This window comes from Sylvia atricapilla, chromosome 17 (assembly GCF_009819655.1).
Source record: "Sylvia atricapilla isolate bSylAtr1 chromosome 17, bSylAtr1.pri, whole genome shotgun sequence".
Lineage (NCBI taxonomy): Eukaryota > Metazoa > Chordata > Aves > Passeriformes > Sylviidae > Sylvia > Sylvia atricapilla.
The window spans coordinates 9,493,736-9,626,865 of record NC_089156.1 but is presented as its reverse complement, the minus strand read 5'-3'; the positions used below and the strand labels follow the sequence as shown (position 1 = coordinate 9,626,865).

The 133,130-nt window shown below is 51.2% G+C and overlaps 2 protein-coding genes across 2 annotated transcripts; both read left to right on the top strand.

The window, feature by feature from the left end:
• The first annotated feature begins 12,142 nt into the window (after positions 1–12,142).
• GRK3 (G protein-coupled receptor kinase 3) lies at positions 12,143–71,886 on the top strand. Its single transcript, XM_066331524.1, has 21 exons — positions 12,143–12,346; positions 25,823–25,899; positions 40,017–40,090; positions 42,195–42,296; positions 43,107–43,181; positions 44,101–44,162; positions 45,229–45,280; positions 45,897–45,988; positions 48,462–48,561; positions 53,950–54,028; positions 54,434–54,564; positions 55,295–55,389; positions 56,223–56,330; positions 58,339–58,405; positions 58,593–58,693; positions 59,909–59,975; positions 60,431–60,526; positions 63,034–63,196; positions 63,950–64,086; positions 65,021–65,134; positions 65,653–71,886. Exons 1-21 carry the CDS (start codon positions 12,234–12,236, stop codon positions 65,812–65,814), a joined length of 2,067 nt encoding a protein of 688 aa, XP_066187621.1. The 5' UTR covers positions 12,143–12,233; the 3' UTR covers positions 65,815–71,886.
• A 1,365-nt stretch (positions 71,887–73,251) lies between these two features.
• Positions 73,252–128,651, top strand: MYO18B (myosin XVIIIB). Its single transcript, XM_066331789.1, has 43 exons — positions 73,252–73,677; positions 74,828–74,983; positions 75,073–76,188; positions 76,414–76,480; positions 76,644–76,756; positions 76,884–77,060; positions 77,572–77,770; positions 78,672–78,814; positions 79,854–79,954; positions 80,400–80,463; positions 81,710–81,854; positions 85,372–85,536; positions 86,310–86,400; positions 86,624–86,816; positions 87,451–87,531; positions 87,906–88,056; positions 88,192–88,351; positions 89,009–89,192; positions 89,903–90,095; positions 90,569–90,678; positions 92,296–92,361; positions 93,639–93,767; positions 93,974–94,117; positions 95,246–95,335; positions 96,479–96,598; positions 96,712–96,820; positions 97,328–97,452; positions 98,699–98,853; positions 99,160–99,283; positions 99,870–100,064; positions 100,167–100,277; positions 100,917–101,021; positions 103,056–103,202; positions 107,327–107,440; positions 107,766–107,882; positions 108,585–108,668; positions 109,487–109,624; positions 110,298–110,483; positions 117,601–117,734; positions 119,374–119,415; positions 120,168–120,329; positions 125,699–126,974; positions 127,939–128,651. The coding sequence occupies exons 1-42, from the start codon at positions 73,252–73,254 to the stop codon at positions 126,969–126,971; spliced, it is 7,905 nt and encodes a 2,634-aa protein (XP_066187886.1). The 3' UTR covers positions 126,972–126,974; positions 127,939–128,651.
• Positions 128,652–133,130: the final 4,479 nt, after the last annotated feature.

Here is a 133,130-nt window from a genome sequence, read left to right as displayed (position 1 = left end):
GCAGCAGGACGTGGCCGGGGCAGCCGCTGTGTGGGCACGGGCAGGGGGTGATGGGCACAGGTCAGGGGCACCCCGGGCACCCCGTGGCTCCTGCGGCTCTCCTGTCCCGTGCAGGGACCCTCCTGGCTGCGGTGTTCTGGTGTGAATCCCGCCAAACCCGGGAATCTCAGGGAGCCTGGGATGAACAAATCCCCCCTTGTCAGCTCCCTGGCCCAGCCGCAGCGGCAGAATGGGGTTTGCCCCGAATCCTCCGTGTGCCAGAGGCTTTTCCCTGAGCCCGGCAGAGCCCAGCCCACGGGCGACCAGCCCGAGTCATCACTCGCCACAGGCTGCTGCGCAATGCCGGCTCCTCGGCGGGGCGTGCTTTGGCTTCCCTGCGGAAAGCTGCGCCTTTCCTTCCCCAGGGAGGATCCAAGATCATCCCAGATCTGAATGTTTCCGTGAAGAGTGGGATTTTAGCGGTAGCAGCGGCAGTGCCCGCGGTGCTCTGTGCGTGCCGGGAGAACTGCTGGGAACCGGCGGCTCCTGGGGAGCAGAGACCCCCAAATCACGGAATCAGAGATTCCCAGCCATGGAACCCTGGAACGGTTTGGGTTGGAAGGGACTTTAAAGCCCATCTCGTTCGGCTCCCCTGACCCGGGCAGGACCACCTTCCACCAGCCCTGTCCAATCTGACAGTCGGGGCCGGAGCCCGGCTCCGGGTGGCCTGGGAGGGTTCTGGGGGAAAAAAGCACCGAAAGCAGAAGTGGAAAATGTGAACGAGCCCAGAGCAGCTCCTGTGGGACCCATTGGGGGAAATTCCTCATCTGGTGGCTGGGTGCACCCAGGTGGGCGCCCTCGGGTCACCTAGAAGCAGCTTCAGCTCTGTTGAGGAGGGTTTTTCCCTCGCTGGCTCTGGGGAAATGTGCCTAGAGAATAATTTGGTTTTTTTTAAAAAAAATCTTATTCAAAAGCAGAAAATCGCCTCCGTCCCACGCCCGCTGCGGAGCTGCCATCTGGCTCGCCGCTACCGCGCTCGTCGCCTCAGCAGCTCGGAGCCCGCGGCCACCGCAGCCGTGTCCCTGTCCCCTCCCTCTCGCTGGCCATCGTCCCCCGCTGCCGGCGGGGCTGCCGGTGCTGGGGAGATGTCAGCGGTCCCATTGGATGGGTGGGTGGTTTTACCGTCGTGCCAACAGCCGGCAGAGCTAAAGCTGTTCTCCAGGCTGGGAAAAGGATTTTTTGATATTTTTTTTCACCTAACAAAAAGGATGGGCGGGGGATGTGACCCCACCGCCGCCGGCCGTGCTGGTTCCAGCCCCCCGATTCCTGCGGTGCCCACCGGGCTGGGGTGGGCGAGGGGATCCCCGCGACCCCCGGCGGTGAACCCCACAGGAGAGGGGCTGCCTGCAGCGGAACAGCAGCAATTTGCCAGGGAGTAATTAATGCAAGAGTAAGACTAATGCAAACCCCGGCTAAATCACATCCGACACTGAAGTGTCTTTCCCTTCCTTGTTTTCTTTTCCAACTGGAGCAGCAGCCGCTGTGTGTTCTTGGGAGGTGCCCCCGTGAGGGATGCGGGATGGGCTGGTGAGGAGGAGTAGGCAAAAGCGGTGAAGAGATGAAGATGTGCCCGTCGGCTCCCGTTGGCTTTGCTTTGCCTTTGCCAGCGGCAGCCGGGTGAATTCCCCCTCGGGACAGCCCAGGATGGAGAATCACAGGCTGAAAAAACAACAGTCTTGAAAAATATGAATTGTTTATTCTTAAGTGCAGTGGGCTGAGCTCAATCGCGCAGCCTGGGAGCTTTGGGTACCGAATGTGCCTTGCCAGCTGTGAGGGGCTTACTGTGGGTTTCACAGATTTTTATCCCATGACAATTATTGTTATGTTGAATTCTCCAGCTTCAGGAGCCACGTGGTTAAATGAGATTCCTAGCTTCGATTTTTTTCTTCTTCTTCTTCTTTGCATTAAATTGAGCCTCCAGCCTCATGTTTGTGCCTCCACGCACAGACCCAGCCACAAACACTGAAGGTTTAAGGAAGGAAGGAAAACCAGGCAGGAACCCAGCATGTATTATTAAAGCCTTGTGGTTTTCAGGGCAGATTTGTGATTTATCAATGTTCAGCTTTGGCATGTGGAAAAGTAATCTCTGCTCTGATTAATGCGAGGGCTGAGGAAGGAGTGAAATATCCCGGAGAGAGAGAGAAGCTTTGGCGGGGAACGCCGGGCTCTGGCTGTCCCCGAGAAAGGGCATTCTTGTCCTCTTGTCCTCAATGCCAGGTTCACATTTGCTCTCTGCTCCTTGATTTTGTTCCTGACATCAGTGTGATGAGGCAGAGAAAGGAAGCAATGAAACCTCCACAGCTCCTTCCAGCCGGTAAAACCCCTGTCCGGTTGAAAAGCTAATTAAGAAACATCACAGAGGCCAGAATTGGAAGCAGCCTCGTGGAGACATAATGGGATTACCGGGTATCAGGGGATTGCAGCCGGCCAGGACAGCGACGCTGCGGCCCCACGCTCTCTCCCTCGGTGATGAAACACTCAGGGACAAACCCAAAACTCCTCGCTCACACGGAGAGCCAAGGGGATGTGCTGGGAGCGTGGTGGGAGTGAGGAAATGGGCAGCCGCCCGGGTGTCCTGGGACGGGGCTCCCTCCGCATCCTCCTGCCTTTCCGCCAACAAATGGGAAAAAAAGCAATCACTGCATTTCCCTCCGGGCGAGCGGCCAGGACAGCCCCGACTGTCCCCCGTTCACCAGCAGTGACACTGTGACCCCTCCACGGGCCGGAGAACAGCAGCTCCAGGTGGGGCACTGGCACAGGAGTAGCCAGAGCTGTTCCACCCTTTGAGGCTGCAAATCCAGCGGCAGGGACTCCTGTCCGTGCCAGCGGAGGCAGAGGAACGCTGTCCGAGCTGGGAACCCCTGGGTAGCACAAGTGCCCATTAGGAAACATCTGTTCCTCCCAGGCCGGGCGGGCTGCGAGCGAGCGCATGGCAACGTAATGGGATTAAAATATATCACCGGATTACGGCAGTGCTGCACAGATCAGCTGCCGTGGATGTTCTTAGGAAATCGAGGGGGGAGAAAAATAAAAGGAAAAGCAAATTTTTCTCTTCAGCATGGACATAACCTTTATGTTTCTTCTTTATTTATGCCTTATGCACGGTGCAGAGCTGGAGCCAGACCTTCTCTCTGCGTGGTTCAGTTCATCTCAAACCAGGGCTGAGTTTAAGCAATTTTAGATGGAATGGCCACATGAGCGGCCAGTCCCTGGCGCTGCCACCGTGGCCGTGACCGCAGGGCAGGAGAAGTGGCCTCAGCTGGGTGCCTGCAGTATGTCATTGTGCCCTGTCCCCTCTGTCATCTCTGTAGGTGTTGAGAGGTGTGTCATGGGCTAGATTTGGTCCCTTTAGCAGAGCGTTGGGTGGTGGGAGGCTCGTGCAGCAGCGGGGCTGTGTCTGGAGCATCCCTGGAGCTCTTCCCGTCAGGAGAAACACCCAGCCCGCAGAAAAACCCTGAGCGAAGCATCAGGAAAGAAATCTGAGGCTGGGAGAGGAAGACGATATGAACCGAGAGAGGGGCCCGCGTTCATTGTTCCCCACGGTCCCCCTTAGAACAGCGCAGCCCACTCGCCCCATCCTGGCCACCGGGCCACCGCGGGTCCCTCATCGCTGCCACCGCGGGCACAGCCGGGCTGGTTTGGGGGTCCCCATCCCTTTGTACCCAACTCCTCAGCGCCGGAGCGCCGTGCCAGGCATGGGGCACAGCAGCCCCGCAGACAATGGGGACATTGTTCGGCAAACCAAAGCAATAACGCGGAGAGCCGCCCGCTATTTTGGGAGCTCATATGCTGCAAGGCAAATGTCATTTGTGTGTAACATCCATTTAGGGAGCCGCGTAATGAAGTCGTGCATCATTGAGGAGGGACCAGCTCACTTAGCAACCTTCCCGCGTGTGACGTCTGGTGCTCCTCTGCAGGACGGGATTGCTCCTTCGGCAGCCGCAGAACGAAACGCTGCTCGCAGCTGCCGGGAGAGGCGCTTTGGACTGCCAGCAGCTCTCACCAAGCTCCTGAGAGGGGCTTGTGCCCCTTGTGCTGCGCGGGGTTTGGGTGCTGCGAGCCCCTAAGGTGCCCCTCGCTCTTTTAGGGGTGGAAGAAGCTGAGGCAGGATGGGGAGACAGAGCCTTTTAGTTTTGGAGGGCTGAAAGGGAGAGTTGTCCGGCTTATTTCCCATCGGGAGCTTTTCCCCTGGCTGGACGTGCGGGGGGACTGGGTGCCCTGATGTTGTACTGGGAATACTGGGCGCTCTGGTGTGCCGGCTGTACCGGGAGCTTTGGGTTGGCTGGGGGCTCTGGGCATAGGTGGGCAGTAGGATGAGGGCAGGGAGGGAGAGGATGGCTGTCTCACAGGGCGGGAATGTCCGTCCGCGTTCCCTCCAGGTTTCCGGATGATGAGCAATTAAGGGAGAGATTTACAGCAGATTAAGTCAGAAGGCAAAGTCCATTATCTGCCCAGATGAGCTCCCAAGGCAGAGGCCGTGCGGAACGGGAAATGGGACGCTTTAACCCTCATCCCTCTGGACACCGCCGGCTCTCCGAAGGACACGGCTCTGCTCCCGTGGGGACAGCGGCCGCTGCAGGGATGGCGGCATCAGCAAAGCACGTCCCCTCCTACAGTAATGGGATTTTGGTGCCGGAATTTGCCCTAATTCCCTTATGGAATGCATGGCACTGGCTGTTGCCTGTAGGGAGCTATACCCTCCCTTTGGAGGTGCCTCTTCCCAGCCACAGGGTCGAGCTGAGCTGCAGATGCTGAGGCCACGGGGATGCATTTTAGCAGAAAGATGCTTTTGAGGTCACTGAGGGTTTATTCACTGTGCTCTCTGACGTGTAAATCTCTCTGAGAATAGTCCCTGTTCCTCCTGGGGGGGCTGCAGCCACCCGTGTGGATGTGCCCACTGACCCACTCCAGAGAGCCCCACTCCCCTGGGCAGTGGCCTCACTGCAACCACGTTCCCTCAGCTGTGAAATGAAGGCAATTTACTGGTCTGCTTTACAAGGGCACCGAGAGGGAAGATTAATTGTTTGGCATATGGGGCTGCAGACAGGATGGGTTATGATCCTACAAATCCTTCTGTTCTGCTGTTTGAAGGCACTGCGGGAGCGCGGCTCCACTGGGATCATGGGCTCCTTTCCCCCAGCCTTGCTCCAGACCAGGTGGCCATGGATTTGGGTGCTGTCACAAGGGCAGATTCAGCAGCCTGGGGACAGCACGGCCCTGGTGACCTCAGGCCTGACCTGCAAAGAGCAGCTCAGGCCCCAGCACCTACGTGCGGGGCAATGATGCAGCTGGAGGCACCGGCTGCCACACGGACCTTCGGTGTCTGGATTAAACTTGACACTTAGAGCCCGAAAATCTGCTTAAGGGAAAGCTGACACAAACCTCAGCACTGCCAGGATGTGTGCTGTGGAGCAGCAGGGTCAGAACCCTCCCTGCACTCTATCTTGATCTGAGGCTGGAGCCCCAGTGGGTGTTACCCACAGCTGGGACATCCCAGAGCCCACGAGTGAAAAATCCTGGTGTGGGATGATGTCAGGGGCCTGCAGCAGATGTCCCTGCCATGTTAGCCCATCTACAGCTCCCAGCCCTTCCCCACAGCAGGGGTGTCCCCTGCTTTGCCTCCTCAGACCCTGGGGATGCAGGACTGGAGCCCCGACCCACAGCCCTGCTCCCTGCTGGCTCCTTCCCAGTGCAGATAATTTCCCAAACACCCCTTTTGTCCTGCCATCAGCACCAGTCTCTTGCACCCATGTTGAAAGCTCTGCTCCTCCTTTGCTGGCCCTTCAGCTTGCTGGGGTGCTCCTTCCACTCGTTCTGTGCCAGTCCCAGAGATTTTTACTGAAGGAACAGGAATTCTGTGGGAGAAGGAGCACCCAGCACCCCTGCCCATGCTTTTGGGCACAGCACAGCTCCTCTGGGACCTGGGTGGTACTGGTACCGAAGTGAGTTGTCACTGTCATCTCCCACCGAGCTGCAGAAGGCAGTAATGAAGGCTGCTGAGCACACACTTCTTCCTAAATTACCTCATTTATTCAGGGAATCAGATGCCGCAGTCTTTCATGGCTTCTTGCGCGGCTCGGATCTTGTGGGATGCAAGGCTATTAATAGGACCCAATCTTTCCCCTTCTTCTTCTCCAGGCTAAAGGCAGAAGAATTCAAACAAGGGCCCCTTTGATGTGACAGAAGTACAAATAAACCCCGTGCCATTTCGTTCCCAAGCAGGCAGCGCATTCCCATGTTTCTGCTGGGTCTGCCTGTGTGAGGGCTGGACCAGCAGCTCCTGGGTGCTCTGGGGCCAGGCAGCCAAGGTGGAGGAGCAGCCTGTGGTGCCCCTTTCAGCTGTCACTGCCCCTGTCTGCGGTGACATCAGGCACCATGGGCCAGTGCTGAGACCAGACGGGTGAGATCGGATCCGGGTGAATGATCAGCCAGGGCAGTAAACGTCGATTTGTGTGTAAACAGGCACAAAGAGCCAGGGAAGACAAATAACTAGAAAGCATTTCCCACACAACCAGACTTGTTTCCAAGGAGCAGGGGCAGCCTCTCTGGTGCTCTGGGGGGGATTTCAGCCCCACACTCTCCAGCTGCTGACCCCCTCCCCCTGTGCCTGGTCTGGCCTTGCTGTGGCTGGAGTGAGCTCTGAGCCCTCCCAGCACCTCCAGCACTGACCCTGTCCTGATCCTCCCTGTGATGGGCAGCAGAACCTCTCAGGAGAGGAAGGCTCTCATTCCCAGCACTGCACAATTTACCTTCCATAGATGCTATGACAGAATCTGAATTACCCTCTGCCATTTCAATATCTGCACAGTTGTTGGTTTTTCTCCTTCTGTCCCTCAGAATTTATGGCCAAATTAGGCAATTATTGATTTTTTTTCCCCTTTATCAAGTTACATTCAAGCCATCCTGTGGAACAGCAAATGCTCAATGGGTCCCCCTTGACATCTGTTTGTCTGATCAATCTGTGCAGGGAAAGTGCTCCTGCAGTGTCTGATCCCACCACAGTGCTGAACAGGGACACTTTGAATCTTTGTGGGGCTTTGAGACGTTTGCTGTTCCAGTTCTCATTTGGTTTATTTGCTTTAGCTTGTAACAACACACTCAACTGTTTTTAAATCAGGGAGTTCTTGAAGACAGGTCAGTTCTGAGCTGGGTATGGGATGTCACAGGCTGGGGGACATGGGGAAGGTGCCCTGTGACCCAGGATGGGAGGGTCTGTGAGGGTCACTGCCCCTGGTTCTTACACCCCTCTAACCACCATGGGCAGGGCTGGAATGAGCTCCTCCAGCAAGGACTGAGCGAGATCCATGTCCATGTCATGACTGAGCTGTAAGAACAACCACAGGTGGAGATTTACAAGTGAAAATGGCTCAAATTTCCCCACCCCTCCTGCCCCGTGTGAGCTCCTGCAGAGGAGCCCAGGTGGGTGCAGTGAGGATACACCAGGTGATGCTGCTTAAGGGAGCAGAACCAGGGCTGGGTGTTAATGCAAATCCCTGGCTCTCCCTTCTGCAGTGGGTGTTTTGTCTCTCCAGTGTCACCCCCGTGTCCACGAGTCACCTGGGGTGGTTTTGGTGTGGCAATGCTGGCTTTGTGACCCAGCTTTGTCCCGATGCTGCTCCTGTGCTTTTAAAACTTGCCCTGGACAGGTGAGGGGGTGATGCTTCTTTATTTATCTGTGTGCATGGAGGGAGGAAAGGAGGCTAGCTGTGCCATCAGCGATGTCCCCATGTCCCTGTGTGTGCTACCAAGGGGTCACAGCGAGGGCTCCGGGCTGCAGCTGGCAAGGCACAGCCCGGGGTGGGAGGACATTGCTGTGTGCCATGTCAGGGGAAGAAAATGTGCAGAGGAAAATGTCAGTAAGGTATTTTTATTACATGGTGAGAGGGAATGGTGTGATGCAATTGCGAAAGGGAGGCCCCGGTCTTCTCGTGCCTGTGTTTTCTCATGCAAGGCTTTATAGATGTTGCATGACTTTCAACTCTGCTCTTATCTCTGCCCCCAGAGGACATAATTATTGCTAGTCTGACTATGCCAGTACGAATGTTTGATGGTGAATAATATTTTTGAGAATTGAATTGCCACTTGTTTCCTAATTAAAACTCAACCTCCTCGTCATGTCAGCTATTTGCGAAAGGGAACATGATGATGATAAGCTACTTTGAGGTTTTACCTGGCTGAGGTGGCTCAAGTGTCTTTGTTAAGAGTATTCAGGAGCAGGCTGGAGGGATCCACAGAGATGCAGAGGAGCCACCCTGCCTCTCCAGGAGGCCAGAGCTGTGGAACTCCCCCAACCCCGGGATTTGGGATGCCAAATGCAAGGGTGCTGTGAGGGCAGAGGCTGCCTTCTGTAAAACTGCTCCTTCTGCAACAGACAGTGAATAAAAGCAGCAGCAGAAGCCGTGGCCATTAATTACTCCATTTGTTTTCCACATTGCCTCTCACCACTGATTAGTGCAGCACTGAGGAGATGGGATGCAACCCCAGCCTGGGTGCAGATGCTGCAGAGGAATGAATTCCTGTGGGATTGGCATGGATGTGGCCCTGGGGGGAGAGGGGCCACCCCAGGGCCTGGCAGAGTGCAGAATGTGACAGGCAGAGGGGATGGAGTGAGGCTGGTTTTTCGGGATGCTGGGCTAAAGCTGCAGGAACAGTGAAGCTGTGGGATGGGGAGCGTTGGCATTGTCCTGCTTTTCCCAGGAATGGTTTGCATTTCTTCCTGTCCTGTGACCTCCAGGCACTGCAGCATTGCTGCCTGACGAATCCTCACACAACCTCATGAAGCAGGAGCTGCCTCCTCTCCAGGTAACCCTGTGCTCGGAGCTCCTTGGGAACATTGGGGTGAGTGTGGGGAAAGCGGTTCTGCCCCCATCCCCTTCAGTCAGGCACCCTAAAAGTACAGCCAGAACTGCAGCAAAACATAACCTCCCTATAAACAAGCCACAGAGAGTCAGATTCCCATGGGGATCCATCACCAATAAACTATCCTCCACCAGGGCTGCCAAGGAAGAGCAAATGATTTGCCCTCTCTCTAGAGAGCAGCAGCCCATGGAGGGAACTGAGCTAAACACTCCTTAATGCCCTTAATCTCCACCTGTGTGCATTTCTGGCAGTGTATCAGAAATATTAGTAAAAATCGTATTAAAAATAATATTTAACGATCTTTTATGTGAACATTCCCCTCAAGGGATGTTGTTGGCATCAGCATAGAGTGGAGATCTTATTTGATAAGGGATTTGGCACAGCTTGGGAGGGCAACAGGACGGAAGTGGTTCTGTCCTGGGTAATGTGTTGCAGCATTATCTTGATGGGATGGTGTCAGTGTGGGACGCACTAATAAATCTACGACAGCCTCACAGCTCTCTGTAATATCATCTGTCACGCTGCGAAGCAGAGCAGGGCAAAATTAAACATTTCAATCTCACACAGATGGTAGGAGGAACTCGCTCCTCGGAAGGAAGGAGCAGCAGAGGCGAGGTTGGTTTCCTGGCTCCGCAGTGGATGCCGAGCCTGCAGCCCAGCCAGGCCTCGAGACAAGTTTAAATTGATTGAGCAGCATCCATCATCATCCACAGAAATGTCAGGAGATACTTTGAAGCATTCAGAGTGTATCCTGTTCTGACCTCTGCTCACCCTGGCATCGATTACCTCTGGGTTTCCTTTACCTGGGGGAATCCCCAGAGCACAGTTTATAAACATTCACAAACACCAAACCCAACACAGGAGACATAAAACAACACAAGAACAATGCAAACACTCGGCCTGGGACACAACACAGGCTGAGGAAAGCTGCAGGCTTGCACTGGGGGAATTGAACTTCCCTGAAAAGGAGGAGGCTCCACTGCCTCTTCGACTCACTTCAGGAAAAAAAATCAGGTTTGATTCCACCCTGTTATTAAAAAACACCCGTCCCAGTGACCTTTAAATATAACACTGAAGGATGCACGTGTTTTACACACTGCTAGAGGTGAGCATGAATAGCCTGGTGTGGGCTGTCTCCCAGGGCCTGGGGTGGCTATGGGGACGTGCCACCACCTCTGCACTGCAGTGACACTTGGGAAATCAGCAGTGCAGAAAAAACCTTTGCTTATCACCCACCACCACCGTGGTGGCTGCTATGGCTGCCTGACCAGCAGCAAAAGCAGAAAGAAGAGAAGGAGTTCCTTAACTTGGCCCTCACCAGACCTCACTTCCTAGAAACTGTCACCAGGAATGCCTCTGACGTCTACACAACAATATCCAGCTAATAACGGTGAAAACGTGGCACAGAAATAAATAGGAGAGTCTTAGGAACCCCAAGGGGTGTCTTGGTGGCCACTTTTGCTGTCACCGCTGCTGTAAAGCCATCCAAATGTCTGAGCAAACACAGGGCTCTCCTCACCCAGGCAATGGTTTCTGTTTGCTTGGGGTGTTTAGCAACACCCTCAGGTCAGCGCCGAGATCCTCCCTGTGCGCTGTTGCTTCTGCACAGTTGCGTTCTAGGAAATGAAACCTGTGGAAATACCAGCAAGAGTTGGGCAGAGGGGCTGCAGGAGCCAAAATTGGGGAGCCCCCTGGGAAGAGTCAGCACAAAGCATGTGTCCAGTCACATCAGCAGGCTGAGGATGTGGTGAGAGGAATTTTCTCTCCCATCACATCGCTGGGAAAGGAGAGCCCATGTGGAGGCTCTGGATGAAGCTTTGGAGCAGGAGACCCCAGGAGCCAGGGAACCCCCAGAGCCAGCTCAGAGGATTTCAGGAGATAAAAACCTTTAAACAGGGCTGGTGAGAGATTTACCCTGAACCTCCAGGAGCGACGTGCCCCACGTCTTCTTCCTCCGCTCCCTTCCACACTTGCTTGGACACTCTGAGCCTCAGCTTTGCTCTGGGGCCACTGGTGGAGGAGAAACCTTCCCCAGTGGATCTGTTCCGGTGGAAAGTGGTGGCTTAAATTAACATTTTCAACAAAAAGCAGGTTCTCAGACGGTTCATAATGAGACACACGGAGAAATCCTCCCAGCTGTATACTCTACCTCGCTTTAATCAGATCATTAACTTTCATAAAGATGTAGGCAGGAGGAGTGGCGGCACTTGAAAAGAGCTCAAAACACGCTGAGTTTCAAACTTCAGACTTGTCATTGACTTAGCCTTTCATTGAGCCAATTATTTATGACATATTTGACGAAATTCAGAAAAGAAAGCACTTGAAATCTGCATATCTGCTCGGCTGCAGAGAAGCTACTACTACTTGAAGGAGGAACACGAGCTGTGCTCAGAGCCCGAGGACACCTGGGTGCCTTGTTCTGCATCATTATTTGCCAGCAAGCGGTTCAACGAGCAACGATGGGGTGTCACACAGACGCATTTATTTGTATCCTGTTTTCGCTATGCACGCGCTTTAATAAATTATGAGGAAATTAATTCTGAATTTATGCCTCCAACTGGGTGCTGAGGCTCGCAGGCAGCTCAGCGCTCCGCGGGGCTGGAGTTAGCTCTGGCGTTCCCCTTTTGCGGAACCACGGAATCCTACACTAGTTCCCCTTGAAAAGAACCTCAAATCCCCGTCCCACGCCCTGCCGTGGGCAGGGACACCTTTCCACGATCCCAGGTCGCTCCGAGCCCCGCGCAGCTTAGCCTTGGACGCTTCCAGGCACGGGGCAGCCACGGCTTCCCTGTGCCAGAGCCTCCTGTCAGAAGCGTCCCCCCCGACCCTTCCCGGGCCGCCGAACCCCGCGGGCGCCGTCCCCGCTCCGGCCGCCGCCGATCCACGTCCGGATTTTCGGCGGCGCCGCGGGGCAGCCCGGTCCGCCCGCCCATGGCCGCCGCGCGCGCTGCGAGCGCCGGGCCCGGGGCCGCGGGGGCCGCGCAGGCTGCGAGCGGCGGGGGCGGACCGGCCGCCGCCATGGGCCCGGCGGGGGCGGGCGGGCGCTGAGGGGGGCGCGGCGGGGGCTCCCTCTTTTCCTTTTCCCTGCCCGTCTGCCTGCCTGCCTCCCTCCGCGCCGGCCGGCCGTCCGTCCGTCCGTCCGTCCCTCCTGCCGCCCGCTCGGGGCGCGGGGCGCGGGGCGGGAGGCGGGAGCGGCCCCCCCGCGCTCCGCACACGCGCAACCGGGAGCCGCTCGGCCGCACCGGCGGAGCCGCCGCCGCCCGCCGCCAACCCCCGCCCCGGGGGCGGCTGCCCCGGCGGAGCCTCCATCTGCAGCCCGGCGGCGGAGCGGGAACATGGCGGACCTGGAGGCGGTGCTGGCCGATGTCAGCTACCTGATGGCGATGGAGAAGAGCAAGAGCACCCCGGCGGCCAGGGCCAGCAAGAAGATCACCCTGCCCGAGCCCAGGTACCGCCCGCCCCGCCGCGGCCGCGGCCCGGCCCCCGGCGCCCTCAGCGGGCCGGACATAACGGTCCCGCGGCCTCCGCCGGCACCGGCTGCCCGGCCTCGGCAGCTCGGGGCCGGGCTGGCTGTGCTGCGTGTGTCGGATGTGTTGAATGCGTGTGTTTATTTGGCACAACTTGTGCGGGGTCCCTCGGCGGCTGAAGGGGGCACGCCGGTCCCCGCGGGGACGAACCCCCCCCGGTAGCTCGGGGGTTTGTGGATCCCCAGCCCGGTGCTCCGTCCGGACGGTGAGGAATTCCGTCCAGAGCGGTCGGTGGCACCGAACCGAGCCGCTCTGGCCGTGCCGCTCTGCGGAGCGATTTTTTGGTGATGCTTCATGGGGTTTGACAGGGGATGCGGGAGGAGGACGGGGCCGGAGCTCGCCTTTAGCAGGCAGCTCACGGAGCAGAGGTGCTGGTGCGGGTCTGGGCTCCATCGCCCCGACCGTCCCCGGTCCCACCGCGGGAGCAGACGCGTGCCCTGGCACAGCCGAGCTTGTTTGCTCGGGGCTTGGTGCTAAAAGCAGCTTTTCTTCTGCAAAAACAGCTTTTTCCCGTGGTTATGTGTTTGTTATAAAATCACCTGAGTGTAGCTAATTTATTGCTGGAATTAAAATTAAGCTTTTCCTTTTTTTTTTTTTTTTCTTCATGGCTCTGTGTGTGTCTATATATTAAAAAATGAAGATGCAGCCAGCAAACAAAATACTGCAACAGGAAAAATCTAAACCAAATTTTACTGCAGAATGTGTAGGCAGTTTGGAAGCCTGCTGGTGGCCTAGCCTAGCTGTCTGCTGAGCCAGGGATCGCTGGAGCTCTCTTCCCACTTCTTCACTCGTTTTCCTGCCTTTCTGCTGGAATGCCGGGAGGCTGCAGAGCTGGGGAAGGTGGAGAGTGCCCAGCCCGTGTTTATCCCCGTTGCAGTGGCAGTGAGACCTCAGGTGATGAAGTTTGGCTGTTGTGTTTAAGGTCTGTTTGAGGATGGTGTTACTGGATAGATGAAGGTGCTTGTTTTTCTCCTGATACGTGTTTACACTTTAAAAACAGTACAATACCCGTGAAATTTCGCCCTGTTATCCCCAGGTGCTGCTTTGCTGGGGATGCTGGTGGCTTCATGTGTCTCGGTGCTCTGGTGATGTCAGTGCTGTCCTCGGTGCCGCTCCCTGTTCCCAGCAGGGACGTGACCCCTGTGGGCAGGTGAAAGGTGGAAGGTGGAGGGTTGCAGGGCAGGAGGAGTCCTGCTAACACCATGAGAAATATCAGCTCAGTTGGTGCTCGTGGAGAGGCTCAAAGCTGCTGCCTGCACCGACATCCCTCGTGCCCAGCGCGGTGGAAGCCTCGCAGCGAGCACAGCACGAGGCCTGAGGAACCTGCCGTGCTTTGCTCTCCTGCCCCAGGATTTACGTGGTGCCAGTGTTTGGTGGTTTCCCTGAGCTGGGAGAGGCGGTTTACCTGCGTTTGGGAACGGCAGCCAGGTGCCAGAGGAAGTTCTGCAGAGGAGGAGGGAAGGTGCAGGGATTGGTGGCCTCGCTCCTTGGGCTGCCTATGGGAGAACCTGTTGGCGTGAGATAGTAAAGCAGAAGCGTGGCTTGCCACCTTCCCTGCTCTGTGGTGCTCTGCAGGAGGTGAGAAGCCTTCAGGGAGGACAGGTTTGGGGCTGGATGTGGTGCTGTGGCACGGGGACGTGCCAGGCCCTTGGCACAAGAGCGGAAGGAAGCACGGACATGACTGAGAACAGGGACTTACCTCAGCCCGGGACCACAAACGGCTCTGGGGTGCCTGAAATGACTGAACCTCTCAGCTTCTAACTGAAACCAGGGATTTCCTCATACAGTAGGAAATTGTGACCGTTATTCTGGTGTCAGATATCTTTGTGCTGGCTTCTGGCTGGTTTTTCTGATCCCTCTCATTAGAGCAGACGTGGTGCGCCGGGTATACTGAAATATTCTGTATCGCTGGCAAAGTGATTCATTTAAAATGACATAAATCGGCTGGTTAAAGGCAGGTTGATATAGTAACAGTAAAAAAAATACAACACACAGAGTCCTCTCTTGTTTGAAATCAAACAATTTTTCCAGATATTCATTATTTCTGTGCTTGTGAGCAGCTCCTTGGAGGAGCACAGGCTCGGCTCTGTAACATTGGGTGTGCAGCCATCCCTGCCATCAGTCCTGGCTGTCACTGGGACAGAGGGCAGGAAGGTCACTGGAATATCACATCCATGCTTGACAATAAATGTCTGTGCATTATTGCAGCACTCTGCTCACAGGTACGTGTTGGTTTACCTCTGGTGGGCAACCACAGCCCAGGGACTGGTCCTGTTCGCTGGCGTTCTCTCCTCTTGAAATATTACAAAGCTTTTACCCCTGGTTTCTTTGCTGGAGCCCAGTACACCTGTCGGCACCCTTTTATCTTTCCCAGATAAGGCTGAGGCTAAATGAAGCAAATGAGTTTACTGTAATGCAAATTTGAGGGGGCTTCCTGTTTACAAGGAAATAGCTGTAGTGCCGGCAGAATGAATTCCAAGGCTGCAGGCCAAGGCTTAGCAGCAAATAAACTATGAGGGTGAAGAGTTTATTGGCCGTAGGGCTGATTATTGCTGAGTTTTTGTGAATTATCCTCAGACTGGTTTTGTCCTGAAATCGTTAAATATCACAGTTTGGGGAGGAAGGACAGAAAACACTAATGAGCCGGGAGTGCCTAAGGAAGAGGATTAGTGTGTTTTTGGCTTTTTTAAGCACCAAAACAAAACAACCCTTCTTCCATCCTCTGTCATCTGCTTTTCCTTCCCTTCTGCATTTCCTCCTTTGGTTCCTAAGAGCCTTGCCAAGAGCTGTGAGAGCTGTGGTATCTTTCTGTTGTACATTGTTTCCTAAAAGCCTGTTTTTCAGGGAGATTCACATGGGTGGGCAGAAAGGCTGTCAGAGGCAGAATATCCTGCTGAAATCAGGCCTGGAATGGGAACGAAGTCAGCCCTGTGGAAGTATGAGCAAATATGAAACCTAAATCTTATTCTGCAGCATTGCTCTCAAATACCTTAAATTTTGGTGGGAAAGGAGTTAATTAACTGCACTCTGATTTTATTTTTTTTTTTTAGCTATTCAGCAGGCTGCTGAGGTTTTTTACTTTTCCATGTACATTTTAAATTGCCCTTATTTTGGTCAAAGGGAGTGGAAGAGCACTATAGAACAGCTGTTTTTATTTGCCAGCAGCTTGTTCTGGTTTGAGTAAAGGGCTTTGCGTAATGTGAAGCTGAGAAAAACGGTCCAAGAAATCAGGTAACAAATGAGAGAAGGCTTAGGGCTTGCAGAAGCCTCTTGTGTGCACCACTGGAAAGTTGACATTAAACCTTTCTTACTATAAACATCACGTAAGCTTTGGGTGCTTTTGATATACAAATACCACGGGCATGGTAACAAAACACAGCATCCATCTGTCCAGGCTTCTCTCCCTGAGGCTGTAGATATTTCTCATCTCTGCTTTTCTAACCTGCTTTCACTAATTACCTCCGTTTCAAGTTAATTCTGATTTTTCTCCCAGTCTTTTTCTTTGGTCTGCTGTGTTCCTCTGAATCTTGTTCTGCTGAGGGAAAAGAGAGCATGTTGCAGTCACTTTTTTCTTAAAGATCATGTTTTTAACATGACATTTTTCCTCAGTTATCATCCCATCTTTGCTTCACTTGTAGAAGTGAGTTCTGGCCCCTGGTACCCAGCTGCTTCTTGTAGGGTGGTTGTGCCCTTTGCTTTCTTACCCAGTATTCAAACTGGCTTGTCAAAACTCTCATTGAGAGTTGTTGAAAACACAGAGGTTAATTTGCCTTCCCCACTCTATCCTGAGCTGTTTGTGATTTCTTTTCCTCCTCTGTTGGTGCTGAATATTGTTGAAATCCAAGCAACATCTCCTGCTTAGGGTTAAGCACCATTGCTCTGTTCTCTCTTGCTCCTGATTTCGTAATTCGGTGCTCTTGGCCTTACTTTACTCTTTCTGTGGATTTCAGTTCTTTCTTTGAGGTGGCCTTCAGGGAGCTCTTGCACCTTGTGAAACTTTTGTAAATCTCTTAAGTTGCAGGCTCACACTCCCCTCTCTGCTGTCAGTCTGGGTGACTTCGGTGTTGTTTTTTTTCCTGTTGTTGTTTAACGCCTCCGTGTTGTGTTTATTCATTTACCGTGCTGTCTCTGGGAAAATTTTCCTGACAATTGCTTGTGTAATTTTCATTTTTGTTGCTATTCCGCCCGTGTCAGCCCTCTGTGTCTCTCTAGGTGCTTCTTTGTTGCTGCAAGAAAACTGTTCCGTTTTGGGCACCTTCCTGGGCAGCTCCTTCCAATCAATGCCTGCCAACCCTTTCCGTGAAGAAATTCTTCCTGATGTCTAAAATCTGAAGCTTAAATGAGTAAACCAAAGCTTATCTTGCCATCTAGCACTGCTGGTATGAAAAGGCACGTGTGAAGGTTCATTGGGAACTGCTCGAGGAAGGGGAAAGACTTGCTTTTTTCTGAGCTAACAGTACAAGAAAGGCTGAACACTCGTGTTTTTTGGTGGATTAGCTCAGGGTGAGACAGGCTAGTGAAATTTTGATTGGAAGTTCAGCCTCCCTGCTTTGCTGTCAGTAGAAGTGTGTGGTTGTGAAGGCAGTAAGAAATGGCTCTCTCAAAATAATTGGGTGTGCATACAGAATGCTGGGGCTGCTAACAACGTGTACTTGCTTTTTATCTCAAGTCAGCTTTGTACTACGGCACTTTCTTGGGAAGAATGCATGCCTGGGGATGGATTATGGCCTGTCAGTGTGGGAGGCTGTATGGGAGGGCTCCTGCTTGCTGTGGGTGCTGCTCTTGGCTCTGTTTGGGTGCTCTCTCTCTCTCTGGTGGGAATTCACTTTTTACTCTACCTGCAGTATCCCATGCCCTGATAACAAACAGGCCTCTGCAGGAGAGCACAGGAGGACGAAAGTCCTTTGCAGAGCTTTAAAAGACAAGGAATGAGGGTCTGGATGAAGGACAGCTTGTTAATATCTGTATTGTACAGATCAGGAGCCAGTTAGAAAACACCTGATGTACCTTTGTTCACATGAAGCACCTTGGGCAGGTGCAGGAGTTGAAGCTGAATTTTCTGAGCTTCAGTGGAGGCCTTTGACTGTCTCAGCTCCTGAGCATCTGGTGCTTGGAGCATCTCTGGGCACAGGAAGGAGAGATCTGGCCTTCAGAGAGATGCTCCAGTTACTTCTCCCTGGGGATGCTGTAGGATTGCAGCGTATGTTTTGCAGCATAGACCTTCCCTCGGGCGTCATTACCTTAAATAAGAAAAAAGCTAAATCACAGAGATCTGGGGGGGAGATCAGTGTGCAGCCTTCTGTTCCTGTGCTAGAAACAGAGGGATGATTCTGGATGTGTTTTTGGAGAAAGCTTCGGAAATGTGATGTGGTGTTACAGGTGTGAAACACTCCTTTGATCCGGTGCCTGGCGCAGGTGGGCTGCAGGTGCTGTGGGACCTGCCAGGTGTTTTTTCAGTAAAATTAATAAACTTTATAGCTCTTACTCCTTTTATAGCTGATGGCTTTTCAGTGGCTGATGGCTTTTTCAGACCTTCCTGTGTGAAATGGTTTCAGCCAGCACTGGAACTATAACATCAGGACACAAGTGTGTGCAGCCCTTGGTTTCTGTTCTGGTGAAATCATGTGGAATGGCCTGGTTTAATCTTCTTATCAGTAATAGCTTTATTTTGTCGGTAATTAATAAAATTAGTAAAAAGCCTATCAGGAGCCATCAGGGCCAGGTGCATAAAACCAAATAACGGAATTTAATTGAACTTAATTGGTGCAAAAGCAGCAGTTTCTAGCTTAGAAAATACAGCTGTTTTTCCACAGGAGCTTCACCCCATACTTACCCCAAAAAATTCATTCCAATACTGACTAAACACCTATACAAATACACCTTGCAGAAATAAATTAACAATTTTTGAAAGCATTTGAAGGATCATAAAGCCCCTCAGCCCCCTTCCAGCGTGCCAGGAGTTTGTCCTGTCAGCACGTGTCGTGTCCTATTGAGGAGGGAGCCGGGAAAGGGCGGATTTCTGGGGATCTGGTGGAGCTGTGCAGATCAAAGCCATCATTAGGGATCGAGCCTGGGATGTGTGACAGCAGACGGGCACCAGCTGCACTCCCAGCTCCTGCAGCTCTCCAGGATGTCAGCATGGGAGCTGGGAATTGCTGGGTGCTCGGGGGAGTTCTCCCTCTGCTCAAGGTGCACATGAGGAAAGGCAGCTTCTGCATCCTCCTGGGAAATTAAAAAGCTCCGGGGAGCCCAAATGAAACACTCAGTGCTTCACACCTTGGAGAAAGACACCCCTGTCCCGAGGGGCAGAATGAGCCTCCATGTGACAGCTCCGGGGATGTGGCTTGGCTGCTGCTGTTTGTTGTGTTTCTGCCTCAAGTTCAGCAGGGAAAACCAGCTCTGTGAAACTGAGATTTAGGTGGAGAAGAGGAGTGGTGGGTCCAGAGGACAGTGGTGAATGGGGTTAGATCCGGTTGACACCTGGAGGAAATGGGGAGGCATAAGGAGAGGTTTAGATGGATATTAAGGAAGATTCCGTCATGGAAAGCGCTGTCCAGCTCTGGCAGGACAGTGGTGGAGTCTCCATCCCTGCAGGGATTTAAAAGCCATGTGGATGTGGCACTGGGGGACATGAGTCAGTGGTGGCCTTGGCATTGCCACAGGAATCGTTGGTCTTTATGATCTCTTAGGGCTTTTCCAACCTAAGCAATCCCATAACTCAGTTAAAAGAAGACAAATCAGAGGGTTTTTTGTCGATGTGTTACTTTCGATGTCTCAGGTAGGGATGGCTGGGACAGCCATGGGAATGGGACACAGATTTGAGAGTGACATTCCTTCTTGTGCCTTCTCATCGTTTGCTGTTGTTTTCCAGTCTCCAGTCTGGCTTCTCCATTTCTTCTCTATCCTGTTCTGTTCATTTTGATATTTGAAGCAATTCTGTGTTGTGCATCAGCCCTCTGATTTTTTTATTGGGGGTTTTGATGTTTGTTTTTCTTGCCCGAGATTTTCCTAATTGCTCAAAAATACAGGACCATTCCTGTAGTTTTAACTTGTTGTTTAAAAGAGCTTTGAAAGATCTGATTCTTAGGCCAAATATTTCATCCCAGTTCTCACTTTTGATCAATCTTGCATTGCTAAACCTTTTAAATGCACTTGTACAAAGAGAAAAAAACAACCCACTTTCGGCTGTGATGGCTCTGGGCCATTCTGCCAGTGCTTTGAATTGTGCTTGTTGACCCTGTCATGCTTTCAATTCAGAGGCCTTTGGGGCAGGATCTTTGGTCCAATTTTAGCAACTTTATGATGGATTTGGATAGTGGAAATAAACATTTGAAATCTCTGTAAAATTGCATCCCGAGCCTATAAATGAATAAATAAATCAAATGCGTTTGTCAGTGTTGGCTGTAGTTCTCGGTCTCTCAGTCAAGGTTTATACTTGCTACTTGCAAAGAAAGTTCTAAACATTTGAGATTGAGAAAGATTAGAAAAAATTGGCACGTCTTCAGTAATTTTGTGTTTGTTTAAAAAAAAAAAGTAATTTACGATTGGCGAATGCCTTAATTGCAGTCAGAGCGAGGAGATGTGATTTTGCTCTGATTTCCCTTTCTTGTAATTTCTCAGCAGCAGCAATCTGGTGGAAGGGCAAGTCCTTGACACTGCAATTTGGCGTAATTATTCCTGAAAAATTCATGTACTTAGAAGCTTTTATATTAGTTTCAGATTTCAGCGCTGATAATGCCTCAAGGATCTTGGGGCTGGTGTTTTGTGAAGTTGGAGCTACACAGCTCCTGCTTCTGGCTCCCTCCTCGTAAACTTTCTCCATTAAAATAATTTGCATAAGTGAAGCTGCTGATGCAGGGAGGGGAGGGGGGTGTGGGCAGGTGTTGCTGAGCTCTAATCCCTTCCATCCCACAGGGCTCTGGGGTGAAATATGTTGCTAATCACTCACGACAGTTCTAAGAGCATTATTTCGCAACAGTGAAACGACTTGGCTTGGTGTGAACTTCAGGGGGTGTGAAGGCACGAAATGGGGTGAAGTTGGGCCAGAAAAGGGCAGAGCCCCGTGGAGGTGTGGTTGTGCCTGTGGTGTGATGCGTTTGTGGAGAGAAATCAAAGTTTGGGGTCACTCGTTGCTTTGTCAGCTGATGAGGCCAAGCACGTGCACTAATTAATAACTGACTCACAGAAGGATTAGCGTTGGGAAAGACCTTCAGGATTGAGTGTGACTCTGTGTGTTTACAAGGAAGAGAGAGAAATACATCAGTTTAGATGGTGTGATGATCTTTTCTGTCTTTCTGTGCTGAGAATTTGCCCCACGGACTGCTGGAGCCACAGGCACCACGTGTGAAGCAGCTTTTACAGCATTGAGAGGCGAGTCATTTGGAGAAGTCTTGACTTCTGCTGAACTTTGAGCTGAGTGCAATCTGAGAGGAAGCAAGATGAAATGGGTTCAGTGGTTTGTGAGTGTTCAGTGTTTATTACCCCTGACACAAGAATAAATGAAGGTGGCTGTGATGTAGAGATGGGATGTCAGGAGTGCAGAGGGTGGACAGGCACTGCTAAACCTTGGCAGTCAAAGCACTGGCCATGGACCTGATGAATATCTGGCATTTTCTTGAAATAATTATTAATTTGGACGTGCCAGGAGCCATCAGGAGCTTAGTGTGCTGTTGGATACAGGAGCCACATGTGACAGAGGGACGGTACCAGCTCTAATGACAAAGAGGAGGGAAAAAATAAATCCACCTTTATTTTACCGAGTGGGGGTCTGAACAGATAAAGTTTATGACCTGCTCTTGACAATACAGGAAATGTTGATAGAGTTAAATCCTGAACTAAGCTCTTAAAAGTCTTCTTGAAGCTGCTGTGTTTCATTCTTATTTTGCTTTCCTGTTCTCCTGTTTCTGTTCCAGCCTATTGGAGAATATATTAATGACTGGAACTGCTCATTTTTGATGCAGGTGTGGTTCTTTAATGCTGGCCATTGTTTTTCCAAGCTGTGGTGTGCATGTATGCACCTGTATACCGGATAACATCCCACAAATCTGAATGCTTATTGATTTACAAGAAATATTATCTGGTCTTGATGATAAATAATTCAAAGCTCCTTTAAGATCCAGTAGTAGGAAGGCCAGTAGTAAGGAGCTTCTTGACCTAGTTCCAATAGTAGGAGTATTGTATATATGGCTACACCCCATTGCCTCATTCTGTGCCCTTTCCTTTTCTGTGGTGTGAGTTGCTTCAGAAGAAGAACTTCAGGGACAAAAATCTGTGTGAAATGAATAGTGGAACTTTTATAGAATCGTGGAATAGTTCGGGTGGAAAGGATTTTAAAGCCCATCCAGTTCCACCCCTTGCGGTGGGTAGGGACACCTTCTACTTCCCAGGTTGCTCCAAGCCCTGTCCAGCTTGGCCTTGGACACTTCCAGGGATGGGACAGCCACAACTTCTCTGGGCAACCTGTGCTGGGGCCTCTCCACTCTCACAGGGAAGAAATATTTCCTAATATCTAATTTAAACCTCCTCTTTGCCAGTTTGAAATCATTCCCCCTTGTCCTGTTGCTACATGCTCTTGGAAAAAGTTCCTCTCCATCTTTCTTGGAAGTATCAGAACGAGTGCTGTTTGTTTTCCTGTCCTCTGTAAATCCTAGTTTGGGCATATTCCCACATCCTTTGGGGTTGTGCTCCAGCTGCCCTATGGATGGTTCCTCAGTTCCAGTGGCCATCTTTGGGCACACACACTCAGACACCCAGCAGAAGTTTCATTTCTCCTGCTTGGCATGCTTCTTGGAGTCCTGTCCCTGCTCTGTTCCGGGGGAACAGCAGGACGAGTGGCTGTTGTTGTCCAGTGCTGCAGCCAAGGACAAGTCCTGGCTTTGGCTGAGCTCCTCTCCAAGGCTCCTTCTGGTTTGCTGCTCCTGCTGGAACTCGTCTGAGAGGGAGGATCGTGGATGCTCTTGCCTTACGTGCCTTTTCTGTGTTAGAAAGGACATAATGTGTTTTGTTCTTAGCTTTTCAGACGTGTTTGCAAGTAGATATTTTCTGCCTGTGCCGACCTTGGCACTGCGGCTGCTGCCTGTGCCCTGCCAGGCTGCTCACAGACAGCGAGAGCTCTTTAATTCCAGAATGGAGTTTAACCTTGAAGGCTGCCTTTCAGCAGGTTTCTTTGATCAAAGCTGGAGTAGCTAGAGCTCCAAGATGCAGCTTGAAGCTCCTTTCAACAGACTGTTCAGCTCATGCTTGAAATAAATCTCTTTTCTGGGCAGAAGGAGGAGCTGACCAGGTTAGAGCGACCTGTGCTGCTCGCAGAGTTGATGAGGATGCAGATATGCCATCTTCTACCTGTTTGGGGCAGGCAAGGTGCTCCAACCTGCTCTGCAGGCCTGGGGTTTGTTCAGCTCCTTCTTTGAGGGCAGCTTCACCCAGGGAATCTCAGAAGTGCAAGAGCACCCAGCTGCCCATGCTGGGCATCTCCCTAGGGCCGGTGGCAAAGGGCTTCCCTGTGCTCCCAGTTAAACCAGCAGTTACAGAATCCCAGAGTCACTGGGGTTGGAAAAGCCCTCCAGGACCACAGAGTTCAACCCATGCCTGATCCCACCTTGTCACTCAGCCCAGAGCTCTGAGTGCCATGTCCAGATGTTCCTTGGACACCTCCAGGGATGCAGACTCCACCATCTCCCTGGGCAGCCCCTTCCAATGCTTGACCACGCTTTAAGTGAAGATAAAGATGCCCAGAGAGAGGTACCCAGGATCCAAACTGCATTTCTCACCAAATTTTAGGCCTGACTTTGGTTTCCCCTAAACATACTTCAGTTGACTCGTGGTATGTGGAGAGTAAATGGAGTATTTCTGATTTTTATTTTTTTTGGTTTACTGTTTTCTTCCTCTTTGAAATGAAAAGAATACATGAACAAAAGGTTTTGCTGCAGTCCAGTTGGACGTGCTTTTGTTTCTGAAGTCTCCCTGGATTTTGTTTTTAGCCAACTTTTGTTTCTGCTCCTTGTGAGTGCTGCTATTAAGGTGGATCATGCTGTGAACTGAGATGAACTTGTGCAAAAACGGCCACTTCTTGCATTAGCTCGTGGTTTGTGCTGATGGCATCTCTGGCCAGGGAAAGCTTTTCAGAAATGGCTGTGTTTCTGTGAAATGCAGCTTTTAATCCCAGATTGTTTACGTGTAGGGCAACTAATGAGTCAAAAGACTAAAGCAGAGAGGGAACCTTTCTTCCTGTTTGGGGAACGTGCTAAGCCCCATTTTAAAATTTTCCGTCCTTCTGAAGGACACGTGGACTCTGCTTCAATTCTTAGAACTCCAGAGGGTTTCTACCTGTAACTTCCATGTGAGAATTACGAGGTGATTATTCTGGATAGTCATAATCCACTCCATGTAATTTATTCCTATTTATTCGTGCGGCTAAGTAGCCATGATTTTAAAGGAGCGCGAGCGTTGAGGAGCTGGAATGTAGCACGGGCTCCCGTAGCCTGTGATCATTTTACAGATTTGTTCAGTTTCTGTGGCTGCAAAAGACATTTTGTTCCTTTGACGTTATCCATCAGACCAGAAGTACGGGATGTCGGCAGAGGAGGAGGCGCTGGAGAGGTTTGCTCCTTACACAATCGCTGTTTTCCTGGGCGCTTCAGTCACACGTTAAATTTTCATTATCTTCTCCCATTGTCTAGACGGAAGATCTGTCGATGTAATTTCTTGCGGCGCACTCTTTGGAGCAGAGGAAAGCTTTCTCGATGTCATTACTATGAAAAAGGGCTTACTCTGTTACTGCTGGTCTGGTGGTCAGTGGGAATGGGATGGCGCCAGGGGGAGATGGCAGCGCCGAGGGGCTCGGGGAGGAGGGGGAGCTGTGGGCTCTGGGAACTCGTGCCAGGATTGTTCATCTCCAGTGGAGCCTCTGTAAACACAGAGGGAAGAGGAGAAGGTCTGGTTGGCAAAAGATTTGGATTGGATTTTAGGGAGAAATTGTTCCCTGTGAGGGTGAGGAGGTGCTGGCACGGAGAGGCCGCCCCATCCCTGAGAGTGTCCAAGGCCAGGTTGGATGGGGCTTGGAGCAACCTGAGTTAGTAGAAGATGTCACAACTTCTGACAAGGGATGGAGCAAGGTATTCTTTAAGATCCCTTCCAATCTAAAACATCCTGTGATTCCACAATCTCTTATTTACTGCTCCCTCTTCATTTAAAATCAGTATTTTGTTTAGATTGTTAAAATACGCAGAGGGCAGACCCAGTTCTTAATGAACAAATAAACAGCAAGTTCGTCACTGAATAATTTATAATCTCAAACCTGATTAACAGTGTTCAGCCCTCCCAGTTCTTGTCTGACTTGATGTGGTGGTTGGCCTCCAGAGCTCTCGCTTTGGATCACAGTGTTCAGAGATCCGTGTTCCATGTGGGACTTGGAGATACACAGAAAACTATTAATAGGATATTTTCCTACATGGGAGTTTAAGGCCTTCCAGCAAAGTCCTTGGCTTTATTGCAGGCTTTTTTCTGGTCAAGTCATTCAGGCTTCATGCCTTAGGTCCTCCTCTGAGGAGGAGTGTGGATACTTTCCTCCCTCCATGGAGGAGATGTTTGTCAGTATTTGGGAGGCTTTTCAGGATTTTAATGATGGGGTGATGTTGGAATTCTGGAAACTTGGATTTTAAAATCCTGTGAGCACATGAGAGGGGATGTCCCTGAGGTCAGCAGGCTTAGCTGCTCGGTCTTGCTACTGCAGAAATATGAGTGATATTTAATGGCCTTGTTTAGGGCATGAGTACTTTGTTCAAGGTTATTTTTATGATAATAAATAGAATAATTATCATAATAAGTAGTATAATTATAGTAATAAATAGCATGTATGGAAATTATCGATTTTAAAATTGGAAACAGAGAAAGTCTGGTGGAATTTTGACTTGATACTGTGACAATAGAGTTGCTTTACCAAGGCCCAGCGCTGCTGCATTGATTTTAAGATTTATGTACTTGTATTGTTGCCCATATGAAATTTTTATGGGCATTATATTACAATGAATATTGAGGTTACTTGACAAATAAAGGAAATCTTTGTTAATGTGGTTTAAGTGAGTGATTGTGCCATTATAAATTAGGCAAAGTAGATGTTAAGTGCACTGCAGCCAAGCAGGGCCTAATGGAGCTTCTGTTGGCTCCTTGTGTGGCTGATCCCAGGCAGCTCGGGGTGACTTGTGCAGTTGTTTTATTCTGCAAGCTAAACCTGAGACAGGAATAAAGTGACCAGGGTGTCCCCTGGGAAGTGACCCCAGGGATCAGCTCCCCTGAGGCCAGGCAGGGCTCCACCTGACTTTTCTTCAAAGGTTTAAAAAAAGCAATTTCAAATAACTCTTCTTTTTTTTTTTTCTTTTTTCCCTGTTTTTTTCTTTCAGTATCCGCAGTGTTATGCAGAAATACCTCGAGGAAAGGGGTGAATTAACCTTCGACAAGATCTTTCATCAGAGAATTGGTAAGTCACGTCTCAATAAAATGTTACTCGTGTAGGTATTTTCAAGATCAGTTTGGTTTTTACATTTCCCTGTGGTGCCTGCTGAGAGGTCAGTGCTGTAGATTGAAGAACACTGGAGGGTGGACAGGACTTAGTGAAACAAAGGTCTTCAAGAAGATGAAATGTTGTGGAAGGGAAGAAGATGAGGCAAGGCAATCTGTCAACTTCAGGGTCTGGAAAACTACAGGGAAAATAATTAAATTATTTGGAAACATCGAGGACAAAATTATATTACTTGGTATGGGCTTGTCAACAATGTAATGTGTCACATCAGTTAAACATTTTTTTTTTTCTTTGCAGAGGTAATGAGCCTGTTGATAAGGGAGCAGGAGAAAAGATGCCAGATGTGTTGTCTTGACCCTCTGACATGGTGTTCTTGCTCACAACGTGGGGGGATGTAGCCTGGGTGAAACTGCTGTGTGCAGGGGCTGAAAGTGCTGGGAAAATGGACTTGTGGAGCAGTTAATCAGCATTCCATGGGAAGGTGGACCCAGGGAATGGGAACATTCCCTGGATCAGTGTTCAGCTGACTGAGTGCTGCAGTGAGGAGCCTCTGTGTTGTGCTGTGACACACCGAGGACAAGGACAAAAACTCCATCAGCCAGGGGAGGGGGAAAATGCAGAGCTCCCAGGGAAATCCAGCAGTGTCCTTCCTCTCCACCTGTGCCAGAGCAATCACACAGGCACAGCTTGGGGACCCTCGGGGCAGGGACTTGGCTGTGACAGCCAGCCCTGGGCTGTGTTGGCTCAGCTGGATCACACGACTAAATATAAAATCAGTGTTGTAGCTAGTGAGGCATGTGAAATAATCCTTTTCTGGCAGAATGTTGTGTCCATCCTGGCAGTGGATTAAAAAAATATACATGGACCTGCTGGGAAGAGTCCAGGAATGAGTGCAGACCTTGCTGAGCTGTCTGTTAAAGCTGACCTACAGGGAAGTATTGAAATAGGGTGTGATGTGGGCAGTGGAAGAGAGAAGTGAGCTTGAACATGATTCAAAACCAGAAAAGCTGTTGCAGAGATGATGAGGTTAGTCCATTTGCCAGAGCTTTAATGTGTCAGTGAAAAAAAAATAATAAAAAACTTGATGTGAATAAAATTTAAGATTTTAGTGGTGCTGTGGGTAATAAAGCAGGGAGTGGATTTCATGAGGGGTTCTTGGGATCTTTGTCCAGCACATTTGAGGAGGGAGTTTGCTGGGATAGCACAGCTGCTCGTGTCTTGGAAAATGGGGAATGGGCTGGAAAGTCTTGAGAGGTCAGTGGTTTTATTCCTGTCTGAAATGGAACGGTAGTGAATTAAGTACCTGGTTTCCCAGGAGAAGTGGCACAACGGGGCATCTTTGGGCTGGTTGAGTTTGCACTGGCCTCCCTTCTGGCTGGAGCACAAATACCCCAAGACCTTCCTGGTTGCCTGGCAGTGTGCAGCTCACTGGAGCGGGAATTTTATGTATTGCCAGATTAAAATACTCAGTGTTCCTGTGTCTCAGAGTGTCATTAGTGAGTCTCAGGGCCATTGGAAATCTTGGAGAGCTGTTTCAGTGTAAAACTATGACTTATTAATGTGGCCAAAACTTTTGCCATTCAAATGTACAGATACCTTGTTTTCTTGTACTGACACCTCAGTGTGTGCTGCAGCTCCAGTGCCTGTGCTGAATCATTAATATTTTGCTCTAGCCTGGCAGTTGCAAAATAAGTGGAATTTTAAGCAACCAAACACAGCCTGACTTCAACTGAGTCTCTTTGGGGGCAGTGAAATGAAGAAGTCCTTTTTTTTTTTTTTTTTTTTTTTTTTTTTTTTTTTTTTTTTTTTTTTTTTTTTTTCTCTATGAAAAGAGAAGTCGAACAGACCATCTTCTATGTAATGGATATTTCTATTTATGTAATTGAATACTTTTCATTACCTGTTACAGCGAGGACTTGTTGCAGTTATTTTGATAAGTTACAGCAATTACAGTTAGGTAACTGGAACCTTGGAAGGATTAGATCTCTTTTTTTTTTTTTTCCCCATGTTGGTAGTAGCCATTAAACCTGGAATTTCAGAGCCCAGTTTCATTAACATTTTGGTTTCTGTGCACAGAGGAGAGGTTTCCTCCTCCTCTCCCCGGGCACAGTCAGAGCAGGATTTGCCCTGGATTACCTGGAAATGAGGAGCAATTCTGTGACTGCTGTGCAGGAGTTTCAGTTAATTCTGAAGCTGAAATAGGATTTAGAATGGAATTAAAAAAAGATTAAAGCTAAACACGACTGTTTTTAACAGCAGACTTTGCATCACGCTGGAAAATACAGTATTTCCTTACTGTGGTTGTTCATTTAAATTTGATTGCATTTTCTAGCGTGTTCTTTGCCATTCAATTAGCTCTGTTTCCAGACATTAATTAGCATAATTGCTTGTGGTAAAGTACCTGCAGTTTTAGGCAAGCGTTGTGCAAAGGGCTGTGAGAAGAAGTATGGGGAGGTAATTAAAACTCTTAATCACTTTTTTGTTCTCCTCGTTGTCTCTTTGTCTGGGGGAGAGGTGAGACCACAGGTGGGGCAGGTCTGGGTGTGCTGGGGTGGGGACACCCACGGGAGACTCCTCCTGCTCCTGTGGAGTCTCCAGGAGCCTGCATCTGCAGTCATTCTGCTGGATCATCCCTGTTTTTTCCCTCAGCTGAGGAGCCATCCAGCACTCCCTGTTTTATCCTTGCACACAGACTATAAAACTGCTCCAAGCTCCCCAGTTTTTCCTTGGCAACTGCTCTGGATGAGAACTGTTCTTGTTTTATTTTTTTTTTCTCAGACCTAAATTTTTCCTCACAGCTCCAGGTCACCGTTTTTGTGGTGTTTTGGATTTTTTTTTTCTTTTTTTCTATTTTTCAGTATCCTTTCAAATGTAAACCCAGGCTTTGATCAGCTGTCTGATACAAGGGCTCTGATGTCAGCGTGGAGTCGTTCCTGTGGATGTTTCCCTATGAACGTGTCTAATTATGGTGCTGATCTCATCATCTGCAAGTGTTTATTCTTAGTGAGCCCTAAAATCGTTTTAGGGTCAGTGCTTTCCTGGTCCCACTGCCAAAGGTTGGCCCAAATTCCCTTCCTGCCAGGTGTGCAACTGCAGGGAGTCACAGGGACAGCTCTGGCTTGGAAACCAAAACCTTTAGGATCGGGCTGAGAGCAGGAAGCTCATCAGGGATGAAAATGGCCCGGAGGCTCCATCACATTTGCATAAACAAGTCTGTCCCCTATTTTGCATCTCTTCCCTGGGGAAGGCAAACAGGCTGCTCTCATCCCTTGGTGCTGGCACTGCTCTTGGCCCCCTGAGTGATGCTCCAGAGCTCTCTAAGAATGTCCGGGTGAGTCAGAGGACATGGAGCTCACAGAAGCACCCAGAAGAGTGCTCTGGCAGTGCTGGCAGCCCAGCCCAGCTGGCTGTTCCTTCAGAAGCTGCTTCCTCCACAGCAGAAGCCTCTTGGGGAAGTACAGCCTGTCTCGAAGCCGAGTGCGTAACCACCTTAGCTGGTTTTCTTTTTACCACATCCTGTTTGCTACAAGACCAGATTATGAGTTTCTTCAGAAACAAAAAGAGGTTTTGGAAGTGTTCGAGGTCAGGTTGGGCAGGGCTAGGAGCTGCCTGGGCTAGTGGAAGGTGTCCCTGCCCATGGCAGGGGTTGGAATGAGATGGTCTATAAGGTCTCTTCAAACCAAACCATTCTAGGACTCGGATATCCCAATATTCATAATTTACATGTGGAATCCACTCTGCTTCACAACTGCATTAAAATTGCCTGTGAGTCCTTGTCAGGTTCCCTTGCCCTGTGGGGTGGGGACACTTGGAGAGACCCTGCCCTCAAAGGGCAGGTGGGAAATGAGCAGCTCAGGGGCTGCTGCAGCCAAGGCCTTCAGGGGAATCTATGAGATCATAATATGGCTTTAGAACAGGATTATCCTGGTTATTAAATACTTTGGAGCAAACTTACTGCCAGTTACAGTTCAGGGACTCTTGTGTCTGACTCTGGGCTTTCAGACAAACCACACTGCAAGGCAGGGGATGGAGCTGGGTTAGAAATCCTGGGATGTGCTGTTAAAGCATCCTAATGTTAAACCATCCTACAGCTCCATGCCTGGCTTAGGTTCAGCCTTGGGTTCTCTGTGACTGCTTGAGACCCTCGTGAAGGCAAAGAGGCTGCTCTCATCTCCTGAGGCTGGTGGGATGTGGCAGTTCCTTCACACCCTTCTCAGTTTCTCATCTCTTGTGGAGCCGTTGGGTCTGGGTCTGGGGGAAGGATGAGAACAGGACGTATTTTAGCTGTTTCAGCAGCTGGTCTTGCTGCAGTGTAAATTTTTCACTTTGCCTAGGAAGGAACCTTATTTTATTTCCTCCCTCCGAAGGTAGCTCAGTTATATTTTCGTGGAATAGAACTAATTAAAACAACTTGGAGCTGACGTAAGAAGTTACAAATCTTTTTCTTTTTTTTTTTTTTTCTTTTTTTCCTTATTTACCATCCACTTTCGCAGAGTGAGGGATGATCTTTCTGAGGTGATTCATTCCACTGTCTTCCATATCCTCCTCAAGCAGCTCCAAGCTGGAGGTTTTCCCAGCAGGGGGGGAAGGATTTTGCCATCTGCATCAGTGCTGGTTCCAACCCACGGGGGCTTGTGGGGGCTCTCAGCTCCTTCCCTGCTCCCGTTGTCCTGACCCAGCTCAGCATGGATCCTGTTTGTTCTGTAGCTCCTCAGCTGAGCTTCCAGAGCTTTTGGTCTGTTCTGTAGCTCCTTCTGCACAGGGATTTTTGTGCCTGCCCTGCTCAGTTCGAGGGAAATGCGCTCAAGCTGACCCTGCTGGTTGCTGTTTCCTCCAGCTTGGTCAGGGACAACTTTCTGTTAAAAAAAAACCAAAAACCCCCAACCAAAAGTAGGGTGTGAACAGCTGCAACGGGTTGGTTTTTTTTTTCTGGGGCAGTGAATTGTGCTTTCTGTTGCTTCTTTCTCTAGTTATGGACTCGCATTTCATCATTTCAGAGCTTTGATGCTAATCATTAGATAGGAGTTAAAATGTGTCGAGAAAAACATTTTTGCTCTTCCTCTTTCTGCTGGCACCGAGCTCCCTGAGCTGCCTAAAAATAACAGGCTGGGAAAAGTGACTCCCTAGAGCATTATTTAAGCTATTGTTTAATTTAAGCAGAAGATCTATGTGCTGTTGGCATTCTGGACTAATTAAATAGTCCTCTGAGGAAATAACAATGAAGGTTATAAAACTTGGTTGGGAGTAAAGAAAAGCACCTGAGTTTTTGGCTGTGAAGTGAGCAGGGATGGCTTTTCTGAGCTGTGTCATGAGCACTGTGATAATTTTGCTCTGTTCTGGTGCCTTGATGTTAAATAATGTGCAGCCAAGTAGCAGGGACACGGTTATTTGGCGAGTTTTCTGTTAAAGCAGGGGCACAGGTTGTTTGTTCAAAGCGGTTTTATTCTGAGGTTCTGGTTCTGACCTGGCAAGCCACCACACAGAAGTAGTCACCATCAAAATTAGGAAGTTGCCTTCTGAACGACATTCAAAAAAAACGACATTTGAAATGCTGTTTGAAGACTGATCTTCTTTCTCATGGTATTTCTCATTTTCAGTACGAGGTCAGCCTGGGGTGTGGGCTGTGGACAGGCTGCAGGAGGTTCTCAGGGGCTGTGGAAGTCCTTCTGTCCTTGCCCAGTTCTGAGATTAGCTAAAAGCATCACAGAATCCAAACCACGAGGAAACTGTGTGGCTGTAAACTGAAACAGAAACCGTTAATGTGAGATATTTCACAGGGGATCTGCTCCTCACAGTTCTCTGCTCGTACCAAATGGGGGTGGGGAGGACAGTGAAAGAGAAAATCCGTGCTCTGAGCCTTCTAAAAGTTGGTCTGTTTTTCTGTTTGCAATGTGTTTCACTAAATGAGTGTTAGATTTAAGATCTCTTTATTGTGTCATAATTTCAGTGTTACTGGAAGCTACATTTCTTTCAACACCCTCTTATTTTGTGGTAAAATAAAGTGACACTTGGCGTGAATTACATTGAAGATCATTTCGAGGGGTGTTGCTGAAGCTCCTGCTGTAGATTTTATGTGCATTGGAGTTGCCTGTCTTGCTGTCAGGGATAAAGAGTATCCAAAGGCACTATCAAAATGCATGTATTCGTTTTGGATTTTCTTTTGATGATAAATAATTGAGCGTTTCTTTGTTGGGCTGCAGCCTGATCCTCCTGCCTGCCTTTGTGGGGGGTTGAAGATGGTGAGTTGTATGATTTCCCAGGGGAGCTGCAGATTAAATCTGAGCTTTAAAATAGGAAAATACATACCCTGTCATCTGGAACGTCCCATGATGGATAATGTACACATCCTGGTAGATTAGCATTTATATGCAGTGCAGTTCTTGGAAGATATAAGCATGGGGAGAAAGTCTTTATCTCAGCAGAGCAGTGCAATTATATGGTTTTAGAGTTAAGTTATCAAGAATTCCAGGCAAACTGGCAATTTTGAACTGAAGTAGTATCACAGGAGAGAAGAAGACGGTGTTAAGGAGTATCACTCTATAATAGAACAAATTAGAAATTATTTGCATGACATTTCCCTTGGATGTTTCCAGGGAAGCTTCCAGAGAACACACACAAACACAAATACCTGCCCTGCTGTGCACCTGCCAGAGGTGTGTTTGTAGGCAAATTCATTCTTTTGGGATCAGAGGGGCCCTGGGTGGTTGGTTCAGCCCTCTCCAGCCTCTTGAGTTCTTTTGCCATGGCTTAAAACTGTGTCAGGGGGATTTAGGTTGGATATCAGGGAAAGGTTCTTCCCCCAGAGGGTGCTGGGCACTGCCCAGGCTCCCCAGGGAATGGTCCTGGTCCTGAGGCTGCCAGAGCTCCAGGAGCATTTGGACAACACTCCCAGGGGTCCACAGGGTGGGATTGTTGGGGTGTCTGTGCAGGGCCAGTGGTTGGGTGATGATCCTCTGGGTCCTTGCCAATTCTGGATATTCTGTGATTAATACTGTGCAAAGAGACTTCCATCCCAAAGGTGATGTTTCCTCTCTGCTTGTCCACACTTGGGATTTCTTCTCCCATTCCTGGTGGAATCTTCTCCTTGTGCATTGCCACTGTTCACACAGGATCCTGATTTCCACTTCTTCCCACCCAGCAATTCCTCAGTCAATCCAAAACAGTTGCACTCCCATGGAGTTTTTATCAATGTGTCTTGAAACAGTTCACGGCTAATTAAGCCTCTGAACACCACTGTGAAATAGGGAAATGTTGGTTTGCCATGTCTGTAAGGTGGCATAGTAACAGCTTTAATGAGTTTTACCTGCATAGCTGTGTATTGCTAATAAAGCAGATTCTCTGGGGCTGCCAGTGCTGCTCATTCCCCTCAGTGGGATCACTCAGCAGTAACAGAACAGCTCAGAACCAGCACCAGTCAGTAGAATGTGAATCACTGGAGCTATTAAGTGTTCTCACTTTCAGCAGTGGGATAGAGCAGAGGAGCTCGAGAGCTCTGGCTGTCAATGACCCCATTTCCAGATGCTTTTATTGGTCCATACCAACATCTATCCTATAAAAGAACGTGGGCAGTGCACCTGGCAAACCCCCTGTCCGGCCTCTGTGACATCCTGCTGTCGCCTGTGTCCATGGAGGTTGGATAAGTGGGGTCAAATCCATGCAAACCAGTTTCTTAATGTGCCCAGGTACGTCTGCCCATGGTTTCTGTGATTAAAAGAGGAAGAGCAGCAGAACCATCTTTTTCTGAGGCTCCAGCTCACAGCAGCTTTCTCAGAGCGCCAGAAAGAACCAGAGGAAGACTCAGAAATTCCTGTAGGAGAATCAGCTGGGCTCTGTCACTGTTGTTTTAGTGGTTTTGCTGCTCTTTACCTAAGTGCTGTGTGTATTTACTAGCTGAATACTGCTGGCTTTGTGTTTTGATTTTGACCAAAGCACAACAGTTCCTCGATGCTCTGGCTGAGCAGTTTGGCTCTTCACAGTGGTTCAGGTACTGAGCAGAACTTGCTGAGGCAAATTCTGGCACCAGGGGCTTGAGAACATCCTTCTGTTGTGGAGTTAAACCTTGTCTTCATCTAATGATCGTGTCACCTTGCTCTCCCACTAAAAACCACACCTGGATCTGGGCCCTTCCTGAGGAGCAGAGCTGCAGCTCCCAGTGGAATTTGTGTGTTCAGTAATTGGTAACAGTGGAGTTCATAGCTTGGAGCAGGGCAGCAAGAAAAGTGTGTTTCTCGATAATAAAAGGATATTGGCTTGTATTATGCAATTAATTTGAAAATGTTGTATAATGGAAAATTACTGGTCAGGAAAATAACAACTTTCACGTCTTTGGTAAGGCCTGAATTGTGATGTGGGGGAAGAACAGAGACAACAAAACCCAATCCACCACCATGAGGTTTTTAAGCTGCTCCTGGTTGTTAGTTTGCTCATAGCTTGCTGGTGCCTTCTATTACCAGTTGCAAAGGGGTGGGAGTTTCTTTTGTTTACAAGTGAAGGAGAAAGAAACCCTCAAGTGCTCTGTATTCCTTGATGGGATTTAGTGAAGGAATTTAATCACGTTCTTTGTAACAACTGATTGAAATTAAATGCTTCGGTTCTGTGTTTAGTGGTCCTTTTAAAAATTAGAATCTTTTTCTGTATTTCTGTTTAGTGTTTTTACTCCCCCATCTTTTAGAGGAGCTTTTTCTTGTGTAAAACCCTCTTTTTTCTTTCACCTTTGATATGTTGAATGCCTTTGATACTCGACTTCAGTCAGCTGGAATCTGCATTTTAAGGCAGACCAGAATATGAAAGATATGTAGTAAATATGGTTCAGAGCTAAGTTTTCCCCATTATTTTCTCTCCATGGCTTTAAAAATGATTTATCACACATTCAGTATTCAGAGTTACTATTTCATGAGTATATTCAGAGGACTCCTGAATGCTTTGGGCTGGAAGGGAGCTTATAGCTCATCCAGTTCCACCTTCCACTATCCCAGGTTGCTCCAAGCCCTGTCCAGCCTGGCCTTGGACACTTTCAGGGATCCAGGGACAGCCACAGCTTCTCTGGGCAACCTGAAGAAGGATAATTGAGTGCTTTCAGTAAGTCTCTATATTCCCTCCTTGAGATGCTCTACCAGTGTCAGGCTCAAGCTTTTATGGTTTGACACAGAATTTGTGAATACCCCTCCTCTGTGTCTCCAGTGTCAGTGCTGGAGGAGCAGCTCAGCTCTCCTGCTCCTCTCCCTGCAGGAATTCCAGGCATGCACAAGTCTGGTGTTTAGAAATAAGGCTGACCAAGCTTGAACAGTGATTTCCCTGGGTGAAAGCTATTAGAAAATACGCCTGGAAATAAGAAGTTTTTCTTTAACAACACTTAAAACCTTTTAGCCAAAGCTTATTTTCATATAATGATTGACGTCATTAAACAAGCTACCTGGCAACTTGCAGCCTAATTTTGAGCTCAGTTTGGTTCTGTTCTAGGGAAATTGTTCTGTGCTCCTCACCATTGGATGCACGTCCTCAAGAAATACAGTTTGTTCTTTTCTCCTGCTTTCTATGCACAGGAATATGTTTCAGTCAGTTATAATGTATTATTTTTAATGCAAAGTGAGTGAACATTAGGCTCAATTAGGAAAGAAAAGTAGTGGAATGTGTGGTGCTTTCTGGGCTGGGAGGATTTTTGTGGCTTTGGACCTTGCCAGAGCACGATTCCTACACAGTTTTCCCTGGTAATCTTTGTTCCTGGAGAAGGAAATTGGTGGTTCTCTCAGTTCTGGAGCTCTTAGGTGGCCTAAATTACTCTGTGCTGTGGCAGCTCTGTGTGGGCACTGCAGAGAACAGGAGTCTGAGCCTGGCCTGGTGTTCTGTGACAATTGCAGGCTGCTGGGAGTCACAGTTTTTAATGTGGTTTTAGTTTCATAGTAGACTTTGTCCCAATGTTTGTGTCTGTGACCCAGATCTGTTCCCGGTGCCGATGGATCTGAAGGTCATCACTGAGGGCTATTTCAGGAGGTTGAACACACCCACAGCTGGATTTAGACACAGCTGTGCTGTAATGTCACCATGGTGTGGTGGCTGAGCTTTGCTGTCCTGTGGCAGTTCTACATAAGGCACATTTCTGGGGAGGAGATGCCCCAGAATGCCAAAATCATTTGGGTCAGGAAATCCCTCCAAGAGCTTCGAGTCCAGCCTGTGACCAGTCCTCACCTTGTCACCAGCCCAGAGCACAGAGTGCCACATCCAGGAATTTCTTGGACACCTCCAGGGATGGGGACTCCAGACCTCCCTGGGCAGCCCCTCCCAAGGCCTGACCACCCTTTCTGGCAAGAAATTCCTCCTGATGTCCTCCTGACCCTCCCCTGGCACAGCTTGGGGCCGTTTCCTCTCCTCCTGTCCCTGCTCCCTGGCAGCAGAACCTGATCCCCACCTTGGTGCAGTGTCCTGCCAGGGAGATGCAGAGAGCAGGATGTGAAATTCCCCTCTGGCTGTGGCTTCTTGCTGTTGTCCCAGTTCACCAAGCAAGAAAGATCACGAGAGACATCTTGGAGTGACTGGGACTGGAGACCTTGAAGTGCCCTAAAGCAGGGACAGACCCTGTGTTGCAGACTTTGCAGAGCACCATCCCACATTCCCAAAGCTTTTCCTGCCCGGGAGCTGTTGGCCGGAGCGCCGGGAAAGGAGCCCGTGTCTGGTGCAGATGTCACTGCTGCTTTGTTTGTCAGGATTCTGTATTTATACACAGCACGTTTCGGGAGGATTTGGAAACAGCTTGATATTTTTGTTCTCTAATTTGCTATTTTGCCTACTAGAAAGAGGCTACATCAGCGTTTTGGACCACGTTCAGGCCTGCTGTAAATAGATGCAGCTTCCTTTCAATCAGTGACATTGTGAACGTTTGTATCGGGGCTAAACGTGGCTATTTTTAGCTCTGCTCCCTCACCTAGTCGCTCCTGTTTGCTTTAATAAGGTTTTTATTTACTCCTGTTAAAAGGTTACTTGAGTCGGATGGTCATAAAATTCCAGTTAGATAAGTCATTTTCTCCAAGTGTTTTATGATGGAGTTCCTGCTCGTTGTTCCATTTTATTTTATTTATGAGTCCGTGCTCTCAGCTAATTGACAGGGATGAAGAGGTGGTGTTGTGGCTGCAGGTGACCTTTAGACTGCTGGAGGAGGCAGAGGCCACTGCTGGCCCCTGTGGCTGCTGTCCTGGGGGAATGTTGGCAGAGGCACAGACTGGGAGCAGGGCAGGAAAATGCCACGGAAATGGAAAATGAGAAGGTGATTTTAATCCTGATGAGTGAGCCTAGTGAGGCCACGTCTGGGCTGTGGTGCTCAGTTCTGGGCTCCACTGTTCAAGGAAGACAAGGAGCTCCTGGAGAGGGTCCAGTGGAGACCACAAACGTGATGAGGGGGTCTGGAGTGTGTGGCTGGTTACCAGCAGCATTTGTGTTTGATTGTGGGAAGGGCTGAACTCTGGAGACAAAATCCAAGGGTGGAGGGATGCCGTTGATTAGAGTCAGGATTTCTTGCAAAATTCCTGTGGTCATGCCAGAAAAACATAATTATTGGAAATAATAACTACTGAAGGAAACATTCATATTCTCTTTTGAAGAGGTGGGTTAACTTAGTTCTCCTCCTTGTACCCTCCAAGCTTGTGACAGGGACATTATCCAGTTGGGATGAGCTCTGGGAATACCTGGTTATGGGTGAGCTGCCTCAGCTGAATCTGCTCTCCCCACCACCCCATCCGTGCCTGCTCTGAGTGAGCCTCTGGTGAACACTGCAAACCCCAAAGGTGGCCTTCATCCCTCCTTGGAAGACATTTTGCCTTGGTAATTAGAGTCAGTGCAATTCATGGCACTTGGCAAATTCATCTGAGGATTGTCCAGAGACTGGGAAGGAGGAGCCCAGAGGAGCTGGGTGCTGCCTCCAGTCTGTGTGTGTATTATTGATATCTTCCATCACTTTGGTGTTATCAGAAGAAGCTCTTAAAAAATATTTTTCCTTTCCCTTAACAACCAGTGATCTGGTTGTTGCAGAAATTATATAGTTATAGCAGAAGGAATCTTTAAAGCCAAAGCTGTCAGCATCTTTATTTCATAAATAATTGCCGGTTCTTTTTAGCTGTTACTTAACGCTATCATTTTATTAATTCCTGCTTTCTGTTCCTGGGCTTATTTTTCTGTGTGCTGTTAACTGTGCTTATTGTGCTCCTCGTCAGCTCTCCCTGAACTTCTTAAAACTCCTGTCACTTACTCAATGCTGCATCTGTCACTTGGTTGTGCCATTATGTGAGAGCTGCAGTTTCTGGCTGATCATTTTTCACTCAATCCAAGAGCAGCAGTAAAGGAGGAGATTTCCTTTGTGCTGCAGGGGAAGTGCAGGGTCTGTTGATTGAATGGGAGGTCAAAACAGAAACAATTCCAGTCTGGGGAAGGTTAGGCTCTAATTAGATTTGTCTGAACCATAGTATCACAGAATGGTTTGGATTGGAGGGGACCTTAAAGATCATCCAGTCCTATGGATAGAAACAACTTCTACTATCCCAGGTTGCTCCAAGCCCTGTCCAACCTGGCCTGGGACACTTCCAGGGTTGGGACAGCCACAGCTTCTCTGGGCAACCTGTGCCGGAGCCTCAGCACTCTCACAGGGAAGGATTTCTTCCATGTATGTCACCTAAATTTCCCTTTCAGTCTGCAGCCATTCCCCCTTGTCCTGTCACTCCAGTTCCTGATGCAAAATCTCTCTCTGGTTTCCTTGTAGCCCTTTCAGATCCTGGAAGGCGCTGTGAGGTCTCCACACAACCTTCTCTTCCCCAGGCTGAGCAGCCTCAGCTCTCAGTCTGTATATTTTGGGTATATCTGGGTTTTTGCAGTGCAGTGCCAAGGGGCCTCGGGGAGGAGCAGCCCGTGTCCTGTGGCTGCATAAGCCTCTGATTGTTCCCTGTGCCATGGGCTTGGGAACCTCTTCTTTCTCTGCCATAATTAAATTTAAAAAGTTTGGAAAATACTAAGCAGGGCTGGAATGTTTGGCGTGGCCGTGCTGGAAATGTGTGTTGGTATATTTTCACACTCCTCCCACAGTTGTCTTTGTGGTTTATTGTTGTGTTTTTTTGTTGTTTGTGGGTTTTTTTGGGCCCCAGCCAGGAGCTGGGACCAGGCCAGGGATTTTTCTTTCACTGCATTCAGTGCTGTTTGTGCCACTCTTCAGTCTCTTAATTACCCAATCTTCTTTGGTTCATTGTCCTAGAAAAGTTCAGTCCATTCAGCAGGATTCTGCTCCCTGCTGCCGCTGGTTCCGTCATGTGGGAAATTAGGAATTTGAGTCAGCTCCCGAAATTTCACTTTTTGTCCTCAAAAAGCCAGACTGGCAAGGAGAGGTGGAGGTGCACGGTCTGGCTGGGGAGATGGGGGACTTTGGGTGGGTTTGGCAGTGATGGGGACATTGGTGGCACAGATCCCTGTGTGAAATTCCAGGGTAGCAGGTGCCAGCTCAGGCAGGGAAAGACATGGGATGAGGCTTTGTGACAGTGCATTAAAATGCTCCTAATGGAAGATTCTCATCTGCAGCCTGCTGGGGTCATGCTCTAAATTACTTGCAAAGGAACTCTAAAGACCCTGATGTAATTTATTGAGCAATAAAACCCATTAGAGGTAACATGAACCGGTAATTCTGAAATGGGAGTGCAGAAGAGGTTGTGCTTCATCAGTGAAATGTAGGTGAATCTCTTGCAAAAAACCCCAAAACGTGAATAGTGTCTAGTTTTCAGTGGGGCGAAAAAGAGGGAAGAAAATGTGGTTTGTGAAGAGGAACAGAATATTTAGGTGCATTATGGAAATGCCTCATAAAATCCTTAGCAGGTGGAAGTGGTGATGGGCTTAATACACCTGTGAGAGGTGAAGCCGCCTTGGGATCCTTTTGTGCTGGAAATGAAGAGCTGGATGGGAATCAGAATCCTAAACTTTGGCAACTGGGGATTCTCACACAGGTTTATGCAGCCTGTGGTGGAGCTTGGGTGGTTTCATGAGCATTTTGACAAGTCATCAGCGCAATGAGACAAGTTTTTCTGATTTTTTTTTTCTGTATTTCTTTCCAGGATTTTTGCTCTTTAAAGACTATTGCATGAATGAGATCGATGAGGCTGTCCCTCAGCTGAAGTTCTATGAAGAGGTAAGTGCTGGTGATGGAGGTTTGGGGCTGTGCAGGGGGTGAGGCTGAGGCAGGGCACATCCCAAAGGATGAATAATTCCAAGGAATACCCTGGTCCTCCGCAGCTTCTGCTGCTGCATGGTCTGAGCTCCATGGCTCCATTCATTTGTTCCCTGTTACGTTTGTGACACTGAATAAACCCCGAGTGAATCCTCTCCTAGGTGCTGATTTCAGGGCAGACTTGCCCATGGCTGATGCTCGGGGTTAATTAGAGTTGGGAGAGCCTTAGCTGCCTCACTCTTAAGCTGAGAATTTAACGTTTTTCTTGCTATCAGCACAAGCAGCTGGTATCAGTTTGGTGATCAGTCCTCAGCAAGACTCCATTCCTCCACTCAGATCAGATACCCACTGTCAATAAAGAATCTTTTTCTATCATTTCCATCTCTTTATACACTGAAGATGTCACTGTCATAAGTAATCCGAAAAGGCCTGTTGTACCAGATTATTTAGCAAGATATTTTTGGCTGCCTCTTTATCTCTGAAACAATTCAAAATTGTATTTTTAGGCTATTAGCAAAGTGTTGCCTCAAAAGAATTTCAGTGCTTTGTCATGTACTTCTGGAAAAATCCCATTAAAGATATTTAAAGAGAGGTTCATTGTGTTTTCCTCTGTGACATACCGGATCCAGGAGCTTTTCCTTTTTTTATATATTTGATTTACTTGCTGCATTTATTACACATAGAATAATCTGAGTACATTGCTACATTAAAAATCGCTTGATGTAGAAGAGCTCCGTACTCCAGGGATTTCATATCACTGCAGCTGGAGTCACGATCAGGCATTTAACGGGATGAGTGATTCATCCTGATCACTTTCAGAAGGAAAAGAAAAGGAATTAAAAAAGAAAAAGGGGGGAAAAAAGGAAAAAAAAAAAAAAGAGCTTCTAAATACTTGAAAACAAATGTGTTCTGATCCCAGTTTTTGAGGAGATTCTTTTAGATCCCTCAGCGCTGGCTGGGGAGTTGAGTCCTTTAACAACCGAACATTGAGGAATAGGAGGTTGTGCTCAAATAAGACAATCAGATATCCATCAGGCCTCCTCCTGTACTGCTAATTATTTTGTGTCATTGCATTAATTAAAAGTGTTTCTTGGGCAAAGACGTTTTGAGTAATTTTAATTATAAATTGGTATCAAGGGAGAAGCAGCACAGATGGTAAATTGGGGTGGGACTGGTGCCTTATCATGTCAGCAAACAAGAGGAGTACAGATAGAAAGATACTGAGTTTAATTAATGTTCCACCTCCAGAGGTAGGTTGGTTCCAGTTTGTCTCTTGATAATTGGACTCAATGATCTTGGAGTTTTTTTCCCAGCCTAAGCAATCCTGGGATTCTGTGGCACAGAACAGATCTGCTCACTGCCAGGTATCTGGATCTCAGCACTTCACAGGCTGATGCTGGGAAGGTCCAGGAAATCAGAGCTGAGTCTTTCCCCTACTCTTTCCCTAAATATGCTCCAGAGGACCCTTGGACTCAGTGAACTTTTTGTTCTGGAACTAATTGTCGGGTCTTGTTCTGTAAATGAACCGTCTGGGATTGCTGTTGTTTCCCCTGGAACACGCTGATCTCCTGCAGCACACCTGAGGAAACTGGATGTATATTGTAAAACTGTCTTGTAGCCACCTTTAGGGTTCAAATTCACAGTATAGCTGAACTATGTGAACATTTTGAAATGTGCTTTATATTGTTTTTTTGGACATCTGTATCTGATGTGTTGTGATCAAATAATCAGGGGATTTTGGGGTTGGAAGAGCCCTCTCAGCCCATCAAGTCCCACTGTTCACTCAGCACTGCCAAGGCCACACTGAGCACGTCCCCAAGTGCCACAGCCTGTTAAATCCCTGCAGGAATGGGGACTCCACCAGTGCCTTGGGCAGCTCTGCTGGGGCTGGAAAATCCCAATATTAAAGGGAAATCTCAGCTATAACTGCGCTGTCGCAGGTGATTTTTCATCAATAAAAAAAACCCCAATAGAATAAAACTTCAGCCAAAGTCCTGTTTTGACCCAGTGAGTGGGAAATCACTGGGAAACGTGTGGTGTGTGTGTGCTTGCCCTTGTGCTGCAGATCAAGGAGTACGAGAAGCTGGACTCTGAGGAGGAGCGGCTGTCGCGGAGCCGGCAGATCTACGACACCTACATCATGAAGGAGCTGCTCTCCTGTTCCCACGTGGGTATCCTGCCCTTTTCCCTCTGCCTGGCTGCAGGAACATCTGCTCTTCCATCCAGAATTTCCCTTTGAAATCCAGGGTCTGGGTCTGGCCAAATTGAGAGTGTTGCTTTTTTTATTTTTGGGTTTTTTTTTTTTTTTTTGAGGTGTAAAGGTTAGCGTGCTGGAGTTTTTATTAAACTTAGTGATACACAAAGGAAGCATCAGGAGGTTTGTCTGGTTTATGTTTCTTTAGACTAAATGCCTGTTTCCAAAAGGATGAAATAAATGCAGGGGGTGTGTGTAGTGATGTGGCTGAAGTCACTGAAAAGACACATTTCCTCCAGCTCAAGTTTGAGCCCATTGATCTGTTCTTACACAGTTTTTATATGATCTCCTTTAAAAGAAGGATTTGCCGGGTGTTCTACCCTCGTGGTATCATGCTTTGGGTGGAGGGTTTAAGCTGTTATTTTTTTTCCCCCAGAATGCATTATTTTATTAGTAAAAAGTCCATGTCTGCTTCTGGCTCTGGAGCTGTGCCTGTAAATGGGATTTTTCATGGATTTATTCAAGGAGAATCATCACCCCCTTTGATTTTACCTTCCTCCTCTTCATCTTCCCCTCTCCTGCCTTTCTGCTGCGGAATAATCCTGTTCTGGATCATTTTGCACATTTCACACAATATTCACTCTAATATACCTGTGGGAGGCCCTATTGATTCCCCTTGGGGTTGGTGTTTCCATGTGGGGAAAAGAACAACAGTGCTGTGACCTGAAATGAAACTCCTGACAGTTCCAACTGTTTGAAATCTTCTTTTTTCTTTTCCAAAAGCCTTTCTCAAAACAAGCTGTAGATCATGTACAAACACATTTAGCCAAGAAACAAGTGCCAGCCAGCCTTTTCCAGGTGAGCTTTCACAGTCTGAACATTCAGCTTCTCTGACTGAAAGTGACTTTTTAGATATTATTTAAAGAGACAGAATAAATGGGACTGGTACATATTCTGTGCTGTAAGTGGGATTGAAATGCTTTTCCAAGTCAAAATTACAATTTACTCTTCTTATCTCTAATATTTTCGAGTACATTTAGAAAAGCAAACTATACCTTGGTGTGTGAACAGAAGAGTTTTTATAGTTGTGTAATTTTAAGCCATTAAATGATTTAGAGTAAATCACTTTCCATCAGGTAGATGCTCATCCTGTCAGGGTGAACTGAGCTGCAACAGTGGAGAAATTGCCTTATCCATCATGGGGGGTGTTTGTAAGCTTAAATGTCTTTTATCTAAATCTGTTGAATAAACGTGGAGGTTGCCCCTGCCTGGTGTCTCTTGTGCTCCTGAGCTGTTCTGGCTGTTGCCATGAGCTGGAAAGTGGTGATTGCAGTGGTGGGTGATGTCTCAGCACTAATTAGGGGCTGGTTGGGCCATCACACACCCAGGGGAGGGATTTCCCTGGAAAAGCACTGTGATTTCAAGGTGCTGATCTCTCAGCAAGGACAGAGAGGAGAGAAGCACCACAAAGAGCAGCTCTGGGAAATTTGGATTCCACAGAGGTGACAATTTATTGTTTAAATACATTTAAAACAAGAATTTTTTTGCCCTGACATCCCCTCTAAGGTTTTCTAGCTCATGAAAATATTTTGTGTTTGACTTCAGGGCACCTGCTTAGATTCCAAAAGCCAAATAAAGCTAAAATGCCTCCTTGAGGCTTTTTAAGGACAACCCAGGAGCTGTGTGGGCTCAACAAGAGTTCTGTGTAATGGATGGGAGTGAAAAAAGCCATTTATTGTCTGCTTAAATACTAATTGTGTTTCCTCACCCTTTTTAGCCATATATAGAAGAAATTTGTGATAGTCTCCGAGGAAAAATATTTCAAAAATTTATGGAAAGGTATGATCATGGAATATTACTTGAATTATCTGCCTAATGTAGTAGTAGGAAGCCAGGTTCATTCAGAACTGCTGTAAATAAGGCTAAAAATGTGTATTAATGCATGATTAATCAAATGGAGTTTATCAGCAAGCTTTGTAAATACCCAGCTTGGTGGAATATCCTGAGCAGTGTCAGGATGTGTGAGTGGAACAGTTGGAAAGCTGAGGGATTTCTCAGTCACAGCAGAGAGAGTTTGGAGTTTGGGCTGTGAAAAGGCAGAACTGGGGTTTGGGGATATTCTGTGGGGGTATCTCTGGTGTGGGACTGGGAGACCCAGTCCTGGTGGTTTGGGGCTGGTCTCCTCAAAATGAAGGCGAAATAAAGAATTGAAGGCACAAGTCTGGCTCCGCAGAGCAGCCCCTTCCTGCTCCTGTGTCTGCCACCCAGAAACACCCAAATCGATTTTCTAAACTGGTTTGGTGCCATTCTGTGATAATTATAAAAATGCCTCCATAAAGCTGTTATTTCTTACTTGGAAAATAAACACTTAATTATTCATGTAGGAATAAGCAACTGTTTTATTATATTTTTTTCCCAAAGCCTGTGGTATTGCTGATGTCTTCCCTATTTTAAGATAAAATGAGTTTAAAATGTTCCTTGGAGTATGTGGAGGTTCATTAACATAAATCGAGCTGCCTGTGTTTTCTTATAATTATCTTTCTCTTGATGTAATTTAAATGTTTGTTAGTTCCAAACGTAGCTGTTTAAAAATTGAAAACCATCTTTGAGTGGTTGAAAACCATGCAAGAGAAATGTGGGGACACACTGAGCACTTCCAGGGATAAGGTTATCTACTCTCTTTTCTCTCCCAAGGATGTAGAACATGGAATGTGCTCTGCCTAGGAATTGTTTTTCTTGATGGGGGTAAGATTACAGTTGGTGAAAGGAAGGCTGTCATTTATTAAATACCACCCCACGCCCTAGCTCAGACTAGATTTTAAATATCAGAGTCTTGACATTTCCTGTAATACTCTACACAATAGTCTCAGACAACTTTTAAACTTTTTTTTTTTTTTTTTTGCAGTGACAAGTTTACTAGATTTTGTCAATGGAAAAATGTAGAGCTAAATATTCATGTAAGTACTTACAAGTATATTTATCTTGTCAGAGGCTGATACAGGAAAGAGAATGTTCAGTTTTGAATCCTGCTCTGCAAAGGCCTCATTAAGGAGGGTGGTGGATGTCACTGCTCTGCTATTCTTAGGCACAGCCCTGATGATTCCTGTCTGGACCTCCCCTCTGCCTTCCTCAGTTAATAGAATTTTGATTTTTTTAATGGCTGAAAGAGCTGAACTGGCAGGATTGCTGCTCTTTATCAGCCCCAATCCCTGCCCATCTCCCTTTCCCACTCCAGTCCTGCCGTGATCCCAGCACCCCCTGAGCCCCTTCCCTTGCCTCTGCTTTTGTCCCTCTGCACTTCTCTGTGACAACTTGAGCTGCAAAAATAGCCCTGAATGAGACTGGCAGTTTTTTGGGAACAACATTTCCCTTTGTTGCTACTTCACACTGTAGTGCTTCCAAGTACATGGAAATATCAACAATAAGGGGCTCCTTTTCCAACACCACAAATGCTGTTGAATTACAGTTGAGGATCTCAACACATTCATGGATCATTTAGATGTTTTCACAGTAAGTTTTTTAATGCTGGGAAAAATGAAGGTTTTGTTTTGTTGTTTCTGTTTCCATTTGCAGCTGACCATGAATGATTTTAGTGTACATAGAATAATAGGAAGAGGGGGATTTGGTGAAGTGTACGGCTGCAGAAAAGCAGACACTGGAAAAATGTGAGTATCACACACTTTATGGCAGAGGTGATTGTAAACTCTGGACCAGTGAGGAAATCCTTCCAATCACTTCTTAGGGAATCACTGGAAAGCAGTGTCACAGTGCTGTAAAGTTCTTTGACATGAAGTTTTATCCGCAGAGGTACTGATTCCTGGCTCACTGCAGGCTCAGTTTGCTCCTGGATCCTCTTCCTTGCTGTGCAGGGGCTCAGTCTCACACAACTCCTGAGCACATGGAAATGTCCTGTCAAAACCAGTGGAAAATGCCAATGATCCCTGTGATCACTGCTGCCATGTGGAAGGGGATGTTCCACTCTTGAACTTCTGCTTCCCAAAGCTCTTCGTGGGGGCCCCAGGGTCAGCCCTGGGTGGTTTTGAATTCTTCTTGAGATCTTACCATTCACACACCTCCTGCCCTGATCATCAGATTTCCATTTCTAGGCATCATTGTCCCATTGTGTTCTGATCTGAACATCTGGGCATGGATTGAACCAATTGTTCTCAATATCAATCCATTTCTTTATTTTCACCTCACCCTTTCATCTTGCTTTTCTCCTCACACTTTAAGTCCACAGTCCATCCTTAAATATTTCCCTTCCAAGTGAGCAGGGCATGTGTGAGGTGCCTGTGTCTGCTTCCAGCTGGCTCCTCTGGCACTTTTGTGTGCCTGACATCCTTGTTAATAATAAACTTCTGACTCTCAACAAGTGGAAGATGTCTTAATGCTGCTATTATTATATTCACTATTTCTGCAGTGACTTCAAGTGTTTATATTAATACTCTTACTTACAATGCTGGCTTTATTCTTGCTTTGGTACTTTTTGTCCATCTACATTTCATTCATTTGTCCATGTACAAAAATAAACATTTTATTTAGCTTGAGGCACACTCAGCAGGCAGTTCTCAGAGTCCCAGCCATCTCTTTGTCTGAGCAGGGCTCTGGCAGGAGGTGGATAAACCCTTGGGAAGTGAGAAGGATAGGAAAAGTGAACCAAGGGACAGGTTTTATCAGATATAAATAGGGCAAAGGGAAGCAAAATGTGGGAAAAGCAACCTTCTTTTTCGAATTTGAAGCAAAACTCAAGCTGAGGTTCATCTTCTGGGTAGAGGTTTGGTTTAGTTCTTTCTTGATCCAGACCTGTGTGCCCATCCCTAACCCAGATCCCATCCCCTCTAGATGGCTGCCTCTGCTGCACTTAGAGCCTGCAAGGAGCGTGGGAAGCCTCCCCTCCCTCCCAGGTAACACCAGCAGTGTTCACTGAGCACCCACACAGCCCTGCAAGCATCTCTAGAGAGGGGCCAGAGACAAGATGCAGCATTCCAGGGAGAGGGACAGCAGGGCAGTGACAGATTTGATTTGGGGCAGGTGCCCAGAGAAGCTGTGGCTGCCCCTGAGTCCTTGGAAGTGTCCAAGGCCAGGTTGGACAGGGCTTGGAGCAAACTGGGATAGTGGAAGGTGTCCCTGCCCACTTTTAGGTCCTTTAAAACCATTTTAGGTTTTAGGTCCTTTAAAACCATTCTGTGATTTCCATCAGCCTTGAACATCCCCAGTCCCACTCTGCAGTCAGGGCTGGGTCAGGGCTCATTTTTACTCACCCTTCACAGATTCCTCAGCAAGAACACATGAATATATTCCCAGTCTGGAAAGTTAAAATTCACCCTCACTCCCCCGCTCCCAACACTTTGCTGTCAGGAATGACGTGGCTGTTTTTTGGGGAGCTGGAGCCAAGGTGAGGCCTCAGGGCTGGATGGGGATGGGCATTGAAGCCCTGCTGTAATGTGATGTTTTCCTAAAAATCCATGGGTGCCCATGTCTGGGAGTGTTCTGTGGAGGAACACACGTGTCCTTCTCACTGATGGCTGTTAATGAACTCACCCAATGTCTTGGAAAAATCCCCAGCCTCTATCATATCCTCCTGTGGTTGTTAGGGTAACATCCTTTGTGAGCAAAATTTTATTAATTTGTGTAGCACAGATGGTAGAAGACTAAAAAAGCTTTCTTGTGTGTATCTGACCTTTTTCTGAGTAGAAAGAAAATTAAGGGGGAAAAAAATACTTATATATAAAACTCAGCGTGTGTTCAAGATATTGCTTTCCTGGTAGAGCTGAAGCTGTTGGAATTAAATGGATCCATAACAGAGTTTCTGTTATTTAATTCCTATGGCAGATCCTTGCTTGTAGGTATGAGAAAATGAAAATATGTTGTGTAATTCTTATCTCGCTGTGATAGTTTGGACATGGAATTATTTGTTAAAGCACATTTCTCTGTCAAGAGGCTTCTGCTGGAAATGTGTTAATTCTGGGAGATTTTGGAAGTTTTCTATTTAGCCTGAAATGATGTTTTTAGTCCTGGGTTTAAGTCTTTCAAGAGCTTCTTACAGGATCTTGTAAATGTGCATGACCTGACTGCCAGTGAATAGTCCTGAAAGAGGAGATTTTTGGTGCTTTTTCTGAATGGTTATTTTTTTTTCAGGTATGCAATGAAATGTTTAGATAAGAAGAGAATCAAGATGAAGCAAGGAGAAACATTAGCCTTAAATGAAAGAATTATGTTGTCTCTTGTCAGTACAGGAGTAAGTATCACTATGTTATTCTTTCTTTCTTCCGTATAATGTAAAAGCTGTTACATATAATGCATATTCTACCCATTCCATTGTGTGACATGCAAAAATTAACCCCCACTGGAGCCTCCCCCTGATTCTTGCAATGTGTCTGAAATGAGAAGGGAAAGCCAAACTTGCTTGATCAGTTTGGGTCCTACAGAATGAGCATCTTTGCTGCAGAGGCTTGAGGGGGTGCCCATTTCTGAGGTAATTCATCCTCCCACCCTCCTGACTTTTTAAATATCCTTTGTAAAGTATTTTGTTTGAAACTTTTCCAAACATAATTCTGTCTTGTAAAAAAGATTCTTTTTTTTTTTTTTTTCTAACTATAGTTAGATAGTACTTCTGTGGAATCTAAAGTGCTACTGCAGACAAAACTCCAGTTCATCCTCCCTTTCCTGTTACTCCAATATCCAATTTTTCCTTTTTTGTTTTCTATGTACTGTAGCTGAGTCAAGGTGTACCAAGCCAGTCTGCCCATCTAGTCTATTTAAAAATTTAAATATTAAAAAAATACATAAACAAATTAAAATATAAAATATAATCTTAAAAAGATAAGATAAAACCAGAATGTATTTTAAAAATAAAATTTAAAAATAAAATTTAGTTCATCAGATTTATTTAAAATCAGATTAACTGAAATCCAAAGTTGAAACCATCAGTGGTGTGTGCAGAAAGGCCAGCAGCTGCCTGGTGTTGGCTCCCCAGCCCTGGGTGGTGGCTGAGGTGTGTTGGGCTCAGAGAAATCTCCGGCAGGATTGGAGGTGGCTCTGCCCTCATTGCAGTGACACCACAGTTACCATGGCTACAAGTGATGCTGGCAGCAAGGTTCACTTCCCTCACCTTGTGGTGCAGGAATTAAACAGTGTGGGAACACAGCCCCCGTTCCCAGCACACACCCCAGGGATGAGGAGGAATTGTGTGTGGTTTTGTTCCAGGTTTGTGCCGGAGCTGTGCAAAGAGCAGAATTCCCTGCAGTGGGCTTTGTTCTGAGGCACCAGGGCTCAGAGCATCTTTTCTGTGGGACAGAGCTTGAAGATCCTCAAGTCCTGACATTATCCCTGCACTGCCAGCACTAAGCCAAGGCTCCAGGGAGAGCTTAAGAGCCCCTTCCAGTGCCTAAAGGGGCTCCAGGAGAGCTGGAGAGGGTCTTGGGACAAGGGGGAATGGTTTCTCACTGCCAGAGGGCAGGGTTAGATGGGATATTGGGAAGGAATCCTTCTCAGTGAAGGTGGTGAGGTCCTGGCACAGGGTCCCCAGAGAAGCTGTGGCTGCCCCTGGATCCCTGGAAGTGTCCAAGGCCAGGTTGGATGGAGCCTGGAGCACCCTGGAGCAGTGGAAGGTGTCCCTGCCTTGTGAGGGTGGAACTGGATGAACTTTAAGGTCCTTTCCAACCCAAACCATTCTGGGATCACAGACTTTTTTATCAAGTTACCTGTTTTCACCAGAGATAAGTTGTGGTTTGTCCACGTGTGTCAGGATTCCTGAAAACCAGTGGGAAGTAGGTCTGTAGTGGAGGCTAGACAAGAAATCGAGGCAAATGAGTAATAATTGTCCCATTAACTTTAATTTGTGATTCTGTGGCTCCAGCACTCAATGTGAGTTTGCATGCCTAGAGATTCGAAGAGAAAATAGTTCAGGAGCTGCTGGTGGAGGCAGTTTTCTCACAGGCCAGCACACAGTGAGGCTTTGAGCAGGGGGAGCAGCAGGAGGGAACCATTTGTTTTCTTTTGTTAAGGATTATCAGCTCATTAGAGTGACATTTCTTTCAGAGTCTCCGAAATTGGAAAGACTTTAAAGAGAGGTTTTGTACCTGCTCATTTAGGTCAGGTACACCTGGGCAGGAGAGGCTGGAGCACTTGGAATATGCAGAATGAGATAGCTTTGAAGGAGGTGGAATAAGAGAATTCTTTCAATCCCTGAATAGAAGCTGGGAGGCTGCAGTGGCACATGGAGTGCCCAGGGACAGTTCTGTGCTGCCCGGAGCAGAAATGGAACTGAGAAGTCCATCAGAGTACAATTAGTCATTTAACTGGGAATCCAGATGTCTCTGCAAAATGCATCATAATAATAATAATAACAGCTGTGCAGATGACACAGCTGGTTGTGTAATCAGTTCTGTTAATCCACCTCAAGCTCTGGCATTCCCCAGCACTCCTGGAGCAGGGAGCTCTCCATGCTGAGAGCAGCTTCCCATGGCCACGTTTCCACATTTCCCTGCTCTGCAGAGCATCTGGAGCCTCTTGGATGGGCCTGGTGGCACCAAACTGGGCTCTGCAGGGCTCAGTCTCCGTTGGTGTCTTCGCTGTGTCACTCTGGTGTAACAGGGACAAACTGTCACTGAGCTTTGAGTTTCCTCTTCTGCAAGGCACAGGCCCCATCCTCCCCTCCCCACAGAGACCTTCAGGCTGGGAGGGCATTGTGAAATCCTTGGAAGGTCACAGAGCAGGGAAAAGATTTTATTTTCTGTTAAAAGAAAAATAGATTTTATTTCTGTAGTAGCCAATATTTGCCTGATTTCTGTTCAAAAACTGGAACATGGAGATCATCAAGATGGTGATGGGCCCTATGAAACCAGCAAGTCCCAAGGTGCCAAGGTGCTTGTGGAAGTGGTTATTCCATGAATCTTTTCCTGAGGGCAGGAGGGGATCATTCCATGTGTCTGTTGCAAGACACCAGGGGCCATGCAGGGCTCTCTGTTGTGGCTCCCAGGTTTTTTTTTCTTTCCAAAAAACCTCAGCAGTTCAGCTGCCTTCCCCAGATCTCCTTGAGATAATTTTACCAGAGGCTGAATTCAAGATTTTCTCCAAGGGATGATAAACATAATCCCAGAAGATCCTCAGTTAGAGGCTCCTGCCCAAGACACCCCAGGAATCCCACCCACATGAGGGGGGAGCAATAACCCTCTCAGATCAATAATCTGGGGTTTTTTGGAGCAGAACAGGTACTTTTGGTTGGTTTTCACACGTTTCAGTCAGTGACTGCCACATTATTGAGTGACATGTCAGGACAGAGCTGCCCTCCAGTTAAAATGGGACACAGCTGCTCTGTGCTCTGGACACTTTTGTCCCCTGTTTGCTGTCACTTTGTGCCCCAAAGCCAAGTGCTTGGCTTTCAGTGAAGAGTCAAAACCAAAGGTTTCCTCCTAGAGCACTTTTTAACGTGCTAATGTCCTTAAAATACAGTATTTCTACTTTTTTTATGGTTGCTCTAATATATTTTTTTTCTTTCCACATGATTTATTGCTACAAATTTGACTTCAGCAGTTCTCTGGACTCAATCCAGAACTGTTTTGATGTAAGGAGCTCTTTCCAAACTGGTCTTAATTCACACATTAATGTCATAATGTTGCTTATTTTCATCAGAGCAGAAACTTGACTGCAGTGAAGAATTGCTCTCCTGGGAAATTGATTTTATTACTTTATGTGTCCTTTAAAAAATAACTGTAGGGTGGTTTTTTTTTTTAATTTAATGCTGTGGAGTACTCTTTTGCTGTGGTTTTTGTGTCAGGAAAATACTGCAGTACAGTTTTTCTCTCTGTTAAGCAGGCAGAGGATAGTGACAAAATTAGGAATGCTTGCACAGAAAGGAGTTATGCATCACATTTACACTTCCAGATAACTTTTATTTTTAAAATCCATAAAAAATCTAAGCAAGCTACGTTCCAGTGTAGAAAAAACCTTTTTATTTGTCTTTGTGTGGTGTTTAAATTCTACCACTAAATCCTTCTGGGTAATTAGATTGCTCTGAAATTTTAGGAGCCCTGCTTGGGAACACTTCTGAATTACCCAGTCGATGCAGGAAATTAAGTTAATAATTCTGCTAAAGCTGCTGTTGCGGAGTTAAGTGGCAGCTACAATAATCCCCAACACAGAGTTCATAACCAGAGGTGGTATCTTCTGTTAGACACCACATCAGGCTCCTTATTTTTAGGGCCATTTAGGAATTTTAGCTTTTTTTCCTGGATGTTGTGCAGGTGTTTCACACCCATCCCTCCCCTCTGCAGGGAGCGTTTGTGGGGAGCAAAACATCAAGTGCAGTTGGGTTGGAGCAGGGCAGGATGTACCCAGGCACCGTGGGGTTACAGGCAGGTCTAGAAACCTTTATTCCAACCTCATGGAAGGATGGAGGGGCTCTGGAGTGTCCCTGTCCCTCCCTTTCCTCTCTCCGGGGCCGGCCCCGCGCTGCCCAAGGCCACTGTGTTTTGCTGTTTCTAATTTGGGAAAGGGAGCCAGTTCCTGTCAGAGATTCCCAGAGCTTTCCCTTGGCCATCCTGAGCATTGTTGGAGTCACGTGAGGCCATGCTCTGCTTCCTGAGGGCTGGCCTGGGCTCCTCTGGGCTTGTCTCCCTGCCAGCCTCGGTGCTGTGGGATCGGATGTGCAGTGGGGCAGCCCAGGAGCATGGCCATGGCCAGAGGGATCACTGCACACTCACCAAACAGCCCTGATTCTGTACCACAATGTGTCCCTGCCCATGGAACAAGATGAGCTTTAAGGTCCCTCCCAACCCAAATTCCATCCCATATGGCTTTGGAGAGGAAGTTGATGGGGTGACAGCCATCCTCTGGTCATTAGCCAAGAGCCTCCTGGCTTGTATCAACAATAGTGTGGCCAGCAGGACCAGAGCAGGTCCATTCTTCATGGAAAGGATTCTCCAGCCCCGGCACAGCTGCCCAGGGCAGTGGTGGAGTCACATCCCAGGAAGGATTTAACAGATGTGTGGATGTGGCACTTGGGGACACTTGGTGGCCTTGGCAGTGCTTGGGGGATGGACTCAGTGATCTCAGAAGGATTCTCCAACCTCAGCAATTCCATAATTATGAATTAGCCCTTGCATCCAGCACAGGCCCAGTGCAGAGGGAAGGTCTGCCAGACCTTGTGTGCCAGTGGAGGTACCAGCACGTGGACAGGTCATTGGAACAAAGATGTGTTTTTCTAGTGGAATGTTTTTATGTTTGCTTGTCTTAAACATGGGGTAAACTGGCTGCTCTGCTCTAGCCTCTTAAACCTACTCCCACAGCCCTTGTCTTGTGGGTTTTGCAAGATCTGGATGTTGCTGTTGCTGCTTCCTGAACATTGTAACATTCCAGAATCCCAACTTCCTGCATGGTGTGTTTGCATTCCTTCAATCCTCTGTTGGAAATGCTGCTGGGGGAGGCCAAACACCTTCCCTGTCACCTGGGCAGGGTCCTCACAGGGAGGGATGGTGGTTCCAACTGTAGCTGCATTTCAGGAGTGAGGAGAGAACTTGGGAATACTGGCAAATAGCACAGGAAAAATATCCGATGTATTTTGAGCTTTCCTAAAGTCACACTTTGCTTTTTGCCCGAGGTGAACCTCTTTGCTCTTCCCTTGCAGGACTGTCCTTTTATAGTCTGTATGACCTATGCCTTCCACACCCCTGACAAGCTCTGCTTCATTCTGGACCTCATGAATGGTAAGCAAGACTTGTTCAGATGATGTTACAGAAATTTTGGCAGGAGGATTGCCGAGATGGTTGGTCCCTCAAGCCTGGACTGCTCTATGAGCTGATTTATTCAGCTCTCCACAAACCAATGTGTGGTACAGCATTTGCTTGTGTGGAAATCCTCTGCTGGATTAGTCACTGAATGCAAATGTTTATGAAATAAATGCATTTTAAAATGGAGTTTCAGGCTGATCAAATCTCTGTAGGAACTTTCTCAGCTGTTTTGTCACCACACGGATTTGCAGAGGGTGGGGCTGTGTGCTCCACAGGTGATAAAAACCTACAAAAGCTGTGCTTTCCCCCACAGTGTCACCCTGTCTGCCTGCAGGGTAAGATTTTCCCCTTCACCTAATTACATCTCAATTCTCATTTCAGGAGGAGATTTGCACTACCACCTCTCCCAGCACGGAGTGTTTTCTGAAAAAGAGATGAGGTTTTATGCTACTGAAATCATCCTGGGGTTAGAGCACATGCACAATCGCTTCGTGGTGTACAGAGACCTGAAGGTAATGGTTGGTGGGTGCCTGCATCCACACGGGCCCTCAGATAACTCCCATGGATTACCTTTCCTTGAACCTTTCCTTGGCAGGATTATTTCTTTATCTGCCTGATTTTTGTAATAAGTTTTCAAAGTCGTTCTAATCCGTGCCATTATCCAGTGTAACCAGCCTGGGAGAGGCTTCCTGGGGGTCAGTAAATCCTGTGAAGTGTTACTTATCTCCCTGATGGGAATTATTTAGAGGGTATACTGTGTTTCTGGGAGCCCTGAAAGAGGCCTCTGTGTGTGTGATGGGGGACAACAGCACCAGAGATTCTGGGGGTTTCACTGACAGATCCCAGAGAAGAGTGCCTGGACCAAGTGACAGCACAAGGGGATAAAAGTCTGCCCAGAGACTGAGAATAAAAGGTGTAAGAGCCACACACAGACCCTGCTGTGAAGAAACCAAAAGCAACTTGAGGCCAGAATGGACTATTCATTTATTACCTGCTTTGTGTTTCAAACCTTGCCTGGTTATTCCCTTCTGTTATTCAGTATTTCATAACCTGTGGAGCTGATGGTAGTGCACTCTGAGAACACAGATTTTTATCTAGGAAATGCCTGGTATATTGATGTTAAATAAAAGAAGGCAATTACCAATTACCAGGGAGTATTGATGTTTGAGTTGCTGTGCTGGGAGAGTTTGCAGTTGCCAGCTGGGGAATACCAAGCACTCACCTCCCTGTGTTGGTTTCCAGCCTGCAAATATCCTGCTGGATGAACATGGGCACGTGAGGATATCAGACCTTGGGCTGGCTTGTGACTTCTCCAAAAAGAAGCCACATGCCAGTGTGTAAGTATTATGTCTGGGAGCTTTGCTGCACATACAGGTAGTCCTAAATACATCCTGAATTTGTCTTTATAACTTAACTTTGCCTGAAGGGGAGGAATGACACTTGTGTGGCCCAGGCTTGCTGAGCTGGAGGCTCTAATGAGGTTTTTTGGGCTCCTCTCCCTGTTTTCCTGCACAGTTGTAGCAGCTGATGTGTAGGCATGGCTGGGAGATGACACATTATTTCGGGATGATTCACTGCTCAGAGAAGAACCTGACTGAGTTAAAGTACCAGATTGCTTTAATTGTCCCAACCTAGTAATTAAGTATTCCCAAACTGACTAAAATCCAGGATTTATTGTGTCTTTCTCTTTCTGGATTTCATGGAACTGGAGGCAAATTATGTTCCTTTCTGCCTCTTGCCATCAGGTTTTAACTAGGATCTGAATTCCTGGAGTTGTGTGTAGATTCACATCTTACCTGGCATGTTTTGTTCTTAGGTCATCAATTGCCCTGATTTAGTCTTGGAATTTATGCAAAAAGGGAAACTCCAGCCTGTCACACCTTAAGAGATTTTCAATTCAGTAGCTTCTTGAAAAAAGTCCATATGTTTTGAGTATGTCAAAGGTAAAAGCAATACCTGGTGGCTGCTTCTAGTGGTGCCCAGGCTGAGTTGAGGAGTGTCCTGTGCTCACACAGGTGACACACGAAACCCACTGGAAGCAAAACAAAATTGTTAAAATTAATTCTCTCCAAACTGGGCTGCCTTATTGAGAGAATACTGATTTTTAATAATTTTTTCCCCAGTGATAATGTTAGTTGTAATGAATGCTCTGTGCTGTTGTGCTCTGCAGAGGAACCCACGGGTACATGGCCCCCGAGGTGCTGCAGAAGGGCACAGCCTACGACAGCAGTGCTGACTGGTTCTCCCTGGGCTGCATGCTCTTCAAGCTGCTGAGGGGGTGAGTGGGGCTCCTGCCTTGCCCTTGGGAGCCTGGGGGCCTTTGTGGGAGTCCCTTGGAATACCAGGACATCCTGTGTCCCAGATTGTCTGAAGTGATCCCTCAGTGCTGACCCGTGTCAGAGAAAACCAGGCTTTTCTTCCAAAACAAACCCAAGCCCTAAGTCCTGTAGTACCTACAGGTGTGGGACTTGAGGAAGGCAGGTCCTCTATCTGCCCTTTGAACTGCTGCTGGCAGCAGTTTAATCCTCTCTTGGCAGCTGGTAGTGTTTTAAATGCTCTGATGTTGCTCCTTGGAGTGCTCTTAGCAGCCCTGTTAAATCGTGGGCTTCGTGTTAGCCTGAGACCTGGTGTTGTGGAGAAGCTCTTGGCTTCACTGGTGCCACTTTTTGTGCTACTCATCCTTCCCTCCTGCAGGGTTTGGGCCAGGTACAAAGTGTGGATCCTTCCATTTGCTGAATCTGGCCTGTTACCTTATCAGTGTCCAAAGGTACACGATAATGACAGCTTTGTCAGCAATTACCTTCTCATTAAACTTACGTGTCTGGAATTGATTAATGCCATGGGATTTATCTGAGCAGTCAACAAGCACTGATGGGCAAGTGCTTGTTGAAAATGGCATCCTCACTGTTAATGGCAAACCAGAAGAAATTTGAGGCTTTTCACAGTGCTTCTCTGTAAAGGTTGGTCATTAGGTCATCCTGTGTCCTCACACATAATTAATTATAAGCTTTTATTTCCATCCAGACACTGTACAAAGGAAGGTCAGTGTGTGACTTGTGAATTGAACTCTAGAACTGCATCAATTTAACATTAATTGTGCACAAATCAGACCATGTAAGGGTGCAGATAAAGAAAGAAGTGGTGTTTGAATTGCCAGTCTTTGGGCTGTGATTCTCCCTGGCAGAGATGTTCAGGGTGGTATCAGTGCTCAGCCAGAAGCCCAGAGCATTATTCACGGTGAACTCTCATTCCTCATCTGTTCTGAAGCAAATTAAACACATCCCAAAACAAGGGCTGGGCACATGGTGCCATTTCTTGGTATTTGGTAGATTTAGTCTGGCACAGAATCTGCCCATAAGTCGCCAGTGAATCATTTTCTTCCTTGATCTACTCAGAGCCTCCTTGTCAGAGTACATGAGGCTGTGTGGGAACCATTTACCTGTCATGCTAAAAAGAGAAAAATTGAAGTCCTGGTCCATCCATTGCATCCATCAATCAGCACATTTTTGAGAATAAAAGGAAAATAGCTTGAGAGTAGCAGGTCTCCAGTTGAAACATGCTGGTACACTCTGCCATGTGGTAAGCCAGAATGCTTTAGAATAGCTAATTAATGGAATTGATAAGTGAATAACATTTCGATTGTGAAAAACATCGTCCCTTCAAGGTTTTGAAGAAAAGAAGCAGGGAATATAGCCTAAATGTAATCAAAATATCTCTTATTACAATACTGCTTTCTTTCACCAAGGACTGTGATAAATCTCTAATGTGCCACAGTCTTCCATAGCTTAGAGGAAAATTCAAATTCAAACCAGAATTATAAAGCAGGAAAGTGATGAAGCTGATAATTTACAAGATACCATCATATATCTTCTCAGTGGCTGATGCTGTGGGATCTGTGATCCCTTATCTCCTTATTCTCCACGATGGGGAGTGGTGAGTTCAGTGGGTCATGCTCACCTTCCTGATAGAAATCCTTGGATTTAAATCCCTGTGGGTGATGGCTGCTCGGGGTTTCCTTGTTAGCTGAAAACTGCTCAGGTTTTTGGGAGATAGATGTAATCGATGAAGCATTTGAAGCACATCTTTAAGGCCAGATCACCGTTTAAGAATTACCCAACTTTGTACTCACCTTCCTGTGGGTCAGATTGTTCTGCGGGACAGGACTGATGAGGGGGAAGGATGGAACTAACAGGATGCTCCACTCTTTCCTGGCGTTGCCACAGCTGAAATACCCTGATAATGCTGTGGATTTACATTTATTAGAGTCTTTTTCCTTCTTTGCCCAGGCACAGTCCCTTCAGGCAGCACAAAACCAAAGATAAGCACGAGATCGACCGGATGACGCTCACCGTGGTAAGGCCTGGCTTCAGTGACATCCCCCTGTTCCCTGAGCTCCCATTCCCCCTAAAACTGGATGTGCACGCCCTGCTCCCTGTATTTGCACGTGGGAGAGCTGTTTGCAAACACCATCAAGAGACAAGAAGGCAGAACACATCGCTTCCATCGTGGAATAATCTCTTGGTGCTTCCTTTCTCCGCAGAACGTGGAGCTCCCGGATTCCTTTTCTCCCGAGCTGAAGTCCCTTCTGGAAGGGCTCCTGCAGCGGGATGTGAGCAAGAGGCTTGGATGCCAAGGAAGAAGGTAGGTGTTGTCTCCTCCTTGGACCTCTGCCTTGAAAAATTTCCACTTCTCTGTCAATGAGTGAATTCATTTCAAGTAAAAATCTGCTTCCTGTTGTGAGGGTTTTAATTTTGGAAAGAAAGCATTAAAAAGTGCCGCTGCACTGAATTACTTTTCGGCTTTCTTCAGTTTGGACGTGTTTTTTTGGACAGTCTCTGTCCTTAAAGCCTTCCCCTGAGTTCCCTGCTGTCATGCTTGCATTGGGTGGTATTCCTATTTCTCATCCCTTGGTTGTTTTTCTGGTTTTGCCTGAATCTGTTTTGGCTTGAAATCATATGACTTGACTCAGACATTCTGATAGGGAAAATTTATTGTTTATATTGTCCCTGTTATCATAGGAGCACATTACATACAAAAAAAAACCCCCACAATCCCAAAAACACTGAGCAAAAAGCTGTGAGTATTGCTGGTGCTGCCTATGTCACTTCATTATACAAAGGAAAAGAGCTTTTGGTTTGTTTCTTGGCTGCAAAACACTCCTTGCTCCTGCCAAGCTCACCTTGCTTGGTACCTGTTCATGAAATTGTTATCTCCTGCTTTAAAAACCAGTGTGAGACTGAGAGAGAAAAGGAGAGGAGTAAACAACTGTTGCAAAACCATTGGGATGTGTGATAACAGGCAGCTGATGGTCACACCTGAGCCTGGGGCTGGCTCCAATTCCAGTGGGAGAACCAGAGGGATTTTGTCTTGGAGCCCTCTTTGATAATGACCTGAGACTGCTTTTCCCTGGGTCATAACAAGAGTAGTTGATTATTTTCCCGTAAAATTTGTATAATGTGAAATAGTGAGGAGTAATCTGTTTATTTACAAGCAGTGATTGGGATCTGCCAGAGGATTGGTGTTTGGGATCTGACCCAGATCAGTGTTGGGATCTGACAGCAGAGGAACATTGTTTGCTGTTGGAAATGATGGAGTGCTATCAGGAGTTCTTGCCTGCCAGCCCTAGAGCTCTGTTCCAAGTGTTTCCACATGCCAATCCTCTCTCCTGATGTTTACTGAGGAATTCTTATTTTTTTCTTGCAAAGAAAAAAAAAAAAAAAAAAAAAAAAAAAAAAAAAAAAAGCATTTCCCCGATGTTCTCAAGTGATAGAAATGTGACCTTTGAAGGCTTTGTATTCCTTGAATTCACTTGAAAAGCCCCTTCATTTGTTGACTTCAGTCACTTCTGTTTTGCAGCGCACAAGAAGTAAAGGAACATCCTTTCTTCAAAGGCATTGATTGGCAGCAAGTCTATTTACAGAAGGTAAAGGATGAAGACTGTAATTTTAGCTGACTAAAAAGCTAAAAGCAGTAAAAGGAAAATAAACCCAAACAGGTGCTGAACAGAAAACTTGAGGGTCACAGTGCCCAGCACAAGTGCTCACTCACACAAATACAGGGAGGGTTGTTGATGAATATTCATTACTACAGATCTCTCTGATTGTTAGGAGTGAGTTATTACATTTCCAGGGTCAAATGACTGCATGGTTTCCTTTCCTTTGATGTTTCTAAAATGGGGAGTTTTATCCCCACATTTTTGAAGGAGCTTTAATTAAAAGAAGTGCCAACAATTTTGCACTGAAGTTTAATTCCAGAAGGGACACTCTGGCACGGTCAGGTGTAATCTATTCCAGAAATACAAAGGTTGTGCATGACTGCAGAATGGAGTTAAATAATGCCCATTAATTTGTCTTTAATGATGCTGATTTCACTTTCTAGTACCCTCCCCCCCTGATTCCTCCCCGGGGAGAAGTCAATGCAGCAGATGCTTTTGATATTGGCTCGTTTGATGAAGAGGACACTAAAGGCATTAAGGTACCCGACTCTCAGTGGTGGAGGGTGGCAGTGGGGCTGCTGTGCTTGGCTTTCCATGTGTGTGTGTGTGACATTCCTTTGCTTCAGGGCTCTGGATGTGCAAGGAATTCCTTCAGGCTGGGAAAATCAATCTGTGCTGGTTCCACCAGAACTAGAACTAGACCTAGAACCTGAACAAGAGCCAGAGGTAGACCTGGAACCAGAGGCAGACCTGGAACCAGAACTAGACCTGGAACTAGAACCAGAAACAGAATTAGAACCAGTTGCCCAGTTGGAGTGAAAACCTGGATGGGATTTAGGAATGGAGTCAGCTGGTTTGAGTGAAAACCCAGACTGGATTTCTCCCCAGTCCAGAATGGAGTTGCGCAGTTGGAGTGAAAGCCCGGACTGGATTCCAGCCAGAGTATTAGAAGCAGAACTAGAACTAGAGCAAGACCTGGAATTAGAGCTGGAACTAGAACCAGAGCTAGACCTAGAACTGGAACATCCACGTTGGGTTTACTCTGTTCTTTCTTGCTTGCCAAGTCCTTATGTTTTTAGATTAACTGAGCTCTACTTCCTTACCAAAAGTTTTATTTGACAAAGGAAGCGTTTCAAATGGTCAGTAAACAACTGGGAATGCCTCAGATTTTTCAAGAATACCTTGTGGTTTGTGTGTTTAAAAGTTGGGATTTATTTCTGGTAGCTTGGAGAAATGGAGCTAAACCTTATTTTAATCGTTGAGTGGTCATAGAGTGCCAGGGAGAACTCTTAAAAATGACAAGCTGTGTTAATAGTAGCAATGTCACAAGTTAGAAAAGTGGTAAAAGAAATTACCAGGTTCTGATAATATCTAAGATATAGTGAAAATAATATAAATTATATTAAAAAGGAGAGAACTTAGAGCTGCTAGCCTCTTTGGGACTTACATGAAGGGGATGACCCTCTCTGAAGCTTCCCTGAGACTTTAGGACAGCAGGGCTTGGGTCAGTGCCCTTCATTGTTTTCATCACCTATTTCTGCAGTAGAACAAACCTTGTTCTTGTTCTTACAGAAATGAGTCAGGAGGGAAATTAATTGTTCTAAACTTTATAAGCAAAAAGCCCCATTAAGTACTCACTGAGTCTAAAAGAGAGCTCGTCTGTCAGTGTCACCTGCTGTGGTGACAGAAGTTGGCACAGAAAAGTGCAGAGAGCCCAGGATGTTCTTTATCCCAGAAAATTCCACATCTTCAGCATCAGTGTTACCCTGGCAGGATTCCAGCCTCCTGTAATCCTGCAATGCCAAAATTCAGAGGAACATTTTGCAAGGAGGGACCAGGCAGCCTTTTTATTTCATGAGGGGGTCAGATACTCTCAATAACATGATTTAGTGAGGAAGTCCTATCACGGAATGTGAATCACCAGCGGGTCAGTGCTGTGTCATCTCCAGATTGATCTCAGAATCTCATAGCTCAGGGATGAATTTCCCCTTGGGGGTGAGTCAGGGGGGGGTAGCAGTGTCCTCCCTGGGTGTCACAGGTGTCCAGAGGCAGAGGGAGCATTCCTGCCTGGGTCAGCTGCCAGCAAAGTGCCAGGAGCTCTCTCTGCCCTGGGCACCACAGTTTGAACCCCTTGCTCTTTTCCCCGCTCCCTGGGATTGTGTTTAATCCTGCAGAGTGTCCTGTGGCCCTGAGAAGAGCATGTGAGCTTTGGGGATACAAGGGGGGAGCCTGTGACTGTTCCCCCTTCCCCAGGTGCCACAGAAAATCCCCATAATAGCAGAAAGATCTTCTGGCTGTGTGTTTCCTGCCAGGATGTGGCATGGATCTCTCAAAAGGAGGAGAATATCCATTTCAGGAGTGTGTGGCCTGACTGCAGTAGGAGAATTAAGCTGCTCCTGCAGCTGTTGGTGCTGCATCCACACAGCTTTAAAGCCCTCCAGGGATGGGCACTCCACCACTGCCCTGCTCAGTGCTGGACAAGCCCTTCTGGTGAAGGAATTTTTTCCTAATTTTCTTGAGTGCAATTCAATTTAAGTACTCAAAAGGATTAGCGGAGAAAATAATCTTTGTCCTAGGAAGATTGAGGTCTGCAGCACATGCTGCTGAATTCTGAGGGTTAATTATTAAGGATATAAAGCCAGGCTGTGGAAGCATGGAAGGCATTGCTGTGGAAAACGTCTCCTTTCACTTATTCATGGGGGTTTTGTGCTGAGGAAGTGTTTGGGCAACAAAGTTAGGAATGTTGCTGCTTACATTGGAGTAATTATTAGATGCCTAGAGGGCGTTACGGGGCAGTGTTGAGTGAGGATTTTGGAGCTATCAAACCAAACAAGTTTTGAGCAGGTGGCCTGTTCTCTGCATATAAATTAATAACTTCGCTTAAATTAGTGTCTGTTGCTTCTCTTGCTTGCATCTGTTTTGTGAAGGTTTGAGTTCAATCCATCTTGTAAAATAATACTGTTGCATGGGTAACTATTAACTGTTGGGGATAAGAATAGTGAAAGTTATTAAAATGTTGGGTTTTTTGTTGTTTTTCTCTTGCAAGTTGCTTGATAGTGACCAGGAGTTATATAAGAACTTCCCTCTGGTAATATCGGAGCGTTGGCAGCAAGAAGTAGCAGAAACTGTTTATGACGCAGTAAATGCAGACACAGATAAAATTGAGGCCAGAAAAAGGGCTAAAAATAAGCAGCTTGGCCACGAGGAAGGTAATCTGTCCTTACACTTCTCTCATCTTTTGCTGCTTAGGTAGTAATTCCTGGGTTTGGAGTTCCACAGACTCCCACTGCCGTCATTCCCAGGAATCGTTAGGATTCATTTAATCGCTGTTGTGTTGCTTAAGATGTTTCTTAATGTTTTGAAATGCTGGATGATGACATCAAGCTTTGGAAAGAGTTTCATGGAATCATAGACTCTTGGAATGGTTTGGGTTGGAAAGGACCTTAAAGCCCATCCAGTTCCACCCCACTGCCATGGGCAGGGGCACCTTCCACTGTCCCACTTGCTTCATCCCCTGTCCAGCCTGGCTTTTGACATTTCCAGGGACCCAGGGGCAGCCACAGCTTCTCTGGGCACCCTGTGCCAGGCCCTCCCCACCTTCCCAGTCTGTGGGGTTTGATTTCCTGCCCAGGAGCTGGGAAAGGCCCCAGGAAGTTTTGCGCAGCAAACTGCAGCTTGCACAGAGGGGGTTGCATCAAACCCCCAAACTTTGGAGAGCAACATTCAGGGCTTTTAATAACCTCCTCCAGTGGGATAACTTCTTTAAGAGCCAATTCCTGTCCTTGGTCCCTGCTGTGCAGCCACAGCAGCTGTGTAGTTAGGGCAGACCTGGGGCTGTGTGTGTGGTCTGAACCTGCTGAGGCCACGGCGGGTCCGGGGCTCCGTCCCCTCGGCACAGAGCTCACTCACAGTGCTTTCAGCTGCACCTCCTGTCCCTTTGCTAACATCTTCTCTTGGTTTAGATTATGCCCTGGGGAAGGACTGTATCATGCATGGATACATGCTCAAGCTGGGGAACCCTTTCCTGACTCAGTGGCAGCGGCGTTACTTTTACCTCTTCCCCAACCGGCTGGAGTGGCGAGGAGAAGGAGAGTCCCGGGTGAGTGAGGGGCCCCGGGGAGCTGTGGTGGAGGTGAGACACACCTGGAGTGCCCAGGAGTTCTCCTGGGGAAGGAGTTTCCTCTGAGTCAAAAAGCCAAGTGGATCTGAGTAACTTCTTTCGAGTCTCACTGTATTAATGGGTAGCTTACACTGCACGGAGGAGACATAAAGTTGACTTGAGAAACCTGTTTGCTCTGTTTTGTTGTGTTTTTAAAGGATTTTGGTAGTTGATGGTGTTGTTTTTCATTTAGGACCTCTGGACTATTTATACAAAAAAACACAAACTGGTAAGGTGACAAATACTATAGCATTTTATTTCCAAGAAAATGCTATAGTGGTTGTAGTGTAGCGCAGCTGTGCTCATGTGCAGGGCAGATAATTTGTATATTTAAGTTAAGGAAACGTTTGGCATTTAAGACATTGTGTCCTCTGCAATCCATAGGGAGAGTTTCCCTGCACACTGCTGTGTATGTTCTCTTTGTAAGTATTCAGTGCTGAAATATTCCCTTTCAGCTCTTTGAAGTAGTCAAATTGGCTTATTTTTTTTTTTTTTTGTAATAACAGTAATGCTTGAAAAATGTATCGAATGATATGCAACTCTTGAGGGAAAATAGTGAATATTCTGTTTGCAGACACACCTATTTGTAGATTCTTATTTCATGCTGTCATTACTGGCTTTTAGAGCTGATATTTCATTGTCACTGTTGAAGCAACCAAGCCCCTTGTAAATCTCTCTCTTACCTTACTATCTATCTTTAGTTCATGACCCAGCCTTCAGAAATAAATGTTTGTGTAATGACTCTTAATGTTCATCACTTAATTCATATGGATAGTCCAGGAAAACGAGATAGTGGGTTTATTTGATGGGCAACAAGGGTTTTTTTTGAGGCTTTTTTTGCAAATAATTCTCCGTTCCTTTGCAAATGCTGCAGCAAAACCTGCTGACAATGGAACAAATAGTATCTGTTGAAGAAACACAAATTAAAGATAAGAAATGCATCTTACTGAGAATTAAAGGAGGAAAACAGTTTGTCCTACAGTGTGAGGTAAGACTTGATTTTTGATAACTTGATCAGTTTGTTTTGCATATGATAAACAATGGACAAGTTTTTCAGGTCATCCTGTTGCATGTTAATTAAGGCACTTGGTGGAGCAGAGCTGGAGTGTTTATCACACTCCAGTTTTGAAAGCATGAAACTTGCAGCTGTGCCAGTTTCTGTCATGGATTTCAGTGGCATTTGGGATAGAACGAGTTTGGTTTATTAAATTGCTAAAATCTCCCAAATTTCTCAAGCTCTGTGTGCTCCAAGGGCCTTGTTGGCTCGTGTCTCACCGTGGGGAGCTGCTGGGGCTCATGTGTGGAAAGGGGAAGTGCTCAAATCCTCAAAACATTGTACCAGCCTTGGTTGGGGTGATGGAGAAGCTAAGGGCTGCACGTGGGCAATACCCAAAGTTGCTCATTCCTTCAGAAAATTAAAATAACTTCTCTAAAGTGCTGTGTGAGAGAGAAGACGCTGTTGGCCGCGTAGGATGAAGTGCCAAACTGCTTCTGTGTCTCTTGCAGAGTGACCCTGAGTTTGTTCAGTGGAAAAAAGAGCTGACAGAGGCTTTCACCGAGGCCCAGAGGTTGCTGCGCCGGGCTCCGAAATTCCTCAATAAATCCCGCTCCACAGTGGTAGAGCTCTCGAAGCCCCCGCTCAGCCACAGGAACAGCAACGGGCTGTAGGAGACACCGACCACGTTCCCACAGGGAGAGCTGCTTGGTGAACCTGCAGAGTGTCCCAGAATCCTTGTGAACGAATGACTTTGTGCAGTCCTGGAAGGCGGGATGCGCTCGGGAGAGGAGGAATTCGATGTTTACAGCGTGGGATCGCGTCAGGACTCTGTCTCCGGAGGCTGTGAGGACTGGAAGGGTGGCAGGGGGTGGATCCCTGCCCCTTCCCTGGCAGCGCTGGAAGTCACCAAGCGGAGAGGCTGCTCCTTGCTCCCACGTGTCCCCACCCCCGGCGGGGCCCGGCCCGGCTCCGTCCCTCTGGAACTACTGATGGAAGGAAGAGGCTTTTTTTTTTTTTTTTTTTTTTTTCCCTGCCATGCCCTCAGTGGTGCTGGGCTGGGGGTGGCACGGGTGCTGCTGGCTGGGTGACACTCCCGTGGTGACACTGACGGAGCCGGAGCTGCCGCCTTGGCCGTGGTGGGTGCCCCTCACTCTGTCGTGTTGCCGTGTCCTTCCCGACCATTACTGCTGAACTCTTCTGATAACCTTGCTCCATACTGCTGATGATCAACAGTGTGACTCTGATGCACTTCAAAGTACTGAATTCTAACTGTCCTGTGGTTTAAATGTTAATTGCTACTTCATGGGAGCGTTGAACTCGAATTATTCCCTGGGTTTGTTGTACTCACTAATAGTAGCTACCACCATTTTTGCTTCTTCTACGTATATGCAGTACTATAACTGACACAATAGAGTAATAATTGGTGAAGAGGAATTTATGGTAGCTTCATCTAGTGCTCTGTTGTATAAATTGACTATTTTAGCACAGTTTTTAAAGAGCAGATTCCTTTTGACAAGTTTACAGTGAACATAAAAGACAGTTCTTTTCCATTTCAGGTCAACTGCACTTTTTAAAAAATTAAAAAAAGAAATGATTCAAATCCAGTGCATTCTAGAGCATGTGCTGGGTTCCGGTGTGTGTGGGTACCTCGGTACGTATCCCGGATCACTCCTCAGTCCTGGGACTCGGGATCCTCCTCTGCTGTACACAGGTGTGTTCCCATAGCATAGAAATCCCCAGGAATCTCCCCAAAAAATCCCCAGTTCCCCCTGGAGCCCGGCCCAGGAGGTTCGTGCACATATCACAGCTCGGCTTGGGAAAGGATCTCTCATTTTCTGTTCTGAAGGGTTCAAGGTGCCCACAGTGAAAGCAGTGTGAGCAAACTGAGTGTGGAATTGACAGAATGAGCTGATCAAACACCAGGTTTATGTTAATTCTAGCTCGAGGCATCAGGTGTGTTGGGTGGAAAGTCATGCTGAAGGAAAGATCTAATCCTGAGCTGTCCCACAGCTTCAAGCTGGGCCTTGCCCTGGGTGTTGTGGTGTTTTTGTAAGAGAGAGGTCAGGGCTGAACTTAAGCTGTTTTTTCCAATTCAGTGAACAGCTTGGAGTAGGTTTTTCTTCCCAGCGACAGAGGTACAACTCTCATAGTCCCTGAAGACAGTGGAGTTGTGCCTGTGTAAGTGAGAGCAGAATTTGTGCGTGGTTTGTTGAGCGTGTCAGATCACCTCGGAGTTCCTTGGAGAAGAGTAGTCAAAGTGGCTCTATTTGCATCTGCACGGGGGCTGCTTTTGCTGCACAGCTTGTGCAAACCCTGCCTGACCACCTGGGGCTGCACCAAAGGGAAAATGCACTCTGGAAAATCCCCCCTGAGAAAGTGGTTTCTTTCGATGTTATTTTTTTTCTCCCCCGTTTATTTTCCAAATTATTCTGTGTAAACAGTGCCAGCCTCTCTGTCACTCCTGTTGAGCATCTCAGCTCCTCTGTAAGGAGCAGTATCAGAGGTGATTGGTCAGTGGTTGGACTTGATGATCTTGGAGGTGTTTTCCAACCTAAAATGATTCCATGATTCTGTGTGTGATATTTAAAAAGTGTTTGGGATAGAGAGTGTCTCATCCCGCTGGCTGTGGTTCAGCTTTCCCTACAATACCATGCAACGCTCGTATTTTTCCCCTTGATTTAGAAAAAAGCCCTCAAATGGTGTTAAAACCTTCTCACAGTTCTTGTGTAACTTGTTTTCACTTTCCTAGTCCCTGCTCAGTTCCATTCTTCTCCTTCAGTTATTTTCCATGGCTGGATTTCACTCTCGCTCCCTGTCAGCAGATTCCGGTGCCGATGGCAGTGAGGGAGGAACAGGTCATCAGCTGGGAAATTGTGCCTCAAACCCAGAGATTTTATATGAAATGAAGGCTGTATATTCACTTATGGAAATACATTTATTTTGGAATGCGATGGAGTTGGGATGGCCTTGGAATATCCTCATTATCATGTTCCTTGCTGCTCCATCCAACCTCCAGTGGGAGGGGCAGAAAAAGATTTGGATTTCTTTAGCCAGATGATTTATTGACAGTTGAAAATAGCTTTATTTTTATGACTTGTATCTAACTGTGCAGCCAGGAGAGGAGAGGTTATCACAGTGATAAACTCCTGAATGAAGTTGGGATCCCAGTAAGAAATGGGGCTCTGGAAATGCTGGCGTGCAGGGAGAGCTGGAATTGCACCCTCCAAACCAAAAACTCCCAGATACTGCCCCATGCTGCTCCTTCCTGGTGTAGGAACCAGAGTCTCTGAAGTTTTTGGACAAAGATTCTTGGTGATGTTAATTTGCAGGAGGGTCTTTGGCTGTGTGTTTAGGATCCCTCATTTATTTGCTAATTATTTTGCAAATTCATGAAACTGTTAAAGGAACATTTACTGTGGAGTGTTTTCTTGTGTTTTTTTTTTTTTTTTTTTTCTTTTAATCCTTCATCTAAGTGTTGGCCATCGACTTCTCCAAGTGTAAATCTTCTTCATCTTTGTTGTGTTTGAGCTTTTTGTGTTCTTGTTCCTGGTCCAGCGGAGCCTCGGCTGCAGTCTCACGGGTTCTTCCCAAAGTGCTGCTGTGAGAGAAGCTGGAGTAATGCTGGAGTGGATCCAGCTGGGATTGACATTCCTGGTATGTTTCCCCACCCCCCCAGCAGGCTTCAAAAAATCTTGGAGCAGGCTAATAATAGCTGGAAGTGTGTCTGGGAAGGGAAGCCTGGCAGGTAGGGAGAGAGCAACTCTGGGGATAGACCTTGGCTTAGTCACATTCGAGTTTTCCTTAATTTCTTGGGGCTGCCCTGAGCAGGGCCGAGAGTTGGACTCCTGATGACCCTTGTGGGTCCCTTCCAGCTCAGGATATTCTGTGATTCAGCACCTCCCCTTTAGAAACCCAGTGGAAGATTTTCCTCTACCACTTCTATCACAGGGTGGGGGGAAAACTCAGAAATTGAATTGTGAGGTGGGGTTTGGCTTTGAGATAAATCAGGTGTTTGCAGCCCAGCGTGGAGGTGCTGGAAACAGTGGTTTGTGCTAAAAAAAAAAAAAAAGCCTTGTTTTGGTTGTGATCCTGCCCATAGTGGCCACTGCTGGTGGCCAGAGGAGCTCTTGGGGTTGATATTCCCTGAGCAGGAGCGGCCCCAGCGCTGGGACATCGTCATTCCTTGGGTTTGCAGTGAATCAGCCCACGAGGAATGAAATCCCTGGAGCTCTGAGTGGCTCTTTCCCTGGCAGCTGGTCAGCTTTAGGACCAGGTCCCTTGATTCCATGTCCATATCCGTGTCCCACAGCCGTTGGCACGGCGGTGTCACCTCCCAGCACGTGGCAGTGACACGGCTCCTCCGCCTCTGAGGTGTTTGCACCCGAAATATCCCCAAAGGAAGGACTGTTTGAAGTGTACAGTAGACAATAAATAATTCTAGTTGTGTTGATTAATATAAGGAGTGAGTCAGTTCTGCGAATTAAAGGAAAAAAAAGAAATCTGAGAAGGGTATTTTGACAAAGCATAGTATTAATTTTAATATTGTAAAAATAAAAAGAAGGAAAATATCTAAAATATACAGAGAAAATATGTATATCCAAATGTCTGAGGAGTTTCAAGATAATCTACTTTTGTTTCCTGTTGGTTTCTATTCCATGGTGTACATATTGTGTGGATGGAACATTGGCTGTTTTAATACTATTGTTAAATTGTATTTTTATTTTGTGTTAAACTAATCATCACAGACTCAGCTTTATTTTGTTTATGTAAAGGTTGCTATGCTCTGTAGGTATAAACCCGAGAATTCTATTTTAACAGAAAAAGCATTTTATATTATTTATTAAATACATGTTTCTCCAACTTCTGACATTCCACAGAATTTCTGCTCCGTATATGTATGGAAGTGGCAGCTCCTTTCAAGCAGGATCAGCCGGCTTTATTCTGTTTTTCATGACAAAGTAGGGCTAGATTCCCTGAGGCTGTGCAGCCCTTCTCTCCCAGCACGGGGACTCCAGGCTCTGTAAGGACCATCTCAGGTGGCTCCTGAAGGCAGAAACACCAGGAAAACTCCTGCAAATCCACCCCTCCATGGGATATTTCCAAATTTCTCCTTTATCCTTCAGCTTTCCCAGAGCAAGTGTTTATTCCTAGGAGTCTGTGCTGAGTTAAAGAGAATGAATGACCTAAATTGAGGCAAGGAGTCAGCGTGGTGTTTGATCCAGCTCAGCCATCAGGGAATTGCAGAGCTCTGTCATTCCAAGGGGAAGCAGCAAGTGGAGGGAGAGCCTGGAGCACTGGACTGTAGGACCCAAAACATCCTTACTGAAGATGGGTTTGGTGTGTGAGGGAGATCTCTTGATCCTTAAAAACAGGATCGTGAGGCAGGAGCAGTGCCTGATCTGGCAGATCCCAGAGCCAGACCCTACTTGGTGTCCCATCCCAGGAGGGGAGTGGCCACCCCAGGACCCTGCGGGGACTGTCCCTGGGGGTGTGGGGGGGGTGACACCCAGGCAGGATTCCCCTGTGGTGCCATTGCTCCAGGAGCTGCCTCTGCTGGGCACATCTGGGCACATCTGCAGAGCCAACCCCAGCACCTCCTTCCCCAGCGAGGTACAGAAATAGCCCTAAATTTATCAGGTTGCTCAGTTCCTAAAAATAATTCCAGTTGTGCGGTTTGAGGAATACTCAAAGTATAACTTGTGTGCTCTCAGTTTCCACCGCGGTGGGGTTGGGGGTCTGTGCTGCTCAGAGCTGATCCCCGTGGCATTTCTGCGGTGAAATGTGGCATTTTCCTGCTGCTGAAGTTCTCTCCTTGCTGAGGGGCAGGGAGGGAGCCCTGCTGTGCTCCCCAGAGCAGTCTTTGCCGCCTTTACCATTTCCCTCTCTGATCCCTTTGGATTTTGGGGTGAGCTGTAGCCCAAGCTGTTCCTGGAAGGAGGGGGGAGCTGGTGGTGGATGAGACTGTGCCAGTGGCATTTGTGGCTCCTTGGTGTCACCCCTGGAAAGGTGCCCTGGTGGGGACAGTGATGAGACTGGTGCTGCTGGCCTGGGGTGTGTCCAGGCAGGGATTTGGCAGAGAACCTGAGGACAGCTGCAGGAAGGTGGCTTTGTCCAGGGCCAGGTTGGTCTGGGTTTGTGTGACACGCTGTGTTTCCAGGCTGGAAAAGGAGATGGGCTGGGAAGAGGCTTTCCTGTTGGGTAGCAGGCATCTTCTCCTCAGGGAAATGGAGAGAGCAGGCAGTGGGTGAGATGGCACAAATAAATACGTGTGAAAAACAGAATAAAGCAGGAGCATCCTCGGAGAGGGGGTTTGTGAGCATTTCCAATGCCTCACTAGGTCCTTTAAAACAAAAAGGAGCAGATTCACACGAACAGCTACTCGCGATGAAGGAAAACGATCGAAAGAGAACCTGTCCTAAATTGTGTAATTAATGGTAAGCAAAGCCAGGATCTGTAAATAACTTTAGATATTGTATCAATGAGATCATTCCTTGTTTTATGTACTTGGCTCTTTCCATATTTATTGTGGGGAGGAGGGTCCCGGTGCCTGTGAGCTGTGGCCTCGCTCCTCACGGACTGTCCCGGAGTTTACAGCCCCGTCGTGGCGGGTGTGCCACACTCGGTTCTTGCCGCCAGTATTTTTTTAAGGGATTATTTTGGCACAGCTAAGCTGCTTCTGTGTGTTGGTCAGTACAACTGCTCTCCTACGACCAGACCCCAATAAAAACCGTCCTTTGCGTGTGTGCTGGTGTCTCGTTCTTTGCGTGTCACCTGTCCCTTCCCGTGCTGACGGTGTGGCTGTGCTGGCATGAGCAGGTGCCTGCAGGGCACAGCTGGATGGACCCCACACCCCACTGCCCCGTGCACAGGTAAGTCCCTTCCCTCCCCTCAGCCCTGTGCGTGGTGTTTGTCCTGGTTTTTCTAAGGGACACGCCAGCTGTGTCCTGTGTGATATTGTGACCAAGGGTGATTCTCCACCTGCAGTGGCCAGGCTGCCCCGTGGCTGCAGTGACACCTGGGAAGGATCATGGAAACCGTGTGCTGTTCCCAGGTGAGATTGGGGGTGGTGAGATGCTCAGCCTCCTGCCAGGAGACTCCAGACAATCCTGTTTCCTTTCTTATTACCCAGAGCCATTCTGGCTGTGGGTGGCAATTCCCTGGGTGTGTCCGTGGAGCTTTTGGATCAGATGTAGGGGGACATTACCCCTCTGCAGCAGGACTTGGCCTGAGTGGGTGACCTGCACCCTGACTGGCTCTTGGGTGCTGGGCCATGTGGGACACAGGTCCTGCTGGGCCCCGAGGGGTCACCCTTTTCCCCATGTGCTCACCACGTGTCCACTCTGCTGCTCCCCTCCCACCTGCCCCTGCCAGGTGCTGACCATGCTGCTGTTGGTGCCAGGGGCTATTTTGAGCTCTGCTCCCAGGTCCTCCTCCAGCTCGGCCCCATCTCGGGGCTGGGGTGAGGAACTGGGGTGTTCTGGGGAGCCCCGTGCTGGGCTCCCAGCCCAGGCTGTCCCCTCGGGCAGCGCCAGAGTGCTCTGGGTGGGCTCACACTCAACCAGAGCCATTCCCCCAATTCTTTGGGGTGCAGAGGTGTGCACCAAGGGGGGCACAAACACAAACAGTGTTGGGGAGGACACTGGTGACACACGTGTGCCACACGCTGCAGAGGCCAAAGGACGAGGAGGGCCCCGCGGTGCCACAGCCTCTCCCCAGCCGAGGCCCCGGTGCCACGGCCGCGGGTATTTTTAGCAGTGACATGTGTCACCTCAGCTGCCACCGCGGCGGGGGCGGGGGGAGGCGGGTGCTGACCCTCTCGGCGCTCCCCGCGCTGCCGCCGCCGCCGCTCTCGGCTCGCCGGGGTCCCGCGGAGCCCGGTGCTGGTGCGGGACATCAGCCCCCGGCACCCACCGCCCCCAGCAGGTACAGGCTCTGGGGGGCCCCGGGGTGGGGATCGGGGTCCGGCCGGCCTCTGTGGGTTCGCGGGGCCCCTCGGCAGGGAAGGGTTATTTTTAGTTGGGAATGGACGGCGATAGCGGCAGCCCCGGCTCCGGAGGCGGCTTCCCGACGCGGGGCTGTGCTGCGGAAAGGAACGCGGCAGGGCGGCGATGGAGCGGGGATGGGGACGCTGCTCCCTGCCCGCTGCAGGGACGTGCCTGGGGGACCCCTCGATGGCAAGCATCAGGGGTGGCAGCAGGAGCGGGTGCCAAGTAAGGACCAGATCCAAACGCCCGCTCCCGCTCGGGGCTGCATCCCAGCGGAGGGAGCGCGGTGCTGGTGTCGGTGTCCCGGGCACCGCTGGTGCCACCCTGGGGGCTCGGTCACGGCACGTCCCCTCCGTGCCTCGGTTTCCCCGTGTGCGGAGGGTCTCTCTCCGGCCGGGGGGTGACAATGCCGTGTCGCCGGCCACCTCCGGGCTCTGCGGTGCCATCGGGGCCGGTTCTCCCGGGACAGCAGAGCCCGGCTGCGGGGACAGCGCGGGGGCAGCGCCGGTCCCTGAGGGCACGTGGCGCTCGGAGCAGCCGCCCGGGAAGGCAAGTGACATTCCCAGCCCTCTCCTGGCCGCTCCTGCCCTTTACTGTACAAGGATATTGCGGCCGGAGAGGCACAGCAGGGCCGGGCGAGCCCCGGCGCGCTCCGTGCCTGAATGATCCCGACAGGTGAAGCCGGGGTCAGCCCCAAGTGGGGCACGGACGGGCTCCTGCTGCCACCCAGCCTGGGCCCGTGGGGTCCCGCCATCCCCCCCGTGCCACCAACCCTCTGTGCCACCACCTCCCCACGCTGGTGTCCTCGCCCTCCCCAGCACTGCCCCCGCCCTGCTCCAGTTGTTGCCGCCAGCTCAGGTGGGCAATGCCCGGCACCAATACCAGGCCACGGTGCTGCCGGCCTGGCACGGCTCCGGGGCCAGCAGCAGCCCCTGGTTAACTCTCTCCTCTCTCTCTGCCCGGCGTGTCCCCACGTGTCTCCGCACAGCACCGTCCTGCCTCGCCGCCACCATGGCCATCTCCTCGCGCCTCGCGCTCTGGGAGCAGAAGGAAAGTCTCTGTCCGGGCTGGCACTGGTGCTGTTTTGGGGCTGGGTGCTCAGGCTGCCTGGGAGCTCAGTGCTGGGGGGTGTCACTGTAGCAGTCCCCGGGGTCACGTCCCCACAGGTCCCTGTGGTCTCCTTGTGCTGTGCTCGCCCCCCTGGCTCTGGGCTCCTTCCCAGCCTGAGTGTTTGGTTTGAGTGGGTTTTGCCTGCCTGAGCCTGGCAGGAGGATGCAGTGTTTGATGCTGGTGCTGCTGCTGGAAAAGCTGCGGGAAGTGGGGCTGGTTTTGCCCTGAGGCCTGGCATGGAGGGTCCTGCAGGGCTGCATGTGGCTGTGGTGATGCTGGAGCTGCTTCTTGCCTGGTTGCAGCCAGGAGGGTTCCTCCTGTGGCCGCACCAGGGCTGCTGGCACAGAGCAGAGCTGGCAGTGCCCCTGGGCTCCTGCTGGGCCAGCCCTTGGGGGGCTGCACCAATCTGGGCTTTTTTCTTCGGTGCTTCTGCTCCTGACCCAGCCTGGTGCCCTGTGGTCTCAGCAGGAGCCTGGGCAGTGCCTCAGCCCGAGCAGGGTGCTGGTGCTCAGCCCTGCTGCCACTACCAGGCTGAGCTGGCTGCTGTCCCTGTGCCTGCCCTGTGACCCACCTCTGCTCCCAAACGCAGATCCGTGACGAGGACCGGGGGCCGCCGCCGTCTGCTCCCCCCCTGCTGCTGTCGGTCATCCCCGGAGGGTTCATCAAGCAGCTCGTGAGGGAGACGGAGCAGGAGGCCAAGGCGGCCCGGAGGAGGAAGGAGAGCAGGGTGGGCACCAAGGAGGAGGTGAGAGCTGAGGGACCTCACCCAGCACCGGGTGTCCTCAGGTGTCCCCTCGGGTGTCACACCAGGCTCTCCTCTCCTTTGCCTGGCAGCCCGCAGGGAAGGACGGCGAGGCCCGAGGAGGAGGAACCAGCGAGGGGCCACTGAGGAACGGGCTGAAGGCAGAGGGGCAGGGGGGCAAGCGGGTCACAGCCCCCCCGCACAAGGAGCTGTCCCCTGAGGTGCTGGGGACTGTCCCCAGCAAAACCCCGGCCCCTGCACCCGGCCCCACAGCACCTGCCCCCAAACCGGCTGAGACACCCCCCAAAAAAGCAGAAACGTCCCCCAAAACAGCAGCACCTGCCCCCAAACCAGCAGAGACATCCCCCAAAAAAGCAGAAACATCCCCCAAAACAGCAGCACCTGCCCCCAAATCGGTGGAGGTGCCCTCAAAAAGAGCAGAGACCCCCTGCAAACCAGCAGAGGCATCCTCAAAACCAGCAGAAACATCCCCCAAAACAGCAGAGGCTTCTTCCAAACCCTCAGAGACCACCCCCAAACCAGCAGAGACCCCTCGCCCAGGGGCTCCCAAGGTGGGAAAACCCTTGTGGCCTGGGAAGAGCCCCAAGGACTCCTTTCTGGGGGGCAGCCCCCCAGCTCCAGCCCCCGCACCCAGCCAGGGCCCCCAGCGTGGCAGCAAAGTCCCAGTGAAGGAGGGGGACGTGCCCAAGGAGACAGTCCTTGAGAGCTCCAAAAAGGAGAAGGGGACATTCCCTGAGACCACCAAGAAGGAGAAGGGGACAGTCCCTGAGACCACCAAGGAGAAGGGGGCACCCCTGAGGCACGAGGAGCCCCCAGCCAAGGTGAAAGCCCAGAGGGAGCTGTTGTCAGCCAGGAAAGAGCCAGAGAAGATGAAGAAAGATGTTGGACGTGGCAAGAAGGAGCCGAGAGAGATCAAAAAGCCTGAAAAAACCACAAACAAGTCAGAGCGTGTCAAGGGGGAGCCAGGAGGAACCCAAGAGAAGTCCACAGATGTTGGAAAAGAAGTGGGCAAGGTGAAGGAAGAGCTGGGAAAGGGTAAAGAGATGCTGAAAGAGAGCGAAGGGATTGGCAAGAGCACAGAGCAGGACCGGGCTAAAGAAACATCAGGAAGGAGCAAAGAGATGAGCAAGAGCATGGAAAAGGACCAGGATAAAGAGGCATCGGGAGAGAGCACGGACAAGGACCAGGTAAAGTGCCAGGGTGTTATCTGGGTTTTGGGGCACTGATGCACTTTTCTGGTTTCATGCAGCTCCTCTCCGTGGGCTGGGCTGGCAGGAGGGTGACCCTGGGCCTGGATGGGCAGGCAGCACAGGGACAGGAGTGTGGAAATGTCCCTGTCCATGGGGCAAAGGTAGTTTGTCCAGCTCAGTTTTCCTCCTGCTCTGCCCAATTCCCCTCTGTCCTCCCCACAGGCTCCGAGGGACGTTTGGTATGAGGCAGGGAAGGTCTGGCTGATCCAGCAGGACGGGTTCACACTGGGTAACTCTCCCTCCTCTGCTCTGGATGAGCCTGGATGGGGCTCCGGGTGCTGTGCCCGGCTCTGCCCCGGGGTTGGCTTTGTTCCCTTGGCCTGTCCCCAGCCCACAGCCGGCTGCGCCCAGGGCTGCCCCACGCTGGGGACACTCACCAGCCTCTCGTTCAGCCACACAGCTGAAGCCAGACGTGGGGACCCCGGAGCTGCCGGCGGGGAGGGTGAGGGTGCGCCGGGACGAGGATGGCACCGTCACCGAGGTGGACGAGGACAGCGTGCAGAGGGTGAGGCTGGGCTGGGGCAGGGATGGGCGCAGGGTGCCTGTACCCCTCTGTTGGGGTGCCAGCGGGTCTGGCACAGCCCTGCCGTGAGAGCAGAGCTCGAGGGGTGTGTGTGCCTCTCTTCCCGCAGACCAACCCCCCCAGCCTGGACCAAGCCGAGGATTTGGCCGCGCTCATCAGCCTCAACGAGTGCAGCGTCATGAACACGCTGCGGCAGCGCTTCCGCGCCCGCCTGCCCTGCACCTACGCGGGGCCCAACCTGGTGGCCATCGCCACCGGCCCCGAGCCCGCCGGAGGAGCCGGGAAGGTGAGAGAAGGGACCCTGGGACAGCGGGATCTCCCGTGGGAAGCGGCCACCAACCCTCCTGGGGACAGTGGCGGAGAGCGCCGGGCGCGGCGGGGCCGGCAGGTGGCACCGTGGGACCGTCACAGCGCGGGGACAGTCGGGGCCGGGGATGCTCAGGGGACATTTGGGACCAGGGCTGCTCTGGGGACATTCAGGACTGGGAGGGACACTCAGGACCGGGGATGCTCTGGGGATATTTGGGACTGGGAATACTCTGGGGACGTTCGGGACTTGGGATGCTGTGGGGACATTCGGGACCGGGGATGTTTTGGGAGAGGGATGCTCTGAAGATACTGATGGCCAGGAATGCTCTGGGGGTGCTGGTCTTGGGGCTGGGGGTGCTCTGAGGACTCACTCTTGGGAGGTTCTGCACCTTGGGGAGAAATCATCACCCTGAGTGTGAATATCTTCGGGGTTTTCTCCACGAGAAGCCCGTTTGGGACGTGCTCTATCACTCTCCCCCTGCCCGCAGGTCCCCAGGGGGAAGCGGGACAACCTTCCCCCGCACATCTGCTCGCTGGCACACAGAGCCTACAGGAATCTGCTGATGCAGAGGCAGGACCAGGCCATCATCCCCCTGGGGCACAGCGGCGCCGGCAGGACCCGCTGCTGCCAGAGCGCTCTGGAGTACCTGGTGGGCACGGCGGGCAGCCTGGACGGCAGGGTCACAGGTACGGGTGGGGGCACAGGTATGGACGGGGTCACAGGTACGGCAGGGTCACAGGTATGGGCGGGGTCACAGGTATGGACAGGGTCACAGGTATTGACAGGGTCACAGGTATGGACGGGGTCACAGGTATGGACAGGGTCACAGGTACGGGCGGGGTCACAGGTATGGACAGGGTCACAGGTATTGACAGGGTCACAGGTATGGACGGGGTCACAGGTACGGGCAGGGTCACAGATATAGGCGGGGTCACAGGTACGGGCAGGGTCACAGATATAGGCGGGGTCACAGGTACGGGCAGGGTCACAGATATAGGCGGGGTCACAGGTATGGACGGGGTCACAGGTACGGGCGGGGTCACAGGTATAGGCGGGGTCACAGGTATAGGCAAGGCTGGAACTGGATGCACAGAGCCCGTGCGGGCTGGGGGCACACAGACACACAAATCCCGACCTGCTCTGTGTCCCCTGGGGTGGCTCCTAAGCCGCCGGTGTGGCCTCGAGTGCCCGGCCCAGACTGAACAGATTTGCTGCTTTGATAAACACCCAGCGTGAGCAGCGCAGAGGGAATTACTCGAATGACTGCGGTGCTTGGGGCAGCGCTTTCCCACCCGCTCGGGTTACTGGTGACGCGGGAGGAAGCGCTGCTCGGCAGGCAGTGGTTAGATTTCGGAGCTCTCTTGGGTACACCGTGCTCTTGCAAAGGGCTGAGGGATGACTTGGGACAGGCTGGACAGACTGGCACGTCCCCTTCTTGCCAGCACACACCCGGTGTGGCACGCTGACCCCAGGCAGTCCCCCAGGGCTGGGACAGACCACGGGAGGAGCAGTCAGAGGTGAGGCAGGAGGAGACACCTCCTCCAGAGCTGCGGGGTGGCTCAGAGGGCTCTGCTGGTCGTTTTGCAGTGGAGAAGATCCAGGCAATGTTCACAGTCCTGGGAGCCTTTGGGTCGGTGACCACGGGCCACAGCAGCAGCTCCACACGCTTCTCTATGGTCCTGTCCTTGGATTTCAGTGCCACTGGCCAGGTCACTGCTGCTCACCTCCAGGTACCTGTCACCCGCTGAGACAGGAGGCCTGTGGCTGAAAAGGGGGTTCTTTGGAGCGGGGATGAGCCATCCTTGTGCTGCCCTTCCCAGCCAGGCCGGGCACAAGGGGCGATGCTCCACTCCCTGCTCTGCTCCCTGCTCTGCTCCCTGCTCCCCCAAAACCAGAGGTGCCCAAATGGCCCCTGAGCAGAAGCTCTGTCAGCAGCATGGCAGGGTCCCCCAGCCTGTCCCTGTCCCTGGCAGGGAGCTGGGAGCAGTGCTGGGATGAAATGTTGATGAGGAAATGCATAATTCAGTGTTTCATTAGCAACACCTCACGGCCGCCTGGGGCTGAGCCTCGGAGGGCTTTTATCACCGACAGGGCTCTTATCAAAAGCTCTTTAATCAACGCTGCCCGTGCCCCTGGACCTTGTCTGAGGAATCAGAGGGCTGAAGCCTTGTCTGCTCCGGGGAGCACCAGGGCTTCCCGCTGCTGCCTCTGCTCTGCCCTGGGCACACACGGGGAGCTGGTGGCCTGGTGGAACTGTCCTTGATCAGGAAGGGGAATGTCCCCGTTAGGACCACCAGAACCACCCTGGCATGTCTGTGGGACAGTCTGGGACCCCCGGGGACACTCAGCACTGCTGGCTTCAGTGCTGGCACTCAACACCTTTAGCAAGGCTGGAGCTGAGCTGGGCTTGTCTTGAGGCAATGACTTACCCCAAACCTGCAGCATCTTTGCTGAGGCCACAAGACTGCCCAAACCTCTGGAAGCTCAGAGGGGAGGGACCGTGGCTGTTGATTTCTTCCACTGAAATGTTGCCCCTTGATGCCTGGATCGAGATTCAGCTCTTGCTTGCACAGCCCTGGGTGGGTGGAGCAGCCCCTAAACCCACTGAGTCCCTGCAAGGAGAAATCCAGTCCCTTCTTGGCAGCTCCCAGGAGCATCTCCCCATCTCCCTGTCCCCTTTTCCCTCCTCATCTCTCTGTCCCCTTTTCCCTCCTCATCTCTCTGTCCCCTTTTCCCTCCCCATCTCTCTGTCCCCTTTTCCCTCCCCAGACCCTGCTGCTGGAGAGGGCCCGTGTTGCCCAGCAGCCCGAAGGAGAGAGCAGCTTCAACATCTTCCCGCTGCTGCTGGCTGGGCTGGATGCGGCAGAGAGGTGGGTGTGAGGCTCCAACAGCCCCGGGCTGTCCTGGGATTCCCCCTCCTTTATACCCAAATTCCCTCCATCAATGGGGTTTTGAGACCCTCCCCCGATAAGAGATAGTGAAAGCAATTACATTAATGGGGCTGCAGGGATCTTTCTGCACATACAGAAATTTTCTATGAAATGAGGGCATTTCCTGGTGCTATTTTACCCCTCCACTAAAGCTGAAATTGGGGGGATAAATGAGACAGAGATCCCTTTCCCTCTCACTGCAGTTCCCCCCGGGGTGTGTCCCCAGGAGAAGGCTCCTGGTGCACCAGCTCATGTCCCTGCATGGGGCAGTGCTGTGGTGGCCTGTCCCATCCAGGTCCCTCAGGTGGCGCTGTAAAGGTGGCTGGGGGTGCTGAGGGCAGGCAAAGGAGGGAGCTTGACTCTCATTTTTTGTGACTACTCCCAGGACGATGCTGCACCTGCACCAGGTGGCTGAGAGCAATTCCTTTGGGATCAAACCGTTCACCAAGGTAGGGAGAGGGAAATGCTGGAGTCTTGTGCCCAGCTGAAGTGGGATGCTGCAGGGCATGCTGCAGTTAGAGGGTGGCTTGGAGTCCCTGGCTCCTGGCTGATGATGCCACTGTACTGGGAGCCTGGAGGGGAGGAGGGAATGTTGGGATGTGAGGGAGGGAATGTTGGGATGTGAGGAAGGGTCTGCCCAAACAGTTCCCCCAGCACCCCTCTGACAGCCACAGGGGGGCTGCTGGGACTGGGGCTGCCCTGCCTGGGATGTCTGCTTGGGTTTTGCACATGCCACAGCCACCTTGGGACCAGATCCTGCTGCTCCAGGGTCACCAACCCCTGGTGTTCCCCTGCAGCAGCAACTCCCAGGGACAAGAGCATCCTTTGGACAGCCCAGAATGTGAATTTTAGGAGTTAAAGCTCCACAGCTGATTCCCACCCGCAGCCCCCTCATTAGTCTGAGCTGTCTGCAGAGCCCCAGCAGATTGTCCAGGAGCCAAAGTGCTGGGATGAATCGCAGCAATTTGCAGTTACATCATCTATTGATGAATCCAATATTCCATCTTCATTAAGGAGCTCCTGCTCCACTTCAGGAGCCAAAGGAATCAGCTGCTGGAGCAGCAGCTCTGAGGAGGGCACAGCGAGGTCCTCACCCTGCTGATGCAGCAGACTCGGGTTCAGAGGTGGGGTTTTGCCCTCTTTTCACAGCTCTGGTTTCTGGGAATTTGCAATCCCAGCATGGAGAGGTTTCCCTGATCCCAAGGTGGGATGTTTCCCACTGGAGCTGGTGGCTCCTGGTCCCACAGAGCAGCCCCAGCTCAGGGACTGCAGGAGGGGGTGTCTGTGGTGGGAGGTGGCAGGTGAGGTCCTGCTGGTGGCCAGGAGCTGCTCAGCTCTGGGCCAGGTGTGTTTGGTGAGGAGTGAGGGGACAAGGCTGGATGAAGGTGTCCCTGCCACGAGCTTTAAGGTCCCTTCCAACCCAAAACACTCAATGATTCCATGATACAAAGCATCCATCCCCAGCTGCTGCTCTGTAGACACTCATGAAATGGGAATTACATGTCCCTGTTTGACAAGGTGATGAACCCAGCTTGCTCCTTACACCCGAGGAACCTGCCAGTGGCTTCTCCACTTGCTCCAAATTTCCCGAGGGTCCTTCGCTGTGTTTCCTTGCTGTCCCGATGGTTTCACTCTCCCTTCTATGGGTGCCTCCCAGCAGAGGCAGTGACATCCCCTGGCTCTGTCCCCCTGCAGCCTGAGGACAAGCAGAGAGCCTCGGTGGCCTTCTCCCAGCTCCGGGCTGCCATGGGCACGCTGGGCATCTCCCCAGAGGAGCAGGCAGCTGTGTGGCGCATCCTGGCTGGAATCTACCACCTGGGAGCTGCTGGAGCCTGCAAAGGTAAGGGGAATCCTGCCTCTGCTTCCCTCACACGTTGTCTCCGCGCTTGGAGCGTGTCCTGGCAGGGATCAGTGTCTGGGGGTGTGCAGGGATGATTCTCATCCCAAGGCTGCTCCGTTTGTGGTGGCTCCGAGTTCTTCCATGCTCTTCCTCCGTGGTGGGATGTGGGATGCTGGTGTTCTGCCCCGTGGGATGCATTCCCATTCTGGAGCAGATCTGTCCTTGCCACATGTGGGCAGGGCAGAAGCTGCTGGGTGTCACCTCCTTAAGAAGGACTGGGGTGGGTGACTCCTTTGTTGGCGTGTTGTCCCCAATGACACCATGAAGGGACAGCTTCAGGTAGCACTAATTTCATCATGTCTTGAGTGTCTACCACAGTAACTGAATTATAATAGGCTGAGTCTGGGTGAAGATCGTGTTTATAGAGACTTTGTTAATACGGGCGAGCAGGAATTGCCTTATCCCTTACAAATTATTTTAGGACGTGCACTAACCCATTTTAGAGGCAGCACATTGATTTACACACTTCAATTTGTGAGGGCTGCATAAAGGCTGCCACGAATTAAGCCACAGACATTTATAAATGTCTCTGCACCATGTCATAACACATCTTATGGTAATTTATGCCATTAATCATTTATTAATTATTTTAAAAGGATAGATGCTGTCGTGACTTACAGTGAGTTCTCTTTTCTTCTTCTTTCTGGTATTCTCTTTCCTCATCTCAATCTACCTTAATGCCCTTCCAGTTTTATAGATGACCCTGTGCTCTCAGGCTGATGAGTGTCAGAAGGCTCTTGGCCAAAAAATTTGAAAGTCCTCCTGCCCTGTGAGTTTTTTGGGAGAGCAGATTTTGGAGACGTGTCTCGTTTCAGGAGTGCCCAGCTCAAGGACAGGTGGAGGCATGGTCACAGGGAGTTTTTCTTTGCTCAGACTTCCTGCACATTCTGTCCTCAGCCCTCTATAAATCTGTCTGTGAGGGAATCAAATGCTGTATCCAACAAATCCTGCTCCATTCTTTGAGCAGGAACAGGAATGGGAGTAGCGGATTCAGGCAGGGCTGCAGCTCCGAGCACACTCTGGTGTGGGATTAACAAGCAGAGCATGTCTCAGTGTCGCTCACTCTGGTATTGATTCCCCCACCGCGTGTCAACAAAAGGGGAGAAATGAAAGGAAATATGGATAAAAAATGGATCAAAGGCGGATGGAGCAAAAGTCTCAGTGGGGGCGACGACTCTTTTAATGTGGTTAAACCTGTCTCCCGATAGCCATCTCTTCCCTTCCCCTTTCATGCCCTTTGATGTTGTGTATTCCAAATCCTCTCCTTGAAATCTCCCCGAAGGGAGCCTCGGCACTGGTTTTCCAGGGCATTCAGGAGCTCAGCCGGGTGTCTCCTCCATCCCCATCCACAGCCACGGCCCCGGCACGTGTTAAACGGGCCCCGGTGTGGGCTAAAGGCTCCTTTTCCCTTTCTCTTCTCACCCCTTCAGTCTGTGCAGGAATAAACCAGGAGGGAGCAGCACCACCTCTCCCTGGCTGGGGGTGGAAAATGTATTTGCAGCTAGAGAAACGCTGAGAAGAAAAGATTGAATTTCAAAAGCTCGTTCTGCTCCATCCCGGTGTCAGCCCTTCCCGCTGCCTTTGAAACGTATTAGAGCAGCTCTTTTATTAGGAAAGCAGCCTGGCAGCCAGAGGCCAGCGGGGCACCCTGGGTACCATTCACCTGAGTGCTCCAGTCCCTTTGTGGGCTGCAGAAAATCCCCTGGTTTAATTTATTTGCTGCCCCTGTAAGCGGAAGGGAGGTTTGGGGCGCAGCGGGGCTGGCGCTCAGCTCGCTCTCACGCTGGCCTTTTTGCTGCCTGATATCAGAACAAAGCATTGTGGCTCCCAGCTCCCTGTGGGCTTCCCACCACGCACCTGTAATGGAGGTGGCTGCCACTCCAGCCATCCTGGTGCTGTCACAGGTGTGTCAGGAGTCGCTCCAAACCCCCTGGCACAGCGAGGCTGCTGCAAATCTCACCTCCTGAAACCCTTTGGATGGAGGAAAAAGACAGGGCAGAAGGGCTGGGACCTGCTGCTCAGGTGGAGGACACTGAGCTGCCCCAAACCCTGCAGAGGTCAGGGGCACCAGGGCAGCAGGAGGGACAGGAGCACCCACAGAGTCAGGGGGGAATTTTGGGATCAGTGAGACCAGCAGCAATAGCCCAGAGTGAGCGACTGAGTTGTTGGTTCATGGGGATTGTTGTGGCCCAGGGGGTTCTGCACAGACCCATCTATGTGGCATCATGTCCTGGGAGCCCAGGAAACGGCATTGAGCAGTCTGGAAATGGGCTGGGGCTGTAGCAAGAGAGGCTGAGCTGTCCCCATGAGCGCTGACCCTGTGTTTTCCTTCTGCCACTCTTAAATATTTACCTGGGCCAAAGTAATTCCCTTCAGGTGTTAAAGTCAGGGAATTTTCCATGGTCACATCACACTCAGGAGAGCCACGTGGAGCTGCTGCTGGTTATAGCTTATGGAGGGTAAAATGGTGCCTGGGGGAGCCTGGGCTGAGTGGACCCTCTTGTTTATCCCAGGGATGCTGGAGCAGCCAGTGTGGGATGCCAGCCAGGTCTGTGCAGGCCTTCCAGCCCCTCCAACTCCCTGGCAGGCAGAGCTTTTGTGTCTGACAGGAATCAGCATCTGTCCAGCCAGCTCACACAAGAACAAGTGAAAACAGAATAAATCAAAGCTTGGAGTGTTGAGGCAATTCCTCTGCCTGCTCCAGCACAGCCCTTGATGTTGGAGTCCTTCAGTCAGCATAGAAAACACTGGGAAAGGATCAAAGGGGAAGGGAGAAGGGGATTGACTGTCATGAGTGTGCTGTGAAGCACCCCCAGCCCTCGAGCCCTGCTTTGTGCATCCCCTTGGCTGGGAGTGGGTTCCCCACGGAGCTTCCCAGGATGTGGCCACCTCTCACTCTCCACCCCACACCCTCTCCCCAGCTGTGTTTAAAGGGCCCGTTTTAGCTGCGAGCCCCCCCAGCTCCTCATCCACCACCCAAAAGTGCCACCCTGAGGTCTCTGGGTGACTTTGGCTGCTCCCATTTGTGCTCATTCCCCCTCGTGTTCCTGAGCTGTGCTGCTCGGCTGCCTCCACGGCCCCACCTTCCTGCCCTGGATTTGTAAAAGGATTAATCCTGCAGATTACTCCCTTATTGATTTTAATCATTGAGCTGGAATTGTTATCACCGGATGGGAGTGATGTCTGAACCGCAGCTCCCGGCTGCAGGGACAGCAAACACCGCCGGGACCCTGAAAGGTGATCCCGGATTTCCAGGGATTGGTTCCTAATCCCATCAGCTCCCACGGGCACATCTGCTGCTTTACTCCGCTGAAACTCTGATATCGCGCGGTTCACCTGGTCCCCGACTTGCCTCGGACCGTTTTGATTTTGGGGGTGCCCAAGGGGGGGCCGTGGGAAATCTGGTGATGCTAAGGCAGAGCTGGCCCTGGCTGAGCCCCCCCGTGCCCCTCCCCAGTTGGCAGGAAGCAGTTCCTGAAGTTCGAGAGTGCCAGCCGCGCTGCTGAGGTGCTGGGCTGCGACGTGGAGGAGCTCGGCACCGCCGTCTTCAAGCACCACCTGAGGCACATCCTGGCACAGGTGACAGCACGGGGCCGGCCCCAAGCAGAGGAGAGCCCACCAGGTACCGGGATGTCCCAGCCCTTTTCCCTTTATCTCTGGGGGAGAGGGAACGGTGAGGCTGTGAGAACCAGTTGGGTCTGTTAATATTAATAAAACCATCGACTCCGCTGTGTCACATCGCTGCCCTCAGCTCTGCAGCTGCCCCTGCCTGACCCTCCTCAGGGACACATGGAATCAGGTGAATTCAGATAAATGATGCGGCTGTGAGAGCTTTGCCTGGAAAAACGGGAATTCCCCAAACTCCACAAGTGGAGCTGGGCTGGTGCTGTGCTCTGAGCACCTGTTTCCTGCAAGGAGCTCTGGATCAGGGATTGTGCTGCTGAGCCACTACAAACCTTAAATTATAGTGTGGATCTAATTCATGGAGGCAGATCCAGCATGTGCGAGGTGGGAGGGTGAGATATTGCCTGGATTTCAGGTCAGCCTTCCCGCACTCCTGAAAGGTTGGACTTGATGATCTTGGAGGTCTTTTCCAACCTTGATGATTCCATGATGCTCAGCAGCAGAACTCCAGCTGGGCCCTGCAAGTTATCCTGATAAAAACAAGAACCTGAGGAATTGACTTTTGAGATGGCAATAGCTGTGTTCCTTAAATCCACCTGAGGCAGGAGAGGAGCTGAAGGCAGCTGAGGGAACGTGCAGGGGCGATGCTGTGGAGCCATGTGGGTTCTGCAATCCAGGAGAATTCAGGAGAATCCAGGGTCCCACCTCAGCTCTGAATGGGCTGAACTTGGCTGGAAATAACCTTGCCTGCTCTTCCCTTCACTGTGCCAGGGCCCAAGATGACGGGAGTGGAGTGTGTGGAGGGAATGGCCTCAGGGCTCTACGAGGAGCTCTTTGCCGCTGTGATCTCGCTCATCAACAGGTACCAAAGAGCTGCTGGGGCTGGGGGGTGGCAGCCCCTTCTCCAGGGGCATGGAGCAGGTGACTGATTCCTGCTGGAAAAACAGGCGGCAGAGTGCAAACCTTTATGTGGGGATGGCGCTGGCACTTGGGACTCCCGTGTCCCGCGGGCACTGCGAGGAGCCCAGCTGGCACCACTCTGCTGCCTGTGGGTAAATCCTGGTGGTTTGTGTGGCTCTTCCCAGGTCCTTCTCCTCCCAGCACCTCTCCATGGCCTCCATCGCCGTGGTGGACAGCCCTGGCTTCCAGAGCCCGCGGCAGCAGCGGAGCGAGCGCGCGGCCACCTTCGAGGAGCTGTGCCACAACTACATCCAGGAGAGGCTGCAGGGGCTCTTCTACGAGAAAACCTTCCTGAGGGAGATGGAGAGGTACAGAGAGGTGAGGAGCAGCTCCCAGCAGCCGGGAATGGGGCTGCCTTTGTCCCCATGTGTCCCCGTGTCCCCGCTGTGGTGTGAGTGAGTAACTGAGGAGCTTTACTGGGAGGGCTGCAGCAGAACTGTGGGGGGTCTGCATGGAGCAGGAAGCTTGAGCTGCCTCTCTCTTCAACCCCTGCCTCAGTTCTGGATCCTCTTGGCTATTTCTGGTGTGCCAGAGATGCTCTCTTGGCATCTTTGTGGAAGCTGCCATGGCTGGGGGGTGGAATGAGATGATTTAAAGGTCTCTCCCAACTCAAACCATCCTGGAATTCTGTTATATATTTTCTCCAGCTCAGGAGACTTTGTGCTCTTCTGTTGGCACGGCTGACTTTTTCTTCAGCGGATGAATAATAGAGAATAGAAAGGAAAATGATAAATTATTGCAGAAATAAGCTGCTGAGAAACCTACAGGCAGAGATGAACTTATTATAGGCTTGAAGGAGTTACCATAATGCCTCTAGCCCTGGGAAAACAGCTGAATTCCTATGGTTTAATACACACATCGTGGAGTAAGGATAGATGTGCCCTTTCCCAGTGATGAAGACTTCCAGATGCCATTCCACGTCTGAAACAAGCTTTTAAATGATGTTTTCCAGGAAAATGTTGAGGTGTCTTTTGATCTTCCAGAGCGCTCTCCACTGGCCACGCTGTCCATCATCGACCTGAGCTGCTCCCAGGTACCCTGTCCCCTCTGCATCCTGCTGCTCCAAGCAGTGAGGGCTCCAGAGGCAGAGTGGGACCCTCTGGGGTATCCCAAGGCAACCTGAGGTGTTGCAGGGGTGAGGGGCTCAGCATCCACCAGGACCATTTTTGGCTTTTTAAAATGTGAAGACCCTCCCTGACCAAGCTCTGCCCTCCATCACCTCTTCCAGCCCGGAGTGCTGGGCTCCTCTGGGACACTGCTGAGGGCTCAGGGTGATGTCCAGAGGTGGAGCAGGTGGGGAGGGTCTGCCCCTGGGGTAGACCTCTCACAGCTAGGCAGTGAGAGCAGGGAGGAGGGGACAGAGCAGGCTGGAGTGGCGGTGGCTGCAGCCCTGGTGTCCCTCGGCAGCCGCAGGTGCTCCCGGGCAGCCCCGGGGCCGCTCGCCGGGGGCTGCTGTGGATCCTGGACGAGGAGGTGCTGATCCCAGGCTCCGGGGACGGCACAGCCTTCGAGCGCCTCTGCTCCTACTTCGCCACCAGGGGACCCGACCAGGAGGAGGGTGAGTTGGGCTCGGCTTGGCCGCCCGCCCTCTGGCATCTCCATCTGGCTTTGGGAGTTTGGGAGATGCGGATGATTAAACGCCTCACTGGGCTTTTCTCCGGGCTGGTCCCGGGGTGATGTCCCGGCCTTACAGGTGAGGGGCACCTGCGCAGGTGTGAGCAGACCCTGCACTTCGAGATCTGCCACCAGCTGGGCACGGCCCCCGTGCGCTACGACCTCACGGGCTGGGTCAGCAAGGCCAAGTTCAACCTCTCGGCCCAGAACGCCATCCAGGTGCTGCAGAATTCCACGGTGTAAGTGCCAGGAGGTGCCACAGTGCCCATGAGAACAGGATTGGGGTTGCTCCTGCCCTGAGCTGCAAACCTGCCCCAGCACCGGAGACAGAGGGTGGTGTGGGGCATCCCTTGTGTGAACAAGCGGGAGTGGTTCCCACTGCCAGAGGACAGCGTTGGGTGGGAAACTGGGAAGAATTTCGTTTCTGTGGGTCTAGTGAGGCTCTGGAACACAGAATCTGTGGCTGTCCCATCCCTGGAAGTGTCCAAAGCCAGGCTGGATGGGGCTTGGAGCAACCTGGGCTGGTGGAAAGTGCCCCTGCCTTTGGGGGTCCAGCACAAGCCAGAGCTGTGAGGCTCCACCAGCAGCCCAGGTTTCCCCACCGCTTTGAGCAGCCTTGTAAACTAAATTGGAATTGAAAGGGAACTGCAGTGCTGCAGGTGTCTGTGCACACTGGGGGATTTTAACCTTCTCCCGGCACACTCCTGCCTCATTTGGTTTGGGCTTTAACAGCAGCCAACAACTCCATGCTCCAACCGGAGAGGATGGAATGGGTGGGGGTGTCCCAGCATCCTGGTGCACTCAGAGCAGCACCACCTTGGAATTTGGGGCCCTGGGTGTTGCCTCCCTGTGGAAGAAGCCGGGAAATGGAGCCGGCCGTGTGTCTGTCCGGGCAGGGGAGCGATCCGGGAGCTGGTGCAGCCGCGGGCGAGGGCTCCGCTGTCCTGCCGAGCGCTGGCCGGGCTGGAGGGGCGCTCCCAGGCCGCCCTGCACCGCAACGCCTGCCTGAGGAAAACCTTCGCCAGCAGCTTCGCCGCCGTCAGGAAGAGGTCGGTGTGCGCCCAGATCAAGCTGCAGGCGGTGAGTGCCGGTCCCTGCCGCTGAGGGTCGGGGGGGTTGTGGCACAGAGCTGGGACCTTGCATTGGACACGGCTCCTTTATCCCACGGTGACCTCCCAGCAGTGACCTCCTGCCTGTCCCCGCTGTGGCTGTGGTCACCTGGGGTGCTGGGCTGGCCTGTCCAGCGCTGCTGTCACTCAGGGAGAGTCCCCCAGGCAAAGAGATCAGGCTCAGATCGAGCACAGATCACACTCAGATCACACACAGATTACAGAGCACCTCGCTGCTTTAATCCTCTTAAGTGCTCAGACAGTAACCAGCCCTCGGCGCTGGGCGTGTGCCAGGCTCCTGCTGCTCTCACACCTAATTAAGTGTCCAAACTCTCTCGAGGAGATGAGGCTCAGGCTCTGCTGGTTCCCTGACCAGCCCGTTTTAGGGTCTTGCCTGCCCTGGCAAACCCCCTCCCCAGCATCCGTCAACCACCATGATCTTTAAACCTTCCAATCCAGAAAAACTCCACGATTCTACAAATCCTGGTAAATTTTCTGGAAACTTTAAAACTTTAGGAGGAAGGGTCCTGCTCACCACCTGTGCTCAGCCCTCTGACTGATGCTGTTCCCAACTCCTCCACCTGCCCAGACACCCTGCAGGTGCACAGGGAGCATCTCCCACCAGCAGCATGGGCAGACCCATTGTCCCCTCCATCCCCACTGACCTCTGCTGCCCTCCAGGACGCCCTCACCAACCTTCTCCGACGGTCCCAGCTGCACTTTGTCCACTGCCTCCTGCCAGGGATGGGCCAGGAAGGGCCAGTCCCTCGACCCCCAGCGCCACCAGATGCAGCCCCACAGCTGGATGTGGTGGCCCTGAGGACACAGCTAGAGGGGACCCAGCTGATGGACGCCCTGCGCCTCCACCGTGTTGGTACGTCCAGACTCACCCATGCCTGTCCCACCTGCCCCTGGCTCAGCCCCTCCAGCCTTTGCTCATCACCTGCTTCTCACCAGCAGGCAAGGAATCCCCTCCTTCAGAAATTCCCCGTTCAGTTTTCATTCCTGCTTCTTGCTCAGGGGGTTCTGAGCCCCTCTCGTGCCTGAGCTCTGTGGCTGCAGCTCCAGCAGGGCTCCCCTTGGAGCATCAGGCACAACCACAGCCCATGCCATGGGGAGAGGGAGCTGTGCAGGAGGTCCAGGGACATGTCCTGTGTGACACGAGGTGCTGGGGTGGCATCTGGCCACCTCCAGCTCATCTCGGTGCTCTCACCTCTCCCTGCCCTCACTGCAGGGGTTTCTCTCTCCACCCTGGGCGGCCTTTCCTGTGCACAGGATGTCCCAGCAGGTCCCTCCCCAGAGTGGCAGTGCCCTGGGGCAGCCCCCAACCCCCCCGTGTGTCCCCAGGGTATTCGGACCGGCTGCTCCTCACGCAGTTCCGCAGGCGCTTCCAGGTGCTGGCTCCGGAGGTGATGAAGAAGCACAACTCTGCCTACGAGGTGCCAGATGAGAGCAAGGTGTGTGCTGGGCTGGGGGGCACGAGCTGAGACCCCCGGTGGGGCTGTGATGGTGCCAGAGCTATTCCAGCAGGACAGGGCACGAACTGAGGCTGGGATGTGGGCATCCTCCCCCTGGCTCCCCCAAAATCTGGGACTGAGGACAAGCCAGGCAACATTCCCAGGCACCCAAGAGAGCAAGGACTGTGGAATCTTCTGGGCATCACCTGCAGCCCCGGGGTGACTCCTCACCTCACCTCACAATGCTCAAAGCCAAAAGAGCTCAGGAGGGAATCTCCACACGTGCCAGTTTTATTTGTTTCCTAGTAAATTTGTAGCAAAACCAGCTCAAAGCCATGCCTGGAATAAGGCTAAGGATGAGCCACCAAGAGCTGAGAGGAGCTGAATTAAAGCTGGGCACGTGCTGTGCTGTGCAAACTGCAGCCAGCATGTGCAAAGGCAGTTAAGACCTCGGGATTTAATAAGACAAGCCTGACAATTGGGAAAGGTCAATATTGCTATGAAATGCTGTCGGAGGCAGAGGGTGCCTTGTCAGCAGCGTGTAAGCAGGGGATTTGGAAAATCCCATCCTCCCTGGAGCTTGCTGCCACCAGGGTTTGTTAGCTGGGAAATGCTTCCCAGGACACGGCATTAACCCAGCTGCTGGAGCAGGAGAGAGGCTTGTCAGCTGTGGGGGGACAGTGCAGCGAGAGCTGGCCTTGTGCTGGGATGGGATGGGACTGTCCTGCACAGCCCCACGCCAGTCCTGGTCCCAGCAGTGCCACCAGAACAGGCACAGCCACAGCAGTGGTGCTTCCTCACCCTGGCACAGCATTTCAGGCTCTGTGCTCCATATCCTCATTCCTTGGTGGGCTCCATCCCCTCTTTGCACTGCTGCTGGTGAGGCCAGGGGTGCAATTCTGCTGCTCCTGGGTGCATGGTGGAATATTCCTTCCGTGGGTTTGTCCTTCGGGGAGGAGCTGCGTGAGATGGTGGTGTGTGGAGTGAGGTATTAGCAGAGGATTTTTGTTACAATTTCTGTAGCCCTGGGGCTTTCAAACCATCCATCCATCCACCCAGACAGCGTGGCTGCCCCAGGGGAATGGCTGGAGTTGCTGCCTGTTATGTTCATGTTCTGGTCCAAAGCCTGGAGTAATTGAGTTCAGGCTTCTCCTTGGGATAATCTCCTGCTGGAATCCTCCAGGAGTTCTGTGCTGCGCTGGTGGGCTCAGGGGAGAACTCAGCCCTTCTCCCCGATTCTGGCTCCTGGTGGGCAGGAGGGGAGCACTGGGGGCAGTTGGATGGTGCTGGGACAGGCACTGTCCCCTCTGTCACCTCCTGCCCGTGCCCCAAGGCTCTGCTGGACCAGGGGTGGCAGCAAAAGGAGGAAAATCTTGCCTGCAGCTGCAAATCTCTACTCCTCATCCTGCTCAAAGCCTCGGGAGAGCAAAGTCCTTGCCCTGGGACTCGGGACTGGGCAGATGGGCTTTGGCAAGGGGAGGAGGAAAGGTGGGCAGAGCTGGATGAACCCTCGCTGGGTGCCCATGAGGACTGGGGGTGTCTGCACCCCATTTCGGCAGCTCATAGCAGGGTGTGGGTGTCTCCAGAGCTGTCCCATCATGTGCCCCTTCCCCACAGGCTATCGAGGAGCTGTTCCAGGCGCTGGATCTGGAGAAGAAGAGCGTTGCCATAGGTCGCACCCAGGTACAATAACTGTGCCATTGCTCTGGTGTGTGTGGGCACAGCCCCGTGCCAGCCTCCCCAGCAGCCCAAAGCTCCCCAAACCGGGGAGAAAAGCTCTCCTCCACTGCTGCATGTAGCACTGGGTGGGCTGGGAAACTGAGACTTGCTAAATTATCAGAGCAAAATGCTCCTAATTCTCATCTGAAAGCAGTACCCAGGGTAAATCCTGTACCTAATTACCAAATCCAGCCAGCCCCTGGTGGTATTTAAGTTCCTAATTACAGCGGATGTCTCCTGGGAGTGAAGGGGGTCTGGGCAGCTCGTGGGCTTGCTGCAGAGCAAGAACTGTCACAGCAACATTTGAACTTCAATGTGATGGTCTCAAAGAAAAAATTAATTTCACGTGCGTGCTCGCCTTCAGCTCCGGAGTTTGTAAAGAAAGAATTCATGGAACGCTTCTGTGGAGCAAAATGACTTTCTTTTATCCTGCACTGTGCAGTTTGTAATTATCTCCTCTCTGGAACCCTTGTTCTTAATCAATAGCACGGTGGCAGCCCCGGTCACATTTCGTTAGGGGCGAGTTCTCTTTGCTGTGGCTTTGAGCATTGATTTTGTACCAGCTGCGAAACTTGCAGGGTTGGGGAGTTAATTCAGACGTTAATGAGGCAATCGAATGGGTGGTGGAGCAATCATGGCATCAGCTCGGGAGAGCCACTTTCCTTGGGATTGTGCTTCGATTCAATTTGGCACCTCGTTAAAATGCAGCTCTCTCAGCACAATCCCGGCCTCGCCCGTGTCACTCAGGGGTTGTTAAAGCTGGGCCGTGAAAATGGTTGGGAGCCCCTGACACTGGATTCCAAGAGCTTCTCCCAGAGCAGTGACCCAGAGACACTTCAGACGCTCAGAGATCCATAACGGCCTGGGTTTGGTGACTTCAGCAAATCTGTGTCACTTCTGAGGCGTTTCTGACCGGTTCAGAGAAAGAAAACAACCTGGTTTATTTGGGTTTTGCTATTGTAATGCATCATTGCTGTTTCCTGTGTGCATCTGTGTGTCACCTGTCAGAATCCACTGTCAGTGGAGGTATCCCTCCATCCCTCCATCCCTCCATCCATCCCTCCATCCATCCCTCCATCCCTCCATCCCTCCATCCATCCCCACAGAGGAGGGAAAGGACAGCATCCCACAGGAAAGGTTTTGAGGAATGGCCCCTTGTGATGGTTGATCCCTCTGTCAAGCAGGAGGAGGGAGAGGTCTCAGCCCCGACCTGGGGTGTGTAACCTGTTCCTTGCTGCCAGGTGTTCCTGAAGCCAGGGGTCATCTCCAGGCTGGAGAAGCAGCGGGACAAGCTGATAGCCCAGAAGATGACTCTGCTCCAGGCTGCCTGCAAAGGCTTCCTCAGCCGCCAGAAGTTCAAGAGATTGAAGGTACCCATCCTGTGTATTGGGGATTCCTGAGCCCACCCCGGTCAGTGCTGCTGGGATATGGCCCACAGCTCTTTTTTGAACTCCTTGGAAGGGTATCAGCTTTTCCCTGCAGCCATGAGATGCTGTGCTGCCATCCCTGAGCTCTCCTGCCACCTCTCCCTCTCCTTCCCAGCTGGGTGAGGGTCACTGCTGCTGTGTCCCCACAGATCCAGCGCCTCGCCATCCGCTGTGTCCAGAAGAACCTGGTGGTGTTCCAGGCAGTCAGGCACTGGCCCTGGTGGCAGCTGCTGAGCCACGTGCGGCCCCTGCTCAGTGTTAACCTCTCTGAGGAGCAGCTCCGTGCTAAGGAGGTGAGTGCCAAGGGCTGGGCTGGGATGAGTGGGACAAGACAGGTCAGGTTGGGGTGATTTAGGGGCACTGGCTGGTGGATTGGCCAAGCTGGAAGTCACTCCTGCCCAAAGAAAGAGGTTTTTGCCACCATCCAGAAGTTGCCATCTGTTCTTAGCGCAGTGTCACGCATTCTGCAGAGCTGTGGAGGGAGAACACTGACAGTGAGCAAACACTGACCGTGTCCCCACAGTCAAACCTCATCCCAAGGTTCCCCCACTGCCCTCCTCGTGCTCTCTGCAAGCTCCAGGGGCTGTGTCCCCTGAGCCAGACCCCTGGGGATGGGCTCATCAGCCTGTGGGGTGCTGGAAGATGAGCATTCAAACACACCTGTGACAGAGGGGACTCCACTCTGTACTGTCCCCAGTGCTGTGCTGGCATCCACCTGTGTTACCCTGGGTAACTGGAGATGCTGATGGACATTTTTTGTCCCAGGAGAGGCTCCTTTCACCCCTCTGCACCCTTTGAGACCTGTGCTAAATTCCTAGTCCATCTTCCCTGGAGTCCCGCTCCTCCTCTCGCCTTAGTGAGGTTTTAACAGGATGTTTTCAGGCTGGCTCAGATGAAATAAAAGCTGCCCAAGCCTCTGTTTTTGTCTCCAAACCCACCTGGGATCCATCAGCCCCCATCATCTGTTAACCTTTGTTTTTATCACGACTCTGCACGTTCTGCTCCTGCTCAGTGTTGGATATCAAAGCGGGACAAGGCTGCATGGAGCAGCTCCTGCTGCCTGGGAAGGAATCACAGCCAACACTGTGCCTTTGCACCGTGCTCTGATACCTGCCAGGGCCCTGGGACCCTCCCTGAGCATGAATCAGGCCCCTGGCTGTTCATCCCAGGCTTTTGAGGTTTGCTGCTCTCTCATAAAACATGCTCTACACACACCAAAGCTGACATTCCCTCCGATGGAATTCATGTCAGGAGCTGTAGTCCCAGCAATTTGCAGTGAGCAGCCTTCAAAGTTGCCTGGTAAATTTTATTAATAAGGCAGCTGTGTCTCTTCCACTTATTTTGAACAGAAAACAAGGTTTTCATAAATAAACCGAGGATGCTGGAACTCTCTGGGTGTGTTTTTTTCCAATCTTCCCTAGGAGGAGCTGGCGGCGCTGAGAAGGAAGCTGGAAAAATCCGAGCAGGCGTGCAGCGAGCTCAGACAGAATACAGAGAGTCTGGAGAGCAAGGTACAGCCCCAGAACCTCTGGTACAGACCCCAAAACATCTGATATAGAGCCCAAAACCTCTGCCACAGCTCTGTTCAGCCAGGTTGGGGAAGGAGCTGATGGGGATGAACAGGAGCACCAGTTCCATCAGAGCAGGGGCAGCTGCCAGGGATGGGCCTCTGGACAGGGCTCTGGACAGGCTGCAGTGTCCAGTTGCAGAATTCCAGGCTGGCATCACTCCAGGCTGCCCAGAGAAACTGTGGCTGCCCCATCCCTGAAAGTATCCAAGGGCAGGTTGGATGGGGCTGGGAGCTTTCCTGGGGTAGTGGAAGGTGTCCCTGCCCATGGCTGAGAGCTGGATGAGTCTTAAGGTCATTTCCAACCCAAACCATTGTGGGATTTCATGTTCCCAGCTGGCTGCTGGTCCTCTGTGGGTTCTGCTCTCGGATGCGCAGCTCCTTGTGATTGTGCCTGGGATTTTGCCAAGCATCATGAGGAGAAGGAGCTCCCAAGGTTTCTATAAATACCCTGGGTTTTCCCAGCTCCCTTGGCTGCAGCAGGGTTGGGCTGGGTCTAGGCTGCAGCTCTGCCTGATGGAGCCAACAGCCCCCAAGGCCAGGACCCTCCTCATCACTGGGGAGGGGGTAAAGATGATTTAGTTTAAGGTCTTTGGGAATGCTGAGCGAGGCAACCGCCTCAGGGCAGACCTAGGAAAACACCGTCTCTCCAGGGAGAGAAATCCTGTGGGATTTCCTTCCTGGGTTAAACTTGTGGGACTCCCTAAGGAGCTGGTGCCTGCACAATGTGAGGTGCCTTCAAATGCTGTCAGACACAGGGAAGGACTGTTGGAGTGCTGTGTTTTCCTGTGGCCCTGCTGCCTCTGCAGCCCCTTGCTGGGCTGGAGGAAGGACCATGTGCCCATCTGCTCTGAGGAGAATGGAATTGATTTTCTGGATTAATAATTCTCCCCTTCATTCATCTGCTCCTGCTTTCAAAGTTAAATTTAATGTAATAAAGTAGGACAATGGAGAGCTGTGACCAGCCCTGCCTGCAGCGCAGTGAGAGCCTGGTCAGTGCACTCCTGAGCCCTGTCAGGACTCTGGACGGATGTGGGATGGCAGAAGCACCCCCAGCCATGCCCAGGCTGACCCTCTGCTCCCCCAGATCATCGACCTGACCACGGAGCTGTCGGATGAGCGGTACAAGGGCGATGTCACCTGCCAGGCCCTGGACGGGGAGCGGGCGGAGCGGCTGCGGGGCACCCGCGAGCTGCAGGAGCTGCAGGTACCACAGCCCTGAGCCCCTCTGCGGTGACAGTGGCTGTGCAGTTCCCCCTGGCACAGCCCTCCTGAGTGCCCCAGAGCTGGGTAGAGCTGCTCCCTTCCTCCCTTCCCCAGAGCAAACACGACCAAGTGCAGAAGAAACTGGAGTCGGTGGAGAAGCAGCTGGAAGAGGCTCAGCAGCTGGTGCAGCTGCGTGAGATGAAGATAAGCGGCTCTGGAGGAGGTAGGGATGTCTCTCCGGAGGCAGTGAATGCTCTGGGCATCCAGCCTGACCTGTGGGGCCACAGAGAAGAGGGCAGAGGTTTGTCAGTGCCACTCTCAAGCCCCTGGCCACTCCAGAGTGTTCTGTCACCCTTGCTTTGCTCATCCAGTGGGAGCTGGCAGTGACAGCTCGGTCACACAATTCTGGGTCTCACATGGGGCTGGTGGTGCTGTGCCCCAGGGCACTGCTGGCACTGCCTGGCAGCCCCAGCACCTCAGGGTGTGTCTGAAATGTGTGTGGAGTGAAGAGGAGGCTGCTGAGGCGGGGTGGGATGGGCGCACACGCTGTCCCTGAGGCAGGGCACATGTTCTATGTGAGTGGGGCAGCCCTGGGCACACAAAGCTGTGCCCCATGAGCTCTGTGCTGGTGTCAGGGCCTTGTGCATCCCCCTCCCTGCCCCAGCAGGCCCACGGGGGCTGGTCAGGCCCCAGCACCCATCCTGCACCCCTGGGTGTCTCTCGTTGGCAGAGGACGAGTGGCAGGTGAGGTTTGACTGCGCCCAGACCGAGATCGTTTTCCTGCGGAAGCGGCTGGCGCAGCTGGAGGAGCGGCTGGAGGCAGAGCTGGGCACCAGGACAGGGCTGGAGCAAAAGGCAAGTGCTGCCAGCCCAGGAGGGTCAGGGGCACTCAAGGCAGCAGGGCTATTCTAGGGCCATCCCTCTCCTTGCTCCCAGAGCTTTGCAGGGCTGAGGCTCAGCGTTGCGTCTGCTTCTTGCTGCTGCTTCCACTGACCAGGGAAAACCAGATATTTTTTATTCTGGTTTGAGCTCCAAAAATCCCTTTTGCATGGCAGAATTCCACCATGGTCAAGTGTGAGCATGGGCAGAGGGTGAGGAGCTGTGGGCAGGGGGTTTTCAGTGGTGGGTCTTGGTGGTGCTCTGGCTTTAGGAGCTGTACGGGGCTGTGTTCTCCCTGTCACATAAAGAGCTGCTGGTGGAAAGAGCTGGCAGCTCCCAAGCTTTGCCCCTAGGAGAGAAAAAGCCAATGTGATTCTCTGTGCAGTGCCTGGGAGCCAGGTCACTTCCCATAAGGATAAAACAAAGAAATAGAGACCTCTCATGGTACATTAAATAGTAATAAGAAAGAAGCTGAGTCTTAGGAGCTTGGGTAAAGCGAAGCAGCCCATTTGCTCTCAGTTAGTTTGGAATTACAGGCTTCATTAATGCGAGATTTTGCTTATTTAAAGTCATTCCTTAACGACTCCATTCCCTGGCGTGGGAGAGCTCTGCGTGTCTGTCCCAAACACGACGTGAATCCTTGGGGATTCCAGTCCAGACGCTGCTTTTTGCAGAAGAACAGGATCGGGCATGGCCCCGGGGCAGCTCTGCTGACTCAGCAGGAGGGGCTGGGATGCTGCAGGGGAGCATCCCAGGGATGCTGGGAGGTGCCTGGAGCTGGAGGGGTCACAGCACCTCAGCTTGTCCTTATTTAGTGAAAAATCTGTGGGTGAGCCTACCCTGGGGACTGAAGTGAGGCTGAGTCCTGGTGGGGGTTTTCTCCAGGGGTGTGTGTGCTGTGGGATCAGTGGGATTCCTTCTCTGTGGGCCGTGTGGGGTGCATGTGACCCTCTTCTGTGGGGTGTATGGGCCATGGGGCCCCTCTTCTATGGGATCCATGCGTCCTTGTGCCCCTCCTTTGTGAGGTGCACATGCCATGGGGTCTCTCCTGTGTGGGGTCCATGTCCCACCTCTGTGGGCTGCGTGTGCTTTGGGATCTGTGGGATCTATGACATCCCTCCTCCATGGGGTGCATGTGCTGGGAGTGCATCTTCTGCGGGGTCCCACGGGGGTCTGTGTGTCCCTCCCTGGGCCCCACAGCCTCCGTGTCCCCCTCCCACAGCTGGGAGAGGCACAGGCAGCGTGCCAGGCGGCGCGGGACGGGGCACAGCGGCTGCGGCGGCGTTGCCACCGCCTGGTGTGTGAGCTGGAGGACGCCCGGGTGCTGGCCGAGAACCAGCAGAGCCGCAGCCACGAGCTGGAGAAGAGGCAGAAGAAGTAAGGCTCGTGCGGAGGGGCTGGGGGTGATGGAGAGGGAGCCAGGGGATGGGGAGGGTTGGGGTGGGTGAGGAGCTGCTGAAAGGGTGGGGCTGTTTTCATCTGCTTCAGCTCCTTGCGGTTATTCTTCCATCCTGGTTCTGCATGACTGGTGTGTGGTCTGATCCCAGACTGGTTTGGGTTGGATGGGACCTTAAAAAAGCTCATCCAGTTCCATCTCTTGCCACGGAGGGGGAATATTCTCCTTCCACTATCCCGGACTGCTCCAAGCCTGGTCCAGCCTGACCTTGCTGTGTTCCCCTGCAGGTTTGACCTGCAGTTAGCCCAGGCCCTGGGGCAATCTGCCTTCGAGAAGAGCCTCCGGGAAAAGGTGTCCCAGGAGAACACGAGCATCCGCTGGGAGATGGGCAAACTTCAGCAGAGCCTGGAGGTAAGAGGAGACCCTGCTTTGCTGTGTTTGTACCCGGTTTTGGGAGCAGCTCTGGGAGCAGCGCCATTACCTTTGCAATTAGAGCAATCAGGAAACTTGATTTCAATTTCTCTTAGCACAGTTCAGCGTGTTTAAATAAACTTTCTCCCTCCAGAAGAGGGGCTGTTGCTACATATCAATGATCCCCACCCCATGATTCAGCTGATCAGGGCCACCCCCATTTTCACTGGGGTCACTTGTGCTCTTCCTCACATCCCTATCCCCAGTCCCACCTTGGGGGAGGTCCTGGTCCTGGTGGGCTGGTGCTGCATCAAATGCCACCGTGGTGGCAGGAGCACAGCTGCTGGGCTGGGGGGAACCCCCAGAGCTGCTGCCAGCACCCCCAGGCAGCGGGGAACCCACGGGGGATACCCCAGGGGAGTGGGAAGGTGAGGTCAGGGTGAAGAGGGAAAGGTAGGGATGAGGCTCTCGGTGTGGGGCGGGGGCTGCCCAACCCCTGCTGCTGCTCCAGGGGGCTGGGATGATGCCTCTGTGGGTTCTGAGAGCGGGGTGTGAGTGTCCTGCCTCTGACCCCTGCTCTGCCCAGCACAAGGAGGCCGAGGTGGCCAGGCTGGAGCAGCAGGTGGCTGTGCTGGCTGGCCGAGTGCAGGAGCTCAGCAGCCCCGGGGCCACGGACACGGTGCCTGGGCTCAAGAAGAAGCTCTGGGACCTGGAGGGCAGCGCTGCTGAGCAGAAGAAGGAGCTGGAGCGTCAAACAGCTGCTGTGGATCACCTGGAGCAGGTAATGTGGGGCTGGGGGTGTCTGTCCCCACTGGGCACATCGAGCCCAGGCCAGCACCATCCTCATCCCCTCGGGGCTGTGTCTCACCTCTGGATGTTTCAGCTCCACGAGAGGCTGGAGCTGGAGATCGAGCGGATGAAGCAGATCCACCAGAAGGAGCTGGAGGACAAGGACGAGGAGCTGGAGGACACACAGAAGTCCTGCCAGAAGAGGGTAGGTCCTCGCTGGGTGGGTTTGATGCTAGGTGCTCCCCAAAGCTCTCCATGCCCCCAGGAGCCTTCCAGGGGTTCATGTTCCCAGGGAAGTGTTGGGGTGCTGCTTTCCCACCATCACCCCAGTGTGAGCCTCAGTCACAGCCTGAGGGTGCAGATCAGGTTTGGGATTGGGGTGAGCCCCTGCCACGCTGCAGGGGCTGTTGGGGACAGTGTGAGAGCCACAGGTGATGCAGCACATGGACCTGCTGCTCCCAGTAACACCAGAGTCACACCAAGGGCACCAGCTCCAGGGTTTCACGTTTGATTTGCAGAAAACAGCCTCTCCTCCAAGCCATGAGGTTGGTGTGTGCAAACACAGATTCCAGAGCTGCAGGGGCAGCCTTTGGGCATGACTGGGTGTGCTTCAAACAGCCCATCCTGTCCCCAACGTCCTGCAGGTCCCTGGAGTGCCTCCTCTCTTCTGCATTGGCACTGCTGGGGGGTAGGAGGTGCTCCAGGGGACATGGCCCATTCCTGGTCCCCAGTGCTGGCTGCAGAGACCTTGGGGAATGCCGAATCCACACTGGCATTGGCTCTGCCCTGCTGGGACGTGGAGGGGTGGCTGGGCCCTGAGCAGGGCTGGGTTTGTCCCCCACAGCTCCGGCAGCTGGAGATGCAGCTGGAGCAGGAGCATGAGCAGAAGCAGATGGTGCTGCACGAGAAGCAGGACCTGGAAGGGCTCATTGGCACCTTGTGTGAGCAGGTAAGGGGACAGTGCCCTCCCAGGGGATGCTTCATGGGCCGTGCCCTGCCCTAAAAGCAGGAATGGGGATAGACAAGTGCAGCTGGTGTTGGTGCATGTGCTGCTGCTCGTGGTGCTCTGTCCCTCATCTCTCCCAGATGCCACCCAGCCACAGCAGGCACTGGGATCTGGGGGTCTTGGGACTGCAGGGGTCACACAGGAGCCACATGGTCCCACTGAGGACCCACAGAGGGGAACAATTCCCTTTTGTATGGGAGAATTATCCAAGCAGGGGATAAAAGGCATTACTTTTTCCTGGTGTTTCATGAGAGTCAAACTAGCCATGTCTAGCCCTGGAGTGCATCCAACTGCCTAGAAAAGCAGTTTATCCAATCCTGCTCATTGCAGAGGAATTATATCCCATGCAAATTTGGTGAACAAATCCTTTTTCTCTCTCTGAAGAGTCTGAGGCAGCCACTGAAAAAAAGCGACACCCAGTTCTGCTCCTGCTCAGTCAGCAGCTGAGGGGCTGGATGCAGCCTCCTTGGGTAGCATTTATCAGTTTGGGCATCCCTTGGCATCACCCAGAGACCATCCCAGAGCTCTGGTGACTGAAGTGAGGTGGCTGAGGGTGGCACCACCTCAGTGTCACCATCTCAGTGGTGCTGCACTCCAGGACACCCCCAAGCTCAGCCTGGAGGATGTGTCCCAATGCCTCCTGCCCACTCTCACGCTGCCTTGTCCCAGTGCCACTCACCCTGGCACAGAAACTCAGCTCTGTGTCCTCTGGATTTCACCAGGCCTGGCAGTCCTGTGTGTTCATTCAATGGGATGAATCTGGGATCTTTGCAGCACAGGAATGGGGGGCATATTTCAAGCAGACACAAAATGTTCTGATGAGGCTTATCCAGCACAACCCTCCTGCTCCTGGCTTAGAAAATGTTTTGGGAACTGTCACAATAAATAATGCTGTATCAAAGCAGGGGATTATTACAACAGTCCAACACATCCTGCTTGTTGGGTAGGGGGGAGCTGAGATGGATGAGGAGGCTGCAGGAGCTGGGGGGGCTCAGGAGGAAAGGCCCTTTCTCCCTCCAGGGCAGACCCCAGGTGTTTCCCTGGCAGCCCCCAGCCCCCCAAGGGCAGTCCTGGTGTAAGGGAAGGGGAGATGGGATTGCTGAGAGACCCAGCCACAGTTTGGCAGCAGCTATTAAATCAAACCCTGGCTTCATCACTTAAAAATCTTGGGCTGCAGTGGTGGGAGGGGGCAGCTGGTTCCGGCCATGGCACCAAATTTATCCTCTGTGGTCGAGGACAGACCCCGAGCAACAGGAAAATGATGTGAGCAGTTTCCAGGATCCAGCTGGAGGGATGGCAGGACAGCAGTGGTGCTGCTGCAAACAGCCTCTGGTTTGTAGAGGACAGTTCAATAAAAAATGGGAAGAAAACAGCCAACCCAGAGAACTAATCAAGGAAATGGAGATGCCAGTGATTTCTTGTTCCAGCGAATTCCAGCCAGGCTACAAGGTCAAATCCACAGAGCTGATTTTAGCCAGTGAACAGAAAATAGGAGAAGGAAAGGGGTTTGAAACGAGAGCTGTGGAAAACAACCTAAATGGAAAATGCTCTTATACTTCAGTTATGCTGAAATCAAGCACTGAAACCATGTGCCTGTTTTTATTTGGTGCTTTTCTAATTCCTTCATCCCTGTAACCATGGTTGCTCTTTCCCTCTCTCCAGGAGGGTACCACAGAAGGGTGGGTTTTTCAAAGGCACTCCTTGCAGTTGTGAGGCCGGGCTGTCCCTTTGGCCGCAGAGAAGGGAAGGATGGGAAGACCAGGAGTGGCCAAATGTTTTAAGAGGAGCAGCTCTTTGGTGGGGGGAAAAAAAAAAAAAAAAAAAAGGAACACCCTGTTCAAGGAACAACTCACCATGGCACTCACTCAGTAGTTGACCAAAATATCCTTAAATTGCGTGGAAAACGCCTTGGGGTGGGGCTGATGGAGCTTTCAGGGGGCAGCAGGGCTCGGACACCTCCTTTTGTCCCCATCCCAGATCGGTCACCGCGACTTCGACGTGGAGAAGCGGCTGCGGCGGGACCTGCGGAGGACCCGAGCCCTCCTGGCCGATGTTCAGCTGCTGCTGGCGGCCCCGGCAGGGCCCGGAGACAGCGCCCAGGAGCTGGAGAACCTGCGCAAACAGGTGAGAGAGCGACGTGCGGGGGAGCTGCAGGGAACATTCCCGGTGTGACCGAGCGCTGCCAGCCCGGCGGGCGCCGCCGAGAGCATCCTTGGAAGGAGCGCTTCCCTGTAATTAAGCCAACGCTGGTGGAGTGTTTTTCCCTTTTTTTTTTTTTTTTTCTTTTTCCGTGTTAATTACCTTCTGTTTGGTGCGTTTCTGTGTGTCTCCTACGGCCGGGCTGGGGCGGCGTTGCCATAGGGATGCTGAAAGCATGGGGGAGAGGGATTGGGGTGGGGATTTGCCGTGTTGAGTGACCTGGGGTGTTGCTCCAGCTCTGTGCCAGCTTGTGCCACCACCCTGGGGACAACTCCGGCCCCAGGGTGAGCTCTTGATGCCTTGGGAAGGTGACCTGGAACAGAGACTGGACAGTGCTAAGAGAATAAAGTAGGTATTTATCAAAAGGCCTTTAAGGTACACCTTGGGCAGGACAAGAGCCTGGCCAGGGCTGCACCCAAGGTGGGCCCAAAATGGTCACAAAATGGACAAATGGTCATGAGGTCTCACACTTTTATAAGTTTTGGTCCATTTGTATATTGGGGTTTAATTACAGTTAGTTACAGTTTAAGGTTATTAAGTCCCATCCTTGTTGTTTTCTCTCTTCAGCCCACCTTTGCTTATGCTTTTGGGCCTGAAAACTTGTAACAGTTATCCTTGGTGTTCAGCAGGAAAGGATTTGTTTTGTCTCCCTGCTCTGTGCAGAGAGATGACTAACACTTAATACCAGGCTCAGAACTACACACCTGGGCAGCACAGAATCTGAAAAACATGAAAGCTAAAACTTAGGGCATCACTCTTAGTCCTGTGGGATGCCCTGTCACGGGACAGGGACACCAGGGGGCTGTCCATCCCCTTGTGGGCTGTGTATTCCCAAGTGCCAAGCAGGGGCTCAGCTAAAGATGCTGGTCCTCTGAAACCGCTCAGGAAATAATCTGTTCTGCACATTTCCCCTGCAAACGAATGAATCTGGAGGCAGGAGCAATTCCAGCAACATCCAAATATAATTGGGAGGGTCGTTGTGCATAAATAACAGCTGTGAGCTGCAGCTGTTCCCACCTGTGCTGAGGGAGAAGGGGAAGCTGAGCTGGGCCTGGTGGAGCCAGTGATGTCCATGCTTGTTCCCATGTGCCCTTGCCTGTGTCCATTACCTGGATGTCCAGGGCAGGGACAGGCAGTGGGAATGGCCATTTTTTGCACTCATGTTTTTGCACTTCATTAATCCCTCAATCCTTCCTAAATCCCACTTTGGGCCTGGAGAGGTTGCACTGCCCCTTTTTTTTCTTTTTTCCCCCCCCCAGTCCCTGGTGGGAGGGAAATGTGGCAGGGCCCTGCCCTCAGGTCCTTTCCAGATGCTGATCTGAGGGACCTGCATGGATGCTGAGGTGCTTCCTCTGCCCATCCCAAAGTGTCCAGCCCCATCTCTCTGGGGAATTATGCCCAGCTCACTTGGGGAACAGAGCAGATTTTTACTCTAGAGAGTAAAGTCATAGTGAGAGCAGCTGAGGGGTCTGCAGGAGCTCAGCCTGGAGAAGAGGAGGCTCAGGAGGGACCTTCTGGCTCTGCACAACTCCCTGACAGGATGAGAGGAAACTGCACCAGACTGCACCAGGGGAGGGTCAGGTTGGACAACAGGAGGAATTTTCTCATGGAAAGTTTGGTCAGAGACTGGAAGGGGCTGCCCAGAGAGGTTTGGAGTCCCCATCCCTGGAGGTGTCCAAGGAAGGCCTGGACATGGCACTCAGTGCTCTGGGCTGGGGACAGGGTGGGGACCAGGCACAGGCTGGATTTGATGACCTTGGAAGCCTTTTCCAACCTGAATGACTCTGGAGTTCTGGGATCCTTGCTCCCTGCACACTCCAGTCCCCACAGCAAGGCAGGAGGTCACTCTCTCTCCCTGTGAATCCATTCAGTCCATCCCTGGCTCCCTCACTCCATGGCCTCTGCTCAGTTCCCTTGTGTTTGGAGCAAACAGCCTGGATTTTGGGGATGCGGCGTTTTTTTGCTGTGCCACCAACACCGAGACTCTGCATGTGTTTAAAATGCCACATGATTATTCTGTCCTTTAAACTGAAACAACTTCTAATGGCATTCATGACGACTTTCTCAAAAGCCAATGCATCCTACCACCAGCCCACGGACCTGCACGAGAAGAAAAACTTTGCTAGAATGCTACATTTCCGTTAATCAAAATCCATATGGCTGGAAGCGCAGCATTGTTTCTTAATAAGGCTGAGGCATCCATTTTATGCAGGTATTTAACAGATGGTGTTCACAGCAAACTAATGTTGTTCCACAGTTCATACATTATGCATTTTTTGGGGGGGAATTTCAATTTATCCTTCCCAAGTGGGAAAATTCCATTACACCAAGTGAATTGGAAGCCGATGTTTAATGAGGGGTCCTGGAGATGCTTTTCTGTCTGACTGAACCAGCAGGAGTTTGGTGGGAATTGTGGCAGGGAAGAGGCCATTCCAAGGGCTGATTGTGGATGCAGATGTTTCTGGAGCAGCTGGACAGGTGGGAAAGTCCTCAGCCATAAAACCAGGAGCTGATCTGAGTGACATCTTCAGCTCATCCCAGCAAAGCACAGGGAGGTTTTTCTTCAGCTGATGGAAGAAAGTTCTTCCTTCTCTAGTGAAAAGTCTCAATCTCCCCAAACAGCGGAGGGAAGCGAGCCGAGGATTGCTCCAGTTATAATATTCCATGATCCTCCCCGTCTTTTTTTTGAGGGAGAGAGATAAAAAAGAAAGCAAGCCCTACGAAAACAGCCTCAAATTCTCCAACTCTCACCATGGTGTGCAGCTTTTCCCAGAGCTCCTGGGAACTCCAGAGGGAAACCAGCACCAGGAAATGAGCAGTGAACAGAGGAGTTTCGTTTTATTTTTTTTTTCCGTAAAGAAAAGAAAGAAACCCCGACGAGCAGGGGAAGGAACTGGATGTTCAGGTACAGCCTACGACAACTCCTCCGCCCAGGCAAGGGGGGAGTTTTCGGGATGATGCTGCAGCTTCCAGATGTTTGCAGCCCATTGAAGATCGTTGTGATCTTAATGGCTGAGCTGTAAAGCCCCGAGAGCAAATTAGCGTTTATAAATGGGATCTTCCACGTGTATTTGCAAATGCAATTTACGCCACGTGAAAAGCCCATTTGCAAACCCCCGAATCATGAATTGCTCTAATCAGGAATTACATGTAATTCACATAATTTTGCAAATTAATGATCCCAGCTCTCTACCTCACCCGAGGAAGAGGGAGGATGTGCCATCGAGGCTGCTGGACTCACCGGGACAAGTCGGTGGTGTTGGGATCTGGGCTGGGAGATGCCAAGGAATCTTTGCTTGCCCTGTAAACCAGGAGCAGATGTTATAAACGATTAGAAGCCAATTCATAATAAAAGAATTTATTTAGCAATTTTTCCAAAATCCAGTTAAAAAGCCACAATAAAATCGGACGACATCGATCGAATGCTGGGTGGGCAGAGTGACAGTGACAACGGTACCATCCAACCTCGACCACACACCACTGGGTCTTGGTGTGCGGTTTTTATACAGTTTATTTATCCTGAGGCTAAGTCCATTGATATTCGTGTATCTCTTTATTTCCAAGCGAGGTTTTGAAAGGGATTCCGGTAAGTATGAAAAGATGATTTGATAATCTTCCCGGATTTCTCCTTTGGGGTGCTGATTTGGTCATCCTTCGGATCCTCTACCAGGATTGATATCAGATGTCGAGCAGCCGTGAAGTGGAGGCCCATCCCTGATGAACGGGCCATCTCCAGTCCGGCCATGTCATTTCTGTTGCAAATGTTGTGGTTTCACAACTTGCACAAAAGGCCTTGGAATCTCAGAGACACCCTGGAGTAGCTTTTTAATAGACCAACCCTTTGATACAATATTGTAGACACGAATTTATCCATTACATTTATCACAGCTGAGGAGCAGCACGATATAAAAGGTGGAGATTCTGTGTTTTTTAGCAGGGACAAAATGCTCTGTGGAAGTGGAAATGAACGTGGCTGTGTGGCACAGGGGCAGCACCATCAGCACGTGGTTTCTGCTCCTTTAACGATGATCCCCTGCAACTTTTCCCAGCTGGAAGAGAGTGAAGCAAAGTGTGCAGAGGCCCAGAGATCCCAGCAGACAGCGGCCCTGGAGCTGGAGAACTTGCACACGGAGCTGGAGACCCTCAGCAGAAGCAAGACCCTGGTGGGTTCCTGGAGATGTGGCCAGGGCAGGTGGGAGGACACAGTGCCACCCTGGGGGGTTTGGCAGCAATCAGCAGCTGCTTTGCTAAATCAGCCACCAAAAGAGGGTTTAATAAATCACCTCGGAGCGTTAATTACACCAGAGTGTATTTACTAAGCCTCCAAGGATGTTCACTAAATCACCCTGGGCTGTTTGGAAACGAGTGGACAAAATTCCTGCAAGGGAGCAGCAGTCCCTGCTCCTGCTCTGCCTCTCCGATGGGTTGGAGGCTGTTGGCAGCACAATCCCAGAGGAGATTTGGGATCTATGTGGGATCCTCCTGCAGGTGGATGAGCAGTTGTTCCAGCTGCAGCATGAGAGAGCCGACCTGCTGAAACGCATCGATGAGGACCAGGAAGACCTGAACGAGCTCATGGAAAAGCACAAGGCTCTGATCGCTCAGGTAGGAGCTGGGGCAGCATCTCCAAGCCTGGGAGGGCTCTCAGAAAGCCCTACAGGCTGGCACAGAGCAGGTGGTGTCCCCTGGGGGTGCGCAGGGGGGTGAGGACCCCAGGACACAGATGCTGCCATGAGGAAGGGAAGGCTCAGGGTGTCAGCTCCTCTCACCTGCAGTTTTGAGTATCTTCTTTCAAGGGTGTTTTGCCTTTAATTTCAGGGGAATCCTACAGCTGCCCCTCTGGGTCATTTTTTATTCTTCCTTTCATCATTCTCTCATGCAGAGGTTAAAAAGTGCTGCCAGACAGCCCTGGGGCTTTCAGTGCCATATCCCAGCTATGTCAGGCTCTCCCAAAGGATTGTCCTGGGAGCTGAGAGACCCCAAAACTCCCATGGGATAGGGGCAGGCTGGCCAGGCTGACAATTCACCATCTGGTGCCCCTTGTAGAGGTGATAGGGATCCAGGAGCCTGTGTTTGGAAGAGTCCTGAGGACAGAGATGGCAACCTGGTTTCTGTCCTGATCCACAAATAACTTGTGGATCAAAAATTAGGGAAGCTGCAGTGAGCTGGAAGAACTAAGCTCCATTAGGGCAGTCCAGGAGCAGCTCACTGTCCCAGTGGCAGGAGATGCAGGCAAGAACCAGCCCTCTTCTCTGAGCCCTTGGTTCTGATCCTGCTGCTCTCACTCCAAATTTTCTGCTCCTGCAGTCAGCCACAGACATCGCTCAGATCCGGGAGCTGCAGACACAGGTGGAGGATGTGAAGAAAGAAAAGCAGAGCCTGCAGGAGAAGGTAATTCCTGCAGGAGAAGGTAATTCCTGCAGGAGAAGGTAATTCCTGCTCAGCCTGTGACACCTCTGCTGAGGGGTGGGACCTCTTTAGGCTGGAGAAATCTTTTCCTGGCAGAGTTCTTGGGATTCACAGCCTGGCTTCTCCCTCCTCCCCTGCTGAACTGCCTGGGATGGGCTGACCCCGGGGCTGCCCTGGGGTGGGCACCAGCAGGGGCTGCACCCCCTCGCCTCTGTGGCTGTGCCAACCCTCCTGGAGTGATGGATTTAATTTTAAACACATGAGTAATCCCATTAAGTAAAGTGCTTTATTGGAGCGTGGCTAAGCTGCCCAGGAATCAGAAGCGGGACTCGCTCCCTTTGAGGCAGAGCGGGTGGTGCTTTGGAGATAGGTTGGATAAAAGAAGACAAATTCCCCTAGTTCTAGGTCAAATTCAAGATCTGAACCCGAGCTGTGCTGGGATCACTAAAAGGGCAGTTTCCTTTGGAGATCTCGGTGTAAGAACTGAGGAAACAGCTCGGCCCAGGCAGCTTTCCACAAAGACTGCGAATTTTTACGCCTCAAAGACTCTTTGAGAAGAGAAAAGCAAAGGAGCTCCAGACACGTGTCCCTCTGGCCAGCAGGTTCTCCATTCAAATCCACACATCGGTGTCAGGCCTGTGCTGTGTGGCTTGAACAGCAGGGAATTCTTTGGGAAGTGAGGGCAATGCTTGGCCGTCACCTCAGGGGCCAGGAGAGCGTGTGAGGGGCTGGGGAAGGGTTCAGCAGAGGGATTCAGCAGAGGGGCTGAGGGGATGCTGAGCCAGCCCCTGCTCTCCCAGCTGCAGGCAGCCCAGGCCAGGGCAGCACAGCTGGAGCAGAGCCCGGCCGAGCGCTCCATCGTCAGCCGGCAGGAAGCGCGGATCCGGGACCTGGAGAGCCAGCTGGACTTCCAGGCCGTGCAGATGAAACGCTTTGAGGTACCCCCTGCTCACCCCTGCTGCTGCCTGTGGGGAGAGGAACACCTGGGGAAGGGCTGGGGGGACACATGGGGCAGCCCAGGTGGTTGGTGGCACTGCTGTCATCTCTGTGTGGAGGGTTGTCTCGGTTTGGGAAGACAGGTATCTGCCAGGGAAAGCTGGAGTTTCCCTTGGGATGGAGAAGGTAGACCACCCCTCCTCCCCTTTTGCAATTATAAATTTGCAGTTAGAGGCTTTCAGGCAATGGTTTGGGGGATAGGAATAGCATTTCTTTACTAGTATGTGTAAGAAAGCAAACAAAGCAACAACTACAACATTAATAACAAAACCAGTACCAAGAACCTTGAGGGGTTTGCTTCACAAAAACCCAGGGCAGTTTGGTGCCCCTGCAGGACCCTCAGAGCACCAAGCTGGAACAGTGGAGAGTCCCGGGCTGGTGGCTGGAATGGCAGGATGTCCCCCAGGGCAGGGGCAGGAACTTTTGGCCAACTCTTTGTTTTGGTCAAGCACCCTTAAAGTATCCAGTACTCAGTCTCCTAGTAACTTATGGGGGAGAAAATATTCTTTAGACTTAAAAAGGAACAAACCAAACCCCCAGCAGGGTTCCTGACAGCCAGCAGTAACTTGGTACTCACAGAACTTTCCAACCCCTCGCCTTCCCCTCACACCCCAGGTGCTGGTGCTGCGCCTTCGAGACAGCATCATCCAGATGGGAGAGGAGCTGGAGAAGGCGGCCGAGTCGGAGGCACGGGAGAAGGAGAACACCAGGTACTACCAGAGGAGGATGGAGGAGATGAAGGCTGACATGGACGAGCTGGTGCAGAGGGAGCTGGAGTCCAGCCGCCGGCGCATGGAGCTGGTGAGGAGGGGATGCTCCTCCTGGGGTTTGGGTGGTCCCATGACCTCGGGGGGTTTGCTGCAGCTGGAAGTGAGCCCTCATAACTTCTGGGTTGGTCTGAGGGCCCCAGAAAAGTAATTTTCTGTGTGGTCCTTTGTGTGCTCAGGGTTTGGGGATGGAGCTGTTCCCTATGCAGGTAACCACCGGCTCCTGGGCTGCTCCTCTGGGAGGGGCAGGGAATTGCTTTGCATTTCTCTGCAGCCCCAAACCATTGAACCAAAACTGTCCTTGAGGACCTTCATGTTCCCTTTCTCCATGGCTGGCCTGGGAGCCTGGACAGTCACTCTGCTCCATGTGTTTTTTGTGGGAAGGAGGTGGCTTTGCCTGCCCTGCTTGTAGAAATGCAGTTCACGTGTGGATGTGGCACTTGGGGATGTGGTTTAGTGCTGGAATTGGCAGTGCTGGGGTAACAGTTGGACGGGATGATCTTGGAGGTATTTCCATCCGAGATGAATCTTGGATTCCATGTTGTTTAGGTCTTCCCTGCAGCTCCTCATGCTGGTTCTCCTCCTGTCAGGCAGAGCCACAGTGGGTGGGAAGTGCCCTGGCCCTGCAGCAGCCCCCGAGTGCCGAGTGCTGGTCACAGGGCTGGGTGTGCCAGGGCTGGGTGTGCCAGGCTCAGCCCAAGCACCAGATCCTCCTGGAGCTCCTGGCTTTGCCAAACCACCCCCGTGGCTGCAGCTCAGACAGTGCCAACCAGCAGCTAAACCTGCTCTGAGCGAGCAGAGCCCCAGCTGGGTCTGTAGAGCAGCAAAAATAGATTCACCTTCACTTTCCAGCCCTTTCCCAGAGTCTCTTTTCATGTTGTTTCATCCAGTAATCCAAGGGAAAGCCTCGCTCCCGAGCGGTGATTGAAAGATATTGCAGTTCTGCTGGCAGCAGGGCCGAATTAGGAGCAGTTATTTTATCAATAATCTTTTAGTTAGCAATCCAAGGAGATTTCAGGATTTAGCCTGCCCCGAGGCCGCCAGCCTTCCCGAGGGGAATGGTGTGAATGATTCCCAAATATCTCCCTGCAGCACGGTCAGGCTTTGTCCTTGCTCGGCCAGGCTGAGCCCTGCCGGAGCAGCCTTCCCTGGGCACGGAGTGAGGTTGGATCTCTGGGCATCTGATGCTCTGCAGAGCCATGGGATGGTGGAGTGAGACGTGCCCTGGGCATTCCGGGCTCCTTGATCCTGCTGCTTTCCCTGTGGGATTGAGGGAGCCGTGGTTGCTTTGATATTGGGTGCTTTTTGCAGTTCTGCTGGAACATGGATGCTCTGGCTGTTGGGATAGGGATGGGCTCTTTTCACTGCATTTTTGGGGTTGTGACTATATTTTTAGAAGCTTTCTGAATGTTTCATATGGGGATGTGAGTGACGGGTGAAGGAAGGTGCAGGAACTTCTTGGCACTCTTGTGTTCTCCCAAATAAAGTATGCAAAGAGCTCTGAAAGGGATTTTAGAGGCACCTCTCTCAAATAAGACACAAACCCCTGTAAACAGCTGAACTTGTAAGGCAGAACTGAGGGCTCTGGGCTTATCCAGACACTCAGATATTTGGGCTTATCTGGCATCTACAGGAGAAAGGAGCAGGTGGGTTCCCCCCACACACCTCCCCATCCCAACTTTCCCATGGGGATTGCTCCATGGGAACTGGCTCCACGTGCACAGGACTGCCGTGACATTCCTGGGAGCAGAGGCATCCCCCAGCCTGTGTGTCCTCTTAAGAGCACTTAAATAAAACATGGGGCAGAGCTGTGATCGAGGAGCCCGGCCGAGCTTGTTGGGAGCCTGGTGGGGAGCATCAATAGTTAATAGAAAGCCACTTATGGCTCTGCTCCTGCTAAATCCCCCATCAATTATAAATCCAGCGTGAATTATTCACTTGACATTACTTAAGTCGTGCTCTGCTCCTAACAATTTTTATTTTTTTTTTTCAAATTTATTTAAATACACGGTGGTGAGGTTGTGGACTTACCACGCGCTGTCAAGGTCTGAAGGGAAGCGTTAAAGGGACAAATTTGTGGCAGAGATTGGGTTAAAAGTCCTGTCTTGTTCCAGAGCTGCTGCCTGTATAGGTAGATACATATTTAGCATATATATACACAATATATAAAATAGAAGGTGTTTTGTTCTCATTCCTCATATTCCTCAGCGGTGGATGCACTGGAAAATCCCATGCCCCCATTCCCAGCCAGGCTTAGGGCATCTATTCCACCCCTCCTTCTTTTCCCACCCAGTTCAGGGCAGTTGGGAGGCAGCCTTGTGCCATTCAGCAGGGAATACCCAGTGAGGAGCAGGGATAAGAGCTGGCTGCCAGGCAGATGGCTCTGCCTCATGAATTTTGTAAGAAGGATGGGTTTTGAACACTTTCCAAGCATGTTGGGTAATGATGGGGGTAGGACTTGGCCCTGCTGGACTCCCTTTGCTCTGGCTGCACATCCTGGGTTTCCTCCCTGGAGCTGGAGCTCCTCTTCCAATAAAATCTGGATGCCAGCCTGCAGCAGCTCCTCGTTTCTCAGCTGCTGTGCTGACACCCAGAGCTTGACAGGGCAGCCCCAGCCCCCTGGTGTCCTCAGGCCACGGCAGACACTGCATCACGGTGAGGAGTGAGGGATGATTTCCATCTTGGAGCTAATCCTGGGGAGCTCAAACCCAGGATTGAACACTCTCTGTGTTCATGGCGTGTGCACCAACACTCATGCTTGTCCCCGACGTGTGTCCCCTGGTGAGGGAGCAGAGGCTGGAAAGGATGGAGAAGGGCTGAGAACAGGGATGTAGGACAAAGAGTGACTGTCATATTGTCTGGGATGAGGCACTGTCTGGGATTTCCCTCCTGAGGCTGCCCTTAGGGAAGGATGGTGCTGCCTGTGCTGCTGCTGGCTGAACTGCCCACACAGCCTCGATTTCCTGGGAGATTTCAAGCATCTGGATGAGGGCTCTGAGATGAAAACTGTGAAATGGGGTCCAGCCATAGGCAGGAGCTGGTCTCTTCTCCCGGAGAACCAGGTGCTTTCTTGATGGAATACTTAGGGAAAACCAGATGCTGATCCCGCTGGGATGAAGCCGTGGCTGACTGAGGCACAATGCAGGGATTTGCTGGGTCTCCTCCTGCCCCTCTGTCCCCAGCACAGCTCCAGTGACCCCCCTGAGCACACCGCGGGGGCTGGCGGGTGCTATCCTGAAATCAGGTTTCTTTAACGAAGCTGTGAAATTCATCAGCACAATAATTAACTAATTTTACAGAAAACTGAAGTACAGGTGTGAACACACTCTTCACAAGGTTTTTGGTTTGTTTTTTTTTTTTTTTTTTTCCTTTTCTTTTTTGTAAAATCCTCAGTGTAAATACACTTTTTTTTTTTTTTTTTCTGGTTCTTTTGCTGGCAGATCTTTGTGCCCTGGCTCTGCTATGGCCACGTTGTGTAATGCAACACAGCCTGAACTCCAGGATTAGGGGGTTTTGGTCGTTTACAAACTTTAAAGATTTTGTTAGGGGTTTTTTTTGGGGTTTTTTTATTGTTTTTTTTTTGTGGGGTTTTTTTTTTTTTTTTTTTTTATTTTTTTTTTTTTTTTTTTTTTTTTTTGTGGTTTTCTTTGGTGGGTTGGGTTTTTTTTTTTTTTTTCTTTTTTGTTTCCGTGCGTGTGTGTGTGTATTTTGGGTGAGGTTTTTTGGGGGTATTTTTTTGTTTGGTTGGTTTGGTTTTGGGGTTTTTTGGGGGGTTTTTTTTGGTTGTTTTGGGATTATTTTTTTGTTTTGTTGTTGTTGTTGTCGTTTGGATATTTTGGTGCTTCCAGTGACCGTGAGAAGCGAACTGGGAGCTGTTTGTGCCTCCAGCCGGGAATGCCACGCTCCCACCCAGGCAAAGGCTCAGCTCCCAGCAGGGTCCCAGCAAACCCTGTGATGTCTCCGCAGCTCTTGTGGCCCCATCCCCGCCTGCTCCTGGGCCTTTCCAGCTGCTCTTCCCTTCGAGAGAGAATGTCTTTGAGGAAGTGTAGCGACAATTATCATCAAAGGCATTGGGTCCTTGGAGGTGAGGGTGGGTGATGGAGGAGCCAGGAGTGAAAGCTCGGCTGCTTGATGCGCTAATTAGGGCTGTTGTGGTTCTGCTTTGCCATTAAAAGAGTGAATTCCTCAGGAATCCATCAGCGCTGCTCTCGCACAGCAATTACGCGGTGCTAGCCCCATCTCAACCCGAGCCTTCAGCTGCGCGGATTTTGTCGCCGCAAACTTTCCGAAAACCCAGTTAAGTTAACGGCTTAATTAAAAATAATAATGATGGATGAATCCTGCAGGTGCGCGCTAAGTTACTCGGAGAAAAGTGATCCAAATTGGACTAATTAGATTGCACTTCACTTGAGGTGGATGGGAGCGAGCAAAGGCGGTGTTGTCACGGCAGAACCACAAACAACAACACAAGGTGGTGACAAGGACGTGGCGCTGGATGCTCCGCGGAGCCGGCCTGGGAATCCTTTGGAGTCCCCACGGATCATTTCACTGCTGGTTTTGTTTATCTCCTTTTCAACTTCTCTTCAAATAATTCTGAGACAAAATTAGCTGGGAAAAAAAAAAAGGGAAAAAAAAAAAAAAAAAAGGTTGTTAAGAAAAAAAAAGGTTTAGAAATCCCCTGGCGTGAGTGATGTACAAAATCTCTTCCCTGGGCAAGGGCAGGAGCCCAGCTCCCTGTGGGTTTGCTCAGTACCAGCCATCCCTGAGTGAGCTCCTGTCCCCTTGTCTTGGGGGAACCTTTAATCCAGGCTCCCTGTCAGCAGGAATCAACCTCGGCCTCCTTAAATGGTGATTTCTGACCCACCAGCAGAGCCAGCCCTTTGCTCTGGGGCAATCTCTCCCCCAGTGTGAATGGGAGAACCCGGTTTGGAAATGTATTCAGAACCAGGCAGAACATATATTTTATTTATTGGTGATAAAATATACAACAGCCAGAGGTTCTGAGCTGGTCAGGCTGGTCCTGCTGTGTGTGCATGTCTGACTGGTTTGGTGGAAGCAGCCAAGAGGGGTTTAACAGCAGAGGATGCTCCTTTCAGGCCCTTGGATCCAGCCGTGTTGCAGTTTGCCCAATAATATGAGTTTTCTCAACTGATATATTTTCCCCTTTATTTCTGCCCATTTTTTTGCTCAGAGGAAACAAAAAGCCAGCCCTGCCCAGTGTGAGGGTGTCAGTTCTCAGCCCAGGGACTGTGTGAAAAGAGAAAAGCTTCTTGCATTTACATTTAGATAGAAACAACATGTGTCAAAGGTGTCCAACAGCTCCTTGAGTGCCAGGGGCCCGGTGCTGGGATGGGCCCTGTCAGTTTGTGTTATGCAGACAGCATTTTTCCATCTGAAATTGAATCGTATTGGCAAAATTATTCCTTTCCTTGAGACAATTGTAGGGTACGGAGAAAAACATGAGCTGTCTCCGTGGATGAGATTTGGGACAGCTGGGATGTGGGGTCCAGCAGTGTCAGCTCTATTCTCAGCTCTATTACATTTAAATAACCCCTCGGGTGGCCTGTGGGCAGAGGGTCACCCACAGCCCCCAGTGTCACCCCTGTGCCCTGCAGGTCCCCTCACTGAGGCCACCAGCATGGGTGTCACAAAGTGTGGGTGCCCAGGGATGTCCTGGCGGTGGCAGGTGGAGCCCCAACTCAGCAGCATCACCTGGGAAGGTCCCTTTCCTCTCAGGGTCAGGCTTCTGCATGGGACCCCACCAGCCAGGGGGACTCCTCTGTTTGCTGTTCCCACAGCCATCCCAGGGGATTTCTGTGTCTGTGGCTTGGGGATACTGTTCAGTGCCTCCCTGCTCATCCCTGTCAACAACAGCAGAACAGAGGATGGACTTAAATGCAGCCACTGAACTATATTTATTTTGTGCCAGAGCCTGCAGATGAGGAGCTGGGTCAAGAGAGGCTCTTATCAGCCTGTGGAAGGGCTCAGCTCTTTATCAGGCAGCGATTTCACTCCCTGCTCCTGCAGTCCCAAATAGCTGAACGCAGGCACGTAGGCACCCAGAGCTTGGGGCTCTTTTCTCCTCTCAGGGGTTGGTGTTTCACCATTTGCCCTGTTCTGAGCCCCTGAGGTCCTTAATGAAACCCTTCCCTTGATGAAACAGCTCCTTTCCACCTTCTGCCCGAGCCAGGAGGGAAGTGGAAGGCTTGGAAACACCAGGTTTAAGAAAAACTTCTCAGCAGCACCGAGGTTTTCACCACTACCGGCTCGTTCCCAGGAGCCGCCGTGACACCGTGCGACCCAAACGGGGCTGATTCTTTTCATGTTTTGATGAACTGAGATGCTCTTCCCCCTGGGGCCCATGTGCCTGGTGATTCCAGGCCTCCCATTATTTACTGTGACAGTGTGCCAGCTCCTGTGCCGTGGCCTGTCGCAAATCATCCCTCACCTTGTCACCGCCGCCGTGGCGATTTCACAGCTGGCAGCTTCAATCACCGGGGCTCTGCTGCTCCCTCCTCTCTGCCCTGTGATGGCTTAGGAACAGCAGGAAGGGTTCCTTCCCAGCTGGAAGGTCTTGGAATGTGCTGAACATGGGTGCAGGGAAGAGTTGGGGTCCTCGGTGTGCAAGGTGGGCGATGCTGGGTCCATGGAGCCACGTGGGTTGTGTCAGATTGTAAATCCGCGGATGGTTTGGTTTGCAGGGACCTCAAAACTCATCCTGCCACGGGCAGGGAGCACCTTTCACTATCCCAAGTTGCTCCAAGACCTGTCCAGCCTGGCCTTGGACACTTCCAGGGATGGAGCAGCCACAGCTTCTCTGGGCAACCTCTGCCAGGGTCTCAGCACCCTCACAGGGCAGAATTCCTTCCCAATATCCCATCTATCCCTGTCCTCTGGCAGTGGGCAGTCATTCCCTGTGTCCTGTCCCTCCGTGCCCTTATCCAAAATTCCTCCCCACCTCTCCTGGGGCCCCTTTAAGCACTGGAAGGAGTGGAAGATGCAGTTTATGTTCACAGGTGTCACAGGGCATGGTGCAGGTAACCAGCCCCGACAGGCCCTGGGGGCGAGAGTGGGATGGTTTAACATTCACCCCTCTGGCAGCTCCGGTGCCATGTCAGGTGACAGGCCCTCACCTGGTGTCCCCTGTGCAGGAGCAGCAGCTGGCAGAGCTGGCAGAGGTGAGGCAGGTGCTGCAGGCTGACCTGGGCACCTCCATCCGCCGCATCGCAGACCTGCAGGTGGCCCTGGAGGGGCTGCGTGACAGCGATGACAGCGATGCTGAAAGGTGAGAAACAGGGGCTGAGGGGGGCTGGAGGGGCTCAGCTGCTCTGGGAGGGGAAGAGGCAGCACTGGGCAATGCCGGGGTAGTTTCATCTCCTCATCGTGGCGTGTTTGTGCTGTGTGTATGAGCAAAAAGTTTTGTGTTAATGGAAGGTTTCCTGGAAAGCGTCAGCCTTGAAGTCATCCTGTGTGGCTCAGCTTAAAGTAAGCAAAAAGGATGAGAATAGCCCCGTTTGTACCCAGTGATGGGTTTGTGGAGTGAAAATCCTGCTTTGATCATCCCCAGGAGCTGGAGGAGCCAGTGAAACTGGGAGATTGGGTAGAGGGTTTTACTAGGTGAAAAAAAATGAGGAAAGAATTCCAGTGCATTTTTCAGGTGTTGTTTCTAAAGCCCTTCAATTTTCCCCTCTGCCACGCAGCTAAAGGGGCATCATGACAAATGGAGACAAAGCAGATAAATGAGTTTAAAAGAAAAAAATAAAACAAAAAAGAGAAAAGCGGAGGTGTGCTTGTCACCACTTACTCTTGCTCTGCGTGGTGATTAATCCAGGGAAGGGTGAGATAGAAACCGTGAGCTTAGACAACCACTGCTTCCCAAAAGAAGAGTGATTTCCCATACAGCTGATGCATCAGTGGAGGTGAGAAGTGTTTCCCGGCAGGATCAGCAGCTGCCGCAGCAGGAGCAGCCCCGTGCTGGAGTGTTCTTTGTAGGCGAATCCATGGATGGCTGGGACGAGGAATTCTGCTGACCTGCATATTCTAGAACATGTGGGTTTATTGCAAGGGTCATGGGTAAAAGGGCCTTGCCTTCAGCCACCAGCCTGGGCTGAAGGGAATCCCAAAGAGAGAGGGAGAGAGAACAGCAGGTGAGAGCTGAGAGAGAAGGGAGCGAGAGAGCAAAGGGCAGGGGGGAGAGAGCAAGAGAGAGCAAGAATAGGGGGAAGAGGAAGGGTAAGAGAGAGGAGTTAAGAGGAGAGGTAAGAGTTAAGAATTAAGAGAAGAGGTAAGAGAGTTAAGAGAGCGAGGTCCTTGTTACAATACATTATATCTCCTTTTGTGATGAATATTCTAATTTACAGTGACCAACCAAGACACAAAATCCTATAGAATCCACATACAGCCTATAAGAACTACTACATTACCATACTGTGTTATATTTTAAACTCTAGAAACTACTCTTTAGACTTCTGCTTTGCTACACTGACCTTTGGATCCCTTAGCCAGCAGAAAGGGATTGTTCAATAAAAAGGGATTCCCCTTCAGCTAGCTAGACCATTGTTTTCAGGTTATAGTAACTAAGACTCAGTATCCTACAACTCAAAGTAAGCTTTCATTTCTATTTCGATTATAGGTTTCATATTTTCAGAATCTCTTGCTAAACAATCATATTTATAAGGTTTCCCTGATTCATCTTCTCCAACAGTTTTCTCCCTCCTTTTGCCCCGGGGTCCCGTTTGCGGCCAGGCTTGACCCGTGTGGGGAGCAGGGAGGGGTCTCCAGCCCTATTTATTCCCTGACGCTGTTTTGGGGAGTGTTCCCTGGCCACTCCGGGGTGGGTGCAGTGGTTGTGGGCAGTTTTGCAGCCCGGGATGGGTTTGGGGTCCCCACGAGCCGTGGCTGACCCTGTGCTGTGCTCCCTGCAGCGTGCAGACGGCGCGGGAGTCGCTGTGCTCCAGGAGAGACACGTGAGTGAGCCCAGGAGATGATGCTGCCAAAGGACAGCGCCTGTGCCTGCTACTGCCACAGCTCATGGGCCACCAGCTGCTGCACTGAGGGGCCACAAACCTGTGTCTGCTGCATGGGCAGGGCTCACATTGGCGTCCAGATGTGCTGGCGTTGTGTGCCCCATGCCCACTGACCCTCTCCTGTTCTCTGGGAGCTCTGGCTCTTATCCCGAGGGATGCTTCCACTTCTCTGGGCTGTGCTTTGAGAGATGATCCATGGCTTTGAAGGAAAACTGATATTCTAAAGGATTTCCTCCGCTACACTTGGTCTGGGGGCTCCTGGTGGCTGGGCTGGGGTGGCTTTGGGGGAGCCCAGGGGTGCACAGGGCCCAGTGGGGCACCCAGGGTCACTGCAGTTCTAGCCCTGGGGAAATCCTGGGGTGTGTAGGGCTCTGTGGGGTGCCTGGGGTCACACTGGCTCTGTCACTGCAGCTCCAGCCCCAGGCACAGCAGACAGTGCGGGGTTTTCCTGGCCAAGGTCTATAGGAAATATTTGAGGAAATAATGAATGGCAGCAACGATGGCACAAGGACCAGGCTGCCTGGAAAGGTTTCTTTTCTCTGTGCTGGTGTCACAAACCAGCCTGAGCAGAGCCTGAGCACCACCAGCTGGAGGTGCTGTGGTGGAGGTGTGAGGACTCCCTGCTCCGTGTCACCATCACAGTGACCCACAACCCCTCCTGCAGAGCTGACAGGTCTCTCCTGTCCCCTCAGGGATGCCTGCTCCAGTGTTGGCTCCGTGCTCAGCCTGGAACCTGCAGAGAGTGTCAAGTCCTGGCCGAGTTCCTCCACAGGCTGGACATCCCTGGCCAGTGCCAGCGTGGCTGGGAGCATCGCAGCACCTTCCATCGGCAGCCGCAGCACCCAGAGCCTCAGGTAAGGGACCCCCAGCCCATCCTGGGTGTCCTGGGGGGTGCTGAGATATGGGGGCTCCCTCTGGGCTCTCTTGGGATGTGCAGAGCAGAGCTCAGAGGGACCCGTGGTGTTTAAGGTCAAAACATCAAATCAAGGAAGGCAGTTGCTGCCACGCCATGATCAGTGAAACACCAGATGAAAGTCGCCACATCAAAAACATGCTTCAAGCAGGAAAATATCCCTTGATGTATTCTCTGGAGATAATTTAAAGAGGCAATGCTGCCTATTTGAGGATTTGTGTGCCATATGCTTGCTGCTCGCTGCTGAGGGAGAGGGATGCATGTCTACCCTTCCAATATCAAATATGTTAATTTGTGATGGTGATGGGCTGGGAGAGAGCTGGCGAGGGGCCCGAGCACCTGCACAGCCCAAATGTCCCTGCTTTGCTCTGTGGGTGCCTAGATGCCCATCCTGAATTGGTGCCCATCAGAGGGACCACCCAGTCCAGAGAAAAACCCCATTTCTGGGTCACAGAGAAATGGGTTCTTTGTGTTTCATGTGTGAAACGATCCCATGGGTTTGAGTCTGGCAAAGCTCTGTAAATCAGGGTTGGGGCTGCATTGTGGAGGGAGGTGGTTAGGATGGTGTCAGATCCCCTGGGAGGTCAGTGAGGGCAGAGATGGAGCAGGGATGGAGTCATGGGGCAGGAAGCAGAGTGGGCTCCAGAGAGCATCATCCCCCTCTAGGGCAGGTGAAAAAGGTGCCAACCACCCCAGGTGAGGGTGGGCAGGGCTGGCAGTGCCCCTGCTTGCAGTTTCTGTGATTTGGGGCCTCTCCACCCCTCTGCTTTCCCAGGAATGGTGTCTCAGGATGTGTATCACTATTTTCCCAGTTTTTCTCCTCATAACCAGGGCAGGTGCCAGGCTGAGGGTGGGCACAGCTCACCACACCTCCCACCTGCTCCCTGCAGGTGTAGGTAGATGCTGCATGGTGACAGAATTTGTCAGGATTGAGGAGCACAGTTTCACTGCAGATAATTAGTAATTATCTCCCTGCTCTGATTCCCAAGGTCTGTCCCCAAGGCCCCCACCTGCCTTGTACAGGAGGGTCACCATTGTCAGAACTGTAGTTCTGAAGAGCAGTTCCCTGCCAGGAGACACCCTGGGTGGGCTGGAGCAGTTTGGGGAGGTACAAGGCAGAGTTTAAGAGCAGTCAGGCAGGGCAGATACGTGTGGGGAGATCACAGAATCCTGGAATGGTCTGGGTTGGAAGGGACCTTAAAGATCATCTCATTCTGACTCCAGGAACATCTTCCATAGGCCAGTGATGAGTGGGAGCCCTGAGAGCAGTTGGCTGGGCTCACTGGGACCCTGTACAATGAATAAGGTCCTTCTAAAGTGCTGCTGAGGAGGCTTTGCTCCTAATGACCCAGTTCTGATAATTAGTGAATGATAGAAAAACTGACATTGTGGCTAATAATCTTATTTCTGAGCTTAAACACCTTGGATTTATAGTAAAAGATATGCAGGGTTTCAGGTTTGACATTGGGAGGAATTTCCTCATGGAAAGGGTGGCCAGGTCTTGGAAAGGGTTGCCCAGAGAGGTTTGGAGTCCCCATCCCTGGAGGTGTCTAAGGAAGGTGGCACTCAGTGCTCTGGGCTGGGTGACAAGGTGGGGATTTGTCACAGGTTGGACTCACTGGATTCCTTCCCAGCCTCAGTGATTCTGGGATTTGCTGTGGCCCTTGTGAAAAGCGAATTGTCCCGAGCCCTGGCCACAGTGTGACCATCACCCTTTGTCCTGGGATTGTGGAGGGACAAATTGCAAATGCTGGTGTGGGAACTGTGTTTGGCTGCAGCTCATCTAAGATGGAAATAGAGCGAGGAGGGGATGAAATGCAAACAAACAGGAGACGAGAGTGGAGGTAATAAAAATGAGATCAGGGAAACGAGCTCTTCCTTATTAAGATTCCTTTGTCTTACACAAGCTCCCAGTAATGAAAAACGAGTCCTGCTCATGTTGGCTGCTCAGCACCACATCTGGGGTGTTTGCTGAACAAACAGCTGCCAAGAGCCAGAGGAGAGCGAGGAGCTCTTATCACCCTTGTGCTTACAGGAGGGAGAGCTTTGATTAACGTTTCCTTTAATTCTCTGCCATTTAAATGCCTGTACAAAACGCTGGCCAGCAGAGCTAAGCCTCCATAAATATGACACAGAACAGGGTTGGAATAAATATGATTTTCTTTTTATGAAGAAGCCAATTTAAAAGTTTGTATATTTAGTCTGCCCCTTTCCAGGCAGGTCAGGGTTGTGTTGTGAAGGGAGGTTTTCCAGAGGTGCAGTCAGGGAGTGGATCCACGCCCCAGGATCTGCCTCTCCATCCTGCACCCTGCAGGATTGTGGGCACCCACAGCCCTGGAATCACCCCGGGGTCACCCTGGCAGCAATTCCCCTCCCACTTTGGTTCACAAAACCAAGAGCCCTGGTCCCAAGGCTGCCGGGGATCCGACACGTTTATTTTTAACCACGCTTGTGTCGAAAGCGAATCATTACGTGGGAAACTGGGAGCTCTTGTGTAGATGATGGTGTGACAAGAAAATCCTCTTCTGACAGAAATGAGGCCAGTGTCTCTTCCCTCCCTGAAATGGAGCTGTCTTGGCTTTATTTATGAGCTCCCAAGAAAAGCATCCCAGCCACACTTTCGGCCCTGGTCATGTGTTGCAAAGCATGTGTGGATTTTATTGTATAAATGGTTTCAACTGGTATAATTGTAATCATGCTAATTGCTATGTAATCTTCACTAATTATTGTTGTATGTCATTTGGTTTGGTGTGAATGGCAGATTGCAGAGCTCCCTTGGCTTCCAGGCGCCTGCCGGGCTCGGCATCTTTTGCCTTTTGCTGGGAAAATCACCTTCCCTGAGGGTGATGGAGGAGCAGGGCTCTGCCCAGGGCACGAGGGGCTCATGGTCCTTCCTCCTGCAGCATCATCTTCCTCTAGGGCTGCCTGTGACTTCCTGGGGGCATTCCAAGCCCTGGGAATTGGTGCTGGCACGTCAGCCATTTGCCAGGGAATTATGGATGGGCAGAGGATGCTGCAGGGTGGGGTGTGACCCTCTGGCTCTTGTGTCCTACCGTGTGAGGAGGAGGAGGATGAGAGAGACTAGCCATGATTTTGGAGGGGATTTTGGTAGGCATAAGGGAACAGTTAAAGAAACAAATCATGGAGTGGTTGAGGTGGGAAGGAACCTTCAAAATCATCCAGTCCCACCCCGTGCCATGGGAAGGGACATCTTCCACTATCCCAGGTTGCTCCAAGCTCTGTCCAGTCTGGCCTTTGACACTTCCAGGGATCCAGGGGCAACCACAGCTTCTCTGGGCACCCTGTGCCAGACCTCACCACCCTCCCAGAGAAGAATTCCTTCCCAAAATCCCATCCAACCCTGCCTCTGGTGGTTTAATGTGAGCAGAAAATGAGATCTGTTGGGAAAGACAAGGATGCATGGGGCAGTCTTAGCGTTTGACTGGAAACCAGAGCATGGGGAGTGTGAGGTGCCTGCATGGACTCCGAGGCTGTGTGGCCATGGAAGCTGGAACAATCCCACCTTTGCAGCTTTCACTCCATTTCAGACTCTGAAGGCTTTCATAAAAGCTGCCCGTCATGCTGAACAGGACAATAAATACAGCGTGTTCAGTCCTTGTTCACAGCCCATTAGTGGTTCTCACCTCTCCGCTCACTTTTATCTCAGCCTTAAAACCCAAATAAAAACCCTGATGCCGGTGTTTAATTTATGAAAGCCATTCATGCAGCACACAGGTTACAATATTATTTGGAAACGTGCAGAATGAATGGAGCAACAAAAACTCACCGAAGGATTACACCAGCCATTTAAGTAAGATGCAATTCGGGATCCTAACATCCAGCGTTTTAGAAATGTCTCAAACTATTCATCAGCTGCAGGGCTTCAGCAGCATCAGCACGGGATGGCCCTGAAGGGTGCAGTGATTCAGGGAGATGAAATCTCTGGTTAATTCCTTTTATTTAGGCTGGTTTAATGAGCAGGGAAAAGCTCCTGGTACCAGGACAGGAGGGCACCTCTGTGCCCTGGGCTGTGCCAGTGGGTGCCAGGAGGCTGGAGCTGCTCCACTGCCTCTTCCCTTCTGCACTCACGCATTTCCCAGCTCTGGAGTTTGTCTCCAGCCCATCTCGGCATGTAAATTATTTCACGGGTCAGCAGAGCCTGCTCCGAGCTTCCCGCTCTGTGCTGGGATTATCCGCCCCCACCCCATTCCCATGGCAACAGCGGCATTCCCAGGGCAGGAAGCTTCATTACGGCCACAGATAACTTGAGCGCTGCTCTCTCTCAGAGATGGGTTTGTTTGCTTGGGTTCTGCTGCTTTGCTCTGCCCTGTTCCCTCTTTTTTTCTTTCCTCCTTTCTTTCCCAAATTCACAATCCAGCAGATTTTCCAGTCGAGTTGGTCCTGTGTGATGGGGTACCTGGGAGACAGGTACCAGCAAGTGAATGTAGGTGCTTGGAGGGAGTCACAAAGTGTCCCATCAGGGGCTTAGTGACACCAGTGACCCCAAACCCAGTGCTGACTGCAGTCCCCCCACCTCTGTGCATCAGCTGCACAGGGACAGCCTGGCTGGGGCTCTGGTGTGGATCCTCAGGGCTGAGCAGAGGTGGATCCCATCCCAAAGCTTCAGAAGTTTTCTGAAACTTCGGTGGAAACAGCCAGAGATGCTGGTGCCAAGAGGGTTTTAACAGCAGAGGATGCTCCTTTCAGCCCCTCAGCTCCAGCCGTGGTGCAGTTTTCCCAATAATATGAGTTTTCTCAACTGATACATTTCCCCCTTTATTTCTGCCCCTTTTTTTTCCCCTTCCTGCACCAGCCCTTGACCAGGATGTGGTCCTGTTGGCCATCTCCCCTTGCTGTGCAGCCCCTGCCCAGGTGTTGCAGGGCTCAGAACTGTTTGAGCAGCAGCCTGGGTGAAACATGCCCAGCAATAACAGTGAGATGTGTCGGGGGTGCGCTGCGAGCTGCTTTCATAAAATTTTAGTGAATAATCTTTGGCTTTGACAGAAATAAAATAAATCCTACATATTGCTGTAATCTGTCAAGAAAAAGGATATTTGGAGGCAAGTGCTGGCTTGGCAGAGCTGAAGCTGGTCACACCACACGCTCTACACCAGGAATTATCTGGGCTGGCTGACCTGGGCTTATTTAAGATAAAATCCTTGGGCATTGCCCAACTGCTGGATGCAGCAATGAGGTTTATCCCGAGACTCCCATGGCAGTGCCGGCTTTTCCCAGCCTTATCCTTGCTGAATGACATCCCGCTCACTGGGAATCCCAGAGCCTAAACTAACGCCAGTTTCTGTCGTTCAGGGTGAGCAGAGACACCACGGAGCCCGCCCTGAGCCGGCCGCTGTCCTCCTGCAGCTCTGCCCGGCCCAGCGAGGCTGCGGACCCGGGGAGGACGGTGAGTCCCCTGCTGGCAGCCAGAAGACAGGAATATGGAAAACCTCTGGCAGCAGAAGAGGAGCTGGAGAGCCCCAAGAAGCCGGTGGATAGGACAGGAGAGAGGTCCCCATCGGTGCTGCGGCGGGGCAGCTCTCCGGCTGCTGACGGGCGGTTTCCCAGCGCGGTGTCCCCACCAGTGCCCAGCAGGAGGAGGCTCTCGGTGGCCTCGGGGCCGGTGCCCAGCTCTGCCGCCCTCTCGGAGTACGTGGAGGAGCTGCGGAGGCAGCGGGGAGCGGAGCGGGAGCCAGGGCTGCCGGCGCTGGGGGACACCTCTCCCCTCCCCATCTACCGCACCACGGGTGCCGCTGCCCTGCGGCGCTCCAGGGCTGTCCCAGCGGCCGAGGAGCCCCCGGGGAGGCTGGAGGTGGATCAGGCAGGGGAAGGAGCAGGTGCCAGCCTCACACGCTCCTCCAGCCTGCGGAGCATGGCCTCGGAGCCGGCCGAGCCGCCGCGTTCCCCGGCGCTGAGAAAGGCGTCGAAATTTGGCTCCTACGACTCGCTCCTGCCGGCTCTCGATGGCTCCGGCCGCCGGCCGAGCTCCCCGGCTGCTGGCACGGAGGTGCCACGGCTGAGCTCCTGGAGGAGCTGCCTGGAGCCGTCGCTGGAGGACGTGGAGCTGGGGAAGGAGCCGGAGGGATTCCTGAGCTCCCTGTCCGGAGATGGGCCGGGCGAGGGGAAGGGAAGCGACCCCTTCAGCTGGCGAATTCCCACGCTCAACTACGAGAGGAAAACCAAGGTCGACTTCGACGATTTCCTGCCGGCCATCCGCAAGTCCCGCTCGGCCAGCAGCCTGGCCAGGCCCCGCAGGGACAGGAGGGACGGCCACCGGCCCCTCACCGTGCGCTTCGAGGATGAGGCCATGGCGGGCAGCCTGGAGTCCTCTGACACCAAGGGCACGGCCAAGGGCAGCCCGGCCCCCCGGGAAGAGTGCGGGGAGCTCTCTGACTCCTCCTCATCCTCCGGCTCCCACCTCTCCTCCCGCAGCGCTGACAGCATCAAGCGCCGGCCGCAGCCGCCCAGAGGGGACGGGGAGGGCAGAGCCGGCAGCCAGGGCAGCGGGATGAGCCGCCGAGCCGAGGCCGAAGGCAAGGAGGACGATGTCAGCAGCATCATGAGGAAGTACCTGGGCAAAGAGTAAAAGGTAATTGTGCTGCTGAGCCACCAGTGGCACGGGCGCAGAGATGTGGGGACACATTTGGGATGCTGGCCCTGAGCCACCACCCTTCCTTGGTGCCTCATGCTGCACCAAGGGAAATATAGGCTGGATATCAGGAAAAAGTTTTTTATAGGAAGGGTAATAAAGTATTGGAATGGTCTGCCTGGGGAGGTGGTAGATTCACCATCTCTGGGTGTGTTTAAGAAAAAACTGGATGTGGCACTTGGTGCCATGGTTTAGTTGAGGTTAGGGTTGGGTTGGACTTGATGATCCTGGGGGTCTCTTCCAACCTAATGATTCTGATTCTGCCTGTGCTGATGCCGGGGAGTGTGTGGGGACAGGGTACCTCAGAACAGCAGGAGTCCCCATGTCAGAGCATCCCAGCGCTGCCAGGGTGTGTCTGGAGTGTGTGGCACTGGGACTGGTCCCCCCCTTGCCTTTGCTGCTGCAATGGAGCCCCAGAGCTGTCCACAGCACCAGCTCAGAATTCACTGAGGTTTTGGGAAACCCTCAGCATCCCTCAGCTCCCACCCCTGGCAGACTCACCCCCTCAAGGCCCTCAAGCACTCCCTCCTCAGGGGCCCAAGTTTCTTTTGCTGATTAGAAATCAGCTTGGGCTGAACGCTGGGGGTTCTCTCTCTGGAGGATGGGGCTCCTGCCTGGCCCAGACATCCTTCCCCCAGTCATCAACAGCCTCCAACACCCACTTGGATGCCATGTCAGGATTGCAACTGACACTTGGAGAATTAGGATTTATTGCTGCAATCCAGGTTTGAAAGCAGAGTCCCTAATGAATCCGCCACAACTGTAATTAAGTGTTTAAAATAGATTAGAAAAACATTTTGTAAAACCACTGCCTTTAGAGTAACTTACTGGATGTCAAGCTGTGACCAAATTGACTAAGCCAACACACGAAGGGAGCGCATGTTAATAAAACATTTCTTTCCAGGAAGCAAATTTGCATAATGCAACGTCCCACTTTCTGCAGGATTTGTTTCCATCAAGCTCAGCAGCTGGCCCTGACCTGCAGTGACAAGGAGCCACGTTGGGCACACGGCTCCCCTGCTCCTGGCAGAACCACCTCACGTGAGCAGAGGCTGAAAATGGCTCCACAAAAGTCGTGGAATGGTTCTACAAACTTTTTTGGTCTTGGACACACCGTGGTTTCTTTACGCTCCTGCCCCGTTTCCCAGCTTTGCTCAGGGCCAGCCGCGGGGACAAGGACTTTCCTGTTCTCCTGCAGTTGTTTGACTTGGGAGTTGGTGCTTTAATTAAAACCCAGCGGCTGCCACAGATGCTGAGGATGTGCCATGGCCCGGGAAAGGCCACTCTGAGAGGAGCTGGAGGGACACCAAACCCCTCCTTTGTAACCCAGAGCTGCAGCCCAGGTGTCTCATCCCACATTGCACTGCCCAAAAATGAGCTGATCTTCGAGGATGCTCTTGGGTCTCAGTGTGACACCCAGCAACAGCAGAGCTCCGAATCTTTTATAATTCCGCAGGTGTTTGAAGATGGATCCATCTGTGCTCCCATGGCTCCAGCCTGTGGGGGACATCTGGGCACATCCCAGTGGCATGCAAGGCACAAGGTGTGGGGGCAACAGAGGGCTTTATTTAATGTCTGCTTGGGTTTTTACACAATAAAATATTTGCTTCTTTGACACACAGGTCCCTTCTTGTTATTCCTTTCCTCAGGATGGGAGCAGGAAGTGGTGCAGAGCTGAGCACGTCCTTCCACAAAGATAATCTCTTTTCTCAGCCTCACCCTTCTTTCCTAGAAGAGATCCAAATTTGATCAGAGGTTTGGGGTGAAAGGATTTAAGTCCATGCACAAATCTATCCTCTCCATTAGGGATTTCCAAGTCATTTTCTTGGCTTGGAAATTTGCACCGATTTGCACAACCTCCCGGGACCCCCTGGGACAGCCACAGGGCAATGGCAGCTTGAAAAGGCCGATTGGGCACTGTTCAGCATTTTGTTTTGACTGTTGGATTCTTCACCTTCGCTTCTAACACAAAGCAAAGCCTTGCAGCGAGCAGCATTTTCCTTGTCAGCGATGGATGAGGAGCCTGGGGATGAGGGCTCACATCAGCACTTTGCTGGGCCGCCTGTCAGCAATTCCCAGCAATTCCTGGGTCCTGGCAGCTCCGCAGGGCCAGCAGCCTGGCAGGAGGCAGCTCTGCTCAGGGTGACATTCCCTGTGCTCCCACGTGTCCCCTCTCGCGACGCGCGCCTCATGCGAGGAGGCAGCAAGATGAAGAAATTGCCTCTAATTAGCTTTTAAATTGGTCTCTTTTTTTTAATGATTCTGCTATTTCTGGGAGGAAAAAAAAAAAAAAAAAAGGCAAGTGGTTTTCTCTTTGCAAGTGAGTATTGCTCCCCAGAGGGATTTCATAGAACCAGGGAATCACAGAAGGGTTTGGGTGGGAAGGGACCTTCAAAATCATCCTGTTTCATCCCCTGCCACAGGCAGGGACATCTTCCACTATCCCAGGTTGCTCCAAGCCCCATCCAACCTGGCCTCGGGCACTTCCAGGGGTAGCCACAGCTTCTCTGGGTGACCAGGGCCTTGCCACCCTCCCAGAGAAGGATTCTCTCCCAATATTCCATCTAACCCTGTCCCCTGGCAGTGGGAAGCCATTCCCTCTGTCCTGTCACTCCAGGCCCTTGTCCCCAGCCCCTCTCCAGCTCTCCTGGAGCCCCTTTAGGCACTGGAAGGGGCTCTGAGCTCTCCCTGGAGCCTTCTCTTCTCTTGGTGAACACCCCCAGATCCCCCAGCCTGGCTCCAGAGGGGCTCCAGCCCTCGGGACTCTGGTCTGCCCCAGGCAAACTGGTGGCACCTGAGGGGAGGGACAGCAGTGGCACCTGGAGGAGGGACACCCAGGACCAGGCATCCAGTGCTGCCCCACCTTTGGCCTCTGAAATCCAACCTACAACCACCACTGGCCAAGGCGTCACTTCACAGCTCATTTTTAATCTAACCTCCAAAGGTGACATAAATTGCTCATTATTTGTGGCTGTAGCAAAATGGTTCTTTTGACACAAAGCCTTTGATTTGGAATTACTACAGCATTGGGTTTGCTGGAAATTAAGCTGTTCCTATTTCAACTTGCAGGAGAAAAGCAGATTTGTGTGTAATACGCTGACTTCTTTCTTTTCCTTTTGCTTTGCAGGACACAAAGGAAATTGCTCTGTCACTTGGAATGGCTGTGCACATCCTTTAATGACAAACCAGGACAAAACGATGCTTGGCCTGGAGCGTTTCGGGCTGAGTCCAGAGAATTGTTTGCCCTTGGAGCAGCCAGAGAGCAAAGCTCATGGATGGTGAGACCGAGCCATCCGTCAGCTCTGGCTGGTGGAAAACACGGCATGGGAGGGAAAGCTCTGGCTCCCTGCTCCCCCCGGGATGCTCAGGAGACACAAAACTGATGGCTGAGCCAGCCAGGAGCAGGATCACGGCCATTTATAGCCTGGAGTGGGAGGACGGGAGTTATTCCTTTTGCCCCCGTGTTTTAACACATTCACCTGCTTTCAGCACAAGAGCTTTGGCCTGTGCTGCCATCAGGGATGGAGCTCGTGGGGAGGGAAGTGTGGAGGCTCCATGTCACCCCTGGAGAAGGGAGTGTCAGTCAGCTGGGATCCTTCACCCGAGTGCACCTCGGAGCTGGGATCAGCAGGAATGTGATGGTAAAGCCTCTGGTGCCCACATCCCTCCCTCTCCAGGAGGGGCAGGCCCTGGCAAAGGGAAATATCTCCACATCAAATGCAAAAGCATCAAGCAATGAGACTGCCAAGTCTCTAATTAGCATAATTAAAGCGTGCTCTTTTCTTCTACTGGCTGTGCCTGTGAAACGCCTTCCTCAGAGGAGTGATCTCTGTAAGAGCTCCTTCTTTGCATGATGCCCATCACTCAGGATTGAGTGTCCAGAGCCATCCTGCAGCACTCCTGGAGCCAGGACCAGCTGCTCTCCTGCTGGCAGAGCTTCCTCTGCCTCATCACATCCATCTCTCATGGAGAATCCAGAAGCAGCGTGGATGAGCTGGGCAGGCTCGGGTGCAATTCCCAATCCCTGCTGAGGTGGGTACCAGGGCTGGAGACCTCCCTGGTCTCCCCATCACCTCCCTGAACCACGGCACCTTAGCAGGAGCTGAGAGTCAAGGAGATCATAGAATTCCTGAGTTGGAAGGGACCCACAGGGATCATTGATCCAACTCCTGGTCCTGCACCAGACCACCCCAAGAATCCCACCATGTGCCTGAGGTGCCCTGTGGTCTCCAGTGCTCTCAGAGCAATCAGGGGACTCCATTTACTGCACTTCTGAACGGTTAGCTCAGTCTGTGAGCCTCTTTTCCAACAATTAAGCTTTTTCCCCTGTAAGCACTTGTATCTGTGAACCCTTGGCATTGACTCCTAACAGTTCTCAGGGGGTGGGAAGCACCCAGAGCTGCACATCCTCACCTGGCAGAGCAGCCAGGGTTGTCCTGACGGGTTGGTGGCTCTGGCAGAAGGATGGGGACTTGGGACCCCCACCTTTCCTGCACCATGTTCAGCTCCTGCCCGCTCTGACAGGATTCAATTTCACGGCACTTGGATGCAGTGAGTTAATTCCCGATTGCTGCCATGCACGGAACCTCTCTGCCATTAAATGTGTCCCTTCCAAAAGGGAGATAGAATTGAAATTATTCTCCCTTGGGGTGGTTCAGCAGGCGTGGCAGCCCCTCCCTGCCCTGCCCACCCTTTCTGGTGTGGCTGGGCTCCAGCAGTGGCCAAGCCCAGCCCCAGCACAGTGACTTCCAGATGGGTTTGGAATGGGGAAATGGGTCTGTGAAGAGATGAACCAAGTGTTTGGCGTGGCGTGGCACTGCAGGGTAGATGGAAAATGAAAACGGGCTGGATTTGCCAAAGCAGTGCTGCCTCGGCCATCTTCCTCATCCCTGTGCGGATGGAGAGCACGAATTGTGTCCTGGTGCTGTGCAGGACCACTGAGGGTCACCCGAAATCCCCCATCCCCATTAAAATCAGGATCTCACCTCTGCCCAAGGTGTCCCCTCACTGCCCAGGGCCCATCCCAGTGTGATGGAGGAAGGCAGGATGTGCTCCCTGCCCAGCTCCCGCGTTTCCCCCTCGCTCAGGGCCATCTGTCAGGCTGGGGCTCGTTGTTATCAGGCTGAGCTTTATCCTTATTGAAGTCCTGCTGGGATTCCTGCCTCAGTGCCAGGCAGCTCACACCCTCCTGCCGCGCCCCAGCGACGCTCCCGGTAATCCCTGCAGAGCCTGGAGCATCCCAGGGCATCCCTGGGGAATATCAACCACCCCATACACACACGTGCCAGCGCCTCACCCTGTCCGAGGGGGAAAAATCCCTGAAGTTGGGTCAAGGAGTCAGAGGAAGGAGCTGTGGTCTCTGGGATGAAGTTCTGCTGGGCTTGGTTTAGGCTGACACTGATCCTGCTGCTCTGGGGGCCTGGGAAAGCTGAGATCCAGATGGAAAAGGGGGATGTGGTGGGGCTGTTCAGTCATCTCCCCAGGATGGGATCTGCCCAGGAGCAGCAGGGACAGGCCTGGCCCTGCTCTGGACCCCTGCATGTCCCTGGGTGCCTCCTGGTCTCTCTCAATTCAAAAGGTCCAGAATATGCATTATAAATACATTATATATCATATATATCTAATGTTATATATTTGGCACATATATTACAAAGAAACTGTTAGTTATAAACACAGGGTAGATACATATTATATATGGATACATCTTATAATTACATTGTATGTTATATAATGCATTATATATTAAATATTCTGTGCTCCGTATGATGTATTTTATTGATGCATTCTATATTTATAGAGGAGCTTGCTATGTCATCAAATGACTGATACAGTAGGGAAAAAACACTATAATTATCCTCATTCTATTTTCCACTTTCACTAAATGTACTTTTGAGCTGTTATAATGGCTATAATTAATTTTTGGTTTGTTATTTTGGAGTGAAGGCCCACGCAGGCCTTTCCCACCTATATCCAAGAGATCACTTCTACCACACACCCACAGGAGGCCACCCTGGCCATTAAGGAAAATTGCTGCCAAATGAACTTAATACAAATTACATTTAGGTGGACAGCCAGTGAACATTCCCAGTAATTTGG

Bases quoted from the DNA above. Each gene is read 5' to 3' on its own strand.
- GRK3 (XM_066331524.1), top strand. From the start codon at position 12,234: ATGGCGGACCTGGAGGCGGTGCTGGCCGATGTCAGCTACCTGATGGCG. The intron at 54,565-55,294 runs GTAATGGTTGGT...GTTGGTTTCCAG, and splicing joins TGGTGTACAGAGACCTGAAG to CCTGCAAATATCCTGCTGGA. The intron at 58,406-58,592 runs GTAAGGCCTGGC...CTTTCTCCGCAG, and splicing joins ACCGGATGACGCTCACCGTG to AACGTGGAGCTCCCGGATTC.
- MYO18B (XM_066331789.1), top strand. From the start codon at position 73,252: ATGGAGCGGGGATGGGGACGCTGCTCCCTGCCCGCTGCAGGGACGTGC. The intron at 73,678-74,827 runs GCAAGTGACATT...TCCCAAACGCAG, and splicing joins CGGAGCAGCCGCCCGGGAAG to ATCCGTGACGAGGACCGGGG. The intron at 77,771-78,671 runs GTACGGGTGGGG...GTCGTTTTGCAG, and splicing joins CCTGGACGGCAGGGTCACAG to TGGAGAAGATCCAGGCAATG.